The following is a 117777-nucleotide window of genomic DNA, read 5'->3' as shown; positions in this document are numbered from 1 at the left end:
GTGGCACATTCCGGTGGCTGCGGCCCACAGGCAGCTGGCTCTCGCAGTTGGGTTGGCATTGGTCTTCGGGCCTCTTCTGTGGAGGCCGGGCGGTGCGGCGATGGGGTAGCGTGGAAGTGGCGGCGTGATGTGCCGGTCGATCTCCAGTCAGGCGTCCATGCCGATGCTTGCCGGTGGTGGTGGGGCTGCGACAACGACGACGTAATGTGGGTGTGGGCTCGCCGTGAGGAGGCGGTCTCCTCTCCAAGCCGTCCCGGCGGCACCTATTTCCCTTTTGCTTATCCAACATGCAGAGTTGTCTCCGCCTGTTTCGCAAGAAGTACCGCGGCTCAGGGCTTTTCACTCGGTTTCGAGCGTTCTCAGCCGCCGCCTGTGGCTCGGAGGGGGACTGATAGTCGTCCCCATGCTCCTCCCGTGACACGTAGCGTTTCAAGTCGCATACGTGCACTGGTCCGCCGCTCGGTTTGCCTTTCATGTTCGCGAGCCGATAAACAAGCGAGGAAACCTTCTCTCGCACTCGGTACGGCCCGGACCATTTCGGTGCCAGCGAGGCTGCAAACTGTTTGCTAGCGTCGCTAAGAACATGATGGCGTCGCAGCACCAGATCGCCCACTTCGTAGTGTACGTTCCGATGCGAGCGGTCGTACTGCGCCTTCTGTTGTGCCCTAGCAGTGCCGAGATTACTGCGTGCTTTACGTAAAACTTCCGCTAGCTTCTCGCGCAACTGCGCTGCGTATTCAGCTCGTGCTGATGACGCCACTGGCACTCCACTGCGATCCGCGAGTACAGTCTCCATCGGATTCGGCAGTTCTCTCCCCAGGTTTAGAAAAGAAGGCGCATACCCAGTCGAGCGGTTCACAGTCGATCGCAACGCAAACCCGATCTCTGGAAGGTAGGTATCCCAGTCCTTGTGCCTTTCAGAGAACGCGACAAGCATGTGCTTGATGTTGCGATTAACTCGTTCCGTGGGGTTCGACTGAGCATGGTAGGTGGTTGTTTTCTTGTGCTTAATGCCAAGCGCGGCGCACGTGTCAACAAACACCTTCGCAGTAAAATAAGACGCGTTGTCTGTTATCAACTGCTCAGGGAAACCAAACCTGGTGAAAACCTCCATCAACTTATCCAAGATCACACGAGCCGTCAGCTTTCTAAGGGGGAAAAGTTCTACCCACTTAGTGAAGTGATCCGTGATCACCAGCAAGAATTTGTTTCTGCTAGGAGTTGTGGGGTACGGTCCCATTACGTCACATGCCGCGATTTGCCAGGGAGTCTGGCTGTTGATCGGCTGCATGAGGCCGGGCGGTCGTCCGCCTCGGGGCTTGACGCTTTGGCACACTTGGCATGAACGGGCGTAACGAATCACATCCCGCTTCATGCCTGGCCAGGTAGCGAGGCGACACAACTTAGCATAAGTCTTAGGGCCGCTCGCATGCCCAGCAATGCACGAGTCATGAAAGTAGCGAAGCAGTGCTCCTCTCAACTTGCGCGGTATAACGACCTTGAATGACTCACTTGTGTCATCGTCGGATGGGATGTACCTCAGCAGGACGCCATCAGAATCCAGCAGATAAGAATCCAGCGCGCTCACAGCATTACCAGCTGTTGCCGAGCGCTCCGCACCGACAGCAATACCAGCTGCCCCCGTGTGCGCGGTGGCCTCGCCACCCGGCTCCCGGAGCCCGTCGAACACCTTTCGACAAAACGGATCTTTCTGCTGAGCTTCTAACAGCTCCCTTCTGCTGAAAACAATCCCCGCGCTAACAACAGCCTCTACGTGGTTCACGCTCGTGCCTTGAACTGACGTTTGTTCTACTGTTTCCGTTAGCGCTACTTCGAGTGTCTCGCTCACAGTCCGTTCCGGGTCAGTCTCGTGACGGACTGGAGCACGCGATAATGCGTCGGCCGCGGCATTGTTCTTGCCCTTGCGGTAGCGTACGGTGAAGTCGTAACGCTGCAGAAGCAATGCCCAACGAGCCAGGCGGCCGCTTGGTTCGTTCAAGCGCCTCAACCACGTGAGCGCCATGTGGTCCGTCTCAATAACAAACGCCACTCCGTCGATGTAATAGTCAAACTTACGGAGAGCGAAAACTATCGCGAGACACTCTTTCTCTGTTACCGAGTAGTTCCTCTCCGCCGGCGTTAACGAACGGCTCGCGAACGCAATCGGTCGGAGGGCACCTCCATGCTCCTGAAGCAAAATTGCTCCTAAGCCCAGGTCGCTTGCGTCTGTTTGAATCACAAACTCCCTGTTCAAATCGGGTAGCTGCAGTTCAGCCGTGTTAGCCAGCAACTTAGTGAGGCGACGCAGTGCGGCCTCCTGCTCTTGACCCCAAGCCCAACGCTCGCCTTTCCTCAAGAGCTTTGTCAAAGGCGCCTGCACTGTCGCGCAGTCTGGAATGAATTGGCGATAGAAGTTCGCCATCCCCAGAAAGCGCCTCAGCTCGCCGATGTCTTTCGGCGACGGATAGCTGACTATCGCTTCAAGCTTACCCTTATTCGGCAAAATGCGACCCTCGTCAAGCGTGAATCCCAACAATGTTATTCGGGTCGCCGCTATCTGAGCTTTGTTCGGGTTCAGAGTGATGCCCGCAGACCTCAGCCTTTCTAGAACGTCTCTTAAGTGGCGCAAGTGCTCATCGAACGTTTTCGAGTAAACGACTATGTCGTCTAGATATGCGAGGGCGTGCTGCCACTTTGCATCTCCCAGAACTTGGTCCATTAGCCTCTGATAAGTAGCGGGAGCCCCCACCAAGCCAAAAGACATTCTCCTGAATTGAAAAAGTCCCCTGTGGCATGTGAAAGCTGACTTCTCTCTGTCCCGCTCGTCCATTTCGACCTGAAAATATCCGCGACTAGCATCGAGCGTCGTAAAGTAGTTCGCCCCGCCTAGGTTGGATACTAACGATGAAATGGATGGAAGAGGGTATGCGTCCTTCTTCGTAACCTCATTCAGCCTGCGGTAGTCTACACAAAGGCGATATGTATCATCCTTCTTTGGAACTAGAACCACCGGGAAACCCCATGGGCTGTTTGACCTTTCGACCACGCCTGTGTCGATGAGTTCGTCCAAGGCGGCGTCAAGTGCTTTCCGCTTAGCCAAGCTAATCGGTCGGGGATTGCATTTCCAAGGTCGTGCGTCACCCGTGTCGATTGTGTGCTTGACCAGCGTAGTGCGGCCCGGGCGGTCAGTGAAAATCGCGTCGTACTCGTACAACAGCGACGACAGCTGCACCTTTTCCCTTTCTGGCATGCTGTGTGCTTCTGCCAAAAGCGGGTGCACTGACCTTCCCTGTACCGCGGCACACTGTTCTGGCGGGGTTACTCGCTTACTCTGCGCGCTTTCCTCCTCTCTCACTCGCGCTGCTCCCTGCGATTGGCATGCCGTTGTCAATGCGGGTGCTTTCGAGAAAAGCTTTAGCGCGTCTCCGTCGCGCTCTCGGTAACCTCCTCTTGCAATATCAATGACAATCCCTGACTTGGCGAGAAAGTCTCGACCCAGGATTAGAGGCATTGACAACCCGGGAAGATGGACAAAGCGTTGTCGCCTCACGCGTCTTTCCCAGCGGATCACAAGTCTAGCCGCACCGCTCGATTGCGCTGTGCCCGAAGCAAGGCGGAAAGTGGTGTTGCTTTGTCTCAAGCGGATATTGTTCTCGCAGAGATGGTGCAACACCTCGTCCCCAAATAAAGAAGCGCTTGCCCCAGTATCCAAAAGTGCTACAAACTTCTTTCGAGCTATTGTTAACTCGATTAACGGTGCGGGCGAGTCTACGGCATCACCTGCGCGACAGACCGTAGGTGCTAGTGATCCGAGCGCATCGGTAGGACTACTGATCGCCGCGCGGTGCCCGGCGTGGTTCACCGGCGGCGTCGTCCGTTTCCCGAACCGCGCGTTCGCTCTTGAACCGGCGTGCGGCCGCATTCGCGGGCGATGTGCCCCGGTGCGCCGCACTGGTAGCAAGGACCGCGGAAACCACGCCGGCCCGGGCGTTCGTCGCCACGATCCGGCGGGCCTCGCTCCGCGTTGCGCCGCTCGTCTGGGCTCGTCTCGACCACGTGCTCCTGCCGCGGAACGTCACGTGCAGGCGCAGCACGGGCCGTACGAAGCGCGTAAGCGTAGGGGTCCAAAGCGCGGTCTGACAGTTCCCAACCGCGCGGTACGTGCTCATCAGCGAACGATGCTGACGCGTTACCCCTAAACGCCTCTGAACTGACCGCGCCACCGTTCCACGCGCAGCGAGGCTCGAGTGACTGCGCTGCGGGTGGAGGCGGGCGGTACGCTCGCGCCGCGAGGATGTCCCCTTGTATGCGCTTCGCTTCGGCGGCGAGCTCTTCTAGGTCTGCGAACTTGCATCCCCTGAAGTGAGCCGCAAAAGTCGGGTGCGCTTGCCGTGTAACGCGCTCGACTTTCTCCGCGTTGGTGGCGAGAGGGTTAGCGAGGCGATACAGTTCGTCCATCGCCCGTACGTACTCCAGCAAGGATTCGTCCGGATGCTGGGTGCGTAGCTCCAACTCCCTCCTCAAACGCCACTCGTAATTCGCCGGAAGGAATTCGTCGCGGAAGCTCTCGCGGAACTCTTCTACCGTGCGGGCACGATGTCCGGTCAGTCGGAACCATCGGGCCGCTTGCTCTGTCAGCGACACCGGGACCACACGCGCGAGAAGTTCGGCGTCGGGAAGCCCCATTGCTTGCTGATAGTAGAGCAGTCGGTCGAGATACTCATTCGCGCTCCTGCAGTCGTGGTAGCCACTGTAGGTAGGCATGTCTACCTTGACACGTGGTCCCGCACTTTGCGAAGGAGGCTGCGCTGTGTTTTGCAATGCGCTGGCTAAGCTCTGCATAACTGACAGCGCATTCTGCAAGAGTACCTCGCTCGAGGGCACACTATTGCCCGAAGACGCGACCACATCTGCGGCTTGTGCCGAAGCAACATGTGGTGGCATCTCGCTGTTCGCGTCGCGAGGTGACGGGGTGCCCGGCGTGGCGCTCTCCGTCGTAGGCCTAATCTCTCCTAACGCGGTCGCTGCAACACCTTGGTTGTCCCGCGTGAAACAACCAAAATTTACGCTGTCGGAAAGTCCAAACAATGCCCCCGCGTTAGCCATAGGATCGACATTCTGCGACGCGACATCAGACAACATGAACAAATCCTGGAATTCAGACATGCCCGTTGTCCTACGTTGACGGAGCGTCGGTAGTCGCTCGCGTCCACAAAACTAGCCGCGTTGCCAAATTCGTTAACGTTGGGCGCCAGATGAGGGGGTCCGCTCTATGCACGGCTGGTGCAGAAGCCTAGCTCCGGTCCCAGCCGCAAATAGTCGTACCGTGTCAACGTCCCCTTCCCGTAGTGCGCGTCATCGCAGCTACGACGGGTTCGGGCGAATAAGGCAACAGGCTAGATCAACAAACAACACTTTATTGCTACGCTAGCAATAACGCGTAAATGTCGCGTAGAGGGATAGTCCGCTCTCGTAGAAAACAAAGGGTATGGCTTACACCTTCGGTCGATGATCGGCTCGCGGGTCTCGGGGCGGTGAGCTGTTCCTTCGCCGGTCAGCAGGGTACGAGAGACCGTCTCCCTGCCTGGTCGGCAGTTTTGTTCACCTCCCGTGTCCCTCCCCACCGCGAGGGTTGATTCCCTCGCAGGGCGAGTTCCCTTTCCCGCGAGCCGGGATGCGAGGATTGGCGCGCGGAGTGACGGGGAAGAAGGGGTTGTCCGGCAGGAAAGGGCGATGGTGCTCCTCTCCTAGTGGTCCCATGGCTACCACCGTCAGTTCGCGATCGCGCCAGCCTTAAGGAAAGGAAATGGGCGCGTGTGCTCTCCCACAAGTTGCAGGTTATGTATTCGGCTAATAGAAATATGGGTATTTGGTTTAACAAGCTGGATATTTGTATGTAAGTGTTCAACTGCAAAATTGATGACTCAATTGGTTCATCTATTAGCCTTATTAGTTTGTATTGGTTGTTATATATGACTTGTTGAAACTGATATTAGCCTGATAGGTAGATCGTACGGGCTTTTGTCCTGCACCTATATTAGGCTAATAGAAATATGGTTATTCTCTTAAACAAGCTAGGGCATCAAGTAAATGTTAAACCACAAAATTTGTGACATAAGGATGACCTCTGGGTTACTAACATGTTTATGGTGGCGCATGTCAGGCATGCATCATACTGATTCTGAAGAAGATTTTCTCGCGCTGTGCACACGAAAGAAAAGAGTACGGCATCTATTAATATGTGCCTCACATTTTGGAATTGACATCACAGAGCTATTGTGATCTGCACAATTTTCATAATAGCCTTGTTGCCCATATTGGCCAGACTTAAGGTTTTGATCCTTGTTCCTTGTAAATGCGACCATCACTGATTCCTTTCACAATGCCATCATGAGTTTCAGGTTGCCTTCTCTTCAACGTGTCCATTAAGCCCTATGACACTGCTTTGTCCAAAAGCATGACTTCAATTTGTTTCTTGAGGTCCAATGTAACAACAAATTTTGACCAGAGATTTCGGTGGTACAATGTGGGCATGAAAAAACCTTCTGACGAGGATTCGATATCACAGCTTCGCATGCTTGACAAGGTCATCCATCCACTGCCTGCACGCTTTCCTTAGCATCCAACTCGAAGTAGGAAGGACGGGCTTGCCCAGGAAAAGGTTAATTATTCCCACAAGCTTCTCCATTCCTGTCCAGTTCAGTGCTACTGACACAGTGTACGCCATCAGCGTAAGCATGGCATCTCTAACGGTCATGTCCGAGTTGGGAAGGCGTTCGCCAGAGAAGATGAGACAAAATTCACCAGCATCACCTTCGCACCTATATGTATCGCTGCAATCTTCAGTGGAACCACTAGATCCACTGAAGAACCACTAGAACCACTGTCAGACAGATTGCTAGCGACGCCGCAGCTTTCTGCACGATCACTTGCACTTCCACTTTGGTCGCTTGCATCGTTGTCAGAAGCTTCACGGGGCGAGTCACTCACGCCGGTATTTGCACTTGCGGCAGCAAAGTTGACAAGAGGCGACTATCTGTGCGAAGATGGCTTGGTGCACTGGCGGTTATCCTGGTACCTCGAAGATGTAGTACGTGATATAGTAAATAAGCCGCCTCCGGCCACGGTTTAAGATATATACTCTTTAGGTGAGGACACTCGCGAGACGCGATCGACCAGATAAAGTAACAACGCCGAGAGCCCGTCGGACCGCTGACGGCAGCGGATACCTACCGGCGGGATGATGCAACTTCAACACAAAGCGCGTTCCCGTGGCAACTGGCGCTTCGCGGGAAATCGAATTCCCTAGTCAGCGAACGCGGCTACGGCACGCCAGCAACGCAAGTTAGTAAACGCAATACCGCGTTTTCCCGAGCGAAAAACAAGACATGCAGCGGACGCAGGCGTTGCCGCCGATTGCGTCGGGCTATAGCAACGGGCAGAAACCATTTTCTCTTATTAAGTTGGTTCCCACCGCTAGATACCCGCTGCGGTCATCGGACCAACAGACGCGCGCCGTTGTACTTATCTGGTCGAACGCCTCTGCATGCAAGCCGAGAAGTGTCCACACCTAAACAGTATATATCTAACACCGTGCCTCCGGCTCCAAATAACGTTTCCTCCGCTCTGCAGTTTCAGACGTGCCGCCATCATGACGGATAGCGCCTAAGTGCCTTTTATCACTGCACCATATCCGAAAAATGAAAAACGAAGTCAGGACTCGACTGATTCAATTTGACTGAGACCGCGACTAAAAGAACAACAATGTTTGCCTGTTTGTTTTCTTGCTAAAGTCCCTAGATTTTTAAAGAACAGGGAAATATCTAGGGACTTTATTTCTTGCTTTTTCCCTCTATGGCGATGGCGATCCTACTGTCCCATATAGACGGCGTATTTTGTTAACTACTCATACAGTATAAGAAAGCAAAAAAAAAAAGCGAGAAAAAAATTTTAACATCGGAAAAATTGAACAACAGATTACACAGGCACGCAAACGCGTATTTGGTTTGGAGTGTGAATGAAACGTACTTACCGCTGGTGTCATGCCAAAAGCATAAACTTGCGCAAATAGCTCATACTTTTGTGATTACTTTTATTCCCGCGCAGATTCAGTGAATTTTTCCTCTGTAATGGGATTTGTGAGGATTTTAGAAATGTCCAAATGGTGCAAACTAAATTAGGATTTCTAGGCGCAAACTCACTTCCCACCCCATCAGCATCGTCACTGCCATCAGCTTTAACACGTGTGTTTCGCCGCTGGGCCTTCCGCCGCTGGGCCCAACGTTTCTTTCTCTGCGGTTTACGGCAAGCGAAGTTTGACAGCGCAGTTATATCACCACGTGTAAAACCTGCACAATGTACGCTTATGTGCGCTTCAAGGACGACGGCGTGAAGGTTGTCTGCACGAAGAAAGAATTTAGAGATTCTCTCCGTATAGTATCAAAGACTTCGACAACAAACAATGGTACAGCGTACGCTGGGATGACGAAAACAGCGGATATTTCAGAGCCCAGATTATGAAGTTGTTTGGTGAGTATGCTTTTGGTGTTCATTGTTTGATGGTGCAATTTCAGGGACAATCGATATATGCACATCGCGTGTACCTGTTTTCAGTAACCAAAGAGGAGGCTGATGCTTCCGCGGAAAGCTCGAGCAAGAGATTTTCCTGCCCCCAAATGCCTATGGACAGGAGTTTAGTAGGCGACACCGCAGCGAGTGGGGAATGCTACAGAAAGGTGAATCTTGCAAATGTTTGTTTAGCACTACTCAATTACTTAAGGCTGGACAGCGCTTTTTGGCGACGCCGATTTGCTGATGGCCTGCATGGTCGGATCACTTGTGCCTCACGTGTACCGATCTATGGGCCGCCGAACATTCTTTAACAGTGTTCTCAGTGTCCTCGTTCCCGTGAAATGAGTGAAGGCTTACAGCAAAGCTGCTGCATAGCCCCAAGCAACTGTACTGTGTAGTCCTAAGTCCGCTGAGTAGAAAATCGGGAGGAGCTCGCATATCATTACAGGATCATCAAAAATTAAATCCTGTTTTTGTCATTCCTTTGTTTGTTTGTTTTGCCTACTTGAAAGCATGAATGGTTTCCCTACTTTAGCTATTTCATGACCATCTGCAAGTGAGTCTGTTTACTGACGCACATGCACCAGTTTGCATGCAGGTACAGTCAGTGTAGAGACAAGTAGCCAGCCAGACCGAAGGTATCTACTGCATTTCAGATAATCAATAACTACACATGCAACATCTCTATATGCGGCCAAATTTGTTGGCGCTGGCATACATAGCCAACAGAAGAATTGCACTGAGTTGGCACCGTAGTTCTTGCAAAGTTTAAGGCTGTAGCCGAGGCCAGCTTGAGATGCTGTCAGCTGTTCAACCAGTAGACAAGTGCAACGTACCATATCTGTGCATCATACATACATTTCTGTGGTTTCTAGTTTTCACCAAATTATTATTTTTTTGCTTCTGCCTGTACCAGCACAAAAGACAAAAACAAGTGCCAAAATCTCGTGTGAAGGATACCGAGGCACAGTTTAGGAAAAAACAGCTGGACCTTTTGTTTCCTCCTGAAGCATGAAAGGGAGGAGATTGTCTTCGGCAAGAAGTTGTGAGGCTGCGCAAGATCTTCAAAGCAGGTTTGTGATACAATTGTTATCATGTTGGCACTTCATTGAGATCATCCACTTTGCATGCACTTTCGATTTCTCTTTTGATAATTACTCTGTTGCCTTTTACCGTGCCCAGTAATGTAAGTTGTTTATCTGTTCTTCTATTATGTGACCTGCACAGCATGCAGTAGCATGTCACATTTTGTTAGAAATGATGAAAACACTCATAGTTATTTGTTAGTGCATTTTCAAATATCTGCTGCTTTATTTCGTTTACGTTTAATCTAATTTTTTTTCTCCATATTTTACTATGCATGATCCTCGGCATCCTCAATTATATGTCAAGTTCCAAACCTGAAAGCTGACATAGCACGCCCTCTGAAACCTGAAGCTGAGCAGCAACAGTCCCCTTTATAGGGCACTGTTGCTGCTGCTAAAATTAAACATTGACAGCTGCGCAGTCTCATCTTCTTTAATTTAAGCTGGGGGAAAGAAGCAGAATAAAATTCCACTGGTGTTAAATTTTTTGCTGTTGTCTGATCTGATGTCAGCAAATGAGAAATTGTAGCATGTGTCAGCCATGTTGTTAATGGATGAAGCTCTGCCTCTCTAGTTTTTATTGCGACAGATGGTTGCCTGTTACTGCAGCTATTTGAATATTAGTTTCCGATTTAGTGTCGTATTTGTTTCATGTTTTCTGGAATAACGCATCTCGAGCTAGTTCGTTGAACATAAGGCAAAAACAGCGCGCACTTGACGTGGACGGACAGAAGGAACACAGTGCCTGTGTTCTGTGTTTGTGAGCTTAAAAAAGTGATTTACTTATGTGTTTGGTTCTAGATTTCTTCAGCCACTGCTCGTCCAGAAGTATCCATTTAAGGAGGTTGACCTCACGGTAAAAATTGCGGACATCATGAAGGTACCGACGCTACCAACTCAGCAGCTAACACCACCACCTCAGCAGCCAAATGAGGAAGGTTAACTGTAGAGGGCTCACCTCACTTGATGATTTAAATAAAGTGTGTTTGTGTTTGACAACTGCCTTTGTGTCATATGCAGTGACATGCATGCCGCTGCCGCATGCTACGAGCAAAGCCTGCTCGCTGCCTGTGCAGGCACCTATTGATCTAATAGAGGCTATTAGTTTATGCGTATTAGCCTAATACAGGCTATTAGCTTATGCCTATAAGCCTAATACAGGCTATTAGTATATGCCTATAAGCCTAATACGGACTATTAGGTTATGCCTATGAGCCTAATACAGGCTATTAGTTTATGCCTATGAGCCTAATACTGGCTATTAGTTCATGCCTATGAGCCTGGCTATTGGTCTTGTCCTATTAGTGTTGTCCAATAAGACTTGTACAGGCTATTAGTCTTATACTATATTAGTCTAATACATGTATTAGTTCCCATAACCTAGTAGGCTATTAGTTTTTCTATTAGAATTTTTGCTAGGGCGACCACCTGGGGTTCTTTAACGTGCACCTAAATCTAAGTACACGGGCCTCAAACATTTTCGCCTCCATCGAAAATGCAGCCGCCGCGGCCGGGATTCGATCCCGCGACTTTCGGGTCAGCAGCCGAGTGCCATAACCACTAGACCACCGTGGCGGGGCAAAATCGGGTATATACGTAACGCCAAAGCGATGAAGTACATACACGTTTAATTGACTTAGCTATGCACCTTACGATCAGTGGTACAACGCTCGCTTCAGCAGGGAATGGCCCCAGCAATTTTTGCCTTTTCAGTTGCATTCTCCCTTCATCTCTCGCTTCCTGTGCATTGGACTGTTTTAGACAATTTTAGACAATTTAGACATCAAGAGACTATTTGAGGATGCGTACGCATCCTCAAATAGTCTCTTGATGGTTGTCTTCCGTTTATATATACTGCAAATGGGGACACACGCGTGTGGCCTCCGAGATAGCTACGGCAATCGCGGAGGTCACGGGCAAAACAAATCTGAATGTGGTCACGACCAACATTTTGCGATTTACTTGTATGACGCACGTGTTAGCTACTTAGAACAGGAACTCTGAACCTTCAAAACGTACGTGCGCGATACCGTGTCGTGACAACCAACTCAGATTATAGGTTGTCGCGGTGTGCGTATCACGCGTCTTCAGTCTGCCTCTAGCTGCTCACTCCGTGTTACACGGCACGCACCGCGGTCAGAGCCTCTGCTGAGCTTCATAGTCAAGGTTACCACGGTTCTCCGTCAGGGCTACGCAAAAAAACAGCAGAGCCACATTATCACACTTCCTCATGCGACTGGCTGTGAAGAACGCGGGTACTTCGCTTACCCAACAGGCTCGCGACGGCCCGTATCGAGCGCTCTCGCCTTTCTGTTTCGTACGACAACTATGGACATCTGTAAAACTGAATGTTGTTATTCAGTCCTTTACGTCCGTGGCAATTCACAACGCAACAGTAGCGTCGATTGCGGCGTTTCTTCGTAGCGTGCGGTGCGGTCTCGTCTGCTGTTGTTTTCGCCGTCGTTCTGGCGAGTGATCCAGCAAGCACTTCAATGCGGCTCGGTGGCGCGTCCGACTAGCGGAGAGAAATTCACAGCTCTCTTTCTGAGTGTTAAATGCGCAAACACACGCAATATTAAGCTCAATCGTTGTTTCGCACTCTCTCGTTGGACCTTGGTCCCACAGCAAACTATGCGAGGGAGCCGCGGTCTTTGTACTACCCAATACTGCTCCGACAGGTGGCGCCACGCATCTTGCTAAACTCCAGAGTCTGATGTCTATTGCGTAGCTCCTTTTTTATCGGAATCGACCTGTGAAGAGGGGGGACACGCCTAAGGTGGGATAGCATCGTTGGATTAACAGCGCGGAGCTACGAAGGAATAGAAATTCAAGCGCGACTAGCGACAGCTGACATTTTCACATGCACATAAGCTTCCTCTGTCGAGAGGGAATAACAACTTCGTAGAGCTAGATGTTGTAACAGCCACCGACAGCCCCTTGTGGTCATAACTCATATGTTATGACACCAGGCGGGACACCAGCTGTACGTCCCCCCCCCCCCCCCCCCGCAAAAATTTCTGGCTACGCCAGCTGTATGTCGTCATATAGCAGGTTGCCGCTATTGGCCTATAGATAAACCAAAAGTGCTGTTTGGATCAGATGCGCTTCTTGCAACGAGTTGCCACCCCATGGCGGCGCCGCGCTCTATAAATTTTTCGGCGATCGATTCGAGAGGCAGTAAACCGCGATACTGAGGTTCATTTATTTCTTAGAAAAGTGGCTCGGGACCCCTTTAAAATACTTTACAGGGCGCACTGCATCGCTAACAGCGGCCAGGTTGGACGATTCCGCGCTAGGGGGAATTATGACGTTGATGATCCCGCACTACATGTGGCACGTAGGAATAATCAGTGTGGGCTAAATATTTGCCCTTAATCTTGTTCATGCACCAGTATATACTCATCGCTGTCAAGTGTCATCCGAGTTCATCGCGCAGCTCGGCCGAATAAAGACATCGAGGAAACAGCAGTCTTACAATATGCCACCTAATTCTGTGTTTCCCCGTTGCTCTCGACTGGTGACGTCTCGACGGCAAGCCAGCTGGCTGAACCGAACGTGTAGGCGCACAGCTTCTCCTGTGTGCGTTAGAAGGTGAGGCATGTTGTGCATCTGAACGTAGTGAAAGAAATAACGGAGGTGGGGAAGGGAACAAGACGAGAACTGCATCGGGTCAGTAACAATTAAGCTTTATCCATTACCACATTTTTAGACATGGCAATAAATAAACGTGAGATCTTTGGTTCGGACAGCCATCCTGAGGTGTCCTTTAGAACCAAGGAACATAACAGTGAAATGTTCACCAAACAGCTGCTGATATTTGAGCAATTCTATCACTCTTTTGATCACCGAGAAGTAACGACGCATGTCTTCTGCATCATACGTTGGCACGAAAGTCCGATGTAAAAAAGTCACTCGGGTGTACAGTACATTCCTTTGAGTTCCAGAAGTCATTCACTGTATAAGTACATCGAGTCTTTCGCAGTACAACGAGAAGAAGAAGAAAAAAAAAACATTTAACGTGCACTTCCTCACGCACGACTGTATAAATAAAAATGCATATAACGAGTGTTTCTTTGCTCCTGCAGGAAAACAGCAAGACGCTAAGATCATAAATCAGAATGTGGCACATATTTGTGGCGCCATGGTTACATTATACAGTTTGGCATACTGCACGCACAGGTGTTCAGTCACCGAGTTTCACAGCTGACGAACTCGACCGAAGGCTTCGCCTGCCAGTCGGTCAGCGTTGGCGGCTTCAGTCCATCAGACGCCGAGGATAAATTGCCAGCGCACACAACCGACGAATTCAGCGAGTTCCACAGGTGACGAACGCGACGGAGTTCTTTCTGCGGGGCACCTTGTGCTCGCAGTTGAAAGACGCTCCGGACGTCGAAGGCGACGACGAATCGTCGGCGTACTCGGCCGATGAATTCCACGCGTTCGCCGTCGTAGACGGCGACGACGTCAAAGACGACGACGCGGTCGACGGGCCCTCGTCGAAGCACAGCGGCTGCCCGGGACTGGTGGGTGTCCCTTCGTCCACCGGAGACATCCTCAGGAGAGGCGGCGTCCTTCGGGAGCTCGCAGGTCCGGACGTGTCCACCATCAGTCGCCTCTTCTGCGCGCCTCCATCTCCGTTCGTAGTCGACGCGGAAGACGAGGCCCTCGAGTTGGGCGCCGTGTCGGTGACGTTGAAGATCTCGGTGACGCGGACCCGGTGCGTCGTCGAGTCCGTGTAGTAGAAGGCCATGAGTGCGTCCTTCTGCTGAGTCACGTCCAGGATGTGTTCCAGCTTGTCGGCGTCCTCCTTGCTCTGGCATCGCTCGATGCACTCCTTCTCCCAGTTGAGCGCCTGGTTGGTGAGCGCTATGGCGTCCACCGTGGCGTCTTCCTCGCGGTCCTCGCTCAGGGTCCGCAACGCCTCGACGACGCTCTGCCTGCGACAGCGTTCCACGGGACCTCCGACCACGGCGCCCTGAGGTCCCGCGGCGGTCGCGCCGATGGTAGTGCCGCCGCCGCTTCCCGATAAGTTCATGGTGAAGCCGAAGTTGAGCGAGCTGACCACGGTGGTGTCCTCGCTGCCTGTACGTCGGGGCAGCGCCATGCCCGCGTAGGACGACTTGCGCTGCAGAACGCGTTGGCGCTGCTGCAGTCTGGGGTTGCCGCGAACCAGGTCTTCGAGGCTGCGGCTGCGCAGGTCGTGCCTCAGCATCGGTGCCGGCACCCGACGCGGCGGCGGGCCCGTCGGTGTCTTCGGTCGAGGCTCCGGTTCGTCCGGCGTGTAGTTGAACTCGGTGATGTTGAGCTGGCAGGAGAAGCGCGCGCTGTACAGCGGATGCTTGCTCTGCAGCTTGGAGGTGAAGTCGCGCGCCACGCCCAGGGTGCGCATGAGCCGGCGGCGGATTTCCCGCCGCATCTTTGGCAGCAGTTGCCACATCCTGCGCGAGACGGAACAAACACGAGCGTTAAAGATGTATGAGTGCCTAAGCGCCACAGCGCTGGATGCCGAACAGCACGCATATGCCGACGTGCTTTCGACGAATATAAAAACGTCTGTAAACTCTTCTTGTGGCGCACATCGCAACATAAACTAAATACGATTAAAGAGGGTAAGACAAACGCGGTGTTCCTCTTTCTTCTTCGTGTTTAGTATATTTCGCACTTTTCCCCACATGTAAGTGGAACCCCGCTCCTGAATCTCAACTACGACGACAACGCTACGCAGCGAAGTCGCCTAAGATGTTCGTCTTACCATATATTGATGTATAAAATGACACTCGGGACTGAATACATGACGAAGCAAGAGATCGCAGGAAACTCTCGGACTCTTCCTCTGTTGCCTGACACAAGCGTTAAGTATTGCCAATATTGCAAAAAAAAACAGGAAAAATGTCAGGCCTAAAATTACAGCGAGTATAGTAAGCAAACTATACTGAGCCGTATACATGGGGTTACATAAACTTGGTATTTTACGCACACATGGTGTGCAAGCTGGGGGATATGGAAACCACACTACTCATCGTATTCTTTATGTATATAACAAACTTCAGTTGATAGGCCGTTGAACCTAATAACCGAGTTTCTCGCCCTCACTGAGCAACACTTTTTCACGCAGTACGAGCGCTCGATTACTCCAAGAAAATGTAACTCCAACCGTCGGATCACCTGGACACATTTCACTCAATAAGTTCAGCAATAACGTCCTCCAAAAACCAAACCTTTCGTTTGGCGAAGGGCAACAAACGTAGCGGAAGAAAGCAAGTCTCCTCCACTGATGATACGTTTAATTCCCACATCCGTCATGGATCACGAAAGAAAGCGGTAGATGGACTGAATTTTTGTTCTTACTTGCAAATAACGACGATGGTGATGTCGATGGGCAGTACGTATGGGATGGTCAATATGGAGAGGAGCTTCATAGGACGGTGTCTGAAGAGCCAGTTGATCACTCCTTTGTTCAGCTGGTCAGACGCATCCTGGATAGCTGTACACAAGCAACAAAGAGGATGGGAATTAGAAATAAAGTTGCGGGCATCTTCAAAACGTCGACTGGGAAGCTGCGTTAGCTAATAGAGAACATTTCTAGGCAGCATTATGTCTATGTCACTCAGAGAACAACAGACCTCATGAAGTGTACAGGTCATTACAACAAAGAACGGGGAATTGAAAAAAACGCCAGGCCTGCGCGGAAAGCGCAGCACAGTCACGGCGAAAGATGGAGGAGCGGTATTTCTAGAGCCCGTTATAAACTCTCTTGTAGCTACTATGTGAGGGCTAGGCGGGCTAGGCATGAAGGCTGAGAGGCGTTGTGAACGAGAAGAACGCGCTTTATTCGAACATGATGCAAACGTGCCGACCGCGCCGGTGGCGGGAGCGAGATTCGTGTCCCGGCCCTCGCTTGGGCCTGGAGTTGATCTGCCGTAATGACGCCGCAGGTGGCGCTACTGATTAGATAGGCCGCTACGCTACCGCGCATGTGGGCGCTCACATCCGGCCCCTCTTTGTTTGACCAAGTCCCATTGGTCTAGGAAAGGGGCACTACTTGGTGGCTTCACTGCGAGAGAGAATAGTCCTTCAAGCGCTCGGGTGGGCGCCTTTGGCGATGGGGTCGCGATGAGGGTACCGCTGGAGGCAAAAGTGCAGGGCCAATGGAAACTGGTGGTTGAGACAACTCATTGCCAACGCTGGGAGAGCCAGATGAGTCACACAAAGGCAACTCTTGGGTTTTTACAATGTAAGGCTCGACATAAGGTGGCACGTAGTGCTTGAGTTGAGAGACGTGCACTATCCTGTCTTGGAGTCGATCACGAGGACCTTGACCAGTTACGCGGCTAACGACAAACGTAACGGGTGTTTTCTGGTCGGTGATTTGGTATATTCCCTTGAATTTGGGTGCCAACTTTCCAGTTCCATCTGCTACAGGCTCTTGGCGGCGCACCCAGACGAACTGGCCGACTTGGAAGGAGTGGTCTCGATGGGACTGATCATATGCTGTCTTCCGTTTCCCTTGTGCTTCCTCGGTATTGCTTGATGCTACGGCCCGGTTCTGAGACAGCGTTAGGAGACGGTCTTGTAGGGTCCTGGCTGTGGCGGGACGGTGGCGTTGATATGGGAGCTTGGGGACGTATCCATAAAGTAGTTCAAATGGAGAGAAACAGCTGCTGGCGCTGTAGCTTGTGTTGATGGCAAAAGCAGCTTCTTCGAGTTTGCTTTCCCAGGAGGTCTGGTCCGTTGGACGCAGCCTACGAAGAACGGAGACTAAAGTCCCATTGCTTCTCTCTACAAGACCATTGCTGGCTGCGCGGTATGCAACCGAATAATGAATCTCAGCACCGTGCATGTGCATGAAGTGCTTAAACTGGTGAGATTCAAAGGCTGCTCCATGGTCAGACATGCAGTCATCAGGACAACCAAAGCGGAAGAACACCGACTGTAAATGTGCTATAACTTCCTTAGCTGATGTTGAAGTTACAGCCGCTGGGACAATGAAACGCGTGGCAAAGTCAATGACATTCAAAATGTACTTCTTTCCGGAAGCAGCCGGCATTGTGATGTGATCAAGGGCAATTAAGGCAAAAGGAACATCCGACACTGGCATGAGACCCATTTTGCCAACACTTTTAGATATTGGGCGGTTGCTGCTTTGGCAGACCTGGCATGCTGTGACGTATTGGGTCACTGAAGACGCAAGGTTTGGCCACCAGTATCGTTCTCTCACTTTGGTGAGTGTCCGGGTTACATCCATGTGGCCTCCACCGTCATGAACAACTTCCAGGACAGCCTGGCGCATCTTTGCTGGCACTACAATAGCTTGAGAACCTGAAGTCGCGTCACTATGGTACAGGATGTCATCAATTATGGCAAGGCCATGGTCCCACGATTCTGAAGATGCCAGAGAGCGACGAAGGTCCTGGCACTCTTTGTCTTCTGCTTGCATAGCTGCGAGTGACTGTGTCTGATGGAGGACTGCTGCAGATAATCGTGACAGCATGTCAGCAACTACGTTTTGACGGCCTGGATGGTGCTGCACAGTGAAGTCGAACTCTGTAAGATCCATCAACATGGTCGTAAAACGACGTGAAGGCCTGATGTTGGCTGTTAAGCATGCAACGGTCCAGTTGTCAGTCAACAGGCAAAATTTCTTGCCGAGCAAGTAGTGTCGGAACTTGATCGTAACCGCCCAGTGGACACCAATACACTCCCAAACGTTGCTATGCAACTTCTTCTCTGCGGCAGTGAGTGCACGACTCGCATATTCGATGACAGTTTCTTTTCCACACTGTTTCTGAGAGAGCACAGCACCAATTGCGGTTCCTGAGGCATCTGTTGTGACTGTGGTTTGGGCGTCTGGATCAAAATGGCCCAGTACAGGTGCCTCTGTTAATGCTGTGCGGATTCGCTGAAAGGCTTCATTGCAGTCGCTGGTCCAGGCAAACTCCTCAGACCGTATGAGACTCTGCAACGGTGCTGCTATCTGAGAGAAATTCTTCACAAATCGGCGATAGAAGTTTGCTGTCTGGAGCCATGACAAAACTGCTTTGCTGTTTGCAGGCTGTGGGATTTTCATGATGGCTTCGACTTTGGCAGGGTCAGGCTGCTTGCCGTCTTTGCTCAAAATGAATCCGAGAAACCTGATAGACTTCAAAGCAAACTTGCACTTGTCAAGTGAAACCTTGAATCCACTGGCAAGGAGTTCACCAAGTACTTCGTCAAGTAACCTTGCAAACTCGTCAAAAGTTGGCGCAAAAACCAGAACATCATCCAAGTACACCCGCACACCGCACTTTGGGCAATGGGGCTGCAGGTTGGCAAAAATTGACTGCATGGCCCGCTGGAAAGTGGCAGGTGCGTTCTTCAGCCCAAATGGCATGCGAGTCCACATAAAGGTGCCATAGTGGGTAACAAAAGCAGTTTTTGCTTGGTCTTCCTTACGAACGCGAACTTGCCAGTAAGCGAACTTTAGGTCAAGGCAGGCGAAGTACTGTGACCCAGCAATGTCATCCATGATGTCATCCGCATGTGGAAGTGGCTGCACGACGCTCACAGTCATCTTGTTTAGGGGCACATAGTTAACACAAAGGCGCTTCTTGCTACCTCGGCTGACAACCACTGCGGGGAATGCCCAAGGTCCTAAGGCTGGAAGAATGATGCCCTGCCGAAGGAGTGTGCTTGTTTGGGCCTCAAGAAAACGACGGTCTGCAGCAGAGTAACGGTAAGGGGATCGACTGTATGGCACAGCATCGGGAAGAAGGTCGATTGAGTGTTCAACACCCTCGTACAGACCCAAGTCGCCCTCTTCACGAGCGAATACTTCAGCGTGCTTCGAAAGAATGCTCGTGATTTCCCGTTGTTGATGTGCTGGCAAATGGCTACCGACCTGAGCGGGAGGCAAGGATGGGTCAATGCAAATCTCTATTGTTGAAGAAGCACCTTGCTTGCATTCAGAAGACGGGCCGTTGGTGTTTGAAACATCATCCTGGCAAGATAGAGCTAACCACGGGGGTTCATCTGGGCCTGGGAGTGGCATTCGCTGGAGGCCTGCTGAGCTGTGGTGTCCAGATACATGGCAATTGAAAGATGACCCCTGGATCATAACAGCGTTCGACATCCTGGGCAACAGTCGCTCATGGCACCGCACACTTGTTCCTGTGGTGGAATGACGAATTTCAGTTGGCATGGGTGGCTGGAACACCAACTGTGCGTGACTGGCAGCAAACCAGTCTTCCCCCAATATAAGTGGCACGGCATTGTTATCGAGGGCGGCGGCTTCCACCAAACCGGTGATGGGTCCCACAGAGATCTTCAAGCAGATAGCACCAGCAGGAGCCACTGTCGTTCCTCCAACGACAACTAGAGGGGGTCTGGTCCAGGGCAGGAGGGGCAAAGATCTGACAAGGTGACGAGAAACAAGTGTCACCTTGGAACCACTGTCTGGAAATGCGTCCACTTGGCCAATTCCAGCAATTGTGGCGTTTACAAGGGCGCACTGAACCAGCGATCCATCAAGGGTCTCGGAAAGGGTACTGTGAAGAGCTGGCGAAGGATGCGTTGTAGACGGTGTGGCAGTAGCTCTGGATGGGCACTTTGAAGCTAGATGTCCTTTTTGGCGGCATTGAAAACACACGGCCTCGGCCAAGTTCTGGCCAGAACGGTAGGCAGGAGCGCCATGCCTCGTAGAGATGGTCAGGTACCGAGCCTCTTGTTGGTCTGGTGGTAGGGCTGCGATTCGCTGTGGCTGTCTTGTTTTGTCTGGTACCGCCTGCACATTCGTGCCCTCTTCACTGTGGCGGGGCACCTGTGGGCTTGGCGTTGCTAGTTTTGTGCTTGAATACCCTGGGCGTGGGAGTCGACGAGACAAGTGGCTCAATGTTTGGTCAAGCTGCGTTACGATGTCCATATAGGCGGCGACGGTTTCGGGGCGTTGTGCTGCTATAGTAGTGGCCAGGTTCCCATCGGCAATGCCCTGAAGGGCGTACTCTATGCGCTGAGTGTCGGTGAGAGTGACTGGGCATCCCGAAATGAGCTTCAACTTCGCCAGAGAGTAGTGGACCAGGTTCTCTCCGTGCGCTTGCACGCGACAAGTAACAGCTTGTTGCCACTGTAGCAAGGTTTGCTTGGCGCTGAATTGATCCAAGAAAGCTTGCCTGAATGCTTCCCAGGTGGGACACTGACGGCCAATGACTGCTTTCCAATCCGCGGCTGCTCCACGGAGCTTTCCCAGAGCGACGGCGAGTACGGTTGAAGGCTCCCACGAAGCTAGGTTTCGAGTTCGTTCCAACTCTTCAATCCAGTGGGACGCTGAAATGCTGCCGTCTCCACTGAATGTAGGAAGCGATGCGGACAGGTCTGGAAGAGTCGTGACCTGAACTGGCGCTGCAGCGCGTTGTGACACGTGAAGGAGCTGTTGAAGTAAACCCGTCAGCAACTCGGTACTTTGGGCTGCATCGAAGCTCGAAGGAAGCGGCGTAGTGTTCGGGCGCTGGCTGGGCGCTGAGGAGTCTGGGGAAGGCAACAAAGGCGTCGTTGAGCGATTTTGGGCTATATCGGCGAGGAGACGATTGATCACTTCTTCCTTCGGCCCCGTAGCGTCCAGGTTTCGGCGAACCAACTCTTCACGGAGGAAGTCTGCTGTAAAGCCGGCGAGGTCCTCAGGCGTAGCCTCGCTCCAGTTCACAAGCGGCATGGCGTTCACAACAAAAGCACAAGAGTCACGAGAGACGAAAAAGGCGGGCAGGTCAAGCTGTTTCGGCTCTGCAGGCGAGCTACTTCATCGGGCGGGTGGGCATCAGCACGACGGTCGGCGAAACAAAAGGCAAAGGCACGAAATGACTCGGACGAAGCGGCCGAAAGGCGTACGTATCGGGCGGCGGACGCTACACAAAGGACGGAGCGTTGTGCGGCCAGTCCGGCGGATCACTTCACGAGGCGGGCAAAAGGCGACGTTCCAGGCATGGTTCGGAGTCGACTGCGCCAGTTGTGAGGGCTAGGCGGGCTAGGCATGAAGGCTGAGAGGCGTTGTGAACGAGAAGAACGCGCTTTATTCGAACATGATGCAAACGTGCCGACCGCGCCGGTGGCGGGAGCGAGATTCGTGTCCCGGCCCTCGCTTGGGCCTGGAGTTGATCTGCCGTAATGACGCCGCAGGTGGCGCTACTGATTAGATAGGCCGCTACGCTACCGCGCATGTGGGCGCTCACAACTAATGCAAGTACACTAGCAACGTACCCACTATGCCACAAATCATAATTTTTGTGAAGTTGGGAAGCACCCACCACGACATCATTCGTCATTCTGTGGAGAAGCGAGGTACCATCTGTAAGGCATTATGTATACTTTGTTGATGAGACGGTTGATCACGATGAAGAATTATGGCTGAGCCCTTTGTAATGGGTTGGAAGCTTTAAACGACCCACTAGTTACGTAATTCGCATTGTGTGACGCCCGGTCGTTATCTAACTCTCCCACCACGCTTATAACATACGTTGACGTGAGAAAGAGAGGGGGAAATAACTTTATTGAGACCCTGAGGAAATTGATGATGGAGACCTCATAGGCTTCCTTAGCAACCAATAGAAGTGCACTTGCGAGTAACCCACTACGCTATAAATCACTACGCTATAATCAATTTCTGTGAAGTAGGGAAGCAGCCACTATGCAATTTTTCTTCATTCTGCGGAGAACCGTGGTACCCGCTAAACACCTGTAAGGCATTATATGCACTTTGTTGATGCTGTGGCTGATGACCAAGAATTATGACAGAGCCCTTTGTAATGGGTTTGAAGCATTCAACAACCCCCTCGTTGCGCAATTCGCGTTGTGTGACGCTTGGTTGTTATTTTACTCTTCTACCACGCTACATTACATACGTTAGTGGTTCCTTCCCGACATGGAGCCTGTATAGGGTCGTTTTGCAAAGCAGTTTCAAGCACCGGCATGGCTCTGAGGTAGAATACTGGGCTCCCACGCAGAGTGCCCAGGTTCGAATTTCATTCCATCCTGGAAATATTTTCTTATTTCGTGTTTTTTTTATTTCGAGCGATAGTGGTTACGGACACCAGCGGCGGCGGCGGCGGACAACTACGGCGCCAAAAACGACCCTTCAACTCCACCTCCCCCCCCCCCGCCCCCACACACACACACACGGAAACGCCAAAAAAGTCACTAATATCATGCAGTCAATTTTACAACTACCCCATACACAACGATGAAATGCGCTAATTAAGACATATATAATAGCTGTCACAGCCATTTCCCAGCTGCATACCTCAGCCCTTCTCCGGACTGTAGTAGAACGGCCTCGGAGGCCACGAGTTGACAGAGCAAGACTTCTTGGAGAGGAACCCTTTCTATGAAGCCCCTTTACAGGGAGACCATTGGAGTTGGTGTAGAAGAAGAGGTGTAGGGCGAATGGAGAGGGTGTTGAGAAAGGTGCGTGGAGGGGTTGGCGTACTGAACAACCAGAGATATCGTACGCTAGAGAGGGTGCCGCGCACCAATCTTTGCTCAAACTAGATTTTTGACATTCCGAAACGTGCCATAATTACACAGCATATGAAATGCGCTCACTGACTGACGACTTCGAGGCCACAACAGACACGCGGACACTGTCGAATTCCTCCATGTTGTCGAACGTCGCCATTTTGTCAGCTCTGAATGGCCTCGGCGATTGGCCTGGGCAGGGGCGTAGCCAAGGGGGGGGGGGGGGGGGTTCAACCCCCCCCCCCCCCGAAATTTTCAGTTTTGCTTGCGTATATAGGCACGCACACATACAAACGCACGCACGAACATACATAAAGTATGGTTGAACCCCCCCCCCCCCCCCCGAAAAAAATTTCTGGCTACGCCCCTGGGCCTAGGAATGCCACCGCTACAGAATCCGCTTTTTTTTTATTTTCCTGCGCTGGCTTCTGCCATTTTGGTAGGGTTTTGGTATGGGCTGGGACAACCAGTATCGTCAGAACGAACGCCTCCGAGATGGAGAGGAGTTTCGAGACTTTCCCGTTAGGGAAAAGGCGCATGCGCCGCGGCATCGTGAAGAAGGCGGATTTGACGATGTGGCGGGTTTAAACGGCATCCAGAATAGCACACCCACAGCAAATGAGAGCCGTAGCGTTCACTGTACGAATGTTGTGCTCGAAAGTCAGTATACTCACCTCTGACGATAGTTTCGGGCAGGCTGTCGGTGAGGGCCAACTGCTGACGCTGCTTGCAGCTGTGGCAGTTGTCGCACGCCTGCTCGGCGTCCGAGTCGGTGCTCAGGTCGGGGCTCACCTCGGGCGCCGCCATCACGAAACTTGACTGCACTGCCAAGCAGCTGGTGCAGGAGATCATGTCTGCAAAACGGAAGGATCAAACGTTACTCAGGCTTGCGTACAGGTGTGCATACAAAGCGTCACGAATGTGCTTTCAGGGTAACCGAACAGCTCAAGTGCCCCACCGCTCACTTGAGCAATAACACGACCATTCGGGGGCGGAAAACGGTATCTAAAAAATTTGGTGTATAACTCGCTCATCAGATTGCCGTAAAAGAAAGACAGTGTTACTTTGTAGCAGCATACAGGCTAAGTTAGAGACATTAGGCAACAACAGCCACAAAAATAGACTTATATCGGTACGTTTTTATTTTATTTTTATTTGTTTACGTTTATTTATTTGTTTAGTTCGGTCAGAAATATCATAATACATTGCATAACTGTGGGTTGGAGAGGTCTATCGATACATGCCATTTCCTGCTTTTAAAAAATGCAGATACAGGACAATTTAGATGTGGTGCCACCGACTAGCCAACGCCATAACGCATGAGACCATGCATACTAGATAGTTTCAAGTTCAGAACGACCCTTACTCAACCGCGACACGCACTCGACACATAGTTTGCTTTGCGGCACCAGTATCTAAAGGGTCTACAGCATGACATGGTGGTGTTATCTGCTGACGTTGTCTTTAAGGCTGCACCGCTGCCAAGCGTTTCTTTGCCAGAAAGAAGCGCCTGCGATTTCAACAAAGTGCAATTAAGTTATCCCTCGACAGAGTTAGTGGCCTTATCAATCAAACTACGAGATAAAAAAAAAGTGAAATGGGATATCTGCATTACCTGCTATAGCACTGAAAGAGAGCGCGCAAAACAGCCTGTTACGTGGTCAGAAATTCGGCGCAGGCCCAGGCACTGTCGCAGAACAGTGAAATGCGAATTTTACCTGATTTCAGCATCCGAACGCTGGCTGGTGGCATTAAAGAGATAAGAAAAGAAATAGCAGGAGAAAAAATATTAACGCCGACGAGTCACAGTATACATGAGGCAAACCCGACATCAGTGATAAAAGATTTCAATTCTTTTCAGTGCATTATCTTTATGCGCCGCAATGTTTATGCAATACTCGCGCTGCAGAATGTACGGTTAATAAGCGAAAACAAACAAGTTGAAGAAGATAAGGATAAAGCGAGTGATAACCGTAATTTATCATTTAAACACTCGACTTGCTTTCTGTGATAATGCATCCGCCCCACGAATAACTTTTTTTTTCTTATTTAGGCAATATTTTAGCAAGCAGCTTAACTGCCTGCTAAAACTTCTCGTATCGCAGTGCATGTTATCCGATTTTGCGATACCTTAAATATACACTGCGCACGGTGATATCCTGTGGGCAGTTGCAAGGGCACACAGCAGCAGGGTGCCACTCTCGCAAAATGATAACAGAGATTGCCAGAACAGCAAACAAACGCCGGACCAATTAATACTTACTGTGCTTCTGCAGGAAACGAACAGCGTCGTCGAAGCCCTGCTGACACATTCGGCTCAGTATCTCGGGGTCGGGGGGAAAGAAGATACGGGCCGCTCTGTACAAGTTTCCCGGGCATATCTGTACGAAAGAAAGAGGTAACGGTTGCCTTTATCTCAGTGCCGCTGTCACGTGTTTTCACAACTACAGCGCTTATTTCTACAGCAGCAGCATGCGTGGAACCGTGGAAGCAGTGCTACAGCTATTGAGTTGAGTTGCAGGTTTAAAGCGATGCATGAGAGAGATAAAAAGATAAAGCGATAACTGTAAAGCTTGTTAATCGTAACTTGGGAACGTTGCGCTTTCGTGGTTTCTCGCTCAAGTAATCGAATTTTTATCTTCGTCACGAGTAAAACAAGCATTACATGTGAGCGATTGTTCGCTCAACTACCTATACATGCCTTGCACGTGACGTCATGGACTCATGACATGGCTGCAACATGACGGATTTGATGACGTCAAAGCAGTATAATCACGCGGCGATTAACCTGCTTCAGTGTGAAAACGACGTCGCTGGAACGTTATTGGGAATCCGTGTTTGAATAACGAAGGAACCAGCACGCGAGGTACCGATAACCATAGGCGTGCGCACAGGGAAGGCAGGGGGGGGGGGCGGCCGCCCCCCCTAATCACCTAAGAGGGGGGCGCAAAATCTGCCCCGTACATTGACCCTTCTAGCCACCCAAGAGGGGAGGGGGGGCGCTAAATCTGCCCCATTCAGTGACTTAGTAGGGTGGGGGGAGGCGCGGCGGCGGATCTTTGACCCCCCCTAATGGGGAACTCTGCGCACGCCTATGCCGATAACACAAACGTGACGTCACAGAGTTCACGTCCCGCCATTTTGGTGCTCCAACCTGGCAGTTTCAGTTACGTCAGTGCAAGCCATCTATAAAACAGAAACGCGGGCACAAAAATTTTCACGGCCGCCGACGAATCAAGCATACATCGATTTAACGCGCGTCACGCTGACGATGTACCTGCGGTACCTGCTCAATTGTATTGATGAGTGCAATCACCTGGGGCAATGACTCTTACTAAAGGCGAAGCAAGCCGCCGTGTCATGCAAATGAACCGAAGGATAGGCTCAGTAACGCATTTTCCCTTAAAGTTCCGTGCATGCGTGCGCGCTTGACACGCATCCTCGCAGTTACAACGCTCTCACCGATATGCTGGTGTTGCTGAAGTTGATCTGCGTCAGGTTGTAGGAGTCGTCGATGGGGCAGATGTCGCTGTCGCCAGCGAACGGCGACACGGTCACCGTGTTCTCGTCCAGCGACGGCTGGTTGTCGCTGAAGCCGCCGTCCATGTACGCCTGCGACCACACACACGAGTAAAACACGTCAGAAACCACGGCACATCGATCGATGCACGTACCAAAACGAAACTATACAGGATTCGCAAGGCTCACTTACCACTCCGTTAATTTTCGGAGGCCTCAGGCCGGAGTAGAAGGGTATGAAGCAGCTGCACTTCAGCGCCTGCAATCAGAACAAAATAGGAGATCGTTATACAGGTATGCATATATATTTATATTGTATCAGGTTAGATGTATGCATATACGTTTTAGCCGCATGTTTTATGAAACTGTGCGGTGTAAAGGTAGGGAGGTACAACATAATAGACAATCTGAGATGTGCACGCGCTTGTGCACGCACATAAAAACAGAACAAGCACGCGCATGGCGCGATGGAAGAAAAAAATGCTAGGTGTGAAGATAACGGTTTTCATTACTGGAGTAGCCCACATTCCTTAACATGAAGGAACGGAGCTGGACAGGTCATGAAATGCTCAGGGTAGATAACCGGTAGTCTATTACAGCTATCGGACAGGTGATTGCCAACAAGAGAAGGGAAGCGCAGTCGAAGAATGCAAGGGCAGCGTAAAATCGGGAGCAGGGGCGTAGCCAAGGGGGGGGGGGGGGTTGGGGGGGTTCAAACCCCCCCCCCCCGAAATTTTTCAGTTTTGCTTGTGTATATAGGCACGCACACATACAAACGCACGCACGAACATACATAAAGTATGGTTGAACGCCCCGCCCCCCCGAAAAAAATTTCTGGCTACGCCCCTGATCGGGAGTATTGACGCAAGACGTCAGCTGGCGCAAGACAGGTATTCTGTATAGGAGTCAGCGAACCGTCATTTTTCAGACCGAATCAAGCGCAACTGCCAAAACTGAATCGAGTATCGAATACTTTTCAGTTGGCTTTCGAATATTGAACAGCCCCGTTTTTTTACAATTACTATAAAAAAATGTTGGCATCCTGTAACATTCATAATTTTGGCCAATGTACAATGTTCGATTGAAAGAAGCCAGTGTGACCAAGATTTGGGGACATTAGCACGTAGCGCCATCTCTCGTCGGTGACAGCGGTGGCCTGGCGTAACTGAATGAGAAATAGGCGGAAAAAAAAAAGCATATCTGACGAAGAAAGCTAGTTATAAAAACGACTCCCGGTTCTATACAACAGAGACTTGTTTGAACATTATGTTAAAATTACAGTGCTGCAATGTGTTTCTCATGGGCGGTGTTCAATTGTCCTTGGAAGCCACACGCTCTGTAGTGCGCATACTGCAATTTTACCAAAATTTTCCAGTGTGTATCTGCCATGTAGAACCCGAAGTCGTTTTCGATGACTAGCTTAAATTCTTTCAAGAGATATCATTTTTTTTTTTTGCCTTTTTACCATTCAGTTATGGCAGGACGCCGTTGCTGCCGCCGAGAGATGGCGCCACATGCAAATGTCCCCAAATCCTCGGAATGAGGAACAAATAAGCAGAGTCTTTGCATGCACAGAGCTCTTCAGATAGTGTATATACAAAAAATCGTTGTACAATAGGTAAAGTATAACCGGCAAAGCCGCTTTGCTCCGAGCACGCAGTCACGGAAGCGCGCGATTTTTGTGCGCACGTTTTGCGACGCTGTAAACTGAACCGAACATTCGTTAATTTAAACAGCCGGTTTATTAGGGATCTTTAGGTTTTAGCGTCTTAACGCAACGCAAAGGGCCTTCAGGACGCAAGTCCTCAAATCCTGCTCTGCTTTATATTCTGGTTTGGATTATCTCGTACTCCCGCGATGGTTACCGTACACCCTGTAAGAAAACAAAAAGGAGTATGTGTGACTCCTTTCGGAGAGTCCTGGCTTGCCACGTATATGACTCTCTTTAAAGAGTCACGTGAACTCTCTCGTGGGTCACACGACTCTCCAAAGAGAGTATAATGATCTCCAAAGAGAGTTCACGTGACTCTTAAAGAGAGTCATATACGTGGCAAGCCAGAACTCTCAAAAAAGAGTCAAATGACATTTCTTTTTTCTTAGTTTTCCTAAACGCTATAAGGCGCTAAATCTCAAACTCTCCATTCATTCAACCCATGCAAGGCCGTGATGCAAACTGTGTGCACGTGCGTGACGGCCTGCGCAACACTTCATGTGCATCCTAGGCCTTTTTCTTTTTTCTTTTTTTTTGCTTTCAAGCAGCGGCTAGTAGCGTAAACAATGCGCGCACGCGGAAAAGCCGCCGCACGATGTTTCGCGCAAACGCTGCAAATGGATCAACTGATGTGTATAAGCACCATTACTCGAACGTGATGACGGCTACACTATACTGCGGTGCACTGCAGAGACGATCGGCTAATGACCTTACGCGCTATGCTTCGCCCGAGTGGCGTGATGCCGTGATGCGTGTATGTAGTGGAGTTTGTGTTTACAGACCAAAATAAGGAAAAGTTGGCGCGGTTGCAAGCGCCAAAACGACGATACGATCATGAGGTGCACGCTGTATAGGCATATATTGCGGGGGTTACGCAATTAATTTTGACCACCCGGATTTTCTTAGCTTGCGCATGGATCTAAGCATGGGGATGTTTCTACATTTCAGCTCCATCGAAATGCGGCCGCCATGGCTGGCCAGGTATCGAACCCACACCCTCGTGCTCAGCAGAGCAACGTCATATCATTTACAGGAGCACATATGACGGCTGCTAATATGTGTAATTATTTATTTATTTTGCATACACTCAGTCGCGGCCCAAGCATTTCAGAGGGCAGTGGGGTACAATACATGGAAGAAAAAAAAATTTAGACACGCAGCATTACACAAGAAACGCGGCAGAAAATTTGGAATAATATTTAAACACGTATACGAGCCCTCTTGCCGCCGTCCTATACGTTCCCCTGCGAGAAAATTGACAAACCTAAAAGGAAAAAAAAAAAAACACACAAGCAGATAGGTATACCATAGTGGTGCCTGTTGCAGCAACAGATATGTTAAGATGGACCTACGGGCCCATGCGCGGAGTTGCGCGTGTCGGTTGCGCATCATCAATGTTGGGAGCGTTGCCAAGCGTTGTGTCCACACGGCTGAACGGCATCCAAGGAGGCTTGACTATGCGCGGTATCCGTTGTCTCGTCTTCTTCGCTACGCGATGGCGACTAACGTCCACGTATACTAATCGGCGCTCTCGGCTATATATACGTACACTTGCGGAATGCAATCTTCCTGGTATTCGTGTGCCCCGATAACGCCGCCACCCGCTCGTTGTGCACGTCGCTAAACCTAAACCAACGCCGAAGGCGCATCAGATGTGCTACATTAGAAGATACCTTCGTAGTTATATATATAACTAATAAACAGCTCGCAGCTATGTGGAAGCTAAAGAGAAGCCCTTTAGTGTTCGTCATGGGAAGACGAAGGTCTGAAGCAACGCCAACACATGCATAGGTGTCTCGTATATCTGCGGCGAGCGTACAGCGATGTCCCGGTAGTAGTAGTAGTAGTACAACTTTATTCATAAGGGTTGGGATAAGGGGTCATGAGCTCGATGGGTGGGGCCCCCAGTCCAGGGCTCCACTGGCTACTGCCTGACGTGACCCAGAAGCGCAAGCTGTACCTCCGGGTCAGAGCTGGCGAGCTGGGCGTGCATCGTGCGTGCACGACATGGACAATGCCTATAGAGCAAGTTTTGTTACGCTTGAAGTGTGTGTGTGTGTGTGTGTGTGTGTGTGTGTGTGTGTGTGTGTGTGTGTGTGTGTGTGTGTGTGTGTGTGTGTGTGTGTGTGTGTGTGTGTGTGTGTGTGTGTGTGTGTGTGTGTGTGTGTGTGTGTGTGTGTGTGTGTGTGTGTGGACAGACAGACAGACAGACAGACAGACAGACAGACAGACAGACAGACAGACAGACAGACAGACAGATAGATAGATAGATAGATAGATAGATAGATAGATAGATAGATAGATAGATAGATAGATAGATAGATAGATAGATAGATAGATAGATAGATAGATAGATAGATAGATAGATAGATAGATAGATAGATAGATAGATAGATAGATAGATAGATAGATAGATAGATAGATAGATAGATAGATAGATAGATAGATAGATAGATAGATAGATAGATAGATAGGCAGGCTGCTTTTCAATCACTCATCGTCTGAAGACTGTAACAGATACTTGCATGGAAAGGGTCGAAGTCCAACATGTATTTCGTGAGCCTAAAGTTACGCCTAAAGCCCTAAAGGGGAGGGGGAGTGCAAATAAAACTAACAGTACCGAAAATAATCCAAGAAACAAAAACGACAGTTCAGAAATTAACAGTACAAGTACGTGTTAACTACACGAGCGCGAAAAAAAGACACGCAGGCGCGTCTATAAGCTGCAGGCAGCGATGCATTTTCTAAGAAGCGCCGTAAAAGTGCTTTTATAGTTAGCGCTTCATGGTATACAAAACACGATAAAGATTTTTCCAGAAGAATGTATACCGGAATGTACTCGTACGGCGGCACTATATCAACACCAACAAGAAGAAAAGGGTTATATAATTGGCCGCATACCTGCATGACGACCTTCGCGATTCGGGAAAGTAAAGGTGTAGTACATATAGAATGATCGAGATGGTTACGTAACTCATAGCCCGCGGCGCACGATGCGGTTTTCCACACACGTCGCCACTTCCTGGTGATCGTAATAAAAATAAGATAAAACACACACACAAGCACGCGTGGCTCTCTCGACGTGGCTGCCTTATACGCCAGCGATAGAAAGAGCCTTGAAACAAAAAAGTGGCCGACTCGAAGAAATGCGCGCCGGTCTGGCCGTCGTCAGAGGCGATCATGCGACGCGACGGTCACGCGTTTCGTTCAACGAGCTCAGACTACTGTAGCATTACGAAGACGCAGTGGTTCTCTCTCTTTTTTTTTCTCTCTCTCTCTCTCTCTCTTCATTGTGCTACGTTCCACGGCCGTACACAGGGCCTTACAGCTCTTTACTGTACGTATATTCGAAAATCAAAACTCATTCCCAGACTTGAACAACTCCCGCTAATAATAATAATAATAATAATAATAATAATAATAATAATAATAATAATAATAATAATAATATAATAATAAGTAGTAGTAGTAGTAGTAGTAGTAGTAATAGTAGTAGCAGCAGTCGTAGTTAGTAGTATAGTAGCGCATAGTTTCCTACACGTCTTGCGTTGATGCATGCCAATTGTCCTCATTTATCATCAGCGCCCTCTTGCATCGCGTGTTTGCGTTCCTGTATCATGCGCTGTTCTTACCACTTGATGCTGACGTTTTCCTTTCTTGAAAACTTATGCGTTTGCTCGCAGTTTTTTTTTTTTTTCTTTCATAATCATTTTTTCAATGTATGAGTGCGTCAACGTTCACACAGACCTATAGGTTGTTACTTCAGGGAACGTTAAATAAATGCTTGATCGATTGCCCCCCCCCCCCCCCCCACCCGAAACACACACACACCCTTGTGGCCCCGCCACGGTGGTCTAGTGGTTATGGTACTCGACTGCAGACCCGAAGGTCGCGAGATCGAATCCCGGCTTCGGCGGCGGCATTTTCGATGGAGGCGAAAATGTTTGAGGCCCGTGTACTTCGATTTAGGTGCACGTTAAAGAACCCCAGTTGGTCGAAATTTCCGGAGCCCTCCACTACGGCGTCCCTCACAATCACATCGTGGTTTTGGGACGTTAAACCCCAGATATTATTATTATTTTACACCCTTGTGCGCGCGCCTATGCGTAGCGGTACGAAAAGCGCGCCAAAGCGGCATATACTTCGCGCAGGAGCATACGCGTGCAGAAGCTCGGCCCCCGCAGCTTTCCATTCATTGCCAAGCTAATTTGCCTGCGAGTACAGCGATGCCACGCGCCTTCGAACGTTGCCGACGCTTTCTATCATCGCGCTTTCGAAGAGAAAAGCCGCGTTCCGACCTTATCAGCAGGAGATGTAGTTCGAGCACAGATAAAAAGGAAGGCTTGCACGCCGCATCAGTTACACGCACACTATATCGCTCGGAAGCGAACGGCCTTCCAGCGAAACAATGACGCCACGTGACAGTGAGCGAGGACATGACGCGCGCGTTCCGTGTGGCCCATGTATATGTTAAGTTTTGCTAACAGCCCCCTTGCGTGCACACGCTCCCATTATAGGAGTAAGCGCTGGGGTTTTACTAGTCAAAACCAAGTATAGTAGGGGATTCGAGACTAATTTCCACCACCTGTGGTTATTTAACGTGCACCTAGACAAATGTATATACCACACGGGTCTGTTCTTCGCGGCCGTCGCGGCCGGGAATCGAACCCATGCCCTCGATCGGTCTCAGCTCTCGGTCTTTTAGCAGCACCAGTTTACCGTGCGGTAAGTACGCCAATTCCGTGCCGTCGTGGTCGGCACGTAGCTTTCTTAATCTACAAGATCTCTATTGGCCACTTTCACCGTCTCATCACGTTACCCTACGCGATGAGCAACTCGCGTGGCTACACAGTTACACACGCACAAAAAAAAAAGAAGGAAAGCTATGTGCAGACCATGACGGTACGGTATTTCGGTAAACCGGCACTGCTAAAAGACCCTATTATCGGGGAGCGTCAAAAGCCCGTCTGCCACATCTATACTGCACCAATAACAGAGATTATATAACCACGTCCTTCCGCAGCGTCGTTTTCAGTAAGCCAGCGCACAATGAGTGATATAAAGCGTTGACAAGCGCGTTCATCGTTTGGTGACAAAACGCGCAAAGCGGCATGAGTATCAATTAGTCAGGACGTAAATTAATTATGCCGCCACTCGACCCATATCGTGCGGTATACGCGATTGCAAGGTGTTCCGCATAAGTGCGCTGTCATGCTAATGCTGCGCAATTATCAGCTTGTTTCGCCATTATCGCTCGCGTGTTTGCACAGAGGCTTGACTGTTGGTCGACACAGATAACGCCAAGGGCGGTGTCGCTTTTTTTTTTTTTCTATCTCATGAGCGCCTCGAAACGCGCGTCGGATCAGAGGCCGCGAAACCTCTCTCTCTCTAGAGGTTTTACATACCGCGTATGGAGACAGCGGTTATTGCCAGGAAGCATGCATTTTCGACTGCAGCTTTCAAGGCCTGTCGTCGACAGTATAAGCGTAACCGAAACGAAATCTTAGAGGAGTCTTTGCAGCGGCTAAAGCCTTCTATACAGTATAACCTCGTTAATACGTTGGTGCGAGAAACGTACTACCCGGAAAACGTACTATCCAAATTCACTAAAACATCGCGCAGTTTGGCTTGAAAACGATAACGCGAACTTTGGCACCACGGGAAATCGTACTAAACGGGAACGTATATGAACGAGGTTCTATATGTACCCAAGGGCGACACGAGCGATCGAGAAGAGAAGCCCCCTCCAGAGACCAGAGCTGCGTCGCACAAACAATTACGCTACAGAGTTCATTGTGCGACCCTCACGATGCCTTATACGTACGTTACGTACTCGCCAATCATATCGCAGTTGTGTCACGTATAAAAGCAAAGCGCTTACTGCATAGCCGCGATTTTCCTCCCCCCCCCCCCCCCCCCCCCCCCCCCCATTCTGGCGTAACATAATAAAGCGCCTCGCTTGATCGACGATTCCCGCCGACCGGTGGCGCCGGTGCGGCTGGAGGTGGGATTCAGGCAATGCAGTTTCGTTTTTTTTTTTTTTGTCCTTATCACTGGCGCGCTATCCACTTTCATACCACTCCCTATCTAAGCAGGCCGCTTCAAGATAACGCGAACTTATACCGCAGGCATACATTCTGATAAGCCCTCCGGAAGGGTGTGCTGAACCTTTCATGGTGTACGTCGCAGTAATGCGCTATACACATGAAGCCCTGCCGGCGGTCGGTTACTCGGAGGAAAAAAAAAAAAAGCCCGCAAGTTCGAATTCTAATTCTGCCGGCGAAACGAGCGAACGTTTATCAAAAGATTTGATAGCTTCAGAGCTTCAACAACGGAAAAGGATGGTTTCGAGATTCAACTGCGGTCGTGAAGCGGAGCACGGTCGCCTTCGCGAGTTGCAACTTTTCGCGGTGCGATCTACAGCATGCATGTATGCTGGGATGCTGTTCTTCTGGACATGGTCGAATTCCGCCATACCTATTGTCGGATTGACTATCTAGTCAATTCTGATTGGCTCATGACCTTGATAGACGGCCCGTACGATCCGCTCAAAAAGTGCGCAAGGCAAAATCAGAAAAGACACAACAACGGGAACACATGGTGTGCCCCACGAAAAACATCGGACGAGGGCAGTCATGCGCGGGCCCGGCCGGCCGCTAACGCAAGGTTCGCGGGCCGCGTGTTTGAGACCGCTGAAATATCTGCTCATGCATGGTGTCGCCAGGAGTCGACATCGACTCAACCGATATAAAATCATAACGTCCGAGCTTTGTGCAGTGTGGAAGTGTGCTGTTGATGCACCCACCTCGACCAGGTGTTCCCGGGACTCGAATTGCGACAGCAGCACGTTTTTGCCATCGGAGACCCGCGTGAGGGAGACGTGCAGTCGTCCGCTGCACATCTTGTGCGCGTTCTCCGGCAGCAGCTTGCACAGGCCGTCGTGGATGATGCCGTTGATGTCGAAGCCCGGGTGCAGGGGACCCAGGGCACGTTGGCGGGCACGCACCGCCACGCGTAGGACGTACGTCGTCGTCTCGCCTGCGATAGAGGAGAGAGAGAAAGTCAACGTGGTTAAAGAGACCAAGCCAACGAACAAACAAACGAGGTAGAAAAGGAAATGAAATGCCAGGTTGACTACCCTGCACTGGGAAATTAGGGAGCGATGGAAAACATTGAAAGTATACACGTGGTACACGAGTGCGCGGAACAGCGAGTGATTCATTAATTTGCAGCTAGTACGTTCCTCGTTACACGTGGAAGGTGCGAAAAGGCACTCGAGGAACTGTGGCATCGAGGTAAAGAAACGCGAATAATATTATAACAACGCAGCGATGCTCGTTTTCGGTGACGCGCGTTGCTCAATGCTCAATCGACCAAAATTGAGCGGGAAAACGCAAATCTGTATTATACGATGATGATCCACAGCTGTGATACACTAACGAGCCCTCCGAAAAAAAAAAGAGAAAAAAAGTGAAACGAGACTACTATTTAAGAGCTGTTATTACGTACCACTCGACGCCATTATTATTATTATTATTATTATTATTATTATTATTATTATTATTATTATTATTATTATTATTATTATTATTATTAATTTATTTATTTTGTAACAGTTCTTTCTATATAAAAGCGCAACACAGCATACACCATTGCACGCATTCATCGCCCTTTACGCAACGCGCACCGGTCGCGGAAGCCGCCGTCACAGTGATACGCACAGAGACTCGGTAAGTATAGTTCAGTGGAACTGCGCAGGCTCTTACGAGAGCTCTCGGAAAAGAGTGGCCAATTAAGAGTACACGGGCGTATGTAGGGAAGTGGGCGAGTTCTATGCGTGCGATAAAGAAACGAAGGAAGGAATTACTAAAAAGATATGTCACGTATACACACACGCTGCATGCGCTTTATTTGATTGGCGACGCCTACGCTGAACTTCCGCGATTCGGTCGAATGCGCGTGGTCTTCACTATCGGACCACTGGCTCAGAGATAGGTGCTCTGTGAGAACGTGCGGGTAGGTGTCCTAATGAAAATTTACTCAATGAAGAAATGTACTATGGCTTTACATTTAGTAGAACTACCTGACCATTGGGTTCGTCGGCAGGTATTCATTTCTTCTGAACGAAGCAACGTACAAAAGTGGACGAAAATGCGCGATAAAACGCTTGGTCGTTTGTGTTCGTGTTTCATATATACGGCGTGTCCGGTTTTCATCTGTGACGCCGTTTATAGAAGAAATAAGTTTCACGTGCACTGCAAGCAAGAAGCGAGTCTAATGGGGCCACACCTTCGGAACTGATATGTCAGTGACAGCGTAGTAGAAACAGAAGTACATAAACAGCGATAGAATGAATTCTTCATACGCCACATATCGTACATGTACTACATACAGCATCTCATTTTTCTCTTTTCTGATCTTTTATTCATTCTAATTTTCCTTGTTTTGGTGTGTTTCTCACGTTATCATGTTGATGGGATAGCCGGCTCTAATGTACCCTACATTCGCATGTATTTTTTTTATATTTAAGTAAGAAGAAAAGACACAGGTATGTAATCATGCAAGTTAACTCGGCTGGCAAGAACGGTTAGCTTTACTGCAGGTATACGCGGGTGTAACTCAGTACAAAAACCATTTAGAGATGGCGCTAGTGGCATACAACACTTCGCAAATCGTGCGGGTGTTGAAAACTTGATGAAATCCGTCACCCGAAACGCCGTGTAGAACAAATCAGCAAATATCGATTGACGAGGCGTGCACTGCATTAGATCGGGGAAAGGACGGAAGGCGTAAAACGTTGACGACTGTTAAAAATATAACAATGAAAGAAAACTAAAGGGACCTAATTTAATGAAGTGACCAAGCTTCGAAGAAAAAGGAAGAAAACATGAATTACGTTATAATCATAGAACAAACGTTACCGTATAAAACTGCCCCAGAGAGTCGAGACAGCCCCGAAGAGTTCATAGCGAATTACGAGCAATGTCCAAATCACGGCCAGGTTTTCGACGCGGCGATTAAAGGTTCTCCAGACCTCCTCTCCCACCTTTTCTGCGGCTACATTTTTTCGAACGCGTCGGCACAACCCGCGTTCCGAGTGTTCTCGTAATCGAAAGAGTACTCGGTCTCCTTTAGCGGGCAAGCATAATCACTGTACTACGAGCTCAGTGTGCCGATCGTCTAGTCTGAAGTGACTCTTCAACCTCCTCTCCCTCTTATCTGGGTGTACAAATGCACTAGACAGCTTCACTCCACTCACCCCCTTTCTTCGAGTGAGGGGCGTCTTCACATCGCTGACGCGCCCCGCACAGGCTCGCACGAGGGGTGGGAGTGTGACGCCTTCCGCTATCTCTGCTAACATTTCTTCGATCCTCCCGCTCAGCGGCCGCATTGCATTTATCTCTTTCACTGTTGTGGCACGCGTCAGTACGTCGACGATCTATCGTCGCCGCTCTTACGGAGAGAAAAAAAAAAAGGGGGAAGAGAGATCGCGCGACTCGCTCCGTCAGACTGGCTGGCGCCAGCCTCCAATCCTTTCTTTTCTTCGCACGCGTCCTCTCTTTGTCGCTTTGGCTCAGTGACGCCTTGGTAGAGGTCAGAGCGGCCTCCTTTCGATGCACAGTTGTAGGGCGGAACGCGCAGCATACCCCCTCGTTTTTCTTTCTTTCTTGTTTTTTTTTTTTAATTTCTTCTTTGTGGCTCAGTGTATGTCACCGAGTTCAGACAAACATTTGCTACTGCGCATGAATTCACTGTGTCTATGACGTGGTGTGAACGAGCTGTTCCAAGTGTCCATGCCTTGCTGCTGTGAAATGGGAGTGCTTTATGTTTTCGAGCATTTGTGCTTCAACCCTTCTAATAGCCGCTCGACAGTATCAACATATGAAATTAAAAAATAAAAGTACTACCCCCTTTCGCACTTCGATCACCTTCCCTACTTTCGTTAAAATCAACGCACACTCTCTCTCAGCACTACACAGTTCGAGCATGGTAAGCAGAGCGTGGCACACGTTTGTTAAACAATATTTTGGAAAGTGATCACGTGGAGCTGCCGGGTGTGCCCGCCGTGTTCAAGCAGATAAAGGAAGAAATCGAAAATGTGAGATCCGTCTGTCCTTTGTCCTGTCAACACATATCAACTGACAAGATTGTTAAGAGAGACTGTTTCGTCATAATCACTTCAATAATCCGCGTGTGCCTACAACGCGCGCACATAGTTCATGCGAAGCGCTTCCTCATTGAGACTTTGAAGCCACGTGATGCACTAGGGCACCACACGGACTCAGCTGAGACTTACGCTTAGTGCAAGCTCGTACGTAATTCAGTTTAATATATGAATTCTTAAGACGCAAATCAAGACGATCCCGGCATAATCTGAAGCGATAATAAACTAGAGAATAGTTGCTTTGCAGAACCTTGGCGTTGCGAAAAAGTCTTATGACCATGTTACAGTGACCACCGTGGTCTATTATTCAATCACGTCAAGGTTATGCGGAGGCCCATGGCAACTAACGCGACTTCACGGTCCATCTATCGATCCTGACTCCAAAAAAGAAAAAAAAAATATATCGGCGCGAAACCCGATGAGCGTCGCCTGGCTGCCAGCATTCGCGTCCCGTGCAGCCAGCACACAGCGTACAGATCCAACACTTGGCACGTGCATATCGTTTACGTGCTGCCGTGAACAGGTTTTCAATTTCCGCGAAAAGACCGGCGGTGACATCTCGCGTACAGAGGTACCAGTAGAAAAACTGGTTTTGCGGTAAATGTAGGACGGCCTAACGTGATCACGCCACTTCGGTTATCGCTCGGGTGCAAATGAACGGTGCTATCCCGCAAATGTATCAACTGATAACGCACACGCGCCACTAAAGAACGTCACTGATAGCTTAAGCGACTGCCGCCATGTGTAGATAACTTGGAGATTGGTACGACAGAGTGCTGTAACGCACACACATCAGATGTCGTCAAAAAATCAAGTCGTCTGCTACATGTCGTCAGTAGACGACGTGTAGCAGACGACGACTCAAAAGCGCGAGAAACGTTTGAGCAGCAGGTTACCGCCCTATCTTCAAGGCCCGGTCTACAGGATTCCGAAGGCGCTTGCACCTGCTACGCATTTGAATGTGCATGCGTGCTTAGCACGCGGCAACATAGGTAAGAAAAATCACTCATGAGTCGACTCACTCAGACTCAGGTCGAGCCGTGAATCGGAGTAGGAGTAAGTCCCGCTGAGTAATATTTTGGTGTGTTTAAGTCCGGTTTAGAAAAATTTTAGCGAGTAGAGTGCTAGTGAGTCCGGCTGAGCATAATTTTTGGTGAGCCCAGTGTCCGAGTGAGACCCAATCGCAAAATATAATACGTAAGTAAGTGTAAGTGAGCTCCATATTTTTGGCCGACCTATGGTCCTATCTACTTCATTTTAGCATTACCATCAGCCTCATCTCGGCTTACGTTTATACCACGTCTACTCACACATACTTCAACGCACTAGCGTTCATACGCCAGTTCAATATTGATAGGAGGCTTGAGTTACGGAGGAGTTACTTTGACTTCTTCTCCCTCGCAAACTCTGTCGCGGGAAGTTCGTGATAAAGAGATCTTGTGTGAGCCCTGTCTTTCAATAAAAACGTCATTACTGGATTGCAACCACTGATAACTCGTACTTGAAGATACGAGATCAAAACGGTTCACGCACAGCACCGATATACGCTAGATATTGGCGTTAAAGAGCACTGACACCGTGAACGAAAAAGCTATTATAGACAGACACACCCGTGAATCGACTTGTTCGGACTCACTCAGACTTAGATCGAGCCGTGAGTCTCAGTTTGAGCGAGCCCTAAGCGCAAAATATATTACTTGAGTGAGTCTGCAGTGAGCTCCACATTTTTTGCCGGCCTATGCGTGGCAATGTGCCGATCAAGCAAGAAAAAAAAAACGGTATTACGAAATAACGCCCTTCCTGTACCTCTGCCAAGATGGCACTTGTCAGTGCGGTGCACTTCAAAAGGCCCACTGATGCATGTATCGCGCACGCACTGCGTGTGTTCGCGAACAAGGTGCTGCTCTGGGAACCGTCGCCCTTATCAGGAATTGCATACCCGTGGTCGCGGCATTTATGTCACGTCATCCGCTCTGGCTAGTTTCCCCAATAAAGAGCTATAACATGTTCACATGCGAGCGGCTCGCGAAGACTATATATGCAGCAATAGTCGTATATTATGCTGTATCCCAGCAGAAAGGCCAGCGCCACTGCGCACGCGCAGAAACAAACAAAACAAAAAAAGCAATGCAGTATGGGTTCGGCTTGAAACTCACGGAACAGAACGTACCCAACACAGCCAGCCATTCGGTGTTTCTTTCGATGAACATATGAGTTGCTAAATAACGGAACAAGTAGACCTGTTAGTTGTCCTCGTTTAACAAAGTTCGGCCTGATTTCTTATTTCTGGTATGATAAACGTAAGTTTCTATAGATATTCTTCACCGCATGACGAATACCAGTTAAGTAAAATGCGTGCGAAGCTTTCACTTTAGCTTTCAGAGGAATCAACAACCTGACTCCTGCATGTAGCTTTTGCGGCCGTGTCACAGTTCTCTTTCTTCGTTACCGTATCCCCACCCCACGTTATGTAATAATAATATCTGGGGTTTAACGTCCCAAAACCACGATATGATTATGAGAGACGCCGTAGTGGAGGGCTCCGGAAATTTCGACCACCTGGGGTTCTTTAACGTGCACCTAAATCTAAGTACACGGGCCTCAAACATTTTCGCCTCCATCGAAAATGCAGCCGCCGCGGCCGGGATTCGATCCCGCGACCTTCGGGTCAGCAGTCGAGCGCCATAACCACTAGACCACCGTGGCGGGGCACCCCACGTTATGTAACTACACCCGACAGAGGCCCTTACGGTAAGCATAAATCATTATACGATTCGTTCTTTGATCATCATCGCCGTCATTTATATTCCCTTAAATGCCCTTGCCGTGGGTAGCCGATATCCTATTGTTGACGTTATGAGAAAGGAATTGACCTGGGCAGGTCACGTAATGCGCATGACACACAAAAGATGGTCGGTTAGAGCAACACAATGGGTACCAAGGGATGAGAAACGCAGCCGAGGACGGCAGAGCGTTAAGTGGGGCGACGAAATTACGATGCAGTTGTAGGAATAAGATGGAATCAGCTCGCCAGGAATGGATAAAATGGAGCTCAGTGTACCTTAGCGCTGTAGTGGACATATAATAAGCTGAAAATGATGATGAATGAGGCGCAATGCACCTATAAAGCATAGGTTACCTTTAGGGTCAGCTTTTTATGTTTTTTTTTTTTTTAGGGGGGAAGACCCGGTCTCGATTCCTCACACAAATACGGTCAATTCCGATGCACTGAACGGCTCAATCGCGTGAAGAACCCGCTATTCTTCGTATCCCAAGAGAGGATATCGAGTTCCACTCGCTCGAGTTCTCAAGGTATACGCGCACGTTGTGTGACGAGTGACAATACCTCGCATTGTTGCCAGGCCTAATATGCATGTGCTTTTGCGGTGTCGCGTGCGCAGATTCCATCTCACGTACCGCGTCCTTCGCGTTTCTCGCGAATCGGCCACGCGGCGAAAGACAGCGCCGCCGGTCTAAAAATAAAACGCTCGGGCGGTGAGCCGTGGCAACACACACCAGGCGGCGTCCTCCTCCTCATTTGCTTTTCTCGTCCCGTGATTTCGCATAGCAGTGGACAGTGTCAAGGCTGCAACCTCGTGCCAACTTCGAGACGCAACGCGCGCTTCTCTTCGGCCAATCCGAGCTAAGTATAAGAAAGGATATTATGGGAGAAGTTGCGACGGGCTTCAAGAGTTATCTGCATATGTCTTGAGAACCCGCAGAACTTTCTCGGGCGGCGGTAGGACGCGTCAACGATAAGCGTTTGAAAAGGAAGTTTTAAGGCGAAGGTTTATGCAAGGTACCTGCGCACGCGCTCAATGCTCAAATTTCTACGACAGCTGACATTTGAGCGGCTGTTCGCCATTTTTTTTTTTTTTGCGCTGAATCAGCGCCATCGCCATCGGCACCTCTCACCGGTATACGTAGTAATGCACACAACTCCTCACCTGACTCAGTCAGGTGAGGAGTTGTGTGCAGCTTACCTCTTATCCGCTGTCCCGATATGACACTGTCCGCTAATGGAATAGCGGGTGAAAGCGTCATTTACGCGTATATATATATACGTTATGCGCACATTGCCATATCTGGAGAATTAGTATGGACCTACGTACCTTTGAACATTCTGCGCCATCCCACCTCACGGAGATCGCTCCGTAATGCATGGCAACCGCTCACCGGACCTTCACCGAAACAAACCTTTATTGCAGGGTCGCGATATCTCTAATCTGCGTTTACTCGACCTATCATGGGGGTATACATAGCTAGGAGGTAGAGTCGATCGGAGATCGCTGGAATCATGGACACGCTTAATAAAGACAAGTCACGGGATCAGCTCGGTTAGCGTGTGGACGTATCCAAATGCGACCGCGTTAGTTTTTTTGGTTTTTTTTTTTCAGAAACTCACTGCACGTGAAGTCGGGAAAACAAGACGGCACGTAAACTTCTGAAGATTGTAATGAGTGTTACCGTTTTCGCAGTTTCTGTTCGTACATTATGACCCGCCTAGGTGTTCTAGTGGTTACGGTGCTCGACTATACTGACCCGAAGGTATGGAGGCGAAACGCTATATGGAGGCCCGTGTGCTTAGATTTAGGTGCGTATTAAAGAATCCGAAATTCGGTCGAAGTATGCGAAGCCCTCCACTACGGCGTCTCTCATAATCATATCGTGGGCTTGAGACGCAAGATCCTAACACAATATTGTTATCATTATGCTCATATATGAATTATAGATCTGTTCTCAAAATGTCTCTTTGGTGTGCTTTTCTTGTGACAGCTTCCAGGGGCGTAGCCGCGTAGCCAGGGGGGGGGGGGGAATTGGGGGGTTCAAACCTCCCCGAAAATTTTCAGATTTGCTTGTGTATATATGCACACACACGTACAAACATACAAGCACACGCACATACAAGTATGGTTGAACCCCCCCCCCCCCCCCTTGATAAAAATTTCTGGCTAGGCCCCTGTCTGCTTCGATGTGATGCTGCTGTAAGGTTGTCATAACTTCAACTGACAAGTATAGTGGACACCTTTTGCCATCAAGGAAAAACCAAAAGGAAAGCAAGGGTGGCGGTTCTATACCGCAAGACATTGATTTGGGAGAGTTGGCACGTGCTTAGCTGCCAAAAACAGCGCAAAAAAAAAAAAAGGACGAGGACGCAGGAACAGCGCTCGTCCAGTGTACTGTGTTCCGGCGTCCTCGTCCATTTCTGCGCTGTTTTCCCCAGCTAAGGTTCCGTAGCATTTCGTTGACCAGCTCACGAAATAGCTCGTTCAACAAGGATTGAAACACGTGCATTCTATCTTTAATTCGCAGCGTACCCTAAGTGTATACGTTCGCCGGCTGTTTCCCCAAGTTCACGAGTGGACGCTATATAGGGTATCCGGTTAAGCTTTACTGAAAGGGATCACGACTACGACACCATAGCTTTAGGAAGAAGAATGTCTTCTTGGACCTCACCTATCCGCCTTCTGATCGAGGTAACTTTCGATACCGAATCCAGCTACCGTGTTCGCCCGCGTATTATTAGCAATGGCTAATTTTGGCTGAAGTGCTGGCGATCCGCTTTTATAACGGCAAGCACCGGCGCCCTCATTCAGTATCAGTGCAATGGTTGAGTAGTCTGCCAACTTTTTTTCAGCGAAGCTGTATACACCGCTAGGCGGAAGCAAAAATTCGCCCGTCTATGTGCGCAAAAGATCCTACGGCGCGTAGTGTGCCACAGAAACTCGGCAAGCCCCACTATCTGGTCCACTAAAACTGAAGGAGGGAATACACGGACGGCAAACGCCAATTAAGATTTCTGGACAGACGTAAGCAATAATTGAGAAAGACTTGAATGAATCGTCGGGAATAACCCAGCGATCAACACCAAGACGCACGTTTCGGCTTAGTTCGCTGCATGGTTAACCACCTGTACGAAATGCTGGAGCGGTGATTGTTTTTTTTTGTTTTTTTTGTCGGTGCGCAGCACGATGGTCGCTGTCCCGGCGAGGGCATGTACGAAGGACACGGTCGTGCGTTCCACGAGAACCGACGCCTCTGCGGGGAAGTACGCAAAATCTACAGCCGAGATATATATAGGCCGATACGCACGACACGCTATGCAGTGCAGCGTGTGCGTCGCGGTTCTTCGCACACTCGACCGAGATCGAATCGACCAGTGCCCGCCTTCGCAACACCGACATATACGTGTATATAGACTTTGTACACAAGGCCGCAAGCGCAGCCTAATTCAGACGCGCCTTAACTGCGTTATGTAATCTGCGTATAAAGTCGAGATTGAGCTACGGGGACTCCAGACACAAGGCCTTTTGTCATCGGTCCATTCCTGTCCATGCGGCTAGTTCCTTACCGAGTCTGTATATATATACTCTTGTTTCCAATTGGCCAGCCGGTTACTTGCCAAACTTCATACACGATAACGACAATCAATAATCCCTCGCGACTTCGAGTTGGTTAATTGTGGGCGATAGCCTTTTCCGATGGCATCGAAACAGACAAATAAAAAAAATCACGATAAGTCGACCACTAGGTATATATAGACAAATCTGACATTGAATTAACGCGGGCCAGCTTGACCTTTTTATGAATGCCATAGCAGTTCCTATATCACATAAGCTCCATATGTGAATTGACCTTCGCTCTGTATTTGCCCCTGCAGGAGGCTAGACCGAACTTATGCCTCCGATGCTAGCTCGGCCTCATTTATTCGGTATGACCTTAGAGGAACTCGGCGACCGCGGATTGCGGCGCGACAAAAATAGACCCTATATCGGATCCGTGCATTCCACAAGGTGTGTCGTGCAGTGTTGTACGCATTTCGTACGAGAACGTTTTATTACAAAGCTGTTTGCTGAAACCGTCAGTGTGTTCACTGACCTGCACCATTAAGAACGACAAAGCAGAGACGAGTTGCAATTCATCCACAGTTACTATAGTGGCAGAGCAAGAGCGAACGCGAACGGGATAGAAACGCACAAAACAAGGGCGGTACAAGTGACCTGCTATGCGCTTTACTGTTGTTGTATATCCCTCTCGTCCTCACCAAGTTTTTCTTTTGTCCAGTGTCTGTCAAAATCCGCGGCAGAAATCACTTCGCCAGTACTTAGCCAAGTCACACCGCAACGCGCTCCGTATGTGGCGCATGAAAATTAGCACGAGATTGTTCCGAAAATTTTTAGTTTACTTTTTCTTGGATATTGACGTGAAGCGTAAGCCCCACATATGCTTCCTATCTTATTCCTCACAGTCCACTTCACCGTTAAAGATCTAGCAGAAAATTTCGCAACACGCCCTGCGTGCGAGCCCGCTCTAGCTTGATATATCAACCCATCCATGGGCGTAGCGAGAGGCAGGTTAGGAAGGTGTGTGCGTTTGGGGGCGGGGGGGAGGGGGGGCTACAACTCCTTGATACTTACATTTTATATGTGCCTATATACACACATACAAACACGAACGAACATACATAAACGTCGGTCGCCCCCCCCCCCCCTCCCGCATAAAAAATGTCTGGCTACGCCCCCGAACCCATCCATACCCGCACTGTATTATAAGAAAGCACCAAAATCTACGAGAAAGCTCTAATTGCGTACAGCGCTGGAAGACGGCGGTGCCTATGCACAAAATCTAAATCGTGTCCTGTTCAAAGTGTCGTGTGCCACGTGTGGCGGCGACGTCACTCAATTGAGAAACAGGCTTTCACACGTCCGGTTGGATAGGGGCAGCGTTGTCGCACAGAATCGCATCGTGGAATCAAACAAGCAACGAAACGACGAATGCACCAACCAAACCCAACAGTTTTCATGCGCATGCGTCTGTCGTATAGCACGGTTAGTTTAAATACCAAACGGCAGAGTTAACAGCCCAATATGGCGGCACCGGAACCCGTCCGTAAAAAAATCTATACGCGAGCGAAAAACACTCGTGTGTATACACATACCAAGGCACAAACAAGGCTGCCCTTCCCAAATAATATGAGAGTCACTCGTGCGTGCGTCATCTGGGTGCGACCGTCCGCTCCGTTATCGGCGCGTGCTCCGAGGCCATATTTACGCGCCCGCTACGCCCTTTTATCTTAACGGCTACTCGAAAGAACGATGGGGGAAGGTGCGATTAGCCATACCGGCGACGTTCGGCAGCTGAACGCCACTGAGGATGGGCACGGGTTCGATTTCCTGGCCGCGGTACACCTGGTCTGGTGCGGGTAGAACACAAGTACGTCGCAAAGTAGTTCAGTGAACGTATATAATTTGCACTACCGCAAATATGCAAGAAGCTGTACAGCGCGTGCTTTGCACACCAAGCAGAAACAACTAATCAGTTTAAATTTTGGAGTAATAAACGACATTATTCAATCATTTCCTTTCGTTGACTTGATAGTAACAGGTTAATTGACGAGTGAGAAAATGAAGGGCAAGGTTCCCTTTCCTTGAACTTCCACGCCGAAACAGCAGCGGTACACACGACGTCTCGAGCTCCAAGGAAACTCGAAAGCGAAGTCTTACTCGACTCGCCTTTGAAACAGGTGGGTATATACACATGCCTCGCAAGCAACTCGCGGGGTAATCATTCGACGAGTAGGCTTTACTGGGAAGGCATTAATTAGGTTCCTTTTCCGTAATCGGCTGGGAAACCTATTGCCACGGCATAAGTTCAGGGCTTGTTCAAGCGCGAAGCTCCGCTGCCGCACCCTTTTCGACGTTGGAACACCGCGTATTTTCTCTGTGGGCGCAGCGGTTTTCGAGCCCGATAGCCATTCTTTTGGCGACCCGTCGCACAGTATTATTATCAACGCTGCGGACGTAAATTGGCAAGAGAGAGATAGGGGAGAGGAAGAGTCAGGAGATGGTATTGCGTTATATGAGGCGGCACTTCCTGGTATATAGCGGAGGACGTACAAGGAGCGTTCGTTTATACGACCCTCCAGCGGCAGCAGTATCAAGGGTGCGTGGTTATCAGTGCTTGCGCCACGAGCAGAAAGAACCGGCGCACGCGCGACGCATGCATCTCGAACGGCGGCCGCCGTTATGCCGCGATTACAGGGGGATCCACTCGACCGCGGCTTCCGCCAGGCAACGCGCAATCAATTCAATGCCGTTCAATGTCACGCGGTCGTGGAATATAGTCTGGAAAGTGCGCGGACTATGCGCGCGCTCTCCGGGAGGAATATATGCACCAATGTTCTCATCCCGCCCTTTGACCTGTGTGGGCGCAGTGCCAGGGTATACGACAGGTGACACTCACAAGGCAGGGGCGGCGCCAGGATTTTTTTACTGGGGGGGGCACCCACGACAAGTGGGTTCCTTCAGGGGGGCTGAGAGGCTGGGAACATATGCATTGTACTTTGACTATGCTTGCTCTTGGGGGGGCAAAGGGGGGGGCAAGGCTGAAAATTTGGGGGGGCTGGAGCCCCCCCAAACCCCCCACTGGCGCCGCCCCTGTCACAAGGTCCTTCTTCCCAGCGATGACTGCCTCTTTAAAGCATGTTAACTGCATGGAATGCAAATAACCTTTTTTTTTTAATATCATTAAGGCGAAGGCCTCGGATGCCACAGCAAACGCGAAAATTGACCTTCAGCCGTCAACACGAAGTGATGCAAAAAGATCATCATCGTGTGATGACGTCATCATGTTGTCACATATCACCAAAATTTGTGACGTCACCTAACGTGACATCGCGCGACATTGTCGTTTGGTAAAGGTGGACCGATCCCGTTCACCGTTAGCTCTAAACACGTATATTTGATACTCATTCCAATACCGGGACGCTGCTCACTGCTCTCCTGTAGTAGAGGACGCAGATGGCGAACTTCCATTGGCACATTCGGAGCACTTCCCGGTAGATTTTCCTGCTCCACGGAGCGACTTCCCGCTCTGAGTCCCCTCCGGCTCTCTCACTATAGGAACTCTTGACTCGATCCCGCCCTCGCTCTGTCATTGGAACACACTTGCTCCGAAAGGAGCAGAAAAGCTTGCTCTGACTCCGCCATCGGAATTCACCATAAATCGTTCCACTTTTGCTCTAAACACAAAACCATCACATATAGCAAATTCTCTTTGGCTGGGATATGCGATAGCTCAGAGCGGTGCTTATATGCTTTATGGGTTGTAACCGATAAATCACCGCCCAAACACTTTGTACAGATGGTTGACCATGCGAACCATGGCGCCGGTGTTTATCACTCGGTGAAGCCCGACGACGAAAGTGTCTGTAGTTCTGGCAACACGCAGCGCAGTGTGCACAGATGTCACGTAAAACGTACCAACAATCAGATAACGAAATGCCGACGACTCATGACAGCGCGACATCCACACTCCGGCCTCGAGGACACTCGTACCCAGTACAAGGTATACACGCTATAGCTCTATAGGACACGCACGGGCCTGCTTGTTGGCTGGCACGCAAAATCCGTTGCGCCCGCAGCTGTTCGCATTCGCACGTTGTTGTGATCGGGCCTGCCTTTCCCGGGGTGGACGAGGGGAGCCTCGGACATCGGAGCGGAGGTGCCCAGATGTGCTCTCCTCTGCTGTGGCGGCCGCGCGGAAGCGACGACAAACACGTGCTGCCCCGCCCTCTTTCGAGCGGCCGACGCCGCCGGTTCTTCCTGGAAGACGGAGATCTTTGGCGCAGAAGCCTGGTGTGCGAACCGCGCGGCCGCGGCGAGATCAGAGGGTTCGGCACCGCGTCCAACCCGGCGCCGCTTGGACGGCATCGCACGAGAGCACGGCTTTGACAAGAGTTACGAGCTTCCTTGCCCCCTCGCGAGCGGCCACGACCGTTAGAGGAGGAGGGCAACTGGGAGGAAGGAGGCCTGCAGCCACGGAGTCGGACACTGATGGCTGGGACTCGAGAGTCAGCAGTCGACATGTGAAGATGATCTGTACATTTTGTAAATACAGTTGATTTTATACGCCAACATGGTTCCTGAATGCCGTCCGCCACGCTCAAAGGTCGCCTTGCCCGTCGTGGTGGCCTCGGCACCCCAGCTCCCGGTCCCCCAGTCGCAACAGTGGATGGCAGCGGTGTGACGATCTGCGCGGCAGCTTGACTCCGGCTTGGTGAGTGCACGACCTTTTCTTCTTGAGAGTTGCCAGGCTTAACGTGGTTGTTCTTCCTGACAACAAGGGTGTTGGAAGCCTGTTCAGGAGAACCTTGCTTCAACACATATCCTTGAGAAACTTGTCGACAGAATTGTACTAGCCATGCCGTGGAGAAAGTTGCGCAGATCGGACCTGGACGCGATATGCGGGGAATGCGGGATTGATTGTGGGAAAACACCTAAAGAAGGCGGAGGTTATCGAGGCGATAGAGGCGAGCGGCAGAGACGATGACGAAGTCATGGAGTTATGGGAGATTATTCAGGAGCAGCGCGAACTGAAAAGGGAAGAGCGCGAGCTGGAAAGGAAGCGCATAGAATTGGAAATAGCTCGAGCAAATTCCTCAGGAGGCGCAGCACCCAATGCTCCAGTGAATAAAGTGCCAAAGATAAAAGACCTCATGAACTCCTTTAAGATGGGTGAGGATATAGGTTTATTCTTGGTCAATTTTGAAAGAACTTGTGAGGGTAGGTTTCAGCGCGAGTTGTGGCCGCAGATGCTTTTGACCGTTCTTCCTTGTGAGGCAGCAGAGGTACTCGCTCGGTTGCCGCGAGATGATGTGGATGACTACGACGTGGTAAAGCGGGCGCTACTAAAGAGATATCGGCTTTCTGCTGAGGCTTTTCGCCGACGTTTTAGGAATGGTAGCAAACGGAGCAGCGAGTCATTCACTGATTTTGCGTACAGCCTGAAGTGCAACCTCACCGAATGGCTTAAGGGCGAGAAGGCATTTGGAGACCATGACAAGGTAGTAGAACTAATTTGCACTGAACAGTTCCTGAACAGCCTAAGTGAAGAAACACGCTTGTGGGTGTTGGACCAGCCAGGGGTAAAGAATTTGGAGCGCACCGCAGAGTTGGCTGAGGAGTATAGCATTAGAAGAGGAGAAGAGAAAGACCGTAACAGACCAGTAAAGAAGCCTTATCGGGAGAATCCTAAGCAGCCTGAGCGCAACGGTATTTCATCGAATGCACCAGGAAAGGTGATCGAAAAAGACAGGCCCCGAGATTCGACCGCAAGTGGGCGCGCAGGCAAGGAGAAGGGAGAACAGGACAAGAATCGCGACAGAGCATTTGAAGCAAAGAAGCCCATTGTGTGCTTTCGATGTAATGAGCCAGGGCATTTAGCGATGGGTTGCCGTAAAGAAAAAGTAGTTTTTTCTCTTTTGAACCACACGGATGAGAACATGAAGTTACTCGAACCGTACTTAAGAGAGATGACTGTCAATGGGCTAAATTGCCGGGTCCTACGCGATTCTGCAGCTACTATGGATGTAATCCACCCGTCCTACGTGCCAGCGGACAGATTCACGGGGGAGTGCGCGTGGATTAGACAGGTAGCGCAGGAAGATAGTGTGTGTCTGCCAGTGGCTAAGGTTCTCATTAAGGGTCCGTTCGGAGAGTTGGAAACGGTGGCCGCCGTGTCGCAGAGTTTGCCGAAAGAGTACGGTTACCTGTTTTCGAACCATTCGGAGGACATGTTGAGAAAAAGGGGCCTGAGTTTTGGAGAACACGCAGTGCATGCTCTAACCCGTTCAAGGGCAAGAGAGATCGCGAAGGAACTCGGGAGTTCCCAAAACGGGGAGGCACAGGCCCCCGGCCAAACAATGACAAACGGAGATCAGGAGAACGTCCAGGACAATGGCGAAAATAGTTCCAAGAGTTCCAATGAGGCCAGCGAGGAACTTAACCCCCTTTTCGTGCCACCTGGCATAGACGGGCTCCTGGAGCTATCGAAAGTGTGCCCAGAGGCTATTGCTGCAGAACAAGCAAATGATGAAACACTTAGGAAGTTGAGTAATACGGCGGACGAGGGTTTGGCGCGTAAAAACATCACTTTCCGCCGTCGCGCAGGAATTGTGTACCGCCAGTACAAAGACGCGAAGGGGGTGCATTGTGATCAGCTGGTAGTTCCACAGAAATATCAAGCCAAAATACTGGAGCTGTGTCATGGTAGCGGGTGGGCTTGCCATCTTGGTAATAAGAAGACGAAAGCTCGTCTACTAAGAGAATTTTATTGGCCCAATTGTTTCAAGGATGTCGAGAAGTACGTGCAAACTTGTGATGTGTGTCAAAGGATAGGAAAATCACACGACCAGCAGAAAGCACCCTTGAAGTTGGTGCCACTTATTAGTGAGCCCTTCCGTCGCCTGGTGGTGGACGTTGTGGGCCCTCTGCCAGTGACAACGTCAGGTTACCGCTATATCTTAACCATGATATGTCCTGCAACTAAATTCCCGGAGGCGGTTCCCTTGAGGGAACTGTCATCAGTGGAAATAGTGGATGCACTGCTTTCAGTATTTTCAAGAGTGGGCTTCCCGTCAGAGTTACAAAGCGACCAGGGCAGTGTCTTTACTAGCGCACTCACTACAACCTTCTTGGAGAGGTGTGGCATCACAATAATACACAGCTCGGTCCGACATCCCCAGAGTAATTCTGTGGAGGCATGGCATTCTGTCCTCAAGAGAGTTTTACGGGCCTTATGCTATGAGAATCAGAAAGATTGGGAGGCGTGCTTGCCAGCTACCATGTTCGCCTTGAGGTCCGTACCGCACGAGGCCACTGGCTTTAGTCCCGCCGAACTCGTGTATGGGAGATCATTAAGGACTCCGCTTCGCATGCTGCGAGAATCTTGGGAGGGAAGAGGCGAGGATCCCACAGTGATCGAGTACGTGCTAGGCTTACTTGGGCGACTCCAGAACTGCCGGGAGCTCGTGGAGGCGAACATGACAAGAGCACAGTTAAAGGCGAACGTCTCTACGATAGAAATGCGCGTCAGCGTTCGTTTTCTGAGGGGGACCAAGTGATGCTCTTGGCATCATCTAAGGCTAACAAGCTCGCGGTTCAGTGGGAGGGCCCCGCGAAGGTAATGCAGAAGCTGTCGGACACCAATTATGTGGTCAAATTACCGGGAAGGCGGAAGGAGGTAAGGATTTACCATGCAAATTTGATGAAGCCTTACCACCAGAGGTCGGCCGTGGTCCAACTCGCGTTAAAACATTCCCGAAGAAGTGGAAACTGACTTCGTTTTTCTTCCCCGACAGGCTTCTGATTCACAGTCACTCACCCGCTTGCTGGACACGGTCGCCCGTAACTCCAATCTGGGTGGAGATCAGAAGCGGGAGCTTGAGCGAATGCTGCATGAATTTGAGGGAGTTTTCGTAGATAGGCCAGGCAGAACCGATTTAGTGGAGCACGACATCGAACTCACTTCTGATGAGCCCATTATTTCACGGCCTTATCGGGTGTCACCTAGGCAAAAGGAAATTCTCGCACGCGAGATACAGAGAATGTTGGAAATCGGTGTCATCGTCCCGTCCGAGAGTGAGTATACCTCGCCCCTAATCCTGGTGGAGGCACCCGGGAGGGAGCCGAGACCCTGTATCGATTACAGGAAGTTGAATGCAGTCACGCGGGACCAGCTGTATCCTATTCCCAACATCGAGGATAGAGTGGAGACTGTCAGCAAGGCTCAGTACGTCTCCACACTAGACCTCACACGCGGCTACTGGCAGGTACCCATGACTGAACGAGCCAGTAATTATGCAGCGTTTATCTCCCCCTTGGGCACTTTCCGACCACTAGCCATGAGTTTTGGGCTCAAAAACGCACCCTTTTGTTTTTCGCGGCTCATGGATCGAGTGCTGGCAGGAGCAGAGGAGTACGCTGTTCCCTATCTTGATGATATTGCGGTTTTTTCGAACAGTTGGGAAACACACCTGAGCCACTTGCGCGACGTCCTGACGCGCTTAAGGAACGCGGGACTCACGGTGAGAGCGGAAAAGTGTCAGTTGGGACAGCAGAAGTGGAGTATCTGGACACGTTGTCGGGCGAGGGTGCCGGCGGCCTCATGAGATAAAACTTGCCGCCATCGAGAACTATCCCCGGCCAATCACTAAAACTGATATCCGGGCATTCCTAGGCCTCGCGGGATATTACCACCACTACATCCACAACTATTCTCAGATAGCCAGTCCGCTCACCGACAGTTTAAGGAAGGGAGAGCCCATTAAGGTCTGGTGGGACGAGTTAAAGGAAGGTTCGTTCCTGACATTGAAAGCCGCCCTGACGGCCGCGCCCGTCTTGCGAGCCCCGGAATATAACCAACCTTTCATACTTCAGTGTGACGCGAGTGAAAGGGGCCTTGGGGCTGTTCTGAGCCAGCGGGACGAGAGTGGACAGGAGCACCCCGTGCTTTTTATTAGCCGTAAGCTTTCAACACGTGAGGAGGCTTACAGTACTTCCGAAAGGAGTGTGCATGCTTAGTGTGGGCTATTCACAAGCTTAGCTGTTACTTGGCCGGCTCACCCTTTGTGGTCGAGACGGATCACTGTCCCTTGTCATGGCTTCGGAATATGTCTCCCAAAAATGGTCGCCTACTGCGATGGAGTTTGGCACTGCAGGAACATAATTTTGAGGTGCGCTACAAGAAGGGGAAGGAGAATGGAAATGCGGATGCTCTCAGCCGAGGTTTCTTCTAACAAGGAGCTGCGCATTCGGATTTAGTTATGCCATCCTTGTTTTATATGTTTTGTAGTGTTTTATTTTACTTTGTAATTTTCGTGTATCTTTTCGGTTTTGTTTTTTTTTTCCCGCGATTAGAAGCGCCTAGTAGGATTTTGTGTATGATCTGCCGAGGGCAAACTCTGAGAAAGGGATTTAGTTTTATTGTTATGTACTCCCGTTCTTCTCTCAGCTGTCGTTTGCCTCGGAGCTAGATGATTTGCGCCTTCATTAACTGGGATCAAGACAAAGGTCCTCAAAACGTTAGGTACTGCTACCATTGTACTTTGTTTTGTTTTAGGGCCGATCGGTCAATGCTCCAGTGTGGCTGCTTTTCTGCCGATAGGAGGTTGAGGTCATAAGATTTGAGATGAGTTCGGTAACCTGGCATATCTCTGGAGGGGTTGTGTGCCTGCCTTGTCGCTGCTCGGGTATACTGTGCGGATTTGATCGCTAATGTCAGTTCCCAGCCTTCGACCTGCGGAGACCCTTTTCGACCGAGATCCCCACTTGTTACGGACCTGCTGACCCCTCTTTGGCGAGAGAGGAAAGAGCCGGAGACGATCCAGACAGGCTGCTAGGCCAGGCCTCTTCATGCGCAGCGTTGGGCTGCCCCCCCTTCGAGCCCTTTTTCCGGCGGTGGACGGGCTGTTGTGATCGGGCCTGCCTTTCCCGGGGTGGACGAGGGGAGCCTCGGACATCGGAGCGGAGGTGCCCAGATGTGCTCTCCTCTGCTGTGGCGGCCGCGCGGAAGCGACGACAAACACGTGCTGCCCCGCCCTCTTTCGAGCGGCCGACGCCGCCGGTTCTTCCTGGAAGACGGAGAATCTTTGGCGCAGAAGCCTGGTGTGCGAACCGCGCGGCCGCGGCGAGATCAGAAGGTTCGGCACCGCGTCCAACCCGGCGCCGCTTGGACGGCATCGCACGAGAGCACGGCTGTGACAAGAGTTACGAGCTTCCTTGCCCCCTCGCGAGCGGCCACGACCGTTAGAGGAGGAGGGCAACTGGGAGGAAGGAGGCCTGCAGCCACGGAGTCGGACACTGATGGCTGGGACTCGAGAGTCAGCAGTCGACATGTGAAGATGATCTGTACATTTTGTAAATACAGTTGATTTTATACGCCAACATGGTTCCTGAATGCCGTCCGCCACGCTCAAAGGTCGCCTTGCCCGTCGTGGTGGCCTCGGCACCCCAGCTCCCGGTCCCCCAGTCACAACAACGTTAACCCGTCCTCGCAGTCACACACTATCTCTCTCTCTCTGACACATACAGCAAAACAAACACGCACTCAGCAGAATTCCGGTCGCAGGTGTCGCATACATATGGCTTCAGCACGCGCAGCTCGTTATCTAACGCTATCTCCGCTGAGAGGTAACTATATACTAAAAGGTCGGCCACGATAGCAGGAACGCTCCTGCCGGTTACTGCATCGTATGCACTTCCACGTCAACAACGGAACCTGTGCCCGCACAGCGAGGTAAATTACGTTCAATTACATTCAACTGACTGATGGGATTTAATGTTCGCACGCCCCTACATATACGTTTTGTGAGAGTGGCCTCGTACCCATGAGGTACGTTTGACAGCGTATACGTTCACGAGGGCCTTTATGATAGCGTTTTATTCATTTTTTTTTTTCGTTTCGCGATAGCTTCGTCGGAAAACGATCGTAGCGAACGGGAACCGAACCTGCAGGACCATGACGTGCATATAGCGGCAGAACGCCGTAGCCATCTTACAGTGTATATACGATAAAATACCGATTACGACCAGAGTGTCCAGACTATAACACCGACGGTTCGGGTCAAAGCACGCAATCCGCTCATAAACTGACGCGCGCGCTCGGCCAGCTGTGCGCGCCATAATGTTGCGCGCATACCACGCGCTGCAGTCAGAAAGCTTTATCGCGAAGCCGGAACACATTCATCGCCCCGTGTCTTTCAGCGCCGGCAGCTGCTGCAATGACACGTAATCGGTCGCACGTTTCTATTCTTTTACTCAGTTCCCCGTAACTATAGGTTAGACCTCCTCTCTAGCCTCTCATTAAATGAAACCCTGTACCTGCCAGAGCGATGGAGACGAAACAACCAGGCGTTACCGCGGATCGCGCACCACTCTCGCATCTCGGCCCGGAAACAGCGGTGTAACAATGGTTGCTGCAGCCAGGTGGCGCGAGAACAACCAGCGAGGCAGCTCAGTGCAAAAGCCGTAGAATGCGTGATGCCAAATAGGCGCGCCAGCGAGCGCGTGTTATCGGTCTTGACCTTGACTGAACCCGGACGCGGCACCGGCAGAGTCAGAGGTGGCTGTTTAGGGCATTTTCCCGTCCATTATTACAGTTGTGGGGATGTGCGTGGCAGTAATAAAGGGGAAGATCCGAGCACGCGGATGTGGACCCTTATAATAAAGTTTATATAGGTTCTTGTCATATTTAGCAGATAATTACGATCAATAACATTTCTCTAAACAGGCGTTCCGAGACGACGTTCTCTATGCCATTCTAATTATTTCACACGTTTCCTTACGGAATGCTATACAGTTTCCATATTTTCCATGTGTTTGTCATATATTTCCGTAAGAATCTCACTGAAACATACGTAATTATTGGACTCGCATAGGGAACATTTAGTACGGAAGGCAGGAAGGTTTCCTAGAATTCCCAGTTTGCTATCCCTCACATGGTGCGTGGAACGGGGAGTAATATGAAACAGAAGGCGCGCCCCCCTGCACGAAAAAAAAGAAGATTCCCGTGTGTGAGTCTCCAAGCGTAGCAAAAAGCATAGGCGTGCGCCCCCCCCCCCTAATTACCTAAGAGGGGAGGGGGCGCAAAATCTGCCCCGTACATTGACTTAGTAGGGTAGGGGGGGCGGTGCGACGAACCTTTGCCCCCCCCCCCACCCCCACCCCCTAATGGGGAACACTGCGCACGCCTATGGCAAAGGGGCTTGTGTGACCCTCAGGGACCGAGATTTTGTAGTATGCCTTCTGAAGAAGAACGTACATTCTTGCAGCACGCGACTGGTCGTAACTCGTGCTTACGTCGAGAACGGCGGACACGAGCTTCGACCAATTGCGTGCAGCATAAAAAAAAAGAAAAAAAAACATTCGCATTTATTTGTAACCGGGATCCCGACCGTGGGCTTATGAGCTCCGAGGACAGACATTTACAAGATCAATACACCAGCTACTGTTACGAATGCGTAGTACTACTTATACATTTCCTCGGAATCCTTACAACCGGCACGCGACAGGATGCCCGACTCGCACCCCAGGAGATTATATACTGACGAAGGTCACGAGGCACCCACTTCGCGACACAGCGTCCGGCGCAGGCCTAGTCAGAGCGTTACGCCAACGCGTAAACAGGCACAAAAGCGCGCAGCCAGCGAGGAGCCTACAAGTCACGGGGAAAGCCCTCCGTCGACAACAAGGAAGACCGCGCTATCCAGCTGGCCGAGTGGAAAGCGGGATAATCTGCCGTGGGAGGGAGAGAGAAAAAAAAAAGAAGTGACGAGACGCGCGAACGCTATCGCTACAGGCGCTCCCCGAGCAGGCGCGTGCAGTGAGCGACACTCCGGCGACGTTATCTAACCGGCCAAACAAAGGCGGCCTGAGGGCGAAAGGAAGCACCCGAGAGCCTCGACGACGCCCGCCGCACCACCGTGACCCGCACTCCTCCCATAAGGACGCGGTCTGTTGGGTGCAGCAGTGGGAGAACGGCGCCCGCTCAACTGCGCATCACCCCGCAGGCGCCTTCCGTTCGGGTCACACGGCCCACGCTGTCACGAGACCGCAAGGCGCTGCTGCAACGCGCCGTTGCCCGATAATCCGCTATACGTATACTGCGAGAAGAAATGTAGGGGGCGACCTTCAGAGTTGTTTCACATATTATGCGCGCACTTTATGCCGGGTCAACATGCTGCACAGAGATAATCCGCTGGCAGGCCTGCTGCGCGTAAAAGTTGACATGATGTCATATCTAGGAATGCCTGCACGCTCGAATGCATGCCGGCGGCGACTGGTGCGACGAGACATTTCTTGCGAGACCCGGTTGGCAGCGGTGCAGTCGACCTTGTCTCTGTTTGTGTGGTCTGCGTGTTTTCTTGCCTATGGTCCGGAAGGAAAAACGCCCCTATCTCAATCTGACCCTTGTCTCGCAGGGTGTCGTACCAACGGCGAAATCTGAGGAAGAGAACTGCTCAGCGCTAATTGCCAAAGCCCCTGCCAAAGAATGGGTCGATACGTGGAACGAACCAACTACCAGGCAGCCACACGCAACTCTAATATCCGTCACACAAAGGAGTTTAATTCTGGACGATGTTATCACTGACGTGCAAGCCTAGGAGTAATGGAATACTGATTGATTGATTCACCATTCATTGGCTCGACGTCTAAGAACTATATCTGGGCTATGGTTCTTGAACGGTGGAGTCATGGACGTTGTATGGCGGAGTACTGAGCACTGTAGTGATGATGATAATGGCTTGCTGATGTACCCTTTTGAACGGGCGGGTGTAGTGACACCCTAGCGCATACATATGGGAGAAAAATAAAACGCCTCACTGGAGTGGGGAGCTCTGCAGAACGCCGCTTGGTGGTGTTCGGGCGTTCGTTAACACCCACATACATCCAAGTAGATGAGCATCTCTTCGTTCCGCCTCAATCGAAACGCATGTTACCAACACCTGGTATCGGACTCGCCACACGGCCGTTTAACAGCGCAATTGGGCTACCGCTGTAAGCACACGGAAGAAGTGTCGGCCAGCCCGAGTCTCGGCAGGACAACGCGGATGTAATGGTCGAAAGACATTCCGATGAGCAGCTTTCCGAACGCTCGATGCAATAGGCCCGGACATGAGTTGCTATAAAAATTAATTGCGGTAGCTCCTGGTATATAGTTATTCTAAATTCAGCCAGCCGCTAAAGACGAAACGCGCGAAGTAGTATGCGCGAGTGAAGCTTGAATCCACAGGACAATGTTGCAATGGCGTACGCATGGTACAAGCCCTCATCATCAGGACGGGGTGAAAAGCGCATAAAGGTTGTCACGTCAGCTGACCAAACTGTGACGTTGACGACGTGGTGCAGAGTGAGCGTTCATGTGCTATTATCGCTTGGCGGCTAACGTGGCCACCTGCTTTTCTTTATTATTTTTTTCTCTCCAGGACTTCCTTGTGAAGCATGAGGACGTTTTTCAAATCAAACGAAACAATGAAATCAGCGAGGAGAGCCACGAGGTGGGCTAGCTGGTGTTCATTCATCTTCAAAAGTGCGCTTCGTTAACACAGACACAGTGCAGACGTCTTGTGTCCAGTATTATTCGTTCTTTACTGTGTCTGTGTCAACTATATATAAAGGCGCACTTTTGTAGATGAAATCAGCGAGCCGTGCCTCCTTCCGGAGTTCTGTGCACTAGAAGACCCAAAGCTTATTATGCGTATCAATTACATAGTCTCGTCAGTGAGCGACGCATCATGTCCTCGTTGGGAAGCGCGTGATCGGTACAGCACGGCTTTCGGTTACCAGTGCATGCTGTAACCTCGTCCATCCAGGGATGGGATAACGACACAGTCGGGATAACGGCCGTAAACCACCGTCGGGGTCACGGCACACAATTTACTCCACGAGTGCCAGAACGGGGTTTCTAGAAGCGGCCGGTGTCGTTCTCGCGGTCATAAGGCTCTTATCTGCAGAGGCCGATAAGAGAGCGATGCTGCCGGGTGCCCCGGCCAAGCGGGGTCGCCTGCACGCGGCCCTCGGTGAAACACAGTCGGCCAGGTGTATTCTACCCCTACTGTAGTACCTTTTCTTTGTTTTAGTTTTCTTTTTTTCGCAAGCATCGCGCGCTATTACCGAGGCGAGATAAGCGTGATTTGCGTCACTGCGCAACTATGAGGACACCGCCGCCGCTAAAAGCTGCACGAGGAGTGGTGAAAGGGTGCACGCGCTTTGGCACGCGGGTTGCGCAGCCGCCGATTTCGCTATTGTGGACCGTGTGTAAACTATGCACTCGGGGACATCGACCAGAACGGGCGGCAAGCCAGCAATTTGACAATTCTGACAAATCACTTCCTTCTATTCTGCGGGTTGAACAATGGCGACGCATACGAGGGCCACGAAGGTCGTTCCGCTCCACATTGTTTCTTTTTGTGCTTTTTTTGTGTTGCCACGCAGCACAGTACCAGTATATATATGCTGTTTTAGGGATGGGCTTCGGGGCCGCCACGTCGGGCTGTCAACCTTGCTGTTTGTTATCGTTAACAGCTAAACGAACAGCGCTACGGTAAACGCATACACCTGAAAACAGTGTGGTTGCCGTAATCGACGTTTCATCGCCTGTATATATTTCACGTCGCAATACGAAAAAATAAGAAAACATTCGTTTAGCAGTCCAAGGTGGCAGCGCGCGTATGTCTTCAGTAAAATGGTCTGATATAATGAGATTACGCATACGATCGCATATATATGTCTCCCACCCCGAAAAAAAATTTCCGGCTATGACCCTTCGGCTGCCCGGTCGCCTCTGGCCTCGGCCATCACAATATTATACACGCTGTATACCGAGTGCCTCCTTCGCATTCTTTTGCGCAACCCGAGACGAACGCGTGACCGTGATGCGTCAGCGTCGTCGTCGCCGGGAGCGAAGAGGATCCGCCGAGCAAGGCCGCCCGACGCCAGCACGATCGCGTGAGGCGTCGACAGCGCACGGTTTCCCAACGCGGCGGCACGACTGACTGGACACAGTGGTGCGTCAAGCACAATGTGCGACCCGGCGCTGGAGGCTCACGCGTCCACTCTATGGGTGTGGCCGCGCACAGGGTGCACACGCTTCAGGTTGATCGACGCGTACGTAACTGCGTGCTGCGCAGTACGCTTGCAGTGAAACTGCGAGGGCCTTTTGAACGAACAAAACCAACTGCGTGCGAGGGGAGGGTGTTGAGGCCACGTGAATATCACTTTTTTTTTTTCATATAGGAGTTTTACGTGCGAAAAACCACGTTATATATACGATGTACATGTATATATACGATGTACATATATACGATATACATGTACCGCTGCGGGAGAGGTTCGGGGAGGGTATATCTGATTAATTGTGACTGATTAATCTGATAGGTTTCATCAACGTGCGAAAAATTTAAGTACACGGACGTTCTTTTTTTTTTTTTTTCGTCCTCCATATAGAAACGCGGCCGCGGTGGCCGGAAATAGAGGCCGCGCGCTCGTGCCTAACAGCGCACCATGCAGCTTAGCTGCCAGCCATATATACCACGGCTGGTGTGGATAGGCTCCCGCATAATTATTGTGCGGTGCCCGATCAACCACTATATAGCAAGAATCTTAGGCGGGCTGCGCTGTAAGGGTATTTCTCAAGCAGGACTTCATTCATAGACTACACACATTACACCCCATGAAAAAAAAAGGAGGGGAGGGAGGGAGCAAGAGAGGCTTTCGAAGATGTTATTATATATAGTTCCCGAGGATACGCGCACGCCTGCAGCAGTGGCCGTGTGCGAGACTGGCTAGCAATCCTTGCTAAGCTTGCATTTACACTTCGTGTTATTATGGTAGCGCAACGCCTATAGCATATCAAGCAGCAACCGCAGAAGAAAGAGCACAGTTGACTCTGTCCGAGTCCATGACCTTTCCAGGTTTGTGCCACGACCCACAACTGCTCACATGCGTATGCAGCGTGACGCGACGCAACACGCCGAACTATACGGACGGTCTCGAAAGACGACGTCGTAGCCTTTCTGCGTTGGTCAACCGCCTCCTTCCAAAGGTATACAGGTGCACGCGTCCTTTGTTTTCTTGTCGGACAGGTGACGTATTGCCCGTTAGGCAGTTTACAACAGGACTCATCACGGCTGAAGGCTGTTGTTCTTGTTGCTCCAATACTCGCCCCCCCCCCCCCCCCCCGCCACCACCAACTGCCGTCGAGGCACAACGTGACAACGTTCAGTAAGTATACACTACGCATGTGACGTCAAACTGACGTGTACATGCGAGGGGATGACACTGCGTATAGAGCTCTGTTGTCCTCATTTGCGCCACGTGTCGTAGTACAGCGCAGCCTGCGAGGCACGACTCAAGGCGCGTAAAGGCGTCAATGGTAAGATACAGGACAGGCCGTGTGTCCGCACCTTTCCCTGCATGTTCGTAGTCTGGTTGCCACTTCTATTAACCTCGCTGCTTTTTTTTCCTCCCTTCGCCCACGGTGCCCTCGTTGAGTCCGGCACGGCACCATCGAAGTAAGAAATTGCACGTGTCACAAGTGTTACTATCTATAAATCCCCGACAAGCTTTATTTCCGAGAAATCTGCGCGGGTTTCATCGTAGAATCGTGCTATACACGCGGCGGATTTGATTCCAGGCGGCGCAAGGACCCCAGTGCGATAGGGGACGCGCAATGAAAATGTCATCGTAATGTACGTGCGTTCAAGAACCTGAGGCGGTCAAAACAATGACGCATCGCTCCGCATTACGACGTATACGGCAGAGCCCTATCCTTACTTCATGACGTTAAACCTCGCCAGAAAATCAATAGCACAGCCACTTAATTGTCAGATATTAGTTGTCCTTCTTAACTGACAGAGACGCGGTTAAACTGTCTTTATCGATTAATGAAAGAGAACTTCTATAGCAGACATGGCAAAAATAATCACACTTGAGTGTCCACTGCCATAATCATCGACGGAGGGTGGGACGGGACAGGGGTTTAATCCCCTCTTCCCCCGCCTCGTCCGACGGAAAACTGCCGGACCAGTTTTAAATGAAGTTCATTCACTCGCTCACTCTCAAAATGAAAACATCAGCAGGAGGAGGAAAGGCAGGGATGTTTGCTACCCTACACTGGGGGGAAGGGATTAAAGGGAAGAAGCTGCTATCACTGTGGGACAGGTGCGCACGTCCACTGCGCGCCTAAAAGCGATCGCTTATCCGAACATCGCAGTTGGCCCTGCAAACCCGTAGAGGTGTTGAAGTGTACACTTCTTATCACTTGAGAGTCTGTGAATATACAGAGAACTACGAGAAAAGAAAGAAGAAAAAAAAACGTGAAAAGAGACGGGGAAGCCACGTGAAGCCGGAATCGACCGAGATTACCGATATCGCCCAAAACGTGCGTCGAATAATTAGAAAGGGGAAAAAAAAAAGAACACCGTTTCGCGCTCTCTTCAACTTGTATCACCGCTCTTACTACAATGCTGCCTGATAAACGAACACTGTGTGTGCAATACATAACAAGAGCGAGAAGAAAGAAAGAAAAAAAAAACCCTCTCAGAAGCACATTTCGCGCTCTTCTATCTATTCTCACGCGGTGTCCCCTACCAGTGTTATCAGCTGCTCCATTCTGCTGGACACACGAGCGGCTGAGCGGCGGCGGTCGTGTGCTATACAAAGTTGCAACTCACACGGCGCTCCCGTCAACGCAGGACGATAAGCGACGGCATGCCGCAAACTACTCGGGTTGCTGCCGCTCGTGTCGGATTTGCGAAGCATGCACTTTTGCGGGCCGAAAGAGGGAGAGGGGAGAAAAGATGGCGACTAGCGCATAACGCCCAAGTCACGCGGTGTCAAGGACGTTTGTGCAGCGAATGCCGTTTGAAGGGACAAGATTAGGGGTGTGCGAATATCAAATTTTTCGAATACGAATCGAATACGAATATCCACCTTCAAATATCGAATATCAAAGGAAAAATGCATCCACAGTAACAATATTTTATTTAAGATGTAGCTATTTGAAAAACAAAAAAAAAACATTAACAGCTTGACTGGCAACATAACATACACTGCTATCTCCAGAACACAATGTCCAGGCTAGCACAATGCACATCACAATACAAACAAATATCACGGCACAATGAAAGTAATGACTAGATGTTATCATGAAGAAATATGAGTTGCTCCACATGATCAGGCAGCAGGCGCTCCCTTCTAACAGAGACAACCCCCCCTCCCCCCCCCCCCCCCCCCCCCCCCCGCCACTGAAAAGGCACGTTCGCTTGGAACAGAAGTGGCTGGTATAGGGAGGTACATGGGGCAAAGCTTTGCCAGACTGGGGTATCCGAACAGTCCGCCACCAGTCACATGGGTCACTGTCTTTCTTCAGAAGTGGTCCAGCATAGTGAACGAGTGGTAGTGCGGCACGTTACGGCCGCATAATATTGAAAATGTACGGTTACATGATCGCCAACAGCGCTGCACGTCGGAGATGCACCAGCAATAATTAAATCATACGTATTGGGGCGCTCGTCGCAGGCAGATATCGTGCCTCCGTGTACTTACGATGTGTATCGCTCCTCTCGGCAACGTTTTTAGCTATACGAACGCAGCAGAAATGTGGAAGACGAGTTATTTTATGCATGATAATCGAATCGCATATTCGAATTTTTCGAATATTCGAAGTTATCGAATATTCGAAATTTTTCGAATACACGATTTTCGAATCGAATACGAATATTTCGAATGTAATATTCGACGAATATTCGAAACTTTCGAATATTCGCACACCCCTAGACAAGATGCAGCAAAAAAATGACACGGTCGGTCTGGTGGTCCTCAGTTAATCATAATCGTCATCGTATCATCAACGTTCACGGCAGGACGAAGACCTCTCCCAATGACACCCAACACATCCTGTACTGCGTAAACTGATTCATCGCCGCTGGCAACACACAAACCCAATCAGTGGCGTAGCCAGGGGTGGCACACCGAGCCCGTATCCCCCCCCCCCCCCCCGAAGTTGTTTGCTCTCGTGGGATAGAGCGCACAAAATGGCACTCGACCAGACTTGCCTGCTCGGACCCCATGTCGGATCAAGAGCGTGCCCCCCCCCCCCCCGTCCCCCCCCCCGAAACAAATTTATGGCTGCGCCAATGAACCCAATGCCAATCACACCACCCATAACCAACATATACCACCCATAATTCCTGGTTAGTCAAGAAATCGGAACATTGTGACGTTCGCTTTGTCTGTGAGTTAATATATGCTATTTCATAATATACTTAGTAAAGTCACACCATTACTTTACAATTACGTCTCGTCGAGTTATGAACAACAACGCAAATAAATAAACTAATTCGTCACAGTTCGAAGAAGAAGAAGAAAACTGCGAGGTAAACCATATGAAAACATCGAAAATCGCCACCTCGTCCTTTTGTCTACCGGACGCCGCGGTCACGCGACGCTCCCGCGGGGCTCAGTTGGACGCAACCCTTTGACGTCATCAAATAAATGAGCCAGAACAAGCACGCATTTCCGCATCGTCCGTAAATACGTATAGGCACGCGCAAACCGGTGGCGAGACGTCCAGACGCCGGCGTGCCAAATGGTCTCACTGTCCACCAAGTTCCCTTCCCCATACAATCGCTTCGCTCTCGCTCTCTCGATGCCTCGCCATTATGTCGTCGGCGTGTGTGTGTAAGGGTCAATCGAACTTCGCGGGTAACGCAGGCACAGGTGCGCATGCGCAGACGTTCCCTGATGTCGCGCCTTGATTAGACGGGAAGTCCTGCCGATCGACGGCCATGCATGCGCGAGTTACAGCAATACCCATCAATGAAAACGAAAAAAAAAATATATATATATATATAACAACGAGTAACACTGCGTCATTCTATATCGTTTCATTACAAGCAGCCCACTTCGGTTTGCGTCACACGACTGCGCCATTATCCCGACTGATAGCGTAGACAAGATTTCCGGCAAAAGCAAACGCATTCTGAACAGCCCCCAGGCACCGTTCGACATGCGTAAGCAGCACGCGCGCCGACTGTAAAGCGTTCTGAATAACAATGCCGTCGAACGCATATACACTGCAATAACGCTTATATGCTGCAGGATTACAAGAGAGTGCCTTTGACGAGCCCCAGCACGTCATTAACGCTACTTCGGCGTTTCGATTATTGGAATATCGGCTGGCCAACGTCACCGCCTCAGCCGTCAAAGACGCCATACGAAGGAGTTTCCTGCTTATTCGTGCCCTTCGAGTGCGGGTGTAGGACATCGCGACGATCGAGCAGGTTGGTAGAGTGATGAAAACGCGGCTGAATTAGCTATAGACTGCGCACCGCGGAATATATATATATATATATATATATATATATATATATATATATATATATCCTGCAGTCAGCGGAGTTGAAATTATCGTTAACCTAATTTGCGAACAAGTATATTTAGATAATTATATTAATATACATTAATTGTACAGATTCAAGTAGATCACCCAGTAATCCAATTGACGTATATACTATAGCATACGCTTTAAATCACGCATCAAACATACATGCAGCTGCGCGTATTCGAATGCTATAAGAAAAAGCGAAGCTCGAACCGCACTTTTTAGGGACTGGTTCCCCTTATTATAATTTACCATTTGTTAAAATTTATCGTTTACTAATATTACCATCGATTTGTGTGTGTGTGTGTGTGTGTGTGTGTGTGTGTGTGTGTGTGTGTGTGTGTGTGTGTGTGTGTGTGTGTGTGTGTGTGTGTGTGTGTGTGTGTGTGTGTGTGTGTGTGTGTGTGTGTGTGTGTGTGTGTGTGTGTGTGTGTGTGTGTGTGTGTGTGTGTTTAAATCGAACGACCCACGCTACGAACAACGCAATTCGGCGATGACGTTGGAAAACGAAATTGAGCGAGCAGCTAAGCGTGACACATACCGGTGGCGATTATGTTCGCGGTCTTAAGAGCTGCGCAGTGCAAGATGAGCCGCAGTGCAAGTCAACGTCGGCGGCATTATCACGTCGCTCTCTCGAAGCAACGCAGATAAGCGCGCACGCGATTAAGCGTATTCTGCATATTCTATATGCGTACGACCTCGAGACACCACGTCGCAGTCACGCCATGCATGCACCTATAGACGAGTGGGGATGTGCGATGCGTCAGCCTTTCCTGAAATCGTGACGCAACGAGATAATGCATGCGAACCCACCCAACCGCGTGCGGTGCCGCTGTCAAGCCCGACGTTAGCATTATCTTTTGCTTCGCTATGCACCGTTTTACTGCATGGGGGCGACGCAATATTGCGATCGCAGCGCCGTCTAACATTTGATAGATTTCGCTGGTGAGCGAGGCTGCGCACCGTTCGTTGTGTTGGTGAGGAATTTCATACGCGTACCTGTACACAGGACGCGTACGTACGTTTGCGAAGCATTAAAGTTAATTTCAGTGCAGTTTCAAGCAACGGAGTGGGTCTGTGGTGCAACACCTGCTTGCCACGCCGACGGCCTGGGTTCGATTCTACAGTGCACACACTACAAGTGTATATTAAAGCGGCATAATTCCCACTACCGAGCAATTAACGCGGCCACTGACGTCCCAACCGAGGTTTTCAGGGACTAAAGTTCGACGGTCTCCGGTGCTTTCGTTTTTCGAAAGCAGTGGCGGGGGAAAAAAAAAAAAAGAAAAACGCTCTACTGCACGTTCCCAGCGAGCGAAACTTCCGGGAACAGTCGGAGCATGCACCTCATAAAAAATGACCGCTTTACGACATCCCTTACCTCCCTCTTAGAAAAAAAGTTAGTAAATGGTTAGTAAATGCTTGCATTTACTAGTTTCGAGCGTATTTTACTACCTTCGCGAAATCTGTTTACTAGCCAGCAGTTAGCTAAGGTCGTAAAGTGCTGCCTTCACTAACCAGAAAGTTTACTTCGTGTTTTTAACTAAGTAACTACTAGCCACCCACGTTGCCAGATCTTTCGTAGATGCGCAGTATACTTTGCCGTAATCGTGACGGTCTTTAGCAAAATTTAAACAAAGTTTAATTTTATTGATTACCTTAGAATTAAAGTTTCGTGCTTCGTGATGGCACGCATATAAACAAATATAAGGGCACACGATAATGTGTAGAGAACATCAATTATTCTTCTAAATTCTATGGTTGCTAACCAGTACACGGTGTGCTATCCCAAAGGAGGAGCATAAATAGTCAAGCCGCTGCTTAAATATCGGCTAAGTAAAAGTCGTGCTATTCTGTGTGTGCGCTTGCGTGTGTATTCTCATTCGTGATCGATTCATGCCACTATGTATGTTACTGTGATGTGTACTTAACATGTTAATTACATGAAGTAATTAGCGGCTATTAGGTAATGTACGAGGACAATGCCACTTCCTTTTTTTTTTAATCCTTTAGGTACTTTTGTATTAAAATCATCTTGATATGGCAATGCACACGCACATATAAACAAAATAGGCCTAAACCTCTAATTGGCTAAATCTAGTAGAGGTAATACGGTTAGTAAGTTGCTAGCGCTGTTACCAACAGCTTAGTAATGGACTAGCCATTCGAGCTAGTACTATTCACTCACTAACTAGGTAGCAAGTTCCACTAACCTGCATTTTACTACCTTCACTTACTAAGAGGCTAGTGTATTTTGTGACAAGTAAACTGTTAGTGTTTAGTTAGTGAATATGCCGACCATTTTTTCTAAGAATGCAGAGTAATGGCGTTATTATAAAAGTCTTCCGAGTACGAAAATGGGGGCGGATACTCACGTATAGCTATCGCAAGGTTCTAGGAATTTTAAGGGCTAACAGCACTGTTTCGACAAGCGTGACGGATTGCCGACTGGGTGGATAATACACTTTCCGGTGTGAGGTCACTCACACACTAGTGACGTCAGCGCAACGCATAAGTACACCGGATAAACACACGCTTAAGTAAATATGTTCAAAAATATGGTCCACGCTGGTGGTTTTCTCTAGAATTTCATTTATGCAAGCCAGCCGGTTCAGACGACCGCTATATGCAATTGGTACTGACAATGATAACTGACGCGGCAATTTCCGCTGTAATTTGTTTATGCATCTCCATATAGGCAACAATAAATAAATAAATAAATAAATAAATAAATAAATAAATAAATAAATAAATAAATGCCCCTCAGGACTTCATTAAAGTTCTTTGTCTGTGTGTCTGTCTGTCTCTTCGCTGTTTTATCGCATTAACAGGTATTACGAATAATGCGGGATTTAAGTGGTCAGGAGAACAAACTCTATATGCTGTAGCGAAGCCTTGGAACTCGGTAATGGGTCGTCCCCTCCAGCGCCTTCCAGTGGGTCGTTCTCTTCGGCTCCTTTCTGAAAGAACGCCGCTCGTGCTGGGAGTCCGTGCTCCGCCGTGAATGTCGACATTGCGCATTCTCGCCGAGTGCCGTCCAATAAACGCCTTTACAAAGCGTATAAACGTTGCCCCGAAGTGCGTTGCGGTGTTCGACACGTGCAGTAGGAAGACAGGCTTGCACATCTTCCCGAGTCCGTTGTAATGATGAGAAAAAAAAAACGAAAAAACAAAACACCAACGCTGTCAAGTAACTCTCCCACGGCGCAATCACCTTGTGTAACAACGCGAAAACGTGGCTGATTCGAGAAGAGCTGATGATAATAAATGTTGGGGTTTAACGTCCCAAAACCTCTACATGATTATGAGGGACGCTGAAGTGGAGGGCTCCGGAAATTTTGACCACCTGTGAATTCTTTAACGTGCGTCTAAATCTAAGCACACGGACCTCCAGCGAAAATGCGGCCGCCGCGGCCGGGATTCGATCTCGCGACCTTCGGGTCAGCAGTCGAGCACCATAACCACTAGACCATTGTGGCGGGTGAGACCCAATACGGGACGCAACTTAATGACTCGTGCCCATAGTTCCGTTGTTACAGCACGATGCTTAAACATATATAAGCGGAGTCGCAAAATGTCGCGAGCCATATTTCACGCAGCCATCCTCGCTTCCTTCGCTCGCGCTGCATGGCACGACGCCAATCAGGCAGCTATATACGCGAAACGCGCGCGCGGGCGCTGCAGCAGTCACGCCTTTGCGAGAACGCCATTCAACAAATCTCGCTCTGTCGCGTGGAGGCAGGCTTGCACATCTGGCGAACAAGCAGAGCTGTCAACTCGTTAACGAGGCGTTGGCGCCTGCGTAGCACGTATGCGTGAATAGCGATGCACGCAATTACAGCGGAACAGCCGCGCGCCTCTCTCGAAAAGTGCATATACGCTGCACCTGGATGCGAAATGGAGTTTCCTTCATCAATGTTCTCGTCATGTCTTTAGTAAACTTTGCTTTCCTTGTAACGCAGCCCATTCTCTTGTGCTAGAGCAGAGATGTACGCGTTCACCTGATCAACAGAATGACTTACAATGCTACAAAAAAAAAAAAAGTATGCTGTAAGCTCACTTCCCGCTTGAGTCAGTAAAAACGTTAGCGCATATAAAACGGGCTCCTTGAAGGGGAGAGAGAGAGAGAGAGAAATGCAAATGTGTGGGCTGTTTTCTTACACCGTGCGCCAAGGACAGCGATGAGGATGTTCTCACACTGCACCAAAGTCGAATACAGTGATATCTGGTTTGCCCACTGCCCGAAATCACCGAAATTTCGCGATCACTTCACTGTATTTAGCCCCAATTCATTCGAAGAGCGTAAAAAAAAAGCCGGACTATAATTAGTATATAGAGCGGTGTAATTATGGTGAGCTTGCGGCTTCCATGCCGCAAACCAATTACTTCGCTACATACGAATCTTTCCGACCGCTTCGCTATATCCGAATTCGCCAGATCTATGCTCTCCGCTACATCCGACGCATGTTCCTGTATATACTGCGACGGCTGCATGGCCCTGGGCTCCGCTGTGTACACAAAGCGCTTGCGTATGGCCTCAGAAAACCCCGTGACGCGGTTTCCGAGGCCACGGCCTGCGCCTCCTCGAGACCGACGAAGTCGCCTTAAAGGAGTACTGACACGATTTTGAAGTGCAGCAAAACGGACGTTTTCGGTTTCCTTGGCATGTAGTGTTAACGCTCTCCCCACACCGCATCCGGTAAACACGTATAAATATTTAAGTTTGATTTTAAAGTTTTCATCTCCCAGCATCTGCAAGGCAGCTTCACCGCATGGAGAGCCCTATGACGTTTCAAGTCAGCTCACTTGGTTTGCGAAATCTGGGTTCTGCATGCAGCCTAAATCACAGAAATCGCTGTCGGAGGCACTGGACGACAGTTCACTCATCATGAACCACGTTCGACTGACAGCAATGGACAGCAGGTGCATATTTCGTGGGTTGCAGTCTGCCCGTGACGTCATGGGCAGACTTGACACGTCACTATGAAGCCGCCCTCTCGAAACCGAAACCGAAACTGCTGGTTGAAAGATGCGGTATTAAAAATATATGCAATGCATTCCCGGGCACCACGACACTCTTTTTAGGGTTCTCGACACGCGTGCTTTCATTTAGAGCAACAACCCGAAAAATTCTCAAATTCATGTCAGTACTCCTTTAAGGCCTGAACACACGTACGCGTTGCAGCGCGTCAGCGCGTGACCTTTTGTACAAGGCGCCGCGCCCTTCTCCATATAGAAGAGAGGGCACGGGCTACGCGAAGCTGCGCGCCCTCTCTCTCCATAGGGAGAGGGCGCGGCGCTGCGTCAAAAAGTCACGCGGAAAGCCCGGCGCCCGCGAGTGTATACGGAAACGCGGGTGTACACAAAAATGAGGCCCCGATCCAAGGCGCGCCGCGGTCCCATGCGCGTTTGTAAAAAAATGCGCCGTTTTACAGTACCAGTAACTGATGCCCTCTCGATCGTGGGCTTGAGGGCGATCAGCCATTTCTGGTACGGAGATGTAATCTTTCATCGAGGTCGCTTGTCATTTCACGTTGTAATATTCCATTGTTGCCTTTCACTGTTTCAAGCATGACCGTCGTTGTTGCCTGTAGCGACAGAAGTGTTGCGCTGCTGAGCACGTGGGTGTAGGTCCAATTCCTGGCATGGAGCAAAGAAAATGTTGAGAGGCAGCATTGCGCAATGCGACAGAAAGAAAAGTAGTACGATTTTCCCGATAGCGCAAAAGCCCTAAATTTTTTTGTGTCTTCCCTTTTCTTTGTTATGGGGCAAATAAACAAAAGAACAGCGCCACGCAGTTGGAAAGAGGGGGGGGGGGGCGTCGTCGTAAACTGATGCCCTTTCGTAATAACCAGTCACAGATTGTTGTCTCCACGCGCTACACATAAGTGCGGAAATATCTGAGCGGGGTTTTCCCACACGATGCCCGAAAACGGCGAATTATTTCCCCGAAAGACAATACGTGCACGCAAAAGCGCGAAGCACTTGCTCACTGACGCCCACGCGCCGTCGCGAAAACAAAGCATTCGCGCATTACGTCCCACCGAGCTGACCACAGTTACAGTTTAATGGAGCACAAATGAAAGCCACTCGTAGTCTAATGGTCGAAGCTGTATAGACTAAATGAGTCGTGCTGCTTATGTGACCCGGATAAGCGCAGTATATGGCTTCATATCTGCGGGAAAAAGCCGGTAACTGGACCTGTCATTTTGTTGTCTCGTTTACGTCCCCATAAGCGTGTTTACGCACGCGATGTCCACGCACCCAATGATTCTTGTGTGCGTAGTATACACGCGTACTCTATATATACAACCATTAAGTCGGACAATGCCGCAATAACGCTTTTGTTTGCCGGGAGCTCGGAAGAAGACCGCGAGGACGCGCGGCTTGCGTATGGCGTGATTTACTTTAGCTCGCCGACGCTTTTCCTGTGGGTGAGAAGTCTGCTTATATAGCCTTAACTCAAGAGCGTTCTACATTTTTTTTTTAAAAGCCAAGCTGTATATGACTAGGCGAAATCAAAATTCGTGCATCCCATGAGCGCAAAAACTAATCAATTTTCGCGAAAGCCGTACCTCTCTTTCTCCTATAGCGCATGCGTGCCACAGAAACTGGCCAAATCCCTCTATAGTATACGTACCACTGGTCAACTAAATAATGAATAAGGGAACACACGGGCGGCAGGCGCCAATTAAGATTTCTGGACAGACGCGAGCAATAATTGAGAAATACTTTAACGAGTCGTCGGGAATAACCCAGCGATAAGCACCGGGGCCGCATATACGTTTCCGATTCGCATATGGTTATCCATCTGTACGTGGTGCTTGGGCGGCGACTGTTAGTCTCCAAGTGTAGAATATCGGCAACCGTTGTTCGTTCTCGAATTCCTCGTTGCAAGCTGATGCTGGCTTCCGATATCATATACATATATGCACATCGCTCACGGAGCGGTTTAACTGTTTTTTTTTTCTTCTACATATACACAATTGGACTACATCATCGACGCCTCTGGTAGCTTTATAGTGAACGTCCTGCATTCTTTCGCTGAGTTGGTAGACACATATCACAGCGCTCAACAAAAGCCCCCCCCCCCCCCCCTCCCACCAAAAGGGAAGTGCAACGACACACACACACACACACAAACACACACACACACACACACACACACACACACACACACACACACACACACACACACACACACACACACACACACACACACACACCGTGTTTTTGCTCGCTATCGCCCGGCGCTTCGTGGGCGCGGGTGTGACATATTGCGCGCTCGCCGTTATCGCATCTTGTTCGCGAGCCGCTATCGAGAATTGAGGAACCGAGCCAACGGGTCCACAACGAGAGGACGCTGACTGAAGAAATCGAGGGAACAGGCCTGCGCAATCGAGGATTGATGCGCAATCGAGGGCGGCGTAAACATGTCATCTCGTTGCCACAAGATGCATAAATAAGGACGACAAAGGTGAAAGAAGAAGCCGTGTACGCACATGACCGACATACGCGTTCCAAGGGCGCAGCAGAAGAAGTGAAAACGCAACAGCTGTGTGTGGCCAATCCCCCTCGTGGGTGTGGGCAGGTTTCCCGAGGCCACCACAACGACAGTCTATAGTAGCGGCTGCGTGTTGCGAGCCGATCAGAAAGTATGTCAACATCTGGCAGATGGCACGTGACACAGAACGGCGGGCCCTATTAAATGTGCAATGTAAGAAATGTGAGAAAGAATACATCCAGCGCTACCAAATGCTACGTAATCAGAGTACACAACATGAACCAATTATTGTGTCAGTACATAAAAACCAATGAGAACAAAAAAAAAAGCAATCGATAAATAAGCCATTCAGTACAATGTGCCAGTACATAAAAAACAAATCAGCACATAAAAATGTGCCTCCGATACAGAAATAATATTTTTTTTTTTTTGCGCTACCTGCTCTATGATGAATTCTTACAAACTCGCCTATAGATTTCCGTTCTCATAAACACTGGCAGCGCTCGTCCCGTGTATATGTTCCTGGCTTTTGTGTCCCCGTATTTTTTTTTTTTTTTGCTACCTGCTCTATGATGAATTCTGACAAACTTGCCCAGATTTCCGTTCTCAGAAATAACGCTCAGCATAGACATTCGGTCCGATTCAATAGAACGTCAGTAGTCGATTATGAGAATCGACTTTCCGCAACCTTTCCACGGTGGTCTAGTGGTTATGGCGCTCGACTGCTGAGCCGAAGGTCGCGGGATCGAATCCCGGCCGCGGCGGCTGCATTTTCGGTGGAGGCGAAAATGTTTGAGGCCCGTGTACTTAGATTTAGATGCACGTTAAAGAACCCAAGTTGGTCGAAATTTCCGGAGCCCTCCACTACGGCGTCCCTCATAATCATATCTTGGTTTTGGGACTTTAAACCTCAGATATTATTGTTACTTTCCGCAACCTTCGTACACATTACTTTTGCATTGATATTCTATAGCATAACTGCTGCATGAATATTATTTTAATGCTGGCACAATATGGCGGTCGAAGGTCACACTAAACAAGCAGATATATAGAGAGAGACAGACAGACAAGGCATGCAGGCACCGACTACGTCACAAGCCGAGACAATCCAGCGGATACCCTTCCCCCCCTTTTCCTCCCGGACCCCGAAATAGCCCATTTCTCTTCCGCAAGGTATTCAGATACATGCCGACAAATTGCAGCGACTGTTAAGCGGAACGCACGTATGAGGAGAAAAACAAAACGAAGCAGAAAAAAAAAGCCTTTCCCGCCAACGACAAGACGCGTGTATACAGTAATTTACGGCCTTCGTGCAACGCGTGTCACCGCAAGGCTTGCTGCGACGCGATGCGAGAGAAAAAAAAAAGCCTTTATACATACGCAAACGAGGACAGTATGCAGACCAGCTGGAGCCGCATACGCGCTGCGGCTTTCAACTGACAGTTCGAGGAAACAGCTGCGTCGCGCCTAACCACGCGAAGGCCGAACGAACGGCCTGAAGCATAGTGTAGAGAGAGCAGAGGCTGTGCTTCTCTTATGCTGTTCGCTTGCGTGTATGGAAAGTTTTTCAATTTCGCACAAACACAAGAAATATGGTTAACGCCCCCCCCCCCCCCCCCCCCCCCGAAAATAATTTCTGGCTACGCTACTGGAGTTGCGGTCAAGACAGCCAATCTCGGCTTGCAGTGTCCTTAATTAGACGGATTCGAAGGACGGCGTTCCAGAGACCGACAGAGAGAGAGAGAGAGAGAAAGACGGGCTACTGACAAGTAAACGAGATATTGCCACCATTTGAGTCCTTAGAACGGCTGCATGCTCGCTCGTAATAAGACATTAGGACTCGCTAATTAACGAATCAGGTTGACGTCGGATCGACCTCGGTATTACCGCTTCCAAACAGGGCGCCATGAACAGACACAATGGACAACGCGTGTCATGAGGACTAAATTGCTTCGACATTTCAGCAGGAAGTCGCGGGTGCGATCCCGGCCGCGGCGGTTGCGTTTCGATGTAGGCGAAATGATACGAAGCCCGTGTAGTGCGCGATGTCAGTGAACGTTAAAGAAGTTGGTCGAAATTTCCGAAGCCCTCGCTACGGCGTGCCTCACGAAACGTGTTTTGGCACGTTAAGCCTCATTATCATTACATTTAAGTAGCGCTAGAAAACGAACATAACACACGAGAAATTAAGACAGGGTGGGATAGTACTGCTTTTATTCTCATAAATTCGGCGGCACTCTACAGCGCGCACTTGAACATGTTAACTGTCTCGCGCCTGCGCGCATACCTGAGGTGCGTGCGTCCAGAGATTATTGCGGAGGACGGACGAGTGAGGAAATCTCGCAGACCAGCCAATGAAGAGTAAGGATCGGCAACCGCACAGGCGGCACCGTTTACTTAGCCTTGAATACACGCAGTCGTGCTGTCAAAACGCCCGATTGTCATCTACACGGACGCATGCGCACACGACGCAGCGAGCGCAGAATATGGAAATTACACAGACACTGTCGAAGACGGTCTCGGGCCGTGAACAGACCACTGACTTTCGTTATTTTTTTCCTTTCTTGTATTTTTTTTTTTTTTGTACCAGGTGTTACCACCTTCAGAGCTAAGTAGAAGCAGACCGTTTTTTATCTTGATAAGGGTATGTATTTATAACGGAGTTAAACAAAAACAGGTAAGCAATAACAATATTAATTGCTGGGATTTTACGTCCTAAAACCACGATATCATTATGAGGGACGCCGTGGTGGAAAGCTCCGGAAATTTTGACCATCTGGTGTTCCTTAACGTGCATCTAAACGCAAACACACGGGCCTCTAGCATTTTGCCTCGATCGAAATGCGGCCGCCGGGGCCGGGATTCGATCTCGCGACCTTCGGGTCCGTACACTCTTAAAAAAAAGGTTGTAGTACTTACTAACTTCGGCTTACTAACTACTTGTCACATATGTTACTACCCTGTTAGTAAGTGTGGTTAGTAACGGGGAGGTTAGTAACCGCTACAACCCTCGCCGTTACAAAGGCACTTAGTAGCGGTTACTACCCTTCTCGTTGCTAACTAGTAAAATAAGTAGTAACGGTTACTACCAAAAAAACATTAGCAACCATGATCCTTTCGCTCACGAGTCTTGTGTTTTTATAACGGTCAAATTTGCCAGCATCAACATTGCGACATATCATTAGGTAATTACGCACAGCATGTCATGAATCAGAACAGCACACGCACACAACGACAAGGCTACGTGACACCTATAATTCATAAGTGGTTCCAAGAGTATATATAGCCCTACCTTTGGGGTACGCAGCTGGTGCCGGTGAGCAGCTAGGCTTTAGGCTAAATAGTTGAAGTTATGCGCCTATATTTATATAGCGTACAATTTTATTAGGTGCACGAGGTAACGTAGCGTAAGACTTTTAATCAAGCACATTAAAAACAATCAATATATTATGTCTATTTTGCGTAATATCGTCTCAACATGGCCTAATGTACAAGACCCAAGAAGGGTACTAAGCTTACTAATATCGCCTCAATGAACTTGAATGGATCCCCGTGCTAGTGAATAGGTTGTAAAAAGCTCGTAATAATAACTTCTAAGATTCGTTTAACAAGTTCGTTTAACAGGTGCATGGCAAAAAGTTAGTAACGGCACGCAAGAGGTAGTAACCGTTGCAACTTTTAGGTGTCTGCTAACGTAGGTAGTAAAAAGGTAGCAAAACGTTAGTAAAGGTCCAAGAAAGCTGGTAACAGCTGCTGTTACTAACTATTTGCTCGTGGTTACAAGCTTTTTCCTAACTTTCTTTTAAGAGTGTAGTCGAGCGCCATAACCATTAGACCACCGTGCCGGGTAACAAACAGTTAAGTAAAGAGCACGCCAACGGCCTGCTCAAGTGAAAGGCAGGGATTCGAGAGAGCCCCAAAAATAGCGTTCGAGAAGCCATGCGCATGCGCACGGCCCACCGATGCACGAGATCTCTTCTATTTTTATTTCTGAACATATATATATATTTTTTTTCGCTTGGGACCTGTATCGCCCTGGGCAAAAACAAAATTCAATGAGTCGGGCGAAAAAGGTGACCACACAACAGTCGATGGGACGAAGCCAGTTCAAAGAACGGATCGCCGGTGGTGTGAGGCCATGACGTCACTATGACGCACGTGTATTTATATCTACTATACACGCTGGCGCGACCACAAATTTTTTTTTTTCTTCAATGAGACTTTCCGGCGTGAGCGGCTGGCTGGACTTCCCCGATCGCGTCGATATTGAAACAAAAATAATGACACGCATTTTTGCTTATACGTTGTCTCATCAGTTCTGTGCAGCAAGGTCAAGGCTGCGCGACCTGAATAGTGACGTTTAGAATTCAGAACCCTGCGAAAACTCCGTCAAGACACCGAAGAGGAGGGCTCCGGGTTAATTCCGACCACACGGGGGTTATTTAGCGTGCGCCCAATACACGGTGCACGCGAGAGTTTTCGCACTCATTCCCCATCTGAACCCAGCCGGAAATCGAACCCGCGACCTCGTGTACCTCGCGGCACAACAAGCCGCTCAGGAGGTGCTCCGAGACATACAAAACCATATATGCTTGCGCGCGCAGCAAATCGCGTGCCGGCAATTAACAGCCCGGACGGCCTCTTGATCAGTTCGAGGCGTAACTTAGAACGTGCGAGTTCGAGCCATTTGGTATACCCCATACGAAGGTACGAAAATTCACGGACAGGCGCTAACTAATACCGCCTGTTAGAGACGGCCGCGCCTTCCACAGTGCTGCACAGAACTGCCAACAGTATGAAGCATCGTCGATGCAATTAACTAGTGCGAGCGGCTGGCACGAGTACAGAAAACGACGTCCGCGGGACAGCAGTCACTAAATTGCGAATGCGAGGCTCTTCAATGCATGACCGTGCCTGCGAGGAACGATCTTGTTTACCGCGAGCCGCCTCTCTTGCAATGTTTTTAGCGAGTATCAGCCCGCGTCACGAAGTCGCCTCCTCCGTTCGCGCAAATAAGATCGCCTCTACGTACTACATACGCAACTGTTTTCCATGCACTCTATTACTTGTTTTTGTTATCTTCACCGTTAGGCAGCCTGTTCGACGTTCCATCGGGTGTTTCCCGAATGCACATGACCCGGCCATGGGAAACCCACCGCGATCGGAAATTTTTTTTCTTGTGTGTGTGTGTGTGTGTGTGTTCCCAGAAGTCTTCCAATATCCAAGGCTTAATCTTTTCAGTACACCCAAGCGCTCAAGGTGAAGGAACAACTAGCCAAGCTGCTCGCCACATCGCGGCTACTCGTCTAAATTCGTGTCCTCCCCTTCTTGACAAAAAGAAATATAATAATAATAAAAGCACCGGGTTCGTGACGATGGCGGCGCGGAGTATCTTGTTAACAACAAAGATCTCGAAAACAGTGTACTCCGTGCCCTGCATGGTGCAGCACGTTCACTACGCCCCGTGGAACTATACACTACCAAGTACCGCATGAAAGTCTGTTACCTACGATGCCGGCTCGGGCAAGCATTTGAAAAAAAAAAAAAAGAAATAAATTCGTCTCTCACTTTATCTGTCCCTATAGTTGGGGCCAAATAATTTCTAGTCCGCACCAATCCCAACTGTAACTAAAGAAACATTTGTGCATTCCGCTATTTCACTTTAAAGCAGATTAAATTCTCCATATTCAAAGTACGATTTTTATTACTCTAACGATAATTTTGCATCCTCCTATTTCACTTCTATTTCCTCGCTCGATTTTTTTTTTTTTTTTCGTGCGGCATCATCTTCCTTAAGTTCTCTCCTCCGTCTGTCAAGTGCGCGCCGTTTTCTGGAATGCCGTCGAAGCGCAGCACGAACCGTTTTGGTGAACCGAAAGTGTTCGATCGCTTTCTACCAAAAGAAAGCGAGCAAAACCCTCAAGAAAGTAATTATTCGTCGCGATCATCCTCACTTCTGTTTATTTTTATTTTTTTGTATTTCGTTTTCTGCATACGAAAGTCGGGATAGCGCCGCGACTCAATTCCCATTATATTGCTTTTGGCACCTCGGCATCAGTGGTACGATGGTTCTCTTAATACATCGGTTACTATACAAGGATGGGCCAATCTTCGAACTTAATTTTGGGACGATGTACTGCTAGGGAATCGAGCGACGGTCTGGGCATCAAAACGAAGCCACGAAGCCCCAGCGACTCATTCGTTGAAGTAATCATCCTAGTCTTTTCGTCATCTTTCTTTCTTGTTTAACATACAAACGCCCGCTCAGCGTTGACATAACCGCCAATCGGCTTTGATTGGCGCGGCCCGCACTGTAATCAGTGCATAATCGTCAGCACTACACCACACAACACAGCATACTTGTAATCCCGCGGCACATTCCTCATTGCATAATCGTGAGCACGACACTGCATACTACTGATAATAGCCGAGCACCTTCCGTGCAGCGAACGCAGCAGCGGGTGACCGCGACGGGCAGAACGTTCCCCCCTATTCCTGGAAAGTTGAAACGAAACCCAGCGAGTCGCCCAACCTAGCGTGCTGGCGGGCGTACACGGAATGGAAAGAACGTTGAACCCCGATCATTGCGTGCCGTTCTCACCATCTCTTCGGTGCATCGCGGGTTCGCATTCGGCGGTACACGCCGCGTTGTCCTCGCATCGCAATTGTTCTTCGTAAAACGAAAAACAAAAAAAGGAAAGACTCGCATCGATGAGGCAGTTCGCGTGTCTATAGCGGAAACGGTTGCTCGCCCGCCGATTCGGCCTCAGTCGATCTCCGCGCTCGCCGCGCCTCCCGCCCGCTCTCCAGTGCTTCTTCTGGCCAGAAATTGACGAATATGCAGCGAGTCGACGGGTGCGAGAAGAGAGGCGGTGCGCTTATCGAAGACGCTGTTCGCACTCCACTCGACGAATCATTCTCCCGACTCTTTCTTTGTCGGCGTCGCTTTCACTTTCGGTCGGCGAGAATGCAGCGACACTGCTTCGCAGATAGCGTGAAGAAGAATGAGAAATAGAAAAAGAAACGACGCGCTTCCCTTCCTCCCTCACAGCTCGCTGCGAAGTGCGTGTACGGAAGCCGCCGCCTTATCACACAGACCGCGAGAAAGAATCAAGCGGGTCACGCAGTTAAGGAAGAAGGGCACGGAGTTGGCGGGAAGTATGAAGTATACGCCACGCTGTTACGTTGAAAAGATGACGTACATAAACTCGAGTGAGTCGTAAGTGTAATACGCGATTGTCCGAAAGGGCCGCTAATTGGGAACAGAGGAAAGACTCGTACACGAGAGTGCGAAACGAGGCGTAAGCATGAAATGCGCATCTGAGGGCTTCGAACTGCTTCGGCGAACGAAATGACAAGGTCCTTGCGGGGAGTCGATCGCATACTTGTACGTAGAATCGCGCGTCAGTTCGTTCGGTGCGCGAATCGTGACCCATGATATGACCTCACTCCATGGAAATTAACACTCGTCGAAGCAGCAACAACCGCATCCTTGGTGCATTTAGAGTGATACTCGTGGTTATTGGGCAGCCACGGTTTGTCCTCCGCTTAATACAAATGATTTTTCACCCGGCACATATCATACGTGAAGGTTGTCCACCGTATGAAAGCTGGCGAATGCCCAAGACTGACGAAAACACAGAGAGAGAGAGAGAGAAAAAAAAAAAAAAAACTAGCCAGTTTTCCGTTTATGCGAACATCGTTATTTACGCGCGATTCGTGCAGTACATTGCATTGTCCTCATCGTCAAGACTCAGTCGAAACTTGACTTATTTATAGCAGGGGGCAATCTGTAAGAGAACGCCAAATAGACTGTCGATTTCTGCGTGCCCCGATTATTGCATCGGCCCCGACAGGCGTTGATGACGATTGGTGCCAGTCTGTCGTACTTTCCAGTTCTAGCCAATCCTGAGCGCGCGCTGAAGCAAATCAGTCGATCTTGTGAAAGTCTTAGAGAGCAATCTTCCTGTTCCCGCCAGCTGCCGTTACTATGGCGAATTATTCAGAACAGTGCTATATACTATGAACGTTGAAGGACACGTACGTGTCAGCGCTTACACATCCCCAACATCACGAATAACAATTACCACAAAACAACTCGCCCACACATTTATCTTCCTCATTCTCATCTCGGGTTTTACGTCCCAAAACCACGATATGATTATGAGGGCCGCCGACGTAGTGGAGGGCTCCGGAAATTTCGACCACATGGGGTTCTTTAACGTGCACCTGAATCTAAGCACACGGGCCTCAAGCATTTTCGTCTCCATCGAAAATGCAGCCGTCGCGGCCGGGATTCCACCACGCGACCTTCGGGCTCGTCAAAGAAAAAGACAGCGTCACGGTTAGCATATATGGAGCAGCCAAAATATATATACAGTAACCAAGAGTCACCTTCAAGAACAGCACTATCGATAGCTAAGTGTTACATAAGCTGCTAAAAAAATCAAGCACTATGTATGTATATGGCTTCGAGTTCGGAACTTTAATAATTCATCAAGTAATTGCCACAACATAGCCAGTATATGACGGGACGCGGCGTGCACGGAATGTGGGCCCGCAAACGAAGCTCTACAGACATATACGAGGTCGTTCTTTTTAAATAATAACACAGTGTATAAACGGCGGGCTCTCAAGTATAGTATATAGTTACACGCCTGCGCATATCTTGTTTCCAAGACTTATGGCCGAAATGCAGCAAACTTAAACCAAGACGTTACCGTGTGGCCTCGACGCCCGCTTAGCCTTTCTTTTTTTTTTTTTTTTTTCTTGCCTTGCATCGCTTTCCGGTATATATGCAGTATCGCACAAATGGCTCCCCAACACGTTGTATAAACGAAAAGCAAAAGTTACGTAATAAGCGAATCGCCAGGCGGTCGATCGGTACGAGCGGTTTTGATGTGAACTCTCGATGTTGCCAGTATATCAGATAAAATGCGCACCCTCATAAGTATAATCGAGCGTTCAAACGAAGAGGGGCAGTTGAGAATGAAAAAAGGAAAAAAAAAGAAGAAAACTTGTAAACAGGCAACACGGTTGGACGGCAGTGCGCTCTCGTTTCTTTTTTGTTTGTTTGTTTGTTTTCCAACACTGGTTTCAAATTGCATGTCCGTATCACGCCACCTCCGCGATACAGAGTCGTGCGAGGACACCCGATTGGACTGGCTCCAGCGCGCACTGAACGGAAGGCAAGGTCAGCCAAGCAGCGCGGATATTGACCTCAATCATATTATATAAATAGCAGTAACGAACTGTGCACAACTCTGTGAGAGCACCAAGAGATGTGTGCCTCGACGTATGTACCGTTAAAGAAGATTACCATAAAAATAAAAATAGCCGCGTTATTTTACCTGCCGTATGTTATATGGTCCTTCGCGAAGTATCGTTAAAGGATTTCTTGAATGTCGCTGGAAAACGCTGAAGAGAAAGGAGTCGAGGCAACTTTTAATAATACTGCACTATAGGCGAGATACATGCACACGCGTACACGCACGCATGGCGCAACTGTGTGTTCTTGCGTCTTCCTCGCAATACCCGCGTTTATATGGGTTACAATATTATTCATAGATGTCATGGCAACAAGCCCCGCACTGCTACACTACACACTCGAACGGAAAAAGAAAAGTGCCTGTTGCTCTGTTTGGTGAGTCCAGATCTTGCCACACACATAACTCTCTTTCAGAGAGTCGCACCATCCACGACTCTCTCTCTCTCTCTCTCTCTCTCTATATATATATATATATATATATATATATATATATATATATATTCGAGACTATAGCTGATGCGAGGTATAAACTGCACTTTCCCTTTGCGTTCGTTTCGCACTTAGCAAACTCGATCCTTGAATGCATTCGATCTCATCGATGGAGTGCGTTCACTCCCTGTTTTGTAACCTTCCACGTCGTGTTCCTTCAATCCACCCTTCAGTCTCCGCCGTCCGTTATCACTATATAAGATCAACAACACGTCGCGGCTGCAGCGATAGCAAGTTGCAAGAACGGGAAAATAGAATCGAACGTTACAAAATGCATTGCGCCCAGTTCACAGTGATCGGTGATCTACAGTGGCAGTACAGATTATAGCAGTGTGGATTTAGTTCTCAATAATTAACTGCTGGGGTTTTAACGTCCCAAAACCACGATATGGTTATGAGGGGCGCTGTATAGGGGAGGGCTCTGGAAATTGCGACAATCTCACGTGTTCTTTAACGTGCATCTTCTACATCTATAGGTACACGGGTCTCTATAGCATTTCGCCGCCATCGAAATGCCGCCGCCGGGGCCAGGATTCGATCCCGCGACCTTCGGGTCAGCAGTCGAGCACCATAAGCACTACACCCCCGTGGCGGGTGTATTCGGGTCTCTATACAAGGCTGGCTAACTGGCCGGATCCGCAAGTTCCACGTAAAGAAAGAAAGGGGAGGTCAACCAGATACGCCGCCATTTTGCTAAACATTTACATAGGGGCAACGCGCTGAATAAGCGACGAGGACAAAAGAGAGGAGTTGGTGTTATCCACGCGGAACACTCTCTTCATGTTCTTCAACATTGTACAATCTGGTGGGAGACTGTTTACTCAAATGCCTGCGCTGTCGATGCGTCGGAGATCGTTTATTTATACTCGCCTCATACACCGACGGCATGTTCAGGACCAGAACGCGGTCCGAGGAAAACTCGCTTCCACCATTAAATTAGCCATTCAACTGACGTCAACGGATTTCGATCGTTCGGTATTTAGTGGTAAGTATATATATATATATATATATATATATATATATATATATATATATATATATATATATATATATATATATATATATATATGTGACGTATGAAGCCATGGTAGGAGAAGCCGAGGATGAAGAAGTGACCACGGGTGAAGCTTGGCGCGCGGAGTTGCGACCGAGCCGTTGGACGGTGTTCGGTGCCTGCTGTCGTGTCCTTGTGCTGGGTTGATTGGCTGAGTACCGGATAGTTTGTATTATTTGACTAATATCGTTAGGTTTTTTCATCTCATGCAGGTTCGATTTATTTGCTTGGTTCTCTCTGCTTGAGATCGCACTGATGGCCAGGAATTCTCCTGGTCAGGATCGTTCCCCGTGGACGGCCTCTTTGCATAACGATGACTTACCTCTGGACCTATTTCTCCGCAGTGGTGTAAGCAGCATTCCCGTCGCTCTGGTACCCTTGGGTGGGCACTTCATTAAGTTGAATAACCCCAAGGCGATTCAGGAACAGCTCCATGCAGTGACTCCAGGCTACCAGAGTATCACCGACGTGCGGCAGTTTGGTCGTGGTGGAATTGTGTGCCGATCGCCAGACCAGGAATGTGTAAAAGACCTTCTAAAATGTTCCTCCTTTGCATCGATCCCGGTGAGTGCGTATATACCACCACATCTGGCCTGTACTAAAGGCATCGTAAGAGGTGTAGACGCACAACTGAGCCCTGCTGAGACACTTGAAAAGCTCTCTGTGGCAGGAGTAGTGGCTGTCTATCGATGCAATCGAGTTGTAGACAACAAGCGAGTCCCCACGGAGTCAGTGATTGCGACTTTTGCTGGTACTTCTTGTCCTTCTGAAATTAAAGCATGGCCCTTAATCTTCAGAGTGGATCAGCTTGCGTCTCGTCCATTACAGTGCAGGAACTGTTGGAGATTTGGGCATAGCGCCGGCGGATGTAAATCAGACGGTCGATGTTGCAGATGTGGCGACGCCCACTCAAATCGAGAATGTACGGCCCAAGAAGACATGTGCTGCTTGTGTGGTGGACAACACGCTGCTGACAATGCAGATTGCCCAATTAGACAGCAAGAAATGCAGGTCCTAGAAATTGTAGACAAACGACGGTGCTCTAGGAGAGAAGCCATTGCTACTGTAAAGGAGAGGTTGCATGGTTATGCTGGCGTTACAGCCCGCCAAATGTACACTGAGACGTCTCTTGCACAGGCGGTTGAGATAGCTGTAGAAAAAGCTATGGCTAAGGTAATGGATCAAATAGCAATTAGTATTACCGAGTGCATTGCTCAAGCTGTCAGTAATCAAATTGCTAAGCTTCTAACGCCAGCACCAACAGGCACTCCGGAGTCCCCTCAATTGCTAAATGCAAGTGAAGCTAATACACTGTGTAACGATAAGGAGAATGCTGCCGATACCATCTGTGGCTCCCCAGCGTGTCATTCGGATGTTAGTCAGGAACATTTGCTTGACCTGCATGTGGTCACAGATGTCGATCTTGAGGCCCGGGCTCAAAAACGCAGCCGGTCCCCGTTGAACAGTGCTGCTCCCCCTTCTCCTCAGACTAAATCAAAAAAGCTTCCGCCCAGTAAAGTTCTGAAGGAGAGTATTTTGGAGAAAGTTATCTCCACAACAATTCTTCAGCCAAAATAGGATCCCTGAAAGTTTTACAGTGGAATTGTCGCTCGATATTTGCTGCTATTACTGATTTGCATTGTCTTAGTTCTCAGTTAAATCCTCACTTAATTCTAATACAAGAATCTTGGCTTTCTCCAGAGAACAATTTTTATTTTAAGAATTATCGTTCGTTTAGATTAGACCGCCCTTCTCGAGGTGGTGGCATAATTACACTGATATCAAACAGGATTTGTCACAAAGCAAAGTTGACATTAAAACTGCTCGATCCAGAATATGAAATATTAGTTATAAGCATAAAATTTCCGTCTGGTCAGAATTTTTCAATAGCCAATGCTTACTTCCCTTCAGGCGTGCACGACACCCGGCCATTGGACACGATAATTGGCATGTGTGGAAGAAATTTTTTATTAGCAGGAGACTTCAACTCCCATCATGTTACGTGGGGGTTAAAAACTGATGCGTGCGGCAGCCGCTTGTGGGATTGGTCACAGGATAATCACTTAACATGCTTAAATTCAGGAAGCCCTACGTACGTGAAAGGTCGCATCGCGTCAGCCTTGGATTTGACTTTCGCTAGCTCCAGCCTGAATATTTCGACTTGGTCAGTGGTTGACTGCGCTACAAATAGCGACCACCTGCCGATAACATTTGAAGTAATAAGTCCGGTTGTCCCATCAGTTTCGAACGCGCATAAGTTCATTAATTACAAAAAATTTAAACAATCACTGCTTTCTTCACTCGCTTCAATATCCCATATGAGCACGAAGTCGAAAGCGTTGAGCATCTGCTCGGTCTTACAGAATTCTCGCGAGAAAGCTGAATTCGTGGTCTCGTCAGTTGCGCACAATCCTAACTCTCCTTGGTGGACTGACGATTGTTCTAGGGACTACAGACGTAGAAAAGCATCCTGGAAAAAGTTGCTGTGCAATCAATGTCCTCAAAATTGGAAGGACTACCAGTTCTACGCTGGTGTTTTTAAAAGAACTGTTTTGAACGCAAAAGAAAATTACGATATTCGGACTTTCGATTACCTTTCTAAATCTAACAATAAAGGCGCATTATATAGATTTCTGCGTAAAAAGAAAATGATTCCGCGGCCTATCAATGCAGATTCTATCAGTTTGTCTCCGCAAGAAATAAAAGAATCGTTGGAAACAATTGGTAGAGGGCTAGAACATCGTTTTTCCTCTCAACTATCACTACCTCCTTTGCAAGCATTATTTGATGAAGATTTCTCAGAAATTTCCGGTTCGGAATTATCACAGATGTTAGGTAACTTACCATCAGCTGCTCCTGGCCCGGATGGAGTCACGTCTTCAATGCTGAAAATGCTAAATAAGGAATCCCAAGTGTTTTTATTGGATGTAATCAATCACTCACTAAGAATGGCATGGCTACCATCAGATTGGAAATTAGCTAAGGTAATACCATTACTTAAGATTCCGGGTAAGGGGTATGTATTGGACAACATTCGGCCCATTGCGCTTACTTCAAATTTTGTAAAATTAATCGAGAGGCTGTTAAACACCCGCATAATAAATTTCATTAATGAGAGACAAATATTAAATCCAGCACAAATTGGGTTCAGATCAGGATGCTCTATATGGCAGGCCCATATAGATCTCGAAAGTCGTATACTATTAGCTAGGCGTGAAAGAAAATATGCAGCGTTAGTCACTCTTGACATCTCAAAAGCATACGACAGCGTTGAACACATCGTTTTAATCAATCGGCTTCACAACCTTAACTTTCCAAAATATATTCAGGCGTGGATTGCGGAATTCTTAAGAAATAGAACATTCTATTGCTTCCAAAACGGCATCTCGTCTTCTATTTACGCTCAAACTAGAGGTGTCCCGCAAGGCGCAGTCCTTTCCCCAGTATTATTTAATATCCTAATGAGTTCTATCCCTCTACATGACGATGTCCACACTTATGTATATGCTGATGACATCGCATTTTTTTCATCAGCAGGTGATATTCACGAACTGTTCCAAATATTACAGTCATACTTGTCAGCACTAGAAAGCTGGCTTGATAGTATACATCTACATTTGAATGTCAGTAAATGCGCCGTGCTAACATTTCCATTAAAAGACCCTATCCACATGTCACTTTCCTATCATCTCGAGCCTATTCCACAAGTAGAGAAAGTAAAATATCTCGGTGTCATATATGACCGATCTATGACGTGGAAGGCGCATATTGAAAACATCGCAACAAAGGGTGTTCGAGCAGTCGGACTATTAAGGAAGATCAGTCATTGCCGATTAGGTATGAGGAGACATACACTTATATCAATATACTGCATGTATGTTCGTCCAGTGCTTGAATTCGGGTGCATATTATACGCTGGGGCTGCTGCTTACAAGCTTCATCCTCTTGTAGTTCTCGAGAGACAAGCTTTGAGATTATGCCTAGGTCTTCCTAAATTTGTTGCAATAAAGGTCCTGTATATGGAAGCTAGACTCCCCTCACTTGCTACCCGGTTTAAATTGTTAGCAGTACAGGCATTTCTAAGGCTGTATGAATCCTCCGTTAGACGTTCCGAAACAGTTTTTATTGCACGTCCTGACTTGTATTTTGGATTATATTGGCCGCGATTTCATAAGCCCCAAATTTTAGTTATAGAAAGCCTTCTTGACAAAATAAACGTTCAAATTAATGATCTGTGTATAATCAGTAATAGTAACAACTCTATTAAAATACAGTTTGATGACATTTTTCCAAAAAATGCAAAACTAATGTCATACCGATTATTAACGATATATTAAGTGATTACCTGGAGCATATGCCAATTAAGACAGTGATAGCGACGGATGCCTCCAAAATGAAGAAAAATGTGGAATTGGAATTTGCTCTCCTACTCTAGACTGGTCGTTTTCACTTCGCCTTCCAGATTTTGTGCCCATCTTTGTAGCAGAATTTTTAGCCATCAGTCTAGCCTTACGTAAATTAGAAGCATCAATAAGCTCCGCAATAATTTTGACGGACTCACTATCAGTATGTTCCTCCCTCACTGCAAACGAGGACTCGTATGTTTTGGATGCGTTCAAATCATTAGTTCCACTGCACATAAAGTTCATCAAATTAGTGTGGGTTCCTGGGCATAAGGGCATATTTATGAATGAAATGGCAGACGCGCTAGCCAGGTCATCATTGAATGGCCCGGTAATTCAGGTATTGCCCGCATCCAAATTCATTACAGGTGCTAGATTTAGGAGGAAAATGATGTTAGAAGAATTTTCCGCACCGTCATTAACGACCATATTAGAATTCCAGCATTTAAATCATCAGTGGAATAGTAAAGTATGTCAATCACGAGCAATAGAAGTCGCAATCACAAGACTACGTTGTCAAACTCCCTATCTAAATTTTTATCTACACAGAGCTGGTCTGGCAGCATCGCCTAATTGTCCTTTTTGCGGAATACATGAGACAACGAAGCACTTTCTCATTTCCTGCAAGAGGTACTCTACCTTGCGCAAAAATACCTTAGGTGTTGTTTTCCGTCTGCTTAGATTAGAATTAAATGAACAAAATGTACTGTCTTTCGGGGCTTTTTCTCTGGGCCACAGTGACGGGAAGATTGCTGATGCATTGCAGGAGTTTCTTAAAGGTTCAAAAAGATTTAGATTGTAAAATTTACCTTTCCAAAATATTATTTCTATTTTTCCCCAAAATTATCGGTTTTATTGATTCAATTCTATTCTATATTATTATTAGTAGTATAATTTTAACTCTAATTCATTTATACTTCTTTCGTATTAATTAAACAAAGTTTGAACTTCAATTTCAATTTTTCCTTTAAAAACTAACCGGTTCTTGGCCAATCCCCCAGTGTGGGTATGAGCCACAGCTTCCAGGCTCTACTCTACTCTACTCTACTAAAAGTATGGCGTCTGAGCCACAACACGTCTACCACATATAGCGTCACCACAAGCGCAGGATGGAGACCTGGCGCCGACTCAACAGCCGCACATCACCAGCAAGCCAATCAGCAAGACGCGTTGACCGCATGCAGACCACCGAAGCAGATCCTGCTGCACACAGCGACAGCTCATGACAGAACCATCGGCTGACCTTGACATCCCCAAGTACACCGGATACAGCGGACGATGGACCCGTGCAGGAGTGGTTCGACCTATTCGAGCTCCACGCTACCGCTGCATCAGGGTCGGAAGGAGATGGTCACCAACTTCAATGACTACGTCACCGGTGAGGCATTCCGATTTTACCTCACACAATATTTCAAAACACCGAGTCATGGAAAAAGATCAAGAAGAGATGATTACCCGTTTTAAACGACTACGACAAAGACTGCTTATAAACAACCATGTGGAGACAATCGCACTCAGTCGTCACAGTCAAAAGCAGTCTTCACGCATCCGAACACCAAGCATGAATTCGCGATTCCCCACAGACAGATTAAAGCATCCGCTCACTGAAAGGCATGGAGATCTTCCACGGAGACTCAATCTTCCACCGGGCTTTGCTACTGCACGAAAATCAGCCTTTTATACGTCATCATTGAACCATAGGACTCATGTAACTGAACCACCTTATGCACTCTGCTCCCCGTATCGCACACTTCACCCACCACCTGGTTTTGCATCATGTGGATCTCCAGTTGCTCCCAACGTTCACCTCACACCTCACAAGCTCGCTACGGTCGGGTTATGCAAGGCATGCTTTTGTCCTCCAGAACGCAACAGCCAGCCTCGACCACCAGAGCTCTTCTCAACATCATCGGACTGCTGCACTCTGCCTTGAAGTTTTCTGCAAGTTTACGGAACTACATTGGGGCACGGAACGATTTGTGCATTTTGAGATTTGTCACTTCTAAGCCTCTCCTTGTTTCCTTTTCGTTCTTTGTAACTCACGCCTTCTTTCGGGGGGAGGGGGAATCATGTGACGTATGAAGCCATGGTAGGAGAAGCCGAGGATGAAGAAGTGCGCGTGAATAGAATAAAAGTATGGCGTCTGAGCCACAACACGTCTACCACATATAGCGTCACACATATATATATATATATATATAAGTATGATATATATTATATATATATATATATATATATATATTATATAGATATATATATATATTATATATATATATATAATACACGCACCACCTGGCGACGACGGATGTACGCACATCCCTGATGGCTGCGCCCACAAAGTGATTTTCTGATGATTTAGGTCAGGCCTCGGGAAGGAAGTCCGCACACGCCTCGAAGAGGGGATGGAAGTATCCTGAAAGGAAGCCGCGATGCTCCGTTCGTGAGCTGAATGACTACGAATTCTCGGGAATAAAATATGAGAGCGCATTTCAATGTCCTCCACTTATTCAGTTGAGTGACTGACGACGAAGAGAGTGATAAATATTTATTATTGCTCGTCGGGTCCGGTCTTCGATAATGAAGTCGAGAGGCGGCCTTTCTTTCTTTCTTTTTTTTTTTTGACTCAGGCGCAGAACACATGCAGTCTGCAGTGAGGACTTGAACATTATGAATTGTAGAAGAATCGATCTCTCTAATAATTATGCTGTCCTGCAGGATATCTCACACGCAGGACTGCTCTCACGTAATGAAATGTGGTTAACATGTAACCTCTGAAGCAAGTCAACATTCATCTGCAATATGCGGCTGCTCCGAAAGACAATCGTGGCATGAATTCTGGAAGAATACAGCTTCACTAGCTCCATAATCGCAGTACAACAAACGCACTGAAGTGTTGTAACTTCGTACAGTACGTCAGATATTCGTAGTACACATGTGCGTTTCATAGCGTATAGTACAAAATATCGAGAGCATGCCCAACTGCTATAATACCGGTGCTAGACGGTGCACTGCTGACCACGACTAAGCCCGATCGGGATCGAATTTCTCAACAGTGACTGGCTCCTTTCTGCGATCGCCTCAAAGGGCCTACTGCTATCAAGAAATTCGATGCGGATCGGGCACTATCGTGATCAGAAGTGACCGTGTGACACCGGTACAACACTTTGATCCAAACAACAACGGGTCTAAAATGTCCGAAGGTGACGTTATGCCAATAAGAAAAATTGAATTCCTCGAGATAGTCTTCGTCTCTCCAGAATGGCTTTTCCTTCCAACGGTTGCTGTCGATACCCGCAGGACAACGTATACGTCCGACAGCAAATTTCCCGCGTGTTCGACGGCGGCCGAACAGAATCGTCTTTTTGCTTCTGAATCGCCGCAGCGGCGGAAGTGTGCGCGGGCGCATACGTCCGTGGCCGATACGGCCGCAGCACGCGCCGGCCTTGGGCAATTGCTCGCTCGCGTTTCCCGCACCATATTACAATGGCGCGAGCCACGCCCCGCTGTCCTCCGAGGCATGTATATGCGGCCGATCTTCCGGTGGCCTACTTTTGTCTCGGCGGTGATGATGTGTACTGCTTCGCCGAGCGCGACAAGGAGAACCCCGCAGCTGCGCGAGACGGCGCGCGATGCTGTGTGTGCAACAACAGTCCTGAGGCGCTCTCGTACAATGCATAAACTGTTGTGAAGTGTTGTCAGTGTAGAGCGCTGCATGCGTCGGCAAGCTTCGCGAACACTGGCTCTCGAAGACTGAGGGGGTAGGAGGGGGATAATCTGTCTTTATCGCGCTACATTGACCCTGTCCTATACACTCTTAATTAGGAAAGAAAGAAAAACAATGAGTCTTTTGATTCCTTTTTTGTCAGTCCTCACCGCGGCCACGTCATATGACTCTCTTTAAAGAGGTACGTGAACTCTTTGCAGCTCATCAAGCTCTCATCGGAGAGTCAAAGAGTTACACATACTCTCCCCCCCTCCCTTTTTTTTGCTTACCCAATGAATGTCCTCATCGCGATGAGTACGCACATCCCGTGCCGCTTCACAGTGGGACACCTGCCACAACGTCCACCCAACCACAAGAAGGCCATCCCTGAGCAGTGCATGCATGGGCGGCCGTGATACCCAGCTCGGACCAGCGTGACCAGCAAACAGCAGGTGTGTGGCGGTCCCGACAGGCACGCAATTCCGTAAAAATTCTGGACCAAGGACCCATCCAGCTGGCGCAAGCCGCAAGAGAGCAAGATTGTGGCTGGCGTTCTTTTCTTTTTGTTGAACTTGATTCCTCCACCACCACCACCACCACCATAAAACGCTCTGCGAGAACGCGCAATCAAGCGACAACCACTACAGCGCGGCTGCCATGGACAAGTATGATACTTGAGGAATGTGATCAGTGTTCCGATCGGGCGTACGTCTTCAATGCCTGTGAGCTCCCGGTTACCATGACGGGCTGTCTCGGCATCAGCACGTACATTAAACACACACACAAAGGCAGGTAACAAGTTGAAACGTAAACACCGCAGTTCCGTGTGTATATGAAAGCCATCCAACTTTTCAAATACGTGCCGGTCGCTTTCCTTTCGTTCCGCAGCTGCGTGGCCATCTGTAAAAGGTGAGCGCGCCGTGATTTACAGGCGACGGACGTAGTGCTGCAAAAAACGGTTCGCTCTTGGCCTAGAAGACCTCAGCCAGCGGCGGCAGGCCTTGAGCCAGTGAGGGGGGGGGGGGGGGGGGGGGGGGTTTTCGTTCGGCGCGCGCCATCGCAGGTTCGTTCGCCCCCAGCAAGGACGGCTGCAGTGGCGCGATCAACGCTCCCTCGCCCGGCCGCGCCACCGAAGGTGCAAAACTCGCATCTTCCTCCTCTCTCTCTTTATCTGCTACATTCTGCAACCGCGCGTTTCCCACGCACATTCAAAAACCCGGGCTTCGAGACGAGACTGAGAGAGCGATAGACCAAATCAAGTGTTTATCTTCTGCGCTGTCTACGCAAAATACTCACGGAGGGCCGTGTGAGAACAAAAGGAACTGCTTAGAAAGTTTGACGGTTTGGTTCGACCCATTAAGCATTGCGGAATGGTCAGTACCCCCATAATAATAATAATAATAATAATTAGTAAGATTGTCATCACTACATAACATTTCACAAGGCTATCTTGAGACCGATGAGAACACGTAGTCACGGCGAACAGGCATAAGAACACGAATAACTAGAAGACCCTGTATAAAAACTAGCGTAATAACACGAAGAAATAAATGCGTCAATAGAGAAGTTCCACTGACTACACATATGCATGTGAAGAGATTCGGAAAAAAACAAAAAAAAGAAAAGGAAAGGAAGGATATGGTAGTTTACCAGCAGTGGGCCCGTAGTAAATATTCGAAAAAGTGGACGAAAGAAAAACGAATTGGGAGAGAACGAAGGGGGAGAGGGAAAAGAAGTCGTGATTATATGATGTAGTTTTGGTATAACCGCACTGTTACATATGTATTTAGTTAACGAACAACACAGTAATTAGGTTCGGGCGCACGTTAACAAGCAACACCAGCTTTAAAGGCGGTACAATTAATCCCGAGTCATCCACTGTGGCGTCGCTCATAACCATTGCATTGTTTGCAATATCATGGACAGGTGTGAAGTCGGTATTGCATTTTTGGTATGTTACCTAAAGCACTGGAAAGGGACGAATAAGGTATCACGAAAGTCGTAGCTAAATCATAAAGAAAGAAAGAAAGAAAGAAAGAAAGAAAGAAAGAAAGAAAGAAAAGAAAGAAAGAAAGAAAGAAAGAAAGAAAGAAAGAAAGAAAGATGGACACTGGCTCACAATGCTTCGCAAGATGATTTCACGGGTGTTGTGAAAAGCCGGTAACTGTACGCACATAAATTATTTCTTTTCGATTTTGTTTTCCTCGTCAGTAAGAGAGTCCTCTACCTGCACGTGACACCACAGGGCGCAAACCATTCCAAGTACAAGACGAAAAGAACGAAACTGTAGGGCAGCCCTAATAAACAGCAACACCTTCCTCCCTAATCAGAGTTCTCGAACAATCGATATCCTTTTCCTTGTTCGTTCACTTTCGGGCGCAACTGTAAAGACGCCGTGGTTTAAACCACCACACACCGTCGCGCACACCAACTCGTGCGAAGTGTGGAGCATTGACACCACGCTGCACACAGTTGCGAACGCGAGCATGTTTCGGTTCTGTGACGTCCTGTGACGCGATCGCACCAACGTGCCGATCTAAGCGATTCTGCGGCGCTCCAGATGTCACGAGTTTGAACGGGCATCGTTGGTACGCAAAATGCGCCCTGAAGTTTTGCCCCGATTAAAGCTAACGGCGCTGTGTTCAGCGAAGCCGAACTGCACGCTTTTCGCGGCGACTGAGAAATAATTAACGCAAGACTACGGAGCGGTAAAAACAAATAAATAAATGCTCACGGAAGTGCTTTCAACACCAATCATGATAGCCTTGCTCCGCCTCTGTCAATGCAATGCCTCCTTGACTGTCAATGCCGCGACAGCCGAGCTCCAGAAAGGTCGAGAACGCCGATCAGGGTCAAGCCACGAGCTTTTCCCTACTGTACAAGGCCTTCGTTTTGTTTTCTAATCGCGAAAGCAAATTATGTGAGGTGATCCGTGAATATTTTATTTTAAGACACCAGTTCATGGAGAGCGATTGTATATAATGAGCAACCAAAATGTGATCACACGCACCGAAAACTCACCGGAATGAAATTAAGATTCACGGTTTCTCAGTATTTACGATGCACCTAATTACGTGACAAACGGTTGCCATTTATTCGCGTTTATTTCATAAATAAATCTAACGATTCGGACAGTAATATTGATTTTGCATTCGAGTACGACCACTTATTCATCTTTCCTTCCCATGCCAATAATAAAATGCAGCTAAAAATACAAGAGGATTGTATAAACGCACGCGTTTTTATTGACGGCTCCGCGGTGTCTACAAACAAGGTACGCTCGCGAACCAAGCGATGATGCAGGCACGCGCATGTTGGTCAAGGTCGGCTCTAAGGCGGTGCGCAAAAATGGACTGCGATGCCCCCTTTGCGCGCACTATACGACACATGCTGAGCAAATAAAACGAAGAAGAAAAAGAGATTAAGTGCACTTACCCAAGGGAACTTCGCAGGCGAGGGCTGCAGCGGCCAGCGATCCAGCCGACGCTCCGGCGATCTTGTTGAGGCATATCTGCGGCGCATACTCCCGAAACGCACTGGCCACTCCGATGTGGTAGATTCCCAGAAAGCCGCAACCCGCGAATGACAGATTCATGGCGCTCGATACCGAGTGCAGGCTTCCCTGCAATGCCGACGACCGCGCGAAAGACGCAGGGAACAATCAAAATCCGCACCTCTCTACCGTCTTCGTCCGCTTCGCGCACCACACAGTTTACACGAAGGTATGCACTTTAGTGTTTCTCGAGAAAAGAAGTCTAGTTTCGCTTTACACCACGCTCGCTTTCTTCCGAAAGTGCCTGCGAGGTCGTTGTGGTGGAACGCCTTTGCCGAGTCGATTTGATGCGCAGGAGGAAGCAACGTAGTTACGCATCCAGCCGGCAGCGTTTGTTCGACAGCTCTGCCATCGGCCAAGTCACGAGAGCTCGCCGCAGATGCGCCCCTCCTCCTCATCGGGAGAGGCGTCACATTTGTTTGGGTGTTTCCCACAGACGTAATCCGCGCGCGCGCGCGTGAGGGGCACCTTCTCGCACAATACGGTACGATGTCGCGCTCTCCGTGCTGCCCACTGTGCATTTAACAATGCCTTAATGTCTTCGTTATCCACCTAACCACACGTAGCAAGTGGTTAGGCCAGCTGGTTTCCCTCCCAAAGCCGCACCATCTGCGGCAGGGGTTTGGCGGTCGCGTAACGCCGCAGGGTCAGCGAAACCATCAACAAAGCAAAAGAAACCTCCCGTTCTTCCGGCGCGCGGAGGTGTGCCTCGCATCCTGAGCTGTCCCGATTGGTCGAGAGAACGTGGCGTGGTTGTGACGTTGCATGCGTCATTGCCATGGCAACTAGCTGACCCGCTGCCCGCGCGCGATGCCGCCTCCGCTCTACGCCGGAAAGATGGCACTGATCGCTCTTTGATTCTATTTTAATCGTTTGTCGGGTAATGATGCCCAGGTCTGAGTTATTAGGTATAGTGCTTGTAGCTTGACGTTGGTTCATTTTCCCCTTCACGCAAAAACCCGCTCTCCGATGCTCGTGTTTGGTTCGATTCCTCCCCGTCGGCTGACCTTGTTGTCTTGAGGGGTTTTCCTCACAAAAGTTTGGCGAATCGTTATCTTGCATCTTTGTTGAGTAGGCAGTGATTTGGCAACCATTGACGAACACATTTTCCGTTGTTTTTACCTGTTTTCCTTCGCACCACTGTAGATAACGGACAATTACATATATGTGTTCAGCTGCAAGAGCGGAAAAATTATATCGAGTTTATAAGTTTTCACCGTATTTGTGCACTTATTTCGGGCTTCGTGATGGTAGAACTTTCGATTATTTAAGCCATTTACATTTCGGACGCTGTATATTCACTCGAAGAACGCGATCAAGCTTTTTTGTCTACTCTATATATGTGTTTCAGGGGCGTAGCGAAGGGGTGGGGGTGGGGAGTTCAACCCCCCCCCCCCCCCGAAATTTTTCAATTTTGCTTGCGTATATATGCACGCAACATACAAACGCACGCGCGAACATACATAAAGTATGGTTGAACCACCCCCCCCCCCCCTCCCGAAAAAAAATTTTTGGCTACATATGCCTCTGATGTGCTTCTTTACCCGTGTTCTTTACTCAGCGTGAACACACAAAGAAAAAGAAGACTGCCTCGAGTTACACAAATCGAGCAGCATGCCGTCTACGTCAACGGTACTGTGGCAAGAATGATTTAAATTTTCTATTACACATTCGCTAACTCTCAACACGGCCAACCTGGGCCAACCAAGGTGGCATGGTCCCACCTACAGTGTTCTAGAGTCCCACCAGTTGCCAGTGCTCGCTAGCGTCAAGCGGGTCCAACGTTATCGACATCACCATGCATCGCCTTCGTGATGGATGCTACTTGCTCGGTCGCCAAATCTCTCCCGAATGCGGAAGTAAACTCGCTCATGAATTGTGATGTCTCCTTCCCCGTGATTTATCATTCTGCGCGCAAGCAAATCATGCGCAGGGATGTAGGTGTTGACACGGATAACTGGTGATGTGCTCTTGTGTCCAAAAACCACTTCCCATCATCGGCGCTACGAATGTTTGGCAGCGACTGCCCTCGGAAACAGCAGCCCTCATTTCCGTCGATTGTTTCCGCCTTTTTGGAGTCGCTCGTGTGCTTTCCTTGTGCGACGAGTCCGCTCTTCACGAAGTGTTTGTCCAGCGAGAACTGCCAGCAGCCAGATGGGCTTTGGTTGCAAACGAATCGCGACCGAGTGACGGGGAAGTAGTGATGAGTGTGAACGCCTACACTTCCTCCTTGTCGTGTTTGCTGTCACCGGTGCTGTGCTCTTTGCTGTCGACCTTGTGTAAAGTTTTATGCTAGTTGTGAGTCACTTTTGCGTATGTACATACTCGAGCTATCCTCGAGTACAGCGCAGCGTAAGCATGTGTCGCTGTTTCATTTTTCGTACGCGACCTCGTTACACTCGGTGCCGTGTCGTAACTGTGCCAGTAACCGTGTGCGATCACTGTTGCTGACGCCGCGTTATCATGTTTGTTCAACTGTTCATCGCGACCCTTTCACCTATGTTGCTTCGCGTTACAACGTTTTTCCAAAGCGCTTATGTCACTCTTTATCTCGCAATTTGCATACGGCCCAAGGCCAACTGGTTTCTCTTGGCTCGGACAGGTGGGCAAGGATGCAGAACAATGCCGCATGGTTGACGCATTTACGCGTGATATGATGTGATGAGATGTGAGCTGCCATTGGTACATTCGTGGCTGCTTAAAGTAAACAGCCCTTGCAGCACATGACTAGAAAGCCTTTGATGGCATAAGCGCTGACAAGGTTTTATTTAGGCACGCTGAGTGAACTTGGCGGGTTTGCATGCAACTTGATTAGTTAACGAAAGACGGGTTATTTTTTAGAGGGTCTCGTTTTCTTCATTAGACACAACCGAATGAATTCGACAGAAAATTAAGCCAAGAAAAGCAGAGGACACCGTTGTTTTTAACTGTACTGTCATAATTATGACGACAATCAGTTAAAGTGAATTTAAGTGGCCGAAGAAATGCCTTTGCTGTCAGTGGGCTCTGAACCCATAACCTTCAAATTACACGTCCGATGCTCTGCCAATTGAGCTAAGATGGCGGGAACACAGGAACCACAGTGTTGTTAAAGCGTGGGTGAGCATGAAAAAAAGAAAGCTACAAAGAGCTGGTTTTTTGTTGCCAGCCTTATTGTGTCATAAGTGTAGCTGTATCCCACCAAATCTTTACAATTCAAGCGCATTTCTTTTCGTAAATAATGCGAGACGAAACAAAGGGCAATTTTAAAAATAGTTGAAATCAACTTTCTTTTTTTAAAGTAATTCAGGCAACAGAACAGTTGAAACTAGATTAAACAAAGTGTTGTCTGTGCTCCAGTTATTTCATTAAATTGGCAAGTTCGTAAAATCGGAAATGATTTTTTGGTTCTTCGAAATCTAATATTGTAATGTAGCAACACTCAAAAGCTGTCGCCTCATTTCAATTGCCATTAGCACATGCCTGCGCATGTGAAGAGTCGGCAAGGGCATCCCGGACATGGAGCCTCTTATGTCCGGGCGATACAGGCGAGGATGACGGTCACGTGAAGTTATGACAAGCTGCCGATGTGCAAGGACGGGGAGGACGAAGGCAGTTATTGTGCAAGCAGGCAGAGCATGAACTGTCAAGGAGATGATCAGTGCCATCTGTCACATAAACCATGAAATAACGAAAGCAACCACCGTAGTGATACTCTGGACAAATTAACGGGCACAACAAGCCACCCCTAGAACCATTTGCTACATAACAGTGCTCCATGCATGGGCCTTGTCAAAATAAAACTAGGGTTGTGACTATGGCAGCTAGATGTTTTAATGAGATAGTGTTACAGCGTACACTCGAGGAAAAATCTAAAATCCGTCTGTGTCAAAATTAGAAAGAAATGTAATTTTTTCCTCGTTTATTTCAGGAAAACTTCATTGAATCTGGTTTAGTGCCATGATAGCTTTATTAATTTGAGTTGATGACAACAATGAAGTTTATGGGCATGGGAATTTCTTCATTAGATCAGGAAATTCGTAAAATCAGGTTTTGTTAAATCAAGATTTAACTGTATAGCCTGGGTCTACGTATTTTAATACTTCATTTCATGTCTGTTGTATTTTTAATTCGTTTTTGAGGTGTAGCAGCTAAACTTGGCAATGACAGCAGTGCAGCAGCATATCATTCAGTGACAAGCAGTAATTATTTAAATGGGCAATTGAAAAATTTATCTCGCAACTTATGTGACAGTTTTAGTGAGATCACCTGGCCTGCAGAAAACAGTAGGCTAACATCAAAACTAAGTAAGAATACTGTGTGCATCTTTTTCCCAAGGCACTTACATGTGGGAGCCATAGTGGCTGCAAGAAACAAGCGAGCGATTGTATCATAAATCATTGTCATGTTGCATCTACCTCCTAGGCACTTGAGCTAGTTCGTGGAAGCAAGTTTGGAAAAACAAGGTCTATATGGTTCAGATCTTCATTCAACTTTCACAAAAAATTATTTAATGATGTTCGTGAATCTGAATTGATACATTACGGGCAACGGAACTGTGTAATCGAGCTTCTCACCCCTTTCAGCAATACTGTGCGTACATTTTCTGGCATTTCCTTGGGTTGATTCGTCACCGATGCCACTTGCTTGTTCTCACTGAAGCCCTTCTCACGTGTCTGCTTAGGGACCCTCACACAGGCCATGTTGATAGCTGCTTTTTGCATCCACAGCAGTGTAAACTCCCAGCTTACTTTCATCGTGAAGCCAGTTTAAACAGGATGTGGGGAACAATTCCTTATGACTGGCTAAAAATGGTGCACAAAAGTGTTATCCTTTTCATTATGTTACAGCACAACAGGAACCTTTTGTCCTTTTGTTGAGTGGTATGGAAGGTCAACTGTCCTTACATAGTCATTGATAATCGTGTTCCAACGAAAAAAATTCGGGCTTAGTCTAGGGTCACATCGCCCACCGATACCGAGCACGTCAGCATTCGCTACACCAAAATGACTGCAAAACACCCTTTTTAAAATAGACATGACAGGTGGTCAACCTCGTGTCAGTATTTCTCTCAGTGTCGGGCTATTGCAGAATAGTCGCGTTGCTATTTTCAGATGGATTCTATTACCGAGGCAGGGCGAAGGTTTCCGGAACTCGTGCATTTGTTGACATAGCCTTATCAAGTCGGTGGCCCTTGAAAACTGCACACACCGTGTTGCATTGGGAATGCAGCTTTCATTGAGCCCTTGTTTGGCTTTATCTGGTGCGCAACAGGAAGGGAGCAGCTATTTTTTCTCCATTGTTCTGCCACATTGCTGTACATGCCCTTCGTTGTCTTTGCCTAATTGCCATCCGTGGAAGCTGAGGTATCGTGTGCATGTTTGCTGAAATCGGCCGCTTCTTATCACGGTCGTATCAAGCACAGCAACACACTTTGCGCTGTGATGATCTTTGCTAGCAATGGTGATCGTTGCATGCTTAATGCCATAAACACCAAGTAGTCCGAGTCACCTTTTTGTTTGAAGGCTATTGCAGCTTTCCATTTCATTACTACACAAGTGCTGTGATTCACAGGAACCTCACTGTAATAAACTGCTCATGGGCAAGCATAATGTTTGCTACGCTGCTAGCAAAGTTACTTGGGGATCTTAAAGGGGCACTGACAAAATTTCAAGCTCGAGATGTACCCTTCATTCCATTGCTCGGTATGCACAAGTCTTTTTGGCCAGTTTGAACAGCATCCGTCATCTGGAAGTTATTTTAGTTCGAGTGCAAGCAGGGTACGAAAGCTCAACGTGACATTCAGTGCCCTACGACATCAACATTACCGTGACATGCTCGGTGTGGCTCGTACCATACCGAGGGACGATGCACTAGTAAGGATGATGTTGACGATCTGAGTGCTCTTATCGTGCCGCCAACTGGCAGCGACGCCTGGAAATGCTCTTACTCCAAGTGGCTCTCCTCACGCCTGATCTTCGTCGCACCCCTTTTAATGATTTGTAGTGTGCTCAACAGTCAGCATGCGACAATATCGTCGGGTAACCCAGTATTCTGCAAACCCTTTTGCGTATACCGAAATGCCTTACATGCTAAAATATAGCTCATTTCGTCATATTAGCGAGCATGGCCCAAGCGTGCATCCCCAGGCACCTCATTGCAGCTTGGAAGGGCGTCCATTTCTGAATTGCTGCCTTCCAAAGGGTCGAAGGCAAAATGATTTGCAACGTCATGAATAGCGCCTATTCCCAGTTTCAGAATGTTGTCTTCATCATTTGTTGACACTTTTGACGGCGATTAGTGACGACGACGTCACTGCACGTGTGCGGCTAGCAGACAAAATGGCAGCTGAACATAACGTTACTTATTTCTGAGGCCAGTGATCAGCTGAGACGCGATGTGGAGGTGACCACAAGGTACCACTGCCAGCGCTACAAATTGGCAGGCTCGCCACCCATTTTGAATCGTGCTCGATACTGGTCATATTAATCAATATAACAGATAGTTATTCGTCCCTGCGTTGCATTTTGAGTCGCAAATTGCTACTAGGGGGTCGATAACTACTCGTTGATGCAAGAAGGTTAACATGTGTAAATTTGATGTCGGTGCTCCTTTAACCTTGGGCGACCCACCACGGTGGTTTTAGTGGTTACGGTGCTCGAGTGCTGACATGAAGGTCATGGGATCGAATCCCGGCCACGGCGGCCGCATTTGGTGGAGGTGAAATGCTAGAGGCCCGTGTACTGAGATTTAGGTGCGCGTTAATGAAAACCACATAGTCAAAATTTCTGGAGCCCTTCAATACGCCGCCCCTCATAATCATATTGTGGTTTTGGGAGGTTAAACCCGGACAATTATTGTTATTAACCTCAGGTGAAAAGATTGTTTTCATGCACAGTGAAGCATTGTTTCTATTAACCCATCAAAAAGCAGCAAGCATATAGAAACATGGACACTCTAATTGGTATTCATAATCTCGTTAGATAGGTGTGTAAGGTGTGAGGGGTGGAAAAAGTGCGCAAACGAGCGACTTCAGAGGCGCTCGAATACAGACAAGCCAGTCTAAAAAAATACAAGTAGTTAATGAAAAATATGTGCATTCCCACAAGTAACTTCCCTACTTTCCATGTAAAGCAAACCTGCACATATTTATTTAGTGACTTTGATGTGTTGCACAGTAACCAGGGCATATGTACATGTACAAAAATAGTTATAATGCAAAAAAAGTGCTGCTACTGAACTTTAACATGATGACATAATGCACATCAGAGAAAACTTTGGTTTATCACAAACTATGCTGCTTTGCAGTTTCTATATTTCAGCTGGGCTAATTATGTTGCTCATTTCTAATGCCTTTCCACTCCGCTAAATTTTTCATTATGCTCTTATAAAGTCACTTATCTTGGATTTACTTGCCAAATTGTACATATCTCTAAATTTTGACTGGTTTAAAGGGTCACATAATAAAATGGAAAAATGGTGAAAGCATTCCAACTACACTCGGAAGACGCGACTGTTCCGATGAACATTGTGTATTGCACATATTTTTGAACAGATGGCTGAATCTTTGGAGGATTGTGAGACCGCGGCAGCTGTGCGCCAACAACAAGCGCGGAGCTCCGTGTTGATGGTTGTGATGTCAAGTGTGCTGGCGGCGGTAGCAGCAACAGCAGAGGCGGGCTGCCGGTGTGCACATTATTATCCTGCCACTTCCCTTCCTCCACCTCTCCTTTACATCCCACTTTCCTCCTTCCAAAAAGGCGCTGAGACGTGTTGCCGCCTGGAAATGTTCGCTGCTAGTGCCATTTGTACTGGTTTCAAGCAATTATGCAGGGAGCACAGTCGGCACGCCAGTTTCCAGTGAGTTAAACATCACCTCTTCTAGTTCATGGCATGGCCGCTAGATGCAGCAGTTTGCGAAAAGTGCGTTAAATTTTATTATTTTCCCCTGGTTTCTCCCTCGACAAGGTTGTTTCAAGCTTTCAATTGGACTGAAAGTCTCGGCGGCACAAGATTTGTTTACTATTCCTTTAAGATGAGCACTGTCGTAGAAAAGTATGACAGCCACGAAGCGGGTGCTTTTACCAAATGCAAATCTGAAATTTGGTAAAGCCATTCAATAAGCGCATCTAGTAACTGTGCAAGTCATCAATATTCTGGTGGGCTGACGCTACTGGACACAGGGTGAAAAAGCTGCTGCGAAACAGTGGGCATGACCTAGTGTTGACTGTGTGATGACTGCTTGGTTGTTTTTTCATAAAATTAGTCTTATCTCGAGCATTCTTCACTAGTGATAAACCTTAGAGCTTATTCACTTTTTTGAAGCATAGCAAAGGTATCACTGACAGACTTGCCAGCATACAGTCTAATAAGATAGGTTTTTAGCAAGTCTGGTTCCTGTGTTGCACAAGTGCTTTGCAACGTTTTTCCTTGCAGCTGTAGACAAGGAACTAGAACTCGACAACAAGATTTATCTCTCAATGTTTGTATACGTAGGCTTTTCTCTGCTTTTTTTTTAATGGAAAAAAAGATATTTAACAAGATTTATCTCGCAATGTTTGTATACGTGGGCTTTTCTCTGCTTTTTTTTTAATGGAAAAAAAGATATTTGTCCACATATGCTGGGGTTCCTTGCTAGGGTTCCTTTTTGTGCTTGCCAGAGGTTCATTATATCAAAATGGCAGCACAAAACTTCTTCATTAAATCAAGGGGGAACGTTGATTCAGTGCAATGGAAAGCTAGAAACATTAATGAAGGAAGATAGTTGCATCACTAGCTTTGCTGTGTGAGGTGTGACTGTAGTACATTTTCTTATGCCTCTATCGATTACGAAGAGCTCGGACATGCTGTGTTTATTGTGACATAGTATGCTTCTGTTGTGTAGCAGCGCTTACATAATATTCTACATTTAACCATGCCCACCTTGCTCTAAATGACTGCTTATAAGGTAACTAGTTAATCTTGGATGAACAGGTTGGTAACTTTTGCAACGCAAGCCTAGATAAGCAGTGTGCCTGGTTAATAAGTGATTCACAAAGAATATTCCACCTAATCCCAACTTGCCTGAATTACAGATACACATTTCATTAACTGTCTTCCTGAAAATTTTGGCTGAACTTTTACATGGAAACATTACAAAGAAGGAAAAAATAGAGCACTGGCAAATAGTCCTGTCCTGCACAAAGAAAGACAGTGACAGCGTTTTAAATCACATCCATTGTTTCAAATAAGGATTATGCGTGTAAGATAATGTGCTATTTCATGACACCTTGAAATTACACGATGTAAAATGTCTTGCCACTTTTTGGAACAAAAGTGCATTTATGCCTACGAGCCCAAATCTGGCAGCAATAAAGTTAGCGAACCTAACAAAGAGTTTTCTTGTTTTACACTTTTTCGTTTTCTTGTTTTACACAGACTTTGCAGACAAACTGAATCTCTCTAATGTCAAAACACCACACGTGCACCTATTGATTTGGTATATAAGAGAATTTCGTACAGCTTGAAACCTAATTTCAGTACACTGTTTGTAAACATTCTTGTAATCGTTGCAGTAAGTAATGGCTCTCCTGCCAATATTTGCTTAATACCACAACCAAACATTTCAAAGCCCATTCAGCCTCTTCTTCACGGGCGACTGTTTCGAAAGCCACAAAGACCAGCATTCATAAGCAATCACGTGTTGTCCTTTTCAACGTTGATGTCCTTGGGTTACCATTTTTGCCTCTGCTTTAGAAAAAAGTGTCCATAAATGCCTAGAAGCATTCCAGCGGACTTATTCAAGCTTCCCTGCGGAATTTGTACGTGCCGCGATTCTAAGTTCAGCCAGACAGATTTCCGTCGAAGATGCTTACCTTTAATTGTTGTGATCCTCTTCCACGTTCAGGTTTCAACTTGAGTCACCCCTGTTGCAATGTAACGAAAGTGACCGCAAAACCATGCAATCCATCCACACTTGAAACTCTTTGACGTGGGAGCCCTATGTGTTTTGGAGTTTAGGTTCGCACCTGCAAACATACATTTGAGTATGCCCAAGCTTTGATTGTCATCATTGTCTCAGAGTCATTCAAGGTTTTATAACATGGTAAGGAACACTGATCAAAGATAAACTTGATGCTATGCTGTCTTTGCATTATGCTTGAGTTCACTATTTTATTCATGTTCCTTATTATTGTGGTTGTCTCCAATGCTTTTCTAATAGTTACTTTTTGTGATTTTGTAAATGACTGTGTTTATATATTAGTTTATTTTGAGCATTTTGCTTGTAAGCTATGCACAGTGATTGAGATTTGCACATCAGAAGAGAAATGAAATGTTTGCTTATTTATTCTTAGAAATGGTGTTGGTTTGAGTGTCATTACAATGTTTTTCTCTACACACACTGAGTTTTGGATAGTGACCTATTTTGTGGCTATCTATAAGAAGTTCGCAATATTGAGTGCCTTAGAATTTGTTTCAATGTTTGCTACTTTCCTTTGTCCGGAACTTGATCTTGATCATATTTCCTCGATTTTATTACCTGTGCATCTGTTTGCATCTTTTTGTTGCTTCTTGGGGTGTCTCAGTGTCAAACAAGTTCTCTGCCATTTGTTGTCTCTTGCTGTCCTCGTTCCTGTGTAGTGAATGACAAATTTGGAGATTTTCTTAATAACGAGTGTCGGTCATCCTCTGTCCACTGCTAATTTCCAGCTTTGTTTGTAGGCTTTCATGTTTGTCTCCTGGCCAGCTAGTTCTTCTAGATCTTGGTTTATAATTTACAGAGATGTTACACAGCGCAGGTTTGCAGCTGTAAAAAGAAGAATGTTCTCCTGTACCTTAAAATTTTTAGTGTAGACTTGCCATTCATTCTCAAGCAGGCTATTTGGGAATCAGCGTGCTTCTATTCAGCAGTGAAACCTGCCACTGTAATCTCGCTTTATGTAATCTTATTAGTCTAGCTTTCCCTCAACTCATCCATGCTTAGTATTATACGTCTAGAACTCCGTTCTTCGTAATAACTCTGAATGTAGCTTACATAAAATTTCACCTAGGATGCAATCAATATATCCTCTATGATTCGCAAATGCATAGCCAGTGCTCAGCAATTTTACCCTTAGCTTTCTTCCAGCATGTCTGGCAATCTAGTTCCACACGCAGTTCTCGGGGAAGTCCTCCATTGCTGCAACTGTCCTCGTCTTGTCTCTCCAGGTTCCAAAAGCAAGGATGCCGGCACTGGGTCAGGGGAATCGGCTGGTGTGCCGCTACTGTGGCTACGTGTCGAGTAACGCCAGCTACCTCGCCAATCACGAGCGGACACATACAGGCGAGCGGCCCTTCCCTTGCCCCGTCTGTCCAAAGGCCTTCAACTGGAAGGTGGACCTCAAGCGGCACCTTCGCACGCACACTGGAGAGAAACCCTTTCCATGCTCCCTGTGTGGCCGCTCCTTCCGAATCCGCAGCCACCTGACGGGACACCTGCGGTGCCACTCGACCTGAACGACCCTACCGCTGCACCCGCTGTCCCATGCGCTTCACCCAAAGCAGCGGGCTCGCCCGACACATGCACGTGCACACCGAGGAGCCACCTCACGGCTAGAGATAAGACCTAGTTCATGGTGCCCTTGTCTCTGTACTTCTTTGCAAAAGGAGTTCAGTTCTTCTTTTGGTACACTTGTCGGTTCTGCCCAGTTTTTGTTCATGCCTCAAAACCTTTAGTTCCTTGCACATCTTCCATTTGATTTCATTTATTGCCAGCATTCATGCTTAGTGACATTGCATCAAAAGAGGGGAGGTGGGGGGGGGGGAGGCAACACGATTTGCAGGTGCTTCAGGACCTCAATAATGAAGAGGCAAAAGAAAAAAAAAAAAAAGGAGGCTGGAGATTTCTGCCCAGGTCTCAGCAGCTGCATATCACAGGGAGTAGATAGTTTTTAGCATTGTTTAAGGGCTGCGACAGCATATTTCTCTATTCGCAGTACTTTTCATCTCCCCATAATCCTTGTACTTCGTTAATCTATTGGACAGGAAATATGATCTGTGTCCATATGGTACTTCTGAACTTTGCTCTTAACTACCCAAAGCGTACGTCAAACACTGCGCACTAAATTCACATCACATGTTGCCTATCAACTTGGTGTTGACTACCGAAAGGAAGAGCTTCCAGGTTGCATGCCCAGGTGCTAATTTTGGTTTAATTATTGTCCATGAAGCGCTGAAACTTCTGGTGAGGTGCTTGACTGCCTTAGATGGAGTTGTGCAGCGAGGGGGACAGCTGAGCTGCACTTTTTGTTTTTGCCATCTGGAAGTTTGGTAAACATGAGCTCCTTCATTACCGAGTTACCACAGTGCTCCTCTCAGCTTGTCACTGTGCCATCATGCACAATGCAGTTGTAAACCATCTACGGTACTGGTAACTCATTGCTGTCTGTCATACTGGGCTACTAAAGTTGTGCAGATCACTCCAGATTTTTCCTCTTCACTTAGAACGTCGCAGTTAGAGCTCCTGGTTGCTGAAAAATTTTCTTTTACACATAGATAAACCTATGTGTTGAACCTATCTGGGAGCTGTCCAGGTGGCCTGACGCCCCCCACCCCCCCCCCAAAAAAAAAAAAAATGGGCACAGCACCAGCATATGGCACACGACAAGCTTACGAAGTTCTTTTTACCAGCTGTTACTGTTCTTTTGCTCAGGAAAAAGAAGAAAGGCTTTATGATTATTCGACATTTTTATTAATATTATTCCTATTGTTTTAGAATCTACTGATTGCAAGCATTCATGCCATCATCATCCCCAATGACTATCTCAACATCTGATCCCCCTAACCTCCTTGAAAAAAAAAAAAGGCTTTGATCCGTACCTGTACATATAATATACATACAGTCGCGCTCAATGTGACTTGCAACACGGGAGCGCGTGGCCTCACGAGTTTAAAGATTTCGCATTTCTTCCACTGGCCCTTATTTCTACAACAAAGTGCTTTTGTCTCACTGGGGGATGTTCCCAAATAAGAAAATAGTATTAAGTTACAGAAATGAAGCAAGTTGAAGCCGTGCACAATCGTTAAACTCCTGAGGCCACGCGCTCCCGTGTTGCAAGTCATACTGAGCGCGACTGTACATATTAAATGTATATATATAAAAGCTGCACATTTAAGTGCAGCTTTTATTACTCAGAATAAACTTTGGATCTGTTTTGCGAGGGACAGCCATTTTGTCAAGGGGCACAGATGTTCAGCAGCTGCCCAGCATTGTTTTCCAGTGTTGTCCTTGCATGACTGTCCTGTGCATTGGCTGCATCAGAGGAGGCATGATTGGCGAAGCCACCACCTGAAACTTTGCATTTCTTGTTCATCTACACTGATCGACCCACCACTGTGTGAGACTGCTAGTGATATTTAAGGGATCCCTTTTTCAATTCATACTCTTGCGTTTATGAAACTTTGTATGCTATTTTAGAAGTAGTGCACAGGGGTTTGCAGTTGTGGTGTTCATTTGATGCACGCTGCGTTGGTTGGTTTATTTGGGGTGCTAGGCTGCGTACGGCCCTTCATCTTGAGCCTTCAGCGGTAGCTGCTTGAGCGTGACCTAAATATTGCATTTGCCTCTCCCGCGCACTTGGTGGCAGTTCTTCATGAAGTGTATGCCGTTTAGTGCCACACGTTGTGGTTTCGGACTCATCTGCATTCAGACATGTTGCAGTGAGTAGGGTGAGCACGTGCTGGACAAAGAAAACAAAGTCCAGGATGCATGATTTCTCCTTGCACAGGTCGTGCTTGCAGTAACTGCGGTTAATCTCGATGACAGTTGTCTTACCAGTCAGCTTCAGGAGTCGGATGACCTGGCGCCCGTTGCTTTCAGAATTGCAGGCCACACAGTCCGCCGTGAACTGTAACACAGGTGCTATGCTGTTGTCGACTGCACCTTGCCCTTCATTCTTTATTTCACATTTCTTTGTCTTACAAAAAAAATGCAGGGAAGTGCTTGGACAGAGACAAAAACCTACAACGGGGTAGCTTGACGAAGTTCCTACCTGTGGCCTGGAATAGGGGACAACAAGCAAAACTCACAAATATACAATGAACATAGTGAATACAGATTAACAAGGCATCTAAAAATACCCGTGTTTATGTGGTTACATGCACTGCTACATAACCACATCCCATGAGTATTCTAGTCAGATGCAGTCTTTGAATAGCTAGACTGGTGCCCGGTTGTCACTAACACTTTTCCATTAGTGCATGTGCTGTCTTGTACTCTTCGGTGAAAAATTTTCCGCGGATCTCGGTGTAGGACATCTCCCTTTTTAGCCATTGCATATCTAGAATCCAGAGTTATTGTCGCGGCACCCAAATTCAGGCACTCTCTCGTTTTTCTGTAGTGCTTGGGGGAACATGAGGATTTTTTATTTATTCTTTAGTTTATCGACCTCGGCTTAGTTGCATTTACCTTGCTTCTATTGTTTGTTACTGTAGGATGGAATAACTTGGTATGAGAAGCTTGTCGAGTTTTCTAGCTTAATTACTTTTGTCCTGTTTAAAGTAGCCCATTAGCAAGTTCCCGCCACTTATGTACGCTTTACGAGTTGTGTTATCTTTTTTTTTTCTTATCGCTGTTTGTGCAATGGCTAGTTACATGCTCATACAGGATCAATGTATTGCCGTGAATGTCCTTCATAATGTTAAAGCTTATATACGTGAGCAATGCACATTCAGCTGCTTTCTCCCAAATGCTAGTGCAAGTTGACTTGCATGGGTCACACTGCCATGTACCACTGCAAACAGTTCTGCCTGGCAGGCTGTTTGCAAATGCCTCACGACATTATTTGAGATTACTGTATGAGATGGACTCAACATTTAAAGGGCCCCTGGACCATCCCAAGCTCTAGAATTTGTCATCTAGTGGCTGATATGTAGTACTTATCTAGTACAATAAACATACAGCCAAATAGTTCCCAATTTTGCCGTAATAACAAAATTACAGGCATTTGATTAATGACTCCATGACCGCGGAGGTTTCTTGCCCACCTTCGCTACCCTTCCCACTGGTGCTTTCGCCCTCTTGCTGCATACTGTGACCAACACCAAAGTGAAAGCAAAGGTTACATCAGTCGAGCTTGTACACAGTAGAGAAGGAAGTGACCGGTCTGTTATGTCCTTCAAGATTGTGATTGGTTACATTTATCAATTGCTGTTCCAAGGATGTAATTGAGGAATTACTGAAAAGTACTCAATTCCTTCCATGTTACTTTTCTCAAACGTTTATGAACATTCTGCAAATGCTGTAAATAGAACAAACTGACTAGGTTATTTGACTGCATCCTTTGCGGAGCTTCAAATCTCGGTTGTTTTCACGAACAATTGATCTTTTTGTAAGGACATTTATGAGCGCATGCCGAGCAATACCGAGAGCCGGATAGACCCTGCGGTCACCGTGAATGGTTACACCCAAGGAACAGTAACCAGCAACATGTACTTCAGCACGACCGTACACTGGGTATCGCCTTGCAGCTGATCCCGTGTTGTTTTATTCCTCCTCCATTACATGGTGGCACAACTGCCGCTACGCAACAGACAGCCATCTAAAACAAAACTATAATGCTCCTCCCTCTTTAGATTATTCAAGCAAAGCATTATGGGGATTAACGCTGCACTGGCTTGCGGCTTCTTGCGCTTCTTTGCAACTGAAGCGTGCTGCATACAGAGTCAGGACAGTTCACAGCAGTCCCTTTTGTGCCACCACTCACATTCGCGGCTGGCTCCGAGTTTGCAGAAACAGGCGGATGAGTATCACACACAGCTGGACAGCTATCGATGCCTGGTGTAGTAAAGCGTTCAGGCTTCACTAGTCCAGAAGTTGGCGCAGAGGCTTCTTCGTGCTGACAATGCAAGTGGTCGCCGTACCAATGCCAGACAGTGCCATCACTGAGAGAGACTGTGGCTGTTGACTGACCTGTGGTGCTCAAGACACGTGCAGGTACCCACCGTGGGCTTTGATGGAAGATTTTTGCAAGTATGTTGTCTCCGACATTAAAGAACAGCACCCTTTGTCGGCATGCAGCTTCTTCTATTTAAGCTGTCTCAGCAGCACTGAATTCTGTAAGCTTGGGCAAAGAACCTCCAAAGGTGTCTTAAACATCCTTCCAATAAGCACTTCACATGGAGCTCTGCCAGGGGCCTCATGTGGTGTAGGTCTACCATGAAACAAGAACATTGAAAGCTGGGTTTAAAAGGATCCAGATCCACTCTTCTTGATCTTGTTGTTGACAGTCTGTACGACACGCTCTTCCACACCATTTGAAACTGAATGGTAGGGCGGTACAAGCATACGACGTATACCATTCCGTGTCAGGAATTCCAAGCATTGCTTACTTACAAACGCAGGTCCATTGTTGGACACGGCGAGATCTGGCAGTCAATGCTGAGAAAATGCTATTCGCAATGCTGCGATGACAGCATCCGCTGAGGTTGACACCACTGGACAGGCTTTGACCCATTTTGAATAGGTGTCAATAAAGGAAAGAAATTATGTCCCAAGAATGGGCCCCCAAAGTCAACGTGAAGCCTTGACCAAGGCCTCTGTGGAAATGGCCAGTTTGTATGCTGAATGCGTTGAGGTGTACACTGGTAAGCTTGGCATGTCAGACAAGCTTTTACGCTGTTAGCGATGTCGCCATCAATTCCCAGCCACCAGATGTGGCTTCTGTCGATAGACTCGCTTTTCTCAGTGCCAGGATGACCAGCACGAAGAAGAGTCGGAACTTTACCTTGGAGATATTTTGGAATAACAACTCTGGAATCTCACAGCAAGCAACCTTCGTGGAGGCTGAGTTCACTGCACCTTGCTGTGAATAGATTGCCCTCTGGTGTGACTAGAGGACCTTCTTCTTGCGGGAGAGCAAGAACTACGTGGCTCAAGAGTGGATCATTTTTTGTAGCCTTCACCACAACAGCTGGTGACAACAGTCCCAGGTATGCTTGTTAAGCACCAACATTTCAACAGGTGCAGGCAGATCAGTGCTGTTTGTTGGCAGTGGTAACCTACTGAGGGCATCCGCAAGACCTAGGTCCAGACCAGGCTTGCACACGAGCTTGTAGTTGTTAGCAGAAAGTTTTGCTTCCCATCTGACTAGTTGTGGTGAAGTGTGCACTGGAACTGGCTTGTCAGCGCAACAATGCCACTAGTGGTTTGCGATCCGTATAAGCAGTGAAAGGTACTGATGGAACTTTTCTACACCGAATATGAAGGCTAATGCCTCTTTGTCCATTTGGCTGTAGTTTTCTGCATGAGACAAACTTCTGGAGACAAAGGCAATGGGATGTTCTCAACCGTTGGCTTCTCGATGTGCCAAAACTGCACCGATCTAATGTGGTGATGCATCAGAACTGAGAGACAGTGGTTTCTCTGGATCGAATCTACTAGGACAGGAGCCGATGTTATCAATTGCTTCACTGTAGTGAACGCATTTTCTTGCTCTTTTCCCGACACTCATTTTCTCTCGTTCATGAGAAGCGAACGTGGAATGTAGAGGCACCCAGAAATGTTTTAAGGAAAATTCCTGTAGAAATTCACAAGCCCCAAAAAGCTTTGGAGTTCCTTGACGTCACGTGGTGCAGGTGCATCAAGGATTGCAGGTTCCTTCCGCATGCTTGGACATAGCCCTCCTATGTTTATTATGTGTCCTTGGTACTCAACCTGTGACACAAAAAAGTGACACTTGTTGACGAGTTTGTAGCAGTTTTAAAGGAAAAAAATTCAAGGGTTTTCAAGGAATTTCAAGGCCTTGACAGCAATTTCAAGGACACTGATCATTGTGTTTGGACAGAAAATAACTTCTTCAACAATAAAACTGTTCATTTGAATGTAAAAAAAAGACAGAAAACAGGCATTCACTGATATGAAACACTTGTCATTTGCCTTGAATCACATAAAACACGCACTGTCTTGAAGCACTCACAAGGAAGTATTTTAAGGAAGCGCTTGAAGTTTTCTGCAATAGCGCAGTTGACTGCGTGAGCCTCCTGCATCTTTTCTTTCACAGTTTTTTGAAGACTGTTTGATTTCACGATGTATGTGATGTCATTTGCTGCCTCGGCTTTCTCAGTGTAACTCTCCGCAGCTGTCTTCAGGTCAGCATTAATCTTTTCTAACTTTGTTGTGTCTGTTGCCGTCGATTTACTCTTCAGTAAGGCTTCTCATCGAATTTCTAAACTGTTGAGCTTCCTGCTTCTTCTGTTCCTCAAAGTATGCTTTGTACCAGTTCCATGCGGCTAAAGCTGATATCCGTAGCACTTTTGTACTTGCAACTTTAAAGGGGTCATGAAGCACCCCTTGGGCTTGTTGAAAAAACACATCCTGCGGAAAGCTGACACGGCTATGAACTGCTCTGCCAAATACTACAGTCGTGCGCGCCGCGTAAAGGCCACAAGCGGAGCGCGAAGTTGCCGTTTCCCCAGGCGCCCTCTTTTCAAACAGAGGGCCGGTTCTCACTCTCGTCAGTGGGCGGGGCGTCTGGCAGTTTACGTCGCAAGAGACATAGCATGCTTATTGGCCGATAGCCGACGTAAATTAAGAGCGGCGTTCGGATCAGATGCGCTTTTTGCCCCGGGGTGCCGCCACTTGCCGGCGCCGCACTCCTCAGTACACGGTAGCCGTACTCGCGCGAGCGAATCACAGCGGGAGAGCGATCGCGTTTCATGACGTGCGCTGACGTAACTTCTTTCCCCCATGCCATCCCTCCCTGTCTAGCTTCCAGTGCGCTCGTCGGCACGAGAAAAGAGAGGAAGCGCTCGGAGCGTGCGCCAAACCCCCTTAACTCCGCTGATTCTTGACGGAATAGAGAAATTTTTGCGGCAATCGATTCGGGAGGCAGTAAACTCCGATACTGAGGTCATTACATCATTACTTGGAAAAGTGGTTCATGACCCCTTTAAGGCTAGTAAACAACTCTGCGGTCCTAAATATGTGATGAAGCAATAAGTACGCACTTGTACGAACATACTGCCGCAAGAATTTTGCGAATATGTGCTGTAATAAGGAAGGAAGTTGCAGGGTGTATAGAGCTTTGACTAGTCTTTGGTTTCTTGCTCGGCCTTCCCACCCTTCTCAGCACCTAGGAGGGGTGGGTGTAGCCCATCGTCGTGACTACGCCCACTTCGGTACTGTAACACGACGTCAGCGATTACATCATCAGCACGCAGCCAGCGACCAAGCAAGGCTTCCTCCATGTGTCGCTCATGTCAGAGCAGCGCTGGGGTCACTCTAGTGGGGCAGTGAAGAATTGCGGTAAATGCGCGGCCGAAACCGCATCACCACAGGGCCAAGGCACCATTTCATAGTGCAGAGGACCAATCTACGAAGTCGATGCTACTGTAACGTTGCCCATGGACATGTTTACGTCACTTCGTGTACGAGGAAGGATTGGACAGGCGCTGGAGAGGGGCGCGGGAATTGTTTTTGAAATGGTGCAGCTGTGCAGCACGGCTTTGTGATATTCATAAAATGTGACTGCCACGGCTGTCTGCACAGATTGGCGAGCTTGTTCAGGAGATGTAAAAAAAAAGGAAAAGTCAGAGCCTGTTTAGTGGTCCCTTTAAGAATGCTGCCTGCCTTTCTTATAGCATCACAGACAACTCTCTGACACATGAGAAAGTTTTTTCGTGTTCAACTAGATATTTGGCGATTGATGCTAGACTCTCTTTATACATCAGCTTGCCCGTGACTTAAAACAAGAACAACTTTGACGTCACCCCAGAGGTTTGAGCATGGAGTGCGGAACTTCAAAAAATTGCAAAAAAATTCATCCAAACTATTTGAATACATCTCGAACAATCGAAGGCACTGTTTTTCTTCATAGAGCAGCTATATGTATTTGGTGAGTACTAAATCTTGTTGATGCTCCTTCAACCTGTTAGCATCAATGAGGGCATCCAATACTTTCCTGAAGCCTGCAATGCACTCATCAGGCTTTCGGGCACATCTGACGGTGATCTAGAAAAGAAAGAGCCCTGACTAGAGGGTATCCTTATGGGTTCTTCTCCAAGGTCTTCTTTGTTGCACTAATCAGAAACTGTTTACGCTTCATTTTGAATGTGGACACATCCTTTGCACTTGACTTGGCAGTCTTCACAGCTTACCCCACTGCATGACCAATGTCTACTTTTTCAAGCAGAGCATGGTGCTTTAGATCGCTGATGTCAGTCTTCAAGAGGCTCACAATTCCAGTAGATGCAGATAGCACAGAGCGCTTCAGAAATCTCGCCATTGCTTTCCTTAGAAGGACTTTTAAGGTCCTTTGCTAAGAATAACATCAGTGGCTTGTCAACTTGGTATTCATTCAAAAATGGCTTGAATATCATTGCGATTCCAAGAGCAAACTGAAGCTTTCTAGTGTAAATGGTTCATGGCAGGCGCGAGACACATGTTGGAATGCCAAACACTTAGGCACACTGGCTTAGCTTCATTCTGGCAGACTGCACACGTCCACATCGGACCACGAAGAATGGCCCTATTCAATGACAGGTACATCCTCAACCCAACAGTGGGAGACCAAGTTGAGAGAGTATGTTGCCTGGTCAATAGCAGAGGCGAAGTCATCTCTTCGTGCTGGTGTATCATGGAAGAGGGAACTCAGGCTTGAAAGTTGTGTGTCAAGACATCATGGGCGCAATCTTGTATGCGTCCTGTAACGAAACGTCACGAGAGGACCAAGGGGAGCAAACATCGTGCTGTACAGGATTAGTCAAGGCTCGTCTGACGGTGAAACGTGAGCATAGCAACCGGAAGAGGCAGTGCTGTCAATCATTCTGTCGTCTGCTAGGCAAAGAACGGGCACAGAACGGATGGAGACATCGTTCCTTCTGATAGAACGGATATAGAAGGTACTCCTGGACGACTTGGATTGCATCGAAACGTAAGCACTTCGGGCCAGACAATCGAATTAGCCTGCTTTGTACCTGTCTTAAACCAATGCCACGCTGATAGTTTGCAAAAATGGCAACCAGCACTCCCAACACCGAACGTGTGCCAATTGCGGACACCACCTAGCGTCCAATCAAGACATTCGCACAAATAAATTGTTAAAGTCATGGTGCTTTTCAATTTCAAGGTTTGAAAAACAATGTCTCCTAATATTAATATTCAGTTGTAATGATATATTTCTTCATGCTTTGAAAACATTTGTAAATTCCCTCAGTTTGTTGGCATTTGAGTGACGCTTCGAGTGGTTTTTGAGTAACCCTCCATGCGAATGTGCATGTTGAATCCAAAATGCTGAACAATAGCAGTAGGCTTGGGGCACTAGTGATCACACAGGATGGAAAGAATTTCCTTCAAGGTTTTGTATTGTGGCTGGGTGGGCTTAATGAGATCCTACAAGACAGTATACGTCTTCTGCCTTCAGCAACTGAAAAAGGCCTGATGCCTTTCTTTTCTGCTTCAATGTTATTGGCAATTAAAAGAAACTTCAACGCATTCAACCTAGCAGGGCCACACATCTTCTCTCCTCCATTGAATGCTTCGACGCTGCTGAGCATTGGCATGATGAACTTCTGTTCCATCGAATTCACTAGACAAACAACAAACTCACGTACATAA

The 117777-nt window shown here is 48.4% G+C and overlaps 1 protein-coding gene across 2 annotated transcripts; it reads right to left on the bottom strand.

The window, feature by feature from the left end:
- Positions 1-13337: 13337 nt before the first annotated feature.
- Positions 13338-96880, bottom strand: LOC119383734 (1-acylglycerol-3-phosphate O-acyltransferase PNPLA3). Of its 2 annotated transcripts, XM_037652027.2 has the most exons (9): positions 96110-96880; positions 35171-35403; positions 26848-26913; positions 26598-26747; positions 25399-25516; positions 24854-24877; positions 23810-23989; positions 16005-16140; positions 13338-15094 (listed from the first exon to the last, which is right to left on the bottom strand). In XM_037652027.2, the coding sequence occupies exons 1-9, from the start codon at positions 96267-96269 to the stop codon at positions 13963-13965; spliced, it is 2199 nt and encodes a 732-aa protein (XP_037507955.1). In that variant the 5' UTR covers positions 96270-96880; the 3' UTR covers positions 13338-13962. The 2 variants fall into 2 exon arrangements, with proteins under 2 accessions (XP_037507955.1, XP_037507956.1); XM_037652028.2 differs by lacking the exon at positions 24854-24877 and having other exon boundaries at positions 96110-96879.
- Between the last annotated feature and the right edge of the window lie 20897 nt (positions 96881-117777).

The sequence above is a fragment of the Rhipicephalus sanguineus genome, chromosome 2 (genome assembly GCF_013339695.2).
Source record: "Rhipicephalus sanguineus isolate Rsan-2018 chromosome 2, BIME_Rsan_1.4, whole genome shotgun sequence".
Classification (NCBI taxonomy): domain Eukaryota; kingdom Metazoa; phylum Arthropoda; class Arachnida; order Ixodida; family Ixodidae; genus Rhipicephalus; species Rhipicephalus sanguineus.
The sequence above is the reverse complement of the archived record's forward strand: the minus strand, read 5'-3'. Positions and strand labels throughout refer to the sequence as shown.

What these genes read in the sequence shown, in the direction of transcription:
- LOC119383734 (XM_037652027.2), bottom strand. Translation starts at nt 96,269, where the DNA reads ATGAATCTGTCATTCGCGGGTTGCGGCTTTCTGGGAATCTACCACATC. An exon ending in CTCCGAAAATTAACGGAGTG is followed by an intron (nt 26,748 to 26,847) that starts GTAAGTGAGCCT and finishes GTGTGGTCGCAG; the next exon opens with GCGTACATGGACGGCGGCTT. An exon ending in ACCATCGTCGTTATTTGCAA is followed by an intron (nt 15,095 to 16,004) that starts GTAAGAACAAAA and finishes CGTCTCGCGCAG; the next exon opens with GATGTGGCAACTGCTGCCAA.